Genomic DNA, 144,179 nt, shown 5'->3' on the forward strand with positions numbered 1-144,179 from the left:
GGGCATTTGGGATATCCAGTGGGTTGGGTTTTTTTTTATCACAGGGAGTGTGTGAAGCAAAAATTTCATATTTCCCTCATTGGGAGGGCAATTTGAGTAGCAGCAGGCCCCTCCCTCCTCTCACTTCTGTCTCAAGCAGTGTCCGTGTAGTCCCTGATAGCTTTATAAAGTGAATGTTTATTAAATACTGAAAACAAGTGTTGATGTTCACGTTTATGATTCTTCATTTTCTCCCTTGACTCTAGTAGTGTATATTCAATCAGACTCTAATGACCTAAACAGACTTACAAGACAGTGACTCAAGGTTTAGTTTTTCTTACAAGTTTGCCTTCCTTCCTTCTTTCCTGTCTTTCTTCTTTCCTTCTTTTTTTCAAATTTGTAACACTAATGAGGGAGCACCTGTAACTGAAAATAAATTTTTGACTCAGCAATTAAATGGTCTCATTGTCTGGGTCTGAGGTTGAGCCCATCCACGCCTCCTCAGTGAGAGAAAGCAGCGCTGGGTGAGTACGGATTGTGTGTACGGAGAAATCCCCAGTCAAGTGGCCAGATCTTTTCTGGGGCTTTCAGCCATGTATCCAAGGAGCTGCAGAGCAATTAGGAAAACAGTCGTGTCTGATGACTTGGTTGCTGTTCAGGAAAACTATAAAATAAATTCCAGGCTATAAGCACAGTCGAGAATCATCTCCAGATGTGTTATTCTATAAACAGCACACCCCATCTTGGTAACATCGTCCAGTGATGATTTACTGTAAATTCCTTGAGAGCTGGGGCAATTTGAATCCTCTTTCGGGCCTAGTCCAGAGCTGAGTAAGCAGTGAGTGTTCAATAATTGCCTAATGATTTCTTGATTAATCTTTATCTCCAGTACCATGTAGATTTCAATTGGCTGTGTCCATGCTGGCACACAGCCACATAAGATGGATGTCTGGCAAAGAAAATGATTTTCTGCTGCTGTTGAATATTTGCTGAAACTGTTTTCTCTAGACTCATCACGCTCATTAGCTATTTTGTTCAGCTCATAGAATTCATTTTTCTTGGAAGGCTCAATGAGAGCAAGCTATCTTTTCTATCTCTCATTCTTAGATTTCTTTGAGTTCTGGAATTCTCAGAACCAAAGCTTGAGTCCTCCTAGGAGCCCAAGCAGACAAACTCATCCAGCTCACGCTGGCACAATGACCATTCTAACCACATTTGCATGGGTATGCCCAACTCTGTTCTGTTCTTTGCTTGAGCAAAATCAAAATTTTTATGGCAAATTTGATTTGATACCTACTATGGGAAGGTACGGAGAAGGCAATGGCACCCCACTCTAGTACTCTTGCCGGGAAAATCCCATGGATGGAGGAGCCTGGTGGACTGCAGTCCATGGGGTCGCTAACAGTTGGACACGACTGAGCAACTTCACTTTCACTTTTCACTTTCATGCATTGGAGAAGGAAATGGCAACCCACTCCAGTATTCTTGCCTGGAGAATCCCAGGGACGGGGGAGCCTGGTGGGCTGCCGTCTATGGGGTCGCACAGAGTCGGACACGACTGAAGCAACTTAGCAGCAGCAGCAGCAGCATAGGAAGGTAAGGGCTTCCCAGGTGGCTCAGTGGGTAAAGAGAATCTGCCTGCAATGCAGGAGATACAGGAGTCATGGGTTCGATCCCTATGTTGGAAAGATCTGCTGAAGGAGGGCATGGTAACCCACTCTAATATTCTTGCCTGGAGAATCCCTATGGACAGAAGAGTCTGGCAGGCTACAGTCCATAGTGTCCCAAAGAGCCGGACAGAATCGAAGTAATTGAGCATGCACCCAGGTACATGGGAAAGTAAAGGCTGATTTTCTGGGGATATGCTTATACTGAGAAGATGGTATTTATTTTCACAATGTTCTCATTTATTTGAAAAATCTGAGAGATTCAAAGGAATTTCCTATAAGAGAAGACACTTGGCACTCTAAATGTGAGATCAAAGACCTGCAGCATAGGGAGGGGATGCAGTGAAAATCAGCCCAGTCCTTTGTGCAAAAAATTTAGAGCAATACAGAAGGGATTTTGATTCAGAGTTTAAGTTCTAGAGCCACCATTAGCTCTGTGTTGTCTCTTTGCCCCTTAGATTTCTTATATGAAAAATAGGGTTAATAATCATATCTTATCACAAGGTGGTAGTGAGATGTGAAGAGTTAATAATGCGAAGTGCCTGGAATGCTGCCTTGCCCTCAGAGAACACTGTGGAATCATTAGTTATTATTATTACCCAGTGTCCTGTGAGGGAAATTTAGATCTAAAGGTGAGAGAGAGATACTTTCTCAGGCAAAAGAAAAGAACTGCGGACTTAAGCTCTTTTTTTTTTTTTTTATTTTTAATTGAAGGATAATTGCTTTACAATAATGTGTTGCTGCTGCTGCTAAGTCACTTCAGTCGTGTCCGACTCTGTGTGACCCCATAGATGGAAGCCCACTAGGCTCTCCTGTCCCTGGGATTCTCCAGGCAAGAACACTGGAGTGGGTTGCCATTTCCTTCTCCAATGTGTGAAAGTGAAAAGTGAAAGTGAAGTCTCTCAGTCGTGTCCAACCCTTAGCGACCCCACAGACTGCAGCCTACCAGGCTCCTCCATCCATGGGATTTTCTAGGCAAGAGTACTGGAGTGGCTTGTCATTTTCATGTTTCTGCTAAACATCAACATGAATCAACCATAGGTATACATATGTTCCCTCCCTCTTGAACCTCCCTCCTGCCACCTCCCTCCGCATCCCACACTTTTAGGTTATTACAGAGCCCTGGTTTGAGTTCCGTGAGTCACACAGCAGATTCCTATTGGATATCTGTTTTACATATGGTAGTGTATGTTTCCATGTTCAGTTCAGTTCAGTTGCTCAGTCGTGTCCGACTCTTCGCGACCCCATGAATCACAGCACGCCAGGCTTCCCTGTCCATCACCAACTCCCGGAGTTCACTCAAACTCATGTCCACAGAGTCGGTGATGCCATCCAGCCATCTCATTCTCGGTCGACCCCTTCTCCTCCCGCCCCCAACCTCTCCCAGCATCAGAGTCTTTTCCAGTGAGTCAACTCGTCGCATGAGGTGGCCAAAGTATTGCAGTTTCAGCTTCAGCATCAGTCCTTCCAATGAACACCCAGGATTGATCTCCTTTAGAATGGACTGGTTACTCTCTCCATAAACTCTTAACCAGTAGAATGTGACAGAGTGTTAGTTTCCTGTTTCTGCTTTACCAAATTAAACTTTCTACAAACAACAAAACTTTATTATAGTTCTTCAGATCAGAAGTCCAGGTTTCACTGGATTAAAATCAAGATAATTATCTTCTGGAAGCTCTGAGGGAGAATGTGTTTACTTGTCTCTTCCAGTTTCTAGAGGCTACTGCCTTCCTTGATTTATGGCCCTTTCCTCCATCTTCAAAGCCAGTTCTGTAGCATCTTCAAATCTGTCTTTCTGACTCTGACCATCCTGCCTCCTTCTTAGAAGGACCCTTGTGATTACATCGGACCCTAATGGATAACCCAAGATAATCTTCATATTTTAAGATTAACTTAATCACATCTGCAGATTCACAAGTTTAGGGGATTAGGATGCAGATGTGTGGGGAGGCCATTATTCTGCACACCATATAGTTTATCCAGTCACACACAGATGCATTTCCTGTTGCACATCAAGGCATTTGTAACAGTTTTCAGTAAAAAAATATTTCCATCAATAGTGTTGACATTAGATATACTTACTAACATCTAATAGACGTTTAAGAGATAATGCACAAGTCCTGTGTTAGGAAAGGGATCAGAAAACCATAAAACTATCTGTCCACAATGCCATAAAAGCCAACTGGAAAAGCAGAATTAGCTTGTTCACTTCTTGAAGCTTTTCAGGCTGTCTAGACTATGTAATGTATTTCAAGATGTATTCAAGTGCTTTATTTGTAAAATGTATGTTGGATTGCAGAAGAGCACCCTGTTAGATTTGGGAGGCAGAACAACTTTTAATATTCTCACTATCACCAAAAGATAGCTTGGGAAATTAGGTTTGATCATAAAGAGTAGAGACTTCTACTGGCTAAGGTGAAATTCTAGAGGAGATTGACACTATGTATTGTCCCTTTCTTAACAGCAATTACATTTTGCCTGTATCTTCCACAGAAAGTACGCTCAGAAGTACTATGCTCCCACATTGCCACGAAAATCCTGGGCTTTTCCACTAACAAATCAGACTAGCTCACAGGTTAGGGCCTTAACTCTTGCTGTTCCTCTGCCTGGAGCAGTCTTTCCCCATTTACTCTCCAATTCCTCCTCCAAATCCAATTCTTCTTCTGTCGTGTTCCACTCATCCTCCTCAACTCAGCTAGGTCACTAATCCCATAAGCCTCTCCCCAACTCCCGCCCTGACTTGCACCCTGAGGTGATCATGACTAAGCAACTGCACACACACACTTTATTGAGATTTCCTTAGTTTTTACCTAATGCCTCTTTTTTTGTTTGAGAGTCCCACCCAGGACATCACATAACATTTAGTTCTTTAAGTTCCTCTTGGCTGTGACAATTTGTTAGGCTTGCCTTATTTTTAAAGACCTTGACAGTTTTGAGCAATACCGGTTAGGTGTTTTGTGAAATGCCCCTCAGTTGGGAATTATTGGATGATTTTCTCATGACTAGACTGGGAGGTTATAAGTTTTGGGGAGGAAGGGCCCAGAGGTAAAGTATCTCCATTTTCATTGCTTCTTGTCAAAGTACATGCTACCAAAATGACTTATTATAGTTGATATTAATCTTAATCTCCTGGTTGAGGCTTGTCAGGTTTCTGCACTGTGAAATTTCTCTTCTCCCAGTCCCTTCCCCACTGTCCAGTTTGGAATGAAGTCACTGTGCACAGCCCAGACTTAAATAACGGGAAGCTACCCTCCATCTTCTTGAGGGCAGAGAATCTACATAAAACTTATCCAGCATGAAATCTAATTTTGATAGGATCCCGAAAGATCCCTATCCATACCGAAACGTGGGAATCACTGGTCCAAAGGGCAGAATCACGTGATGTCCTGGGTTTTCTTCCAACTTGATGACTCGCTGATTGTCTGAGTGTGGACAACATGGTGAATGCAAGGATTTGCTGGACTTCCATGGAGACTGATAGTCACTTATTTAGTCTAGAAACCAAGTCTCGGATCCTCTAGACACAAAACAGTGGATAAATATATAACTGTTGATATTACCACCATGGAGTGTTTTGGAATTGGAACCCAGCATGTTGGAGGAGAAAAAAAGCCATACCAAGGAGAATACATATCCAGAGCTTTGGACTCCATTCACACCACTGAGGGATCAGCTAAAGAGGAGAAAGAATCAGCCGTGGCAACTAGAGGAACAGTGTCAAGGGGGAGCCCAGAATCCCAGGGTATAAAAGGCCATGTGAGAGGGTCACATGGCACATGAGCAGTAAAGGGCACTTCAGAGCCACAGTAGCATTAACTACAGCAACAAACACTTATTAAGCCATTTGCATATATCAAGCATCAATTGCACTATTAATATATCCATTCCTTAAATTAGGGACTGCAACTGAGTTTAAGTAACTCACCCAAGGTCACACCATTACTGTGTGATGGGTTTAGGATTCAAACTCAGGTAGGTCTGTATGACTCTGGATCTGAGGTTAAAATGGAAGATTAGGTCAGCTGTTTTCTTAGAGAAACAAGACATTCCCAAAGTTATCCGAAGGATGTAGTAAACATACAACAGGTGAGAAGCAACCATGTTTCTCCTCCGGAAGGAGGAAAAAGGAAGCGCCTTTATGAAAGTTGCTGACTTCAGAGAAACAATACAAAGAAGGCAAGCTGAGATGGAACCATTGCAAGAATTCTGGCACATGAATTGTTGAGAGAGCTTATGGTGTAAAAGGAAACTCAGAAACTCATTTTTCCGTAATGGAAGCCTTGAACTAGTAACAAAGCTGCTACACCAAGGAGAAAGTTGAGTGGGTTATAACATTTCCTTGTTAAAAGCTCTTACATTTTCTCATGTGTGCCCTGCACTCAGCATTAGGTTGCAAACTATTACAGGCAAGCTGTGGTTTGGTTATTCCCAGAGGGCACAGAGTGGGAACTCAGGAATGCAGTTAAGCAACTTCCTACTTTCCTCAAGCCTTAAAAGAGCTGCAGTGACCATCTCAGACATTGTTATTTTCAGAAAAATTTCCTAATGTATTTTAAGAAAAGAACAGATAAGATGCATATGATAAGGAAGCGCTCTGGCTTTAGGCCTTCTTTAGCACTTTTCAGGGTTATGAAAACAGGCTAGCATTGCCCTCTTTTCCTTAAACAGTGCGGCTGTCTAGTATCTCAGCCTTAGGAAGGCAGGCCCACTAGCTCTATCAGTATCCTCCCACTGCTAAAAACCAATGCCCAGAAGAGAGCCCTGGGCCAAGCAGGCTGGACCATAGTCCAGGTCACTTGGCAAGGCAGGCAGGAGTAGCTGTAAGGCTTCTCTTTGCACTTCTGCAAGGGACAATCGCAAGCCACTCCATTACTCTTGCCTAGAAAATCCCATGGATGGTGGAGCCTGGTAGGCTGCAGTCCGTGGGGTCGCTAAGGGTAGGACACAACTGAGCGACTTCACTTTCACTTTTCACTTCACACATTGGAGAAGGAAATGGCAACCCACCCCAGTGTTCTTGCCTGGAGAATCCCAGGGACGGGGGAGCCTGGTGGGCTTCCGTCTCTGGGGTCACACAGAGTTGGACACGACTGAAGTGACTTAGCAGCAGCAGCAAGGGACAGATTTTCCCAAGATTGCTGAGCAGAGGAGCCTTTTACTAAAGGAACATAAGACTCCTCTAAGGAGTCTTTATTTTATGATATGCCACTGGTTTGGGTTGACTTGCTGCTAACCGATTATTGATTGCATGATAACTGGTTTCTAGAACAGTTTTACAAATGTTGACCCTTAAACGTAGTTAATCAGTGCATTTCCCATCCCAGTCCTTGGAAATACTGAGTTAGAACAGTTTCTTTCTCAAAGCATGGCTTAAACTTGTAGAACCTTAGCCATTGGAATTACTCGTTAGTTTATCAAAATGTACATTTCTGGGGTTTCCTTGAGCCAGATTCTCTGGGGCAGAGCCTGAAGATGTGCATTTAAACAAGAGCTACCCAGAAGCATTAGAGCAGTGTAGGGGGATAACGTGACTCTCAAAAGTATAGGAAAATAGTGTAGGTTGGGTCATTATTAACATTATCATCTCTCTTGAGATGGCAGGTCCCAGGCATGTGTCCTCAGAGAGCAGACACAGACAGGGGAAGGCAATTGAGCAAGACCAGGAGTCTTCGTTCTATTTTAGGCTCTGTCACTAATTGTCTATGTGGCTTTGTATGGTTCACTAACCCCTGTGGCCCTGGCTTTCTCATCCATAACTATAAGTATGTGGGCCTATATATTTCAATGTCCTTTTTATGTCTACTCATCTCTGATTGAAATACTGTCTGAAAATACAAAGTATAAACTGGCCTGAGGGCATCTGTGAGGTTCGGTTCAGTTGCTCAGTTGCATCCGAGTCTTTGTGACCCCAAGGACTGCAGCATGTCAGGCCTCCCTATCCATCACCAACTCCCGGACTCATGTCCATTGAGTTGGTGATGCCATCCAACCGTCTCATCCTCTGTTGTTCCCTTCTCTTCCTGGCTTCAATCTTTCCCAGCATCAGGGTCTTTCCCAATGAGTCAGTTCTTCACATCAGGTGGCCAAAGTCCTGGAGTTTCAGTTTCAGGATCAGTCCTTCCAATGAATATTCAGGAATGATTTCCTTTAGGGTGGACTGGTTGGATGTCCTTGCTGTCCAAGGGACCCTAAAAAGTCTACAACACCATCCGAAAAGGTTGATAGTTTTTGTAGAAGTTAAGTTATGAAAATACAGTGGCTGAAATTTTTCTCCCAGAGCTGGTACTTTATTATTCACTGACTGTGGGTGTGACCTTCACCTGAGTTTTCTCATTTGCAAAATGACAATGACACCGGCTCAACCACTGCCCAAGGTTCCTGAGCTGATAAATTTTATAGAAAGACTTAAATTGCTAGAGTACTTTGAAAATTTTAAAATGCCAATCAAGGGAGCATATTACGCGTTGTCACCAAAACAAGGATTAATTCAACTGAGCAGCAGGAGATGCTTCAGTGCTGTTGTCCGGAGTGTCGTGGGAAGCCCTGGGAATGAAGGGTTCCATTAGATGGCCCTGCAGTTTAAGTGGGAAGATCCCATAGAAAGCAAAGTGGCCTGATCCAAGCCGAGGCAGCACAGGCTGAGTGCCAAGATTGGCTGCGAGTTTACACAAACACTCTCATTTTAGCATCAGACATACTTTTAGCCCCCAGAAAAGAAAGTGAACAGGAAGGACCCCACAAGATAACTTTGGATGCTTCAAGAATTCTAAAAGCTGCAGTTTGGAATTTGAGGCATTCATTTCCTTTTTCAACAAAATTGAGATCCTATAGGGTAATTTGAGGCTGATGAACTCCCACTTCTTTAAAACCTGATTGGAATTTGAGATAGCTGGATCAGGCTGAGATTCTCACTGTGATGAAATGTTTCACAAAGTAGGAGAAAACATATGGGCTTTGGAATCAAGTTGGATTCAAAGGCTAGTTTTTTTTTTTTCCAACAACCTAATTTGACTCATTATTGCAAATCATCTAACATCTGAGCATCTCAGTTTTCTCGTCTGGAAAATGGGAATATTGTAATATTGTTATAAGGACTGACAGGAGAACGCAAGGGAATACTGAATTCTGGTGACTTTCAATAGAATGTTCCTCAGCAGTGTTCCATTCTTACATTTAGATTACAAGCTACATTGCCTGAACCCAAACTGCAAACACAGCACATCGTGGCACCCTTCAAACCTAAACAAAAAGAAGCCTAAGAACCCTTGCTTCTTAAACTTTCCAAGATGAAAGATGAATATATAATGTAGAACAAATGGTTTCATAACTTTTTTTGCCATTGGCAGTGTCTTGTTAAGGCCAGTAAAAGAGAAGCAGGATGAATCTCTGTGAATTACTTCAACTAGTCCAGAAGCCACGAGGCTTCACATCCCTGAACCGAGTCTATTCTCTTTTTCTGGTAATATATCTGACTGCCTTATGCATTTATCCTTTTTCTCTTACTGAAGTATAGTTGATGTACAATGTTATGTAAGTTACACGTGTATAACACAGTGATTCACAATTTTTAAAGATTATAGCCTTAACCCATTTTATTCATCACTAAATTAAAAAATAGGATGATGGTTGATAAGTTTTCCCTCAAACCCCTACATTGGGTCTCTACTAGGAATAAATATAAATTTGAGTTTTTTAAATGAATCTCAGGTTTTGTTGGTATTATTATTATCATCCTGCAAGCTTACGTTTCCTCCAGAAGTTAAGCTATATCATCCATATAACAATTGCTTTTGTGCTGTAGCTTATAACAATAATTGAGATTTTCCAGTTGTATCCTGCAAGTGTGGCATGATTCTAGCATTCCTTTAGAATTAAAGTATTCAATTCAGTGGGGTTGTATATATAATTATTTATGTACAATTTATAAGCTGTATATTAAATCTGTTTGTAAGTCTTTGCAAACTTCTAACTCAGATCTGTTAGATTTAGCAACTCTCATTCATCCAGAATATCTGACTAATCACAATATTTAATTATGTTTCCATGTGATCAGACCTATGCATTAATAAACTTCCTCATTGTGCAGCAATTTTCTTACATGTAATAGAGATGGTTACATATATAATCATCCTGACAGGCACAGGAACCCAGGGAGTCTGCAGGCAGGATCTTTGGTCACCTTAGGTTTAAAATTCATCATAGAACAATAAAACATGTTTGTTTTACTGAATCCATGACAACGAGGACTTTATCCAAAAACCAGCTGTAGATGCTGGTAACACGGGCACTCCACTGACCTGAAAGAATGCGAGCAGGGTTTGTGTCTTGTGCACATATTTGTCGACAGAGTACTTTTTTGGTAGGGAGGAACAGAAAATTCTGGCTTCTTCAGAGAGCTGGATGCAAGCAACCCCTCCTCCAAAAGTAGTCAAAATACCACCAGGGAGAACCTTGACTTTATAAGGGAAGGCAGCTTCTGAGTCACAGAAAGTCTTTTCCTGCTTAATTCTCTCTCACTGGCTGGCCTGGAATGAGGCTCTGCTAAAAATGTTTCAGGCAACTGTTGATTTAGGAATTTCTGTCCTCTTTTCTAGTAACAGACCATGTATGTGTTGTGGAAATTCTACAGATCCCTACACCTCACTCACCCCTTTTAAAGTCCTCCTCTTGGAAAGTGGATGTGGATGGAAGATTTCTCAGGCTTAAAGAAGGAAAAGTTTCTGTCCATCAGAACTTTATATAGGTCTGGCATTTTGGGGGGTAAAACACTACATTAAAAAAGTTTTTTTCCCAGATGACATACAGATGGAAAATGTGTCTGGGTAGAAGATTCTTCTGAATAAGAAGAAACATCCCAGAAAAGAGAAAGATTTAGGGGTTTGGAACATTATTATTTGCGTTACATTGGGGTTTTTTCCCTCACATTGAATGGTACTCCAGACAATTTTATACATAGGTTCTCGATTATTGAACCAATAAGTATAATCTTAAGTGATGGGAGTAGGGGAAGTTGGAACACATTGTCTCCATAAAATTAAAATGGATTTTCCAACACCCTGTTTACTTTGCCACTTCTCTCATCTCCCAAAAAACTTTCTTGACTTTAATGTCAATATTCCATCTTAAAAAGAAAAAGTAACTGCTTTGTAAGATACAAACATTTCCATATTCTAGTGTGTTTGGGGCATCGACTGTGCCTAAGCCTATGCTGTAACCTGAGCTGTCACTCTGCGTTGATATGCCTTTGATATCTCTATCTGAAAGGAAACAACCCACCCAGAATGGCAGATTGTCTGTTACACAAAGGAGACTTTCAGCGCCTTCAGCTTCATCTCTCGTCATCCTTTTATGGCTGCTTTATTTCCACTCAGACTTTTCAGATCTCTGAGATGATCAACTTCTTGGAAGACTTCCCTGACCACCACACTCCCTCCCAACTAGATATTAGGTTCTTTGAGAGCACTCAACCTTCTTCTCATAGTGCTTATTGGTGTTTGTGATAGTGTATGATTTTTTGTGATGCCGACCTTTTTCATTAGATCTGGGTAGGGACCTGACTGTTCACCACAGTATCTTTGGTGTCTTTTAAAAGACACGGGCATAGCAGGTGCTCAGTAAATGTCTCTCATGTGGATGTTTGCAAAGGACCAACTCCACCTGGGCCTTGATGATGAGTTGTTGTTGTTCAGTTTCTCTGTCGTGCCTGACTCTTTGAGATCCCATGGACTGCACAGTAGGCTTCCCTGTCCTTCACTGTCTCCTGGAGTTTGCTCAAATTCATGTCCATTGAGTTGGTGATGCTATCTAGCCAGTGATGATGAGTGAATGCCTCTAATCCTGCAAGTAGCAGGCACTCCTAGCAAAATATGCTGATAGTGGACTATACTGGTAATGAAAGAAAGATTAATTTAGATGCAATTTTAGTGAGAAAAAAGTGTTTTCAATATTCAGGCAATCCATAAATCTCTTACATTTAGTGTTAAAATGCAAGATATGCCACTTAAGAAAAATTTTTACTTTTGTGTACCTGGAGTGCTTTCTCCACTCACAGGCAAAGTCATTACTCCATTCAAGCAGATCTATTTGTCCACGAAGCATTCCTCCAACCTCCACCTCTTAACTCCACTCTCCAGAAATATGCTGACATCCTAGCAAACTCATGTTGACCTGACTCTCCTCTCCTCTGAGTTCCCTTCTAACCCAGCAAATTTCCGTGTGTTCTCCAACTTCCATCACCACTTAAAAAAGAAAAAAAAAAGTTTTAAAAAAAATCTTTTGGCTCTGCTACAAGGCATGTGGGATGGTGGTTCCCTGACCAGGGGTTGAACCTGTGTCCCCTGCTTTGGTAGTGAAGAATCTTAACCATTAGACTACCTGGCAAGTCCTCCATCACCACTTTTATTCCAAAGTTTTCTTGGAGCTCAGGTCCCTGCTCCTGAGGAAGGGCATTCAGTTAGGAAATCAGGGACCATCTGAATAGAGCTTGTTCTAGCTAAAAACAACTCAGCCCAGCAGTGAGTCCTAGAGGGTAGAAAGGACACACACTAGAATATTAATATTGCATTGGGTAGTCCTAAAATTAGTTTGTACAGCTCTAGAATTTTCCACTTGATATTTATGAATCAAAAAATCTGACAAAGAGATATGTCTGAATTTGTGTCTGACATTGGGATTTTACCATCAAAAGAAGATAAAATATAACAAGAAACTTTGTCCTTGGCTTATTCTTATCCATTAAAGGGATAAATAGTAGACATCTTCCTAAGTGACTAAGCCTGAACTTTAAGCACTTCTCATACATTTAGAAAGGGTTTTTAGAACACTGAGGCTGACACCCTGCTAACTTAACTTATATGCAGAGTACATCATGTAAAATGCTGGGCTGGATGAAGCATAAGCTGGAATCAAGATTGCCAGGAGAAATATCAATAACCTCAGATATGCAGATGACACCACCCTTATGGCAGAAAGCGAAGAGAAACTGAAGAGCCTTTTGATGAAAGTGAAAGAGGAGAGTGAAAAAGCTGGCTTAAAACTCAACATTCAAAAAACGACGATCATGGCATCTGGTCCCATCCCTTCATGCCAAATAGATGGGGAAACAATGGAAACCATGACAGACTTTATTATCTTGGGCTCCAAAATCACTGCAGATGGTGACTGTAGCCATGAAATTAAAAGACTCTTGCTCCTTGGAAGAAAAGTTATGACCAACCTAGACAGCATATTAAAAAGCAGAGACATTACCTTGCCAACAAAGGTCTGTCTAGTCAAAGCTATGATTTTTCCAGTGGTCATGTATGGATGCGAGAGTTGGATCATAAAGAAAGCTGAGCGCTGAAGAATTGATGCTTTTGAATTATGGTGTTGGAGAAGACTCTCTTGAGAGTCCCTTGAACTGCAAGGAAATTAAACCAGTCAATCCTAAAGGAAACCAGTCTTGAATATTCACTGGAAAGACTGAGGCTGGAGCTGAAGCTCCAATACTTTGGCTACCTGATGCGAAGCACTGACTCAGAAAAGCCCCTGATGCTGGGAAAGATTGAAGGCAGGAGGAGAAGGGAACAACAGAGGATGTGCTGGTTGGATGGCATCAGCAACTCGATGGACATGAGTTTGAGCAAACTCCGGGAGTTGGTGATGGACAGGGAAGCCTGGTGTGCTGCAGTCCATGGAGTCACAAAGATTTGGACATGACTGAGCGACTAAACAACAACAAAGCTGGAGAAGGCAGGTGTTTTTCTTATTTTCACTTTACCTAGAGTTTAAAACTTCAACTGCTTAAATAAATATCTCACTTCCAAGTGTGTAAAATAACAGATGATACATTTGTTTTTTATCCTCAATTGTTAATATGATGAAACATGTACAGTTAAGGACAAATACAAACATAAAATGGGCAAACCCCACGTAGTATGCTTTGTAAAAAGTATCAATGGCATGGAGACATAGGATTCTGTCTCAATCATTGTCAACATGACCCCTGAAGTTTTTTGTTAGTATTTGAGTGTTTGGGTAAATAGAATAAGGTAATAATGAATGGAAGTTATATTTCCTTAAATCACATCTGCTAAATGGTAAGACCCAAATTTTGTTGTAGGTGGTGGTGTTTGTTTTTTGTTTTTACTAATAGGACCTTTGTATAATGAAGACAGGATCTACAGCATGTAGTGGCTTAACAGTTTGTGCAATACTCCTCTTGTTAACCTTGCTGCATATTTTTTCCCTAGAAATAGCCAAGAATAAGTGTTTGGAGGGTAGTACTCTGATGATGAGTTGACATACAGATCTGTAGCTTCTCCAATAGTTCCTTATTTATTCGAGCCAGATTTACAGTTCATGGAGAACTAGGAGGCTGTTGTTCAGTGAAACTACTTATTGATTATACGTTTCTAGTGAAAAAGTCATCAACTGCTAACAAGAGGTTGCTGCTAAGTCACTTCAGTCGTGTCCGACTCTGTGTGACCCCATAGACGGAAGCCCACCAGACTCCCCCATCCCTGGGATTCTCCAGGCAAGATCACTGGAGTGGGATGCCATTTCCCTCTCCAATGTGTGAAAGTGAAAAGTGAAAGTGAAGTCGCTCAGTCGTGTCCAACCCTTAGCGACCCCTCAGACTGCAGCCTACCAGGCTCCTCCATCCATGGGATTCTCTAGGCAAGAGTACTGGAGTGGCTTGCCATTGCCTTCTCCATTGCTAACAAGAGGAGAGGAGCTTAAATTCAGCCACTGGCTGGTCTTCAGGAAGCAGGAAGGTAAGGGACTATTATTATTTTTAATAGTGATTGATGTTTTTCTCTTTCTCCTTTCCTGACTTTTTGTGCTGTGTAAATATTTTCTAAACATCATTTTAATGTATCTATTTTCTTTTTGGGCCTCCGTGGTGACTCAGATGGTAAAGAATCTGCCCACAATGCAGAAGACCTGGGTTTCATCCCTGGGTCAGGAAGACCCCCTGGAGACGGGAATGGCTACCCACTCCAGTATTCTTGTCTGGAGAATTCCACGGACAGAGGCGCCTGACAAGCTACAGTCCATGGGATCACAGAATTGGACACGACTGAGTGACTAACACTTCATTTCTTTTTAGCTGTATCTTCTTGTACTATTTTTAAGCAGTTGCTCTAGAGACTACAATGTGCCTCCTTAAATAGTCACAATCCACATAGAGTTAATACTGTTTCACTTCATGGAAAAAGTTGAAACCTTATAAGTGCATAAGTACTTTAATCCTCTCATCCTGTTACAATGCCTATTATAAATCCCATACAATCATGTAATTTTTGCTTTAATATACTCTGCTTTATTTGAGCGTATGCACTGTCAAAGTGAGCACCTCATTTATCTTTTGATCTATTTCTAGACTGTTTCTAAAATGTGTATTTGAACTGAGAGTCCTAAAGGCAATTTTGTAGTGTTTCATGTGTTTTAGATGACTGATCCAAAGATTGGGTTTCTATGTACATGTGTTTGTAAAGGCTGAACTTTTGAAAAGAGCCATTGCAGGAGACTAAAGAAGAATGAAACCATATGGTGCTTGTGGTTGTTTTATTTTAAAATCCAACTTAGTAAGTCCTTGGTCTTTCCAAAAATAAATTTTAACTTCTAAATTTCATTTTTCTATTTTTGCTTTGCTTCTCTTCCACTGACCATCCCCTTTCTTTCCTCTGTGTGACCCATGGAGTCAGAAACTCCTTATTTGGATAATTTCAGGAACAACTTTGGAGACAAACCCCAAGAAACTGACCCTGGAGATGCGGTCTGATCCTTATGGGGTTCCACCCTTAGGGACCTCGAGGTTATCATCCCCATCCGAACAGCAGCTTTAAGAGAGACAGGAGGTGAAATGTCTTGATGGGGAGAGGGAGATGCAGTCCCAGTGAAAGAGGAGAGTGAAAAGGTTGGCTTGAAGCTCAACATTCAGAAAATGAAGATCATGGCATCTGGTCCCATCACTTCATGGGAAATAGATGGGGAAACTGTGGAAACAGTGTCAGACTTTATTTTTGGGGGCTCCAAAATCATTGCTTTGGCATAGTCAATGAAGCAGAAATAGATGTTTTTCTGGAACTCTCTTGCTTTCTCCATGATCCAGCGGATGTTGGCAATTTGATCTCTGGTGCCTCTGCCTTTTCTAAAACCTGCTTGAACATCTGGGAGTTCACGGTTCACATATTGTTGAAGCCTGGCTTGGAGAATTTTGAGCATGACTTTACTAGCGTGTGAGATGAGTGCAATTGTGCGGTAGTTTGAGCATTCTTTGGCATTGCCTTTCTTTGGGATTGGAATGAAGACTGACCTCTTCCAGTCCTGTGGCCACTGCTGAGTTTTCCAGATTTGCTGGCATATTGAATGCAGCACTTTCACAGCATCATCTTTCAAGATGTGAAATAGCTCAACTGGAATTCCATCACCTCCACTAGCTTTGTTCGTAGTGATGCTTTCTAAGGCCCACTTGACTTCACATTCCAAGATGTCTGGCTCTAGGTCAGTGATCACGTTATCGTGACTATCTTGGTCGTGAAGATCTTTTTTGTACAGTTCTTATGTGTATTCTTGCCACCTCTTAATATCTTCTGCTTCTGTAGGTCCATACCATTTCGGTCCTTTATTGAGCCCATCTTTGCATGAAATGTTCCCTTGGAATCTCTAATTTTCTTGAAGAGATCTCTTGTTTTTCCTATTCTGTTGTTTTCCTCTATTTCTTTGCATTGATCACCGAGGAAGGCTTTCTTATCTCTCCTTGCTATTCTTTGGAACTCTGCATTCAGATGCTTATATCTTACCTTTTCTCCTTTGCTTTTCGCTTCTCTTCTTTTCACAGCAAAGGTCCATCTAGTCAAGGCTATGGTTTTTCCCGTGGTCATGTATGGATGTGAGAGTTGGACTGTGAAGAAAGCTGATCGCTGAAGAATTGATGCTTTTGAACTGTGGTGTTGGAGAAGACTCTTGAGAGTCCCTTGTACCGCCAGGAGATCCAACCAGTCTATTCTAAGGGAGATCAATCCTGGGTGTTCATTGGAAGGACTGATGCTAAAGCTGAAGCTGCAATACTTTGGCCACCTCATGCGAAGAGTTGACTCACTGGAAAACACTCTGATGCTGGGAAAGGTTGGGGGCGGGAGGAGAAGGGGACGACCGAGAGTGAGATGGCTGGATGGCATCACCGACTCTGTGGACATGAGTTTGAGTGAACTCTGGGATTTGGTGATGGACAGGGAGGCCTGGCGTGCTGTGATTCATGGGGTCGCGGAGAGTCGGACACGACTGAGTGACTGAACTGAACTGAAAATCACTGCAGATGCTGATTGTAGCCAGGAAATTAAAAGACGCTTACTCCTTGGAAGGAAAGTTATAACCAACCTAGATAGCATATTAAAAAGCAGAGATATTACTTTGCCAACCAAGGTCCGTCTAGTCAAGGCTATGGTTTTTCCAGTGGTAATGTATGTATGTCAGAGTTGGACTGTGAAGAAAGCTGATCGCTGAAGAATTGATGCTTTTGAACTGTGGTGCTGGAGAAGACTCTTGAGAGTCCCTTGGACTGCAAGGAGATCCAACCAGTCCATTCTAAAGGAGATCAATCCTGGGTGTTCATTGGAAGGACTGATGCTAAAGCTGAAACTCCCACACTTTGGCCACCTCATGCGACAAGTTCACTCACTGGAAAAGACTCTGATGCTGGGAGGGATTGGGGGCAGGAGGAAAAGGGGACGACAGAGAATGAGATGGCTGGATGGCATCACCAACTCGATGGACATGAGTTTGAGTGAACTCTGGGAGTTGGTAATGGACAGGGAGGCCTGGCGTGCTGTGATTCATGGGGTCGCAAAGAGTCGGACACAACTGAGCGACTGAACTGAACTGAAAGAAAAATGTATCACTTCATCCTGATTCATCATTCCATCAAGTATTCATGGATGTAAGACGATGTGTCTGCAGGCCCTATTTAGAGTGCAAAGTGCCCCCAAAGCTCTTTAATGGGCCATTCTTTCTTCAGACACAAAGTGCTTAAAATGAACTAACCTCAAATGGCTCTCATTCAATTATAGACATTCAGATAAAACCTATATTCATTTTTGCAACTGAACCAAAATCACCAGGCAATCTAGTGTTTGTCAGGCCAAATACAAACAAGTATATATACATGTACCTGCATAATTACGTGTGTGTTTTGCATAATTACGTAAGCATGTACTTTCAGAGCTACAAAGTTTATTAAATTTTACAGCTGGGCCTAAGACAGGCATTAAGGTGAACTGCAAATGTAACCTGATTTAAACCATATTTAATTTGGCTTGAATCTTCAGCAAAGAAATGAGGCTCTCAAGACCCTAATTTAAGAAACCAACAGCAAACAGAAAACTGTTCTTGGTGTTTTTCACCTAATCGGTGTCCAAAGAATTTGTACTTGAAATTGGATGATTTATGCATTAAAAGAGAGATTGAGGCTAAAGCCCCACTCAGTTAATTTAAAAATATGGAAAAAGCAATTTCCAAAGCATGTAATTTATCAAATGTTGGTGGTCTCCAAACTTCATCTTTAAAGTGGGGGAAATGATATAGTTATTCTGACAGTGAATGAAATAATGCACATTGCCTAGTGCTTAGTGCAATGCTTTGTGCAATGTCTAGCATGTGATAGGTGCTCAGGGCCTTTCATTATTATCATGGATTGTATTAGTATCACATTAAATTGCCAACTAAAGTCAAAGTGAAACAGTGTTTTAGGTCATTGATTAAAAAGATAAGAAGATGACTTTCAAGCAGGAGCAAACAATGATACTGCTTCTATGTTTTCTAAATCTCTGAACATGTGGGTATTTTAAGGCTTCTGAAGAAGACTGCTGAATTTATAAAAAGAAAGACGGTAAATCAGAGACAGAGAGGATCCCCACAGGTCAGCACCTGTGCTTCAGTGAGGTACTAGCCCTGTGGGTATTTTGTGCATGCTTAGTTGCATCCAACTCCTTGTGACGCCATGGACTGCAGCCGACCAGGCTCCTCTGTCCATGGCTTCTCCAGACAAGAATACTGGAATGGGTTGCCGTTTCCTACTCCAAGGCATCTTCCTAACCCAGGGATCAAACCCTCATCTCCTCTGCCTCCTGCATTGCAGGCAGATTCTTTACCCACTGAGCCATCGCGGAAGCCTAGCCCCATGGAGGGAAACAAATGGAAAAAAAGATAAATTTGTGATTTATTTTTAAGGAAACAAAAAACACCGAAAGTGTTTTGTTTGTTTCAGAGTAGACAAAACAAAAGTTTTCCTGTCATTCCTGGCTTCCCAAAGCTCTAAGGCAAGAATCTCAGGTGGAATGGCAAGAAGAATATGGGAAGCAGCATGGAAAGGATGAGAACAGAGCCTTGGGAAAATAAATCTGTGGGTTCTAGGCTCGCTTAAGTGGGGCCACATGTGCTTTCCACCTTAACTGTAAACTCCAAAGTGTAGGAAATTTTCTTCAATTTTGTTCACTGCTGCATCTCCAGGACACAAACCAGAGCCTAGCACATAGTGGGCTCTGAGTAAGTATTCTAGAATAAAAGCAAGGAGAGAAAGTGGAAGATACTAAAGGGTTAAGGTAGTAAAAACCTGTCTTCTCTCCTTAGATTTGGGGGATGTAGTAGTATTAGTGTATATGTATAGTGTGTATGTGAACTTCCCAGGTGGTGCTAGTGGTAAAGATCCCTCCTGCCAATGGAGGTTAGACATAAGAGATGTGAGTTCGATCCCTGGGTCAGGAAGATCCCTTGAAGGAGGGCATAGCAACCCACTCCAGTATTCTCATCTGGAGAATCCCATTGACAGAAAAGCCTGGCAGGTGACGGTCCATAGGGTTGCAAAAAGTAGGACACGACCAAAGCAACTTAGCACACATGCACACATAATGTATATGTAGTAGCAGTTGTAGAGTATTCACGTGTAGTACTAATACAGGTGAATACTATACAATAATACAAAGTATGTAGTACAGTACTATAGTGTGACGCCAGAGCACTAAACAGTTGTAATTCAGTGAATTTAATGTAGAACCAGTATTAGTGACATCATTTGATTCTTCTTAATTGCTGCCAAAATCTGAGATCCTTCTCAAGCTTGATTCTTACGTCCTTTGTAGATTCAGTTCAGTTCAGTCGCTCAGTCGTGTCCGACTCTCCGCGACCCCGTGAATCACAGCACGCCAGACCTCCCTGTCCATCACCAACTCCCGGAGTTCACTCAAACTCATGTCCATCGAGTCGGTGATGCCATCCAGCCATCTCATTCTCTGTCGTCCCCTCCTCCTCCCGCCAATCCTTCCCAGTATTACGGTCTTTTCCAGTGAGTCAACTCGTCGCATGAGGTGGCCAAAGTATTGGAGTTTCAGCTTCAACATCAGTCCTTCTAATGAACACCCAGGGCTGATCTCCTTTAGGATGGACTGGTTGGATCGCCTTGCAGTCCAAGGGACTCTCAAGAGTCTTCTCCAGCACCACAGTTCAAAAGCATCAATTTTTCGTCAATCAGTTTTCTTCACCATTCAACTCTCACATCCATACATGACCACTGGAAAAACAATAGCCTTGACTAGACAGACCTTTGTTGGCAAAGTAATGTCTCTGCTTTTTAATATACTATCTAGGTTGGTCATAACTTTCCTTCCAAGGAGTAAGCATCTTTAAATTTCATGGCTGCAATCACCATCTGCAGTGATTTTGGAGCCCCCCAAAATAAAATCTGACACTGTTTCCACTGTTTCCCCATTTATTTCCCATGAAGTGATGGGACCAGATGCCATGATCTTAGTTTTCTGAATGTTTAGCTTTAAGCCAACTTTTTCACTCTCCTCTTTCATTTTCATCCAGAGGCTTTTTAGTTCCTCTTCACTTTCTGCCATAGGGTGGCATCATCTGCATATCTGAGGTTATTGATATTTCTCCCAGCAATCTTGATTCCAGCTTGTGCTTCTTCCAGCCCAGCATTCCTCATGATGTACTCTGCATAGAAGTTAAATAAGCAGGGTGACAATGTAGATTAGGATTCTATTATAGATTATTGATATTGTCATGGATTATTATTATTATTAATTTTATGATGTGAATAGATGGTATATAATTGATATATTAATTAACTATATTAATATTATCACAAAAGCCAGAGTAAAGATGATAGGCAAGTATTTATTCTCAAAGAGGTTGATAGGGTTGACAACAATATACCGGTTTATTTTGATAGTCATGCAAAAGACAAGTACATTGATTACTTTCAAGTAACCTTTCCATTGTACTGATCTAATTAATTTTGGTTCTCAAAGTCTGTAATTTTATAGTTAAAAAACACTTCCTCTTCAGTGATTTGAAAATGACTAACTGTAACAAATGCTGAATTCATTACAATTCAGTGACATTGTATTCTTATTTTAAAATGTATGCTAAGTATTCTGACCGATTTTAATTTTAAATTAATACAATTGTGTTCTCTTGACACTTTAAAATGTATATCTATAATTGAGAAATTATGTTAGGAAGAAAATGTTGAATAGCATTCTTTGAAAATGTTTCATTAATGCAAAACATAAATGCTCAGGCTCTTGGGTAGAGTTGAGGTTTGGAAATAAATAATCATTTATTTTATCAAACATTAATAGACCCTCTTAAAGGCTTAAATCAATACCAATGTTTGTAAAAGATGTTGACATTGTTTGAGATGCTTGACTCTGGTTTAGGGAGTTTTGTCTATGCCCCCTGCCCCCAGTTTCCTTTGAATAAGCAGCAAAATATTTCACTCTGAATCCCAAAGGAGAAACTTACTCCTGGCCTCTTCAGCATTGAATGAATTAATATTTTTGAGGACTGAATTATTAAAAGGCTAAAAGAAATCTCTATCTCCATTTCACAGAAACAGGTGAAGCTGAGAAAACATAACTGTTAGTACACTTGTCAGAACTCTACAGATCTTCACGAGCCTGTTTTCTGTGTACACTGAGAGAGCTTCTGCATACCTTCTCTGACCTGTCAGCAAGTGGAAGGAGAGGGAAAAGACTGTTCCATTGGAACCAACTGCAACGGAAGGAAGAAATGAAAGCCACCAGGCTTGTGCTGACGGCTGATCTAGTCATCAGTCATTTCACACTAAAGCTCCAGCTCACCCTACTGCCAGGGAACCTAGAAGTCTCAAGGTGTTTGGAGACCACTCCGGGAAGGGACTTCTATTCAAGTGGATCTTCTCTCCTACTACGGCGTGCTTGGTGACTCAGATGGTAAAGAATCTGCCTGCAATGCAGGAGACTAGGGCTTGATCTTTGGGTTGGGAAGATCCCCTGGAGGAGGAAATGGCAACCCACTCAAGTATTCTTGCCTGAAGAATTCCATGGACAGAGGAGCCTGTCCTGGTGAGCTATAGTCCATGGGGTCACAAAGAATCGGACATGACTGAGTGACTAACACTTTCACTTTTTCTCTCCCACTAACACATGGTAAATTGGGCCACCCCTGGCAGCAGCGGCTTCTCTATAGTCTTCTATGGTCCCTGAAGCAAGAAGCAACCTTTCCTCCATTTGGATCTCTTGGCAATTTTGACTTTCTTATACTAATAATAACACTCTTAGGAACTAACACTCATCAGGAAATGACTATGTGTCAGATTCTGTGTAACATGTCCTTTCCATGAATTACCTATACCTTCATAACAAGCATAGAAGGTACATTCTGTTGTTAACATCTTTTTACAGATCAAACTAAAAGTTCAGAGAAACTAAGTAACTGCTCCATGCCCACCTTCTTAATGGTTGTGGAGCCACAAGTCAACTCCCAGAATCCATGCTATGACCCCATAGATTATATTGACTGCCTAGGTTCTCTAGGGGACAGGACCCATATGCTATCCATCTCTACATCCTAAGTCTTCCTTTTCTCCTGCTGCTGCAAAGATAGAGACTTGCCCAAATGTCAATGCATAGTTTTGTAATTAAAACCCAGAAGTGAATTGGTCTTTGGTTTCACTCTGGGCGGGGGAACAGGCTGGCTTGTTATGACTTCCTCATTGAGGGACATGAAAAAGTCACTTAGCAATGTGAATGAATTGAGAACAGAATTGAAGGTAAAAAGGTTTTCCCCCCTGTGCCTTCAGAATTATAAACCAAGTGAAAGTCAAACCATGGTTGATTGTCAGGGTAACCTAGAAAGTTCCTCTTCTCCCTCACCCTGTTTAATAAACCAAATCTATTTTCACTTGGCCACCCCATTGAATACACCCAGAATTCTACCATCTTCCATAAGACAACAGTAGAGAAATATCTTTAATACAAATGAGCCTTTGAAAGTAGTTAGTATGGGGAAATGTAGTTTCTATGGACAAAAGGCTCAGTCCTTAAAATGTGATGGCACCTGATAGTCTCCCAGGCAAAACTGAGGATAAAGTATTTTCCCTGTCCTGATGTACATCTACACTAATCCAGCTGTCCTTATGTCTCCTCTGCTTAATGGGAAAAAGTAGGATGACCAGAGGCAGAGTAAAGATAAGAATAAATTGTGCATTCAAAAAATGGGCACTGGTGAGGAAAAAAAACAAACAAACTATTTTATGTTTAGGAACATGGTCCACTGTCTAAAACCCTGAAAAACAGAGAAAAATAAACACAATTAAGTGATAGATTCTTTAGCTGTTATTAAGTTGGTTGGTTCTAATGGGCTGCACTGGTGTGTGTGCAGGGGGAGGGGTGCAGAGAGAGGGAGATGAGAGCTGAGAATAAAGGGAAGAAAGAAAAAAAATGGGGTCAGTGAATTTCCAGGCTCTGCAGCAGGGAGGTTTGGCAGCTTTGGCTCCTAAGGAAGCCAGCCTTGTGATTCATCACAGACCAGATTCCTGCAGACTTCAAAGAGAGATGTTCAGGAGGAGAAGATGCCAGCATCCAGGAGCGAGGCAAGTCTGGCCAAGTAATTGTCATGACCCCTGAAAATGTATGCTACTCATCTAGAGTATCATCTAGAGATGATATTAAACTCTGGTTTGTGTAGCAGTCATTACCCTAGCAAAGAATGGGAAAGAGAACTTAATGATCTCAAGCCGAGGCATCTCCCTCTTCCTCTCTGTCCCTCTGCTTTTCTTTTGTGGATGATGACATTGTTGTTTATCTTAACATGACTCAAAGCCCTGAATTTTGGGGAAGGACAGCATGGAAATAATTCTTTTGATCTTTTTATCAAAAGTCAGGGCAAAATTAAAACCTCGTTCAATCAGAAAAGATTATAGATGTTTGGCTTTATAATTTGCTAGCCATCTGGTCCTGACTCCACAATCAAGTGACAGGTGAGTCTGTATAGAAAGAGCTAAAGCCATTTCCAGTGTCTGCATCTTCACCACATACCTCCTCAAACAGTAGAAAGTGCCTAGGAGACTTTGAGAGTAGACCCTGACAATATGGAATAGTAAAAGTTACACTTCCTACATTTAAGGAGCTTCCAATCTAATTATGGAAATTAATAGACAGAAGCAAAACACAGCTGCAAAGTCTGTGGGTTCTGAGCATGGCCAGATGGGCCCAAAGACTAATTGTGGGCTTGTTTCCACCTGAAATTTGACTTTTTATTTTGTTCACTGCTTTCAATTTCCTCACCCTTGTGGTCTGGATGAAAATCAAAGAGCTCAGTTTTAGACAAATGAACAGTTTGAGTTGATAAGTGGAAAATGAGAAGGAATTAAAATAGTGCAATGGGAAGGTAAACCTAAATGGGAGAAAGAGGGGGAGATCTGAAAGTCATCTGGAAATGAGATGGTCAAAGCTGTAGGGCATCTTTGAGACAGTGAGGGGAACAAATGCTGAGGAGAGTACCAGGAGGTCAAGCATAACGAGGGTGGAGATGGCCGGGAAGGAGGAGGACCAGAAGAGGTGTCTGCTGAACCGAAGGAGATAAGTGTTTCTCAGGCAAGGGGAGTCAGGCTTGACAATTACAACCATTCTGTAAAATCTGTTAAGTCAGGGACCACACCTGTTCAACTCACTGCTATTCCCAGGCCTTAGTACAGCCCATGACACAAAGCAGATACTCACAGATATTCATCTAATTAAGGAAATTGTTGGGATCCAGACTTAAGTTCAAAGCCTCCATTCAAAGACAGTAGTAAAGGATGCCCTTCTCTCAAGTAACTTGTTTTCTGATTTAGCAAAGTATCTGGTACTAAATAAAGTCAAGTCCATTTTTAAGGCAAGGGTGAATCAGGGTGGGGTAGTTCAGTTCCACGTTGATATAGATTTATCTGAAATATGGTTTTGTTTTGTTTTAAAAGATGATTTTCACAGATTCCAAATATGAAACTCAATATCATTCACTCTTCAAAAGTGCTGAGACAGTTCTATGTTCTGAAAGGTCACAATGGGTAAAGAAAGTCAGAGAAGGCTAGAGTTTTAAATTCTGCCTTCTGTAAGAAGTGGGATTTGGAGGGTCAAAGTGGAGGAAGAGGGTCCTTCCAGATAGGCTGTTTGGATGAGAGGTTGGGGACAGGGCATGGGGAGGCTGACTGCCAGGAAGTCAGTGTTAGCAAAGGGCAAAGGCGATACATCATCAAAGAGGGAGTGGGGTTAGTTGATGGAGGGGTAACTTAGGAGATCTGAGACCTGTGTTCCCTAGATCTACCATATACTGGCATGTGTAACTCAGGCAAATGACCTAAATTCACCAAGCCAAAGGTTCTTAATTTGTAAAATGAAGACAATCTTACATACTGAGACTATGTTAGGATCACATGAGATTGTGCATAAAGCACTTCCTAGCAGGCTTCCCTGGTGGCTCAGCTGGTAAAGAATCCACCTGCAATGAGGGAGACTTGGGTTTGATCCCTGGATTGGGAAGATCCCCTGGAGAAAAGGATGGCTACCCACTCCAGTATTCTGGCCTAGAGAATTCCATGGATTGTGTAGTCCATGGGGTCGCAAAGAGTCGGACACGACTGAGCAAACTTTCACTTTCACAGTGCAGTTAAACTCTTGGCTAAAGGTTAGTAATGTGTCAATCATTGGGCTGAGAGAGGAAATACTTTTTCTGAAGAAATTGGCCAATGCTTTATCCTTCGTCATTGTGGTTTGTGAACTTTCGCTATATTCACAACATTAAAAGTAGATAGGAAATTCTGTTTTGAACAAGGGCTAGACTAGTATCTAAAGAAAAGAAAGAAAAATGAAGAGATGCAATCCTAGGGCGTGGGAAAGCCCCAAGGGAGGGTAAGGGAGGGACATTTTCCAATTCCCATCCAATGTCGCCATTGTTAGTAAGACCACAAAGAAGGAGACGGATGGGGGTGGCAGACATGAGCTTTCAGGAAGAGGGGACTATGAGAAAGGAAAGGTGAGGTGGGGAAAAGACTGGGGAAAAGTTAGGCCAGATATTTCAGACCCTTCCAGAAAGAGCTCCAGAGCCAGAGAATATACATCCTAGTCTATGCTCTGGTATATGAAAAGGTTTCAGATTGGTGCTATATGAAAGCAAAAGACAAACTCTCATTCACTAAAAAATATCAAGATATTGGGCAAAGACAGAGCACAGACTTTAGAGTCAGACAAACCTGATTTCAGTGGACATGAACTTGAGCAAATTCCAGGGGATAGTGGAGGACAAGGAAGTTTAGCATGCTGCAATCCAAGGGATCACAGACAGTCAGACATGACTTAGCAATTGAACAACAACAGACTTGAGTTCCTTACCTCAGGAACTTGATCAAGGTAACTGTTTATGTGAATAAGAAAAGTTAGTCTTTCCTCATAGATGTGGGTAGGAGAATTAAATGAGATAATATATGTAAAAGGATCTAATGCATAATGAATACCCAATTAACTAATCTGTGCCAGTTCAGGAAGAAGGCAGCACATGGTTAAATGTAAGAAACAATTGTTTGGTTCACATCCCAGCCCTTCAATTTACTTGTTGTGTGACTAGAGCAAGATTTTTAACCACTTGGGGCCTCACCTTATTGCATCTATATAAGAAGTATAAGAAGATCTGTCTCTCAGGATTTTTATGGGTATTAAATGACATGATATTTATAGCCCTTAGCATAGTACCTGGCTCATATTAAGTGCTCTAAATAAATATGTTAGATACTATCACTGAAAGATAATCAAAAGCTGTACATGCACTAAGTTTAACGTAAAAAAATTTCTACTTGAGAGATCCACTGTGGGCTATTTATTTATTTATTTTTGGAGAAGGGGAAAGTAAGACATAAAAGGCAGAGTATGTGCACAGAACTGTAAGATACATGTCCCCACGACAGAAATAAAGAAGGCAGAGATTCACTGAGGGGGGAATTCATGGACATTTATGGTCACATTATTCTGATTGGCTGAGGGGATCAGCAGGCTTCTGGCCAGTTTTCTTTCCGTTCACGGAAATAAAAGTTCAGTGTGTTTGAAAATGAACTAAGTTTATTCCCCCTTATTTTTCTTGATAGGAAGGATTTATTTATATAGTCAGAGAAGGCTTGTTTCTGCTAAGTGAAAATTTGGCCTAGGGAGTAAAATAATAAGTTAAATGGAAACTGGATAAAAATATATTTATTATGACATTATTTAATTTGTTGATATCCCTACATTCCCTACCTAACACCATGAAAGAAATTCTCAAATAATAATACAGTTGGTCAAACTGTTAAAAGTGGGGTCAGCTTGTCTGTATCTGTACAAGCTGGATCAATGGCTAGTTTCTCTGAGCTGGTTACCCTGGCAACCCAAGGCTCCTCTCCAGATGTGCCATCCACATCAGGGGTGTGCATATGAGAAATGCAGAATCTTATGTTTCTCTTCAGACCTACTGCATCAAACCCTGAATTTTAATAAAATCACCAGGTGATTTATCTCTATATTAAGATTTGGAAAGCACTGAGAGTGTGGAGTTATGGCCATATAATCTTAATCATTACAGTCATCACTTCAGTTAACACGGAAAGAGCTATGATAATTAGGCGTGAGTGGATATAAACAGCAACATTTCTTACTTGATAGATTTGCTCGGTGCAATAAAGAGTTCCCTTAGCTCATGAAATCTTAGGAAATAAACCTGAAATTTAAGAAAATAAAATGATGAAAGTATGACAGCAATCAACCAGAAACCATGTGCTCAACAGAACAACAAAACAATCAGGTTCTGTACTTCCTTAGAGTAGATTCAGCCTGGACTTTAGAACTTCACCTTAGCCACTTTATAACCAGGTGACTTTGGGTAAGTTGCTGCAACAAGTTTCTTATATCTGAAATGAGATGCTAACAGAACCTACTTCATGGACCTACGGGATCTACTTTAAGTTGCTGCTGCTGCTGCTGCTGCTGCTAAGTCACTTCAGTCGTGTCCGACTCTGCGTGACCCTATAGACGGCAGCCCACCAGGCTCCCCCGTCCCTGGGATTCTCCAGGCAAGAACACTGGAGTGGGTTGCCATTTCCTTCATGAGTTAGTATGAATGCAAAGAACACACAAATGTCTGTGTCAAGATTAGTTATTATTAAGCATTAGACATTTTAATATTATTAGATATTATTATGAATAATGCCTTAGTTTCGTTGGATTTCACAGTTCCCTTCTCTTTAAACAATTTTTCCCAACATATTTCCACGGTTTAAATAAAAATAAATTTGAAGAAAAATCTTAAAGAGTATTGATAAGCCCCTTGGATGACTTAGAATGTCCAAGACTTCACAGCCAGGTGAGTGGAAGATGCCTGCTTTGGGTCTGTGCTCAGTCCCAGCCTCTCCAAACCCCAGCAGACTCATAACCACTACCACACAAGAGAGAGTCTTCTAAAGAACCATCCTTCCCAGAGGGTGGTGTGTGTGTAGGAGGAGAGGATGCTTAGAAATTTAAAACTATTTAAAATAGTTTATCTATGACATCCTCCCTTTTGGGGCATGTCTCATTGTGGGTCTGAACAATGTGATCATAATCCCTGAGGCACACACAAAGCAAGTTACTAAGATCTTTGTTCTTTGTCAATACCCATTTGATAGACTTCAACCAGCAAATGAACTATGGACATGGCACAAACTAGGCATGTAATTTGCATTTGGTTCTTAATGAAACCTTTGGGCCAGTCTAAGTAGTCCGGAGAAGGCAATGGCAAGCCACTCCAGTACTCTTGCCTAGAAAATCCCATGGATGGAGCAGCCTGGTAGGCTGCAGTCCATGGGGTCGCTAAGGGTTGGACCCGACTGAGCGACTTCACTTTCACTTTTCACTTTCACACATTGGAGAAGGAAATGGCAACCCACTCCAGTGTTCTTGCCTGGAGAATCCCAGGGACGGGGGAGCCTGGTGGGCTTCCATCTATGGGGTCACACAGAGTCGGACACGACTGAAGTGACTTAGCAGCAGCAGCAGCAGCAAGTAGTCAAGTCACCTATGAAGAGATCTGATCAGAGCCAACAACAGATGATCATGGGATCAAAAAATCTGCGACTGATTTCTTTTTAGTTCTTTTCCAGAAAGTTTAAAATATACCTTCCTTTGTGGAGAAGCCAAGACGAGGGGCTGCAGGCCATGCTTACGCTCTCCAACCTAGTGAAAAAGGAAACGCAGTACAGGTAAGTAAAAGGACACTGATGGTGATAACTTTGGGACCAGCCGATGTATGTTGTCACCCACTGAAAGGTGTTAGCAATCCAAGAGCTTTTGAGAGGACATTTGCACACCGCAAAAGCTAAAGCTGCAAAATACAAGACGGCTCCCAAGCAAAGCATTATACTGAAAGTGCTTAGGTTTACCAGGTGAGAAAATTGAGGCTGAAAGAGGTTAAATATTATGCAAAGCTTCCCACAGCTAGTGAAGGAACTGAACTAGGATTTAAATCCATGGGCCTATCCTCCTCACTCTTCTGTATTAGTTGACGAAGGGCATCTTCTGCAGAAAACCATCTACACCCCTCTCTTCATGTGCTCTGTGCTCTAAAGTAGCCTACTGTTCCCCATCCTCTTTTCTAACACCTTACTCCGCATTTGATCTCTAGCTTTACGAGACTCTCCGTAACCCTCCTTTATCTCTCATCCGTCATCTCCCTTGAGCTGTCACTTAGCCTGATCTAATGGGAAAGGCTTGGGCCGTGGTACAGGGTTTCCCCCAATCTCATCCCTCCAGCACTAGGTGGGGCTTAAGAGGCAATGACTGTCCCTAACTCCATGCTGCGCTGACGTCTCTTGATGTTGATATTACTCGGCTTTGCTGGTCTTTTTTCTGGTGGTCATTTTGGAGGCAGAGAGGAAGGCTAACCCAGAAAGACTTTCATGCCTTATGTCAACCTTTCCAGTACCCTTACCACTGGTGGTTTGGGAAACATTTTTAGTGGTATGAAGGCAGCTATTTTGTTTCAATGGTTATTTTTACAGATACCTTCTATCTTTGGTAATGAATGCTGATTTTCCATTTATGGTTACAATGTAATGCTTTTTTTTTTCTATTTCTATAACATCTATTTTTTAATTGGAGTATAATTGCTTTACAATGCTGTGTTAGTTTCTGTTGTACAACAACATGAGTCAGCTATATGTTCACATAAATCCCCTCCTTCTTGAGCATTTCTCCCACCCACCCCCACCCCACCCCCCTTGGAGCACCCAGCTAAGCTCCCTGTGCTATACAGCAACTTCCCAGCAGCTATTTTACACATGGTAGTGTGTATGCATCAATCCCGATCTCCTAATTCATCAGACACACCCTCGCTGTATCCAGAAGTCCATTCTCTACATCTTCTTTGTACAGAGAGAAGTAAGTCAGAAAGAGAAAAACGAATACCATGTATTGACACATACATATGGAAGGTAGAAAAATTGGTACTGGTGAATCTATCTATAGGGCAGGAATACAATTTCATATGTTACATTAAAAATACTTAAGAAACAATGCAAGCTGACTTTATATAATATACATATGTATTAGTTAAATGAAAGTACAAGTGGACCACAGAAATAGCAAAAGCTAGACTGAGGCTTAAGAAATATTGCCTCTCCTGTTGCTGGGAAAGATTGAAGGCAAGAAGAGAAGGAGATGACAAAGGATGAGATGGTTGGATGGCATCACCGACTCAATGGACATTAGTTTGGGTAAACTCCGGGAGTTGGTGATGGACAGGGAGGCCTGGAGTGCTGCAGTCCATGGGGTCGCAAAGAGTCGGACATGACTGAGCGACTGAACTAAACTGAACTGAACTGAATGGTTGTACAATAATATCAATGGACTTAATACCACTGAACTGTATACTTTAAAGTGATTAAGATAGTAAATTTTATGTGTATTGATCATAATAAAAATATTGAAAAAAGGCAAAAAAATACCCAATTAAACACTATTCTGAAGAATACTTATAACTTTTAAAAAGCTGAAAACAAAGTTAAAATATAACATTGTGTGTGTGTATGTGTGTGTGTGTGTGTGTGTGTGTTAGCCTCTCGGTCATGTCCCACTCTTTGCGACACCATGGACTGCAGCATGCCAGGCTCCTCTGTCCATGGGATTTTCCAGGCAAGAATACTGGAGTGGGTTGCCATTTCCTTCTCCAAAATATAACATATGTCAGGCAAATTCTAATCTATATTTAACAAATTCTAACAAAATACTGAAACATCAAATGAGGGAAAGAAGATATTTTTACTGTTCTCTTGGGAAATTTTTTTATTTCTTCAGAATATATTACTCTTTGAGTTTACTACTCTTCAGATTTTTAAAAATATACTAATTTTAGGAGGTTTTGAATCTAAGCATACAAATGGGATTTTGTTTAGGGTATGTGTGTGTGTGCATGTTTTTGATTTTGATACCTAGTATGTTAAAATGATTGAGCAGTTTTCTGTCTACAATTTATGATTTAGAAAACTTTATGTAAACATGGGGCCTATTTGTTTCTCTGGGTAAAAATATATCTTTAAATATTAAAAAAAAAAGAAATATTGCCTCAAGATGAGCCTTAAATCTCATCTGCCCCAGATTAGCTCTTCTTGAAAAGCGGCCCCTATCTTTTCCTGTGTGGTTTGGAACACCTTGGATGGGCCCACTTCTGGTGTGTGGATTCATAGAAAATCTGTGCTTTCAGTGCACTCAGGGAAGGAGTGTACAACTGGATTTCAAAACCACGGCTTACAGAAGAACCGTTTTCTTCACCTACTTGCGGCTCAGAGTGCACTCTGCATCTTAACCACTACAGTCTTTAGGGACTTCCCTGTTGGCTCAGTGGTTAAGAATCCATCTGCCAATGCAGGAGATGAGAGTTAAATCCCTTGGTCAGGAAGATCCCCTGGAGAAAGAAATGGCATCCCACTCCAGTATTCTTGCCTAGGAAATCCCATGGACAGAGGAACCTGGTAGGCTATAGTCCATGGGGTCACAAAGAGTCAGACACAACTTAGCAACTGAGCATGCACACAGGGAACTAAGATCCTACATGCTTTAGGTTTACTGAGCCTGCATGCCACAACTACTAAGTATTCTCTGGAGTTCGTATGCCGCAACTGGAGAAGCCTGCATGTCGCAACAAAGATCCTGTGGGCTGCAACTGAAGACCTGACTCTATCAAATCAGTCAATAAATATTAAACAAATAAATGCTCGTTAATCCATTGTCTTTTTCAAGTTCTTGCTCAAGAGGTAGGCTGATATATCAGGTTTCAAGGCAGAAGACATTGGTAGATTGAGGAACTGGCTCCATATCCCAGTGCCCAAGCTTTCCAGCCTCTGTCTGCCAGGCTGCAAGTATTTTCCTTGGCTGTACCTTCAGGCCACGATCACACTTATACAGCAAGTAGCACAGGAAACCGGTTGTAAGCTACTAAACTTGTCTTTCTTTCCACCTGAACTGTGACCCCACTTAGCAACCTGTCCTGTGAACACACATCATTTAGGAAGAGCAATGATAGTTCAGTTCAGTTCAGTTCAGTTCAGTCGCTCAGTCGTGTCCGACTCTCCGCGACCCCATGAATCACAGCACGCCAGGCCTCCCTGTCCATCACCAACTCCCGGAGTTCACTCAAACTCATGTCCACAGAGTCGGTGATGCCATCCAGCCATCTCATTCTCTGTCGTCCCCTTCTCCTCCCGCCCCCAACCTTTCCCAGCATCAGAGTCTTTTCCAGTGAGTCAACTCGTCGCATGAGGTGGCCAAAGTATTGCAGTTTCAGCTTTAGCATCAGTCCCTCCAATGAACATCCAGGATTGATCTCCTCCAGAATGGACTGGTTGGATCTCCTTGCAGTATAAGGGACTCTCAAGAGTCTTCTCCAACACCACAGTTCAAAAGCATCGATTCTTCGGCGGTCAGCCTTCTTCACAGTCCAACTCTCACATCCATACATGACCACGGGAAAAACCATTGCCTTGACTAGACGGACCTTGGTTGGCAAAGTAATGTCTCTGCTTTTTAATATACTATCAAGGTTGGTCATAACTTTCCTTCCAAGGAGCAAGCGTCTTTTAATTTCATGGCTGCAATCAGCATCTGCAGTGATTTTGGAGCCCAAAAAAATAAAGTCTGACACTGTTTCCACTGTTTTTCCATCTATTTCCCATGAAGTGATGGGACCAGATGCCATGATCTTTGTTTTCTGAATGTTGAGCTTCAGGCCAACCTTTTCACTCTCCTCTTTCACTTTCATCAAGAGGCTTTTGAGTTCCTCTTCACTTTCTGCCATAAGGGTAGTGTCATCTGCATATCTGAGGTTATTGATATTTCTCCCGGCAATCTTGATTCCAGCTTGTGCTTCTTCCAGTCCAGCGTTCCTCATGATGTACTCTGCATATAAGTTAAATAAGCAAGGTGACAATATACAACCTTGACGTACACCTTTTCCTATTTGGAACCAGTCTGTTGTTCCATGTCCAGTTCTAACAGTTGCTTCCTGACCTGCATACAGGTTTCTCAAGAGGCAGGTCAGGTGGTCTGGGATTCCCATCTCTTTCAGACTGTTCCACAGTTTATTGTGATCCACACAGTCAAAGGCTTTGGCATAGTCAATAAAGCAGAAATAGAAGTTTTTCTGAAACTCTCTTGCTTTCTCCATGATCCAGCGGATGTTGGCAATTTGATCTCTGGTGCCTCTGCCTTTTCTAAAACCTGCTTGAACATCTGGGAGTTCACGGTTTATATACTGCTGAAGCCTGGCTTGGAGAATTTTGAGCATGACTTTACTAGCGTGTGAGATGAGTGCAATTGTGCGGTAGTTTGAGCATTCTTTGGCATTGCCTTTCTTTGGGATTGGAATGAAGACTGACCTCTTCCAGTCCTGTGGCCACTGCTGAGTTTTCCAAATCTGCTGGCATATTGAGTGCAGCACTTTCACAGCATCATCTTTCAAGACTTGAAATAGCTCAACTGGAATTCCATCACCTCCACTAGCTTTGTTCGTAGTGATGCTTTCTAAGGCCCACTTGACTTCACATTCCAAGATGTCTGGCTCTAGGTCAGTGATCACGTTATCGTGACTATCTTGGTCGTGAAGATCTTTTTTGTACAGTTCTTCTGTGTATTCTTGCCACCTCTTTTTAATATCTTCTGCTTCTGTTAGGTCCATACCATTTCTGTCCTTTATCGAGCCCATCTTTGCATGAAATGTTCCCTTGGAATCTCTAATTTTCTTGAAGAGCTCTCTTGTTTTTCCTATTCTGTTGTTTTCCTCTATTTCTTTGCATTGATCACTGAGGAAGGCTTTCTTATCTCTCCTTGCTATTCTTTGGAACTCTGCATTCAGATGCTTATATCTTTCCTTTTCTCCTTTGCTTTTCGCCTCTCTTCTTTTCACAGCTATTTGTAAGGCCTCCTCAGACAGCCATTTCGCTCTTTTGCATTTCTTTTCCATGGGGATGGTCTTGGTCCCTGTCTCCTGTACAATGTCACGAACCTCCTTCCAGAGTTCATCAGGCACTCTATGGCCCCGGCGGCGCAGACGCGACGCGAGAGACGCAAAGAGGTGCGGCCGTGAGGAGCTACCCCACGCCTGAGGCCAGGGCCGGCGGCCGAGAGGAGCTACCCCACGTCCAACAGGCGGTGGCTGCGCGGAGGCGCAGGAGGGCCGAGAGGAGCTACTCCGCGTTCAAGGTCAGGAGGGGCGGCCTCGAGGAGATACCCCTCACCCAAGGTAAGGTACAGCGGCTGCACTTTGCTGGAGCGGCTGTGAAGAGATTTTCCACTACCGAGGTAAGAGAAACCCAAATAAGACGGTAGGTATTGCTAGGGGGCACCAGAGGGCGGACAGACTGATATCATAATCACAGGAAACTAGCCAATCTGATCACATGGACCACAGCCGAATGTGGTCCTCTGGAGAAGGGAATGGCAAACCACTTCAGTATACTTGCCTTGAGAACCCCATGAACAGTAACAAAGGGCAAAATGATAGGATACTGAATGAGGAATTCCCCAGGTCAGTAGGTGCCCAGTATGCTACTGGAGCTCAGTGGAGAAATAACTATAGAAGGAATAAAGGGATGGAGCAAAAACAAAACCAGAACCCAGTTGTGGACGTGACCAGTGATAGAAGCAAGGTCCGGTGCTGTAAAGAGCAATATTGCATAGGAACCTGGAATGTTAGGTCCATGAATCAAGGCAAATTGGAAGTCGTCAAACAGGAGATGGCAAGAGTGAACTTCGACATTCTAGGAATCAGTGAATTAAAATGGACTGGAATGGGTGAATTTAACTCAGACGACCATTATATCTACTACTGTGGGCAGGAATCCCTTAGAAGAAATGGAGTAGCCATCATGGTCAACAAAAGAATCCGAAATGCAGTACTTGGATGCAATCTTAAAAATGACAGGATGATTTCTGTTCGTTTCCAAGGCAAACCATTCAATATTACAGTAATCCAGGCCTATGCCCCAACGAGTAATGCTGAAGAAGCCGAAGTTAATCGGTTCTATGAAGACCTACAAGACCTTTTAGAACTAACACCCAAAAAAGATGTCCTTTTCATTATAGGGGACTGGAATGCAAAAGTAGGAAGTCAAGAAACACCTGGAGTAACTGGCAAATTTGGCCTTGGAGCACGGAATGAAGCAGGGCAAAGGCTAATAGAGTTTTGTCAAGAGAATGCACTGGTCATAGCAAACACCCTCTTCCAACAACACAAGAGAAGACTCTACACATGGACATCACCAGATGGTCAACACCGAAATCAGACTGATTATATTCTTTGCAACCAAAGATGGAGAAGCTGTATACAGTTAGCGAAAACAAGACCAGGAGCTGACTGTGGCTCAGATCATGAACTCCTTATTGCGAAGTTCAGACTTAAATTGAAGAAAGTAGGGAAAACCACTAGACCATTCAGATATGACCTCAATCAAATTCCTTATGATTATACAGTGGAAGTGAGAAATAGATTTAAGGGACTAGAGCAATGATAAAGTAGTATTTATTGAATGTGCTAGGTGCTTTGTATACACCGTGTCTTTAATCCTGGAAGAATGTTCTCATATAGATGAAAATGTCTAGATAATCAGTTCACAGATTATCTCTCTTCTTTCTTCCATTTCCCAAGAACCCAAATATATTTTTATTCATGAATCAAAACCTCGTTCAAGTTGCTTCTTCGTTTGGCTGATGTGGTATCTGGCACCCTCTAGTGATAGAAAGATTCTTTGGTAGAAGTGATGTTCCTAGATCTTCAGCCATCTCTACAGGCTTGTATAAGACCATCATCCTTACTGAAACTGTAACAGTCTATTTGTAACAACTAATTTTGATAACAGAGAATTTTTTATGCCGATTATAAGCTCTGATGACCTACTTGTTAAGGCTCTTTTTAGCTGTAAGTCTGTGGTTTAAGGAAACGTTGAGACTGTATTGAGCTGGGTGTGGGTAGTCTAACTTTCGATTTCAGGACTAAGTCGATTCCAGACTCAGGCGACACTATCAGGCTTGGCCCTTCGGTGCGGTTTCTTCTCATTGTGGGTTGACTCTGCCTTCAGCTCTGGCAGGAGCAACCTCATCAGTTCTGTACCGCAAATATTTCCACTTCAAATACAGTGGAAAAAAGAAAAAGAAGAGCTTGTGTCCCACTGTTTCCTGGAAAGCTCACAACAGAATGTGATGTGCTGGTTGCATTAACCAAGTGGGGTTCCTTGTCCTCCTCTCCCCCACTTTACATACACACACAGACTCTGGGATCAGTGTCACTGCCACTGTAATGATTAATCTTATGTGTCACCTTGACTAGGCCACAAGATCCAAAGACTTGGTACTTTTCTAGGTGTTTCTATGTGTATTTCTTAGATGGGAATGATACTTAAATCAGGAGACTTTGAGTAAAGCAGTTGCCCTCCATAGTATGGGTGGGCCTTGTCTCACCAGTTGAAGGCCCTAAGAAAAGGTTGAAAGAGGGAATTTTGCCAGCAGACGGTCTTTGCGATTCTTCCTTGGGTCTCCAGTCTGATAGCCTACCTGGCACATTTTGGACTTGTCAGCCTACATAATCACATAAAACAATCCCTTACAACACATCTTTCTCCCTCTCTGTTTATATATAGGTCTATGTAAAAACAGATAGATACAGCTATATAAATCTTGGTATTTATGGCTAATCTGTATGTATCCTTTTGGCTTTGTTTTTCTAGAGAGCCCTGACTAATGCAACCACGTCAACAGCTAAAAAGACGGAAGAGGAACAAAGGCAACTTGGAAGATGTTGTTACCAGGAAGAAGGGGAGAAGATGTAGAAGAAACAATCATGAATGTGCACTACAGATGGGGATTATTAAAATCAATTTGCTGCTATTTAGTAAGAAATTTTGTTGACAAAAATTTTAAAACATTAGGGGATAAGAAATAAAAAGTCTTGGTGGTAAAAGGGTATTGGGGGTTTTCTTCCTCCCAGCTTTTTAAAATAAGTAGACATATGTTTAAATGTTATTCAGAATGAAATGTTCAATGGCAAGGATTTCTTTAGAGTAGAAGCAGCAGGCTTTAACTTACATGGTGTGGTTTGAGTAAAATCAGGATGGTTGTCCGAAGTGTCTGCCACATCTGGTAGAGTGCCTGAAACTCTAATATTAAAATTGTATTTCTTTGCCCTTGAAGGCCTGTAAAAATGTGTTGTTAAAATTAACTGTTAAAGATATCTGAACTGTCTCTTCCAGAACACCAGCATTCATAAGGTGTTCATTCAGTAGGTGTTCTTCAAAGAACTCCATAAAGACAAAGAAGGCTGGGGAACAGTATAGATCACAGTCCCATCTTAGACAGTCAGAATGCATATTAGCATATTGAGGGCTCAGAGAACTCTTAGATTAGGAGAACTGTTTAAATTAACCCAGAATTTTCTAAAATAATTTGATCATGTAATACATTTCTTCCCACAAAGTACCTATTACTATTTCATTAAACTTAAGGGTTAGGAGTGTGTGTGAAGTGGGGGAGGTTTGAGAGGAGTTAGAAAGAGCAAGGACTCAGGAGCAAGAATATATAGGTTTAATTCCTGGATCTACTCTTTACTAATAAAACTGTCAATGTTGGTTAGACTTTTTTGGCTACAATTCTTTATAAAGTAAATATAATAATTAGCCACCTCACTGGGCTAAAATGGCAAATATTAGGTAAGGAAGAACCATTTGTGAAAGTTGTTGACTTATGATTCACTCTCAAGAGATGCTGATTTTGTCAACTGTCTTGCTCTCCTCCCTTCCTTCCTCCCGCCTTTCTTGCCTTTCTTCTTATGATTTTTTTATTTCAATAAACTTCTAATTTCAGAACAGTTTTAGACTTAGAGAAAAGTTGCAAAGATAATACAGAGTCTCCACATGCCAGCCCCTCTACACCCCTCCCCCCTTTCACTTCTTTTTGTGTCTCTTTTGGGTTGGGAACTGTAGGAGCAGGGCTGGCCAGGTAGGATCTTCTTCACAGCACTAACAGTCTGTTGGGCAGTGAAGCAGGGGACAGGTAAATCCACACCTGTAAGACAGGGCCACGAGTGCAGAGCAGAAAACAAAGAGAGTGAAAGCATTTAGGAGAAAAGCATTTAGCTCCTAACCTTGAGTCGGGAGCCAGGAGTTTTCAATGTCTTGAAAATGTCTTCAGAGAGGGATCCGGATGGATGAGGAATGAGCCAGGAAAAGGGAGGGAAAGGAGAGTATTCCTAATGGGATACAGCCAACAGAGAAGATGGACAGCAGAGTGCAGGGGCAGAGCTTAGTGGAGGATGCGGTTCCCAGCTTACCAACTACTTTCAGAATCATACAAATCTTCTGTAAAACTGCTGCAAACTGGCTAACCGGACGGATCAACTTTTCCAAAACAATAATGACTTCGAGCTGTTAACCAAAGCACTAAAGTATACTTTTTTTTTTTTTAATAAAGAAAATTGGCCAGGAAATAATGAGTAATAAAGGAGGGAAAGTACTTGTAAGCTTTTAATCATATAGCTGGAGCTGTGTGATTTGTCTTAGGAGTTAGCTTTGTACTCCTCGTGATAATAAAATATAAAGGGTCCTCCCTCTTCGGAATCCCCACAGCACAACATCTGAACCTCTTCCTTGCAGAACTGCCACTACAGACGCTAGTCCCGGGTTCCTGTGAGCCTCTAACGTCGCCACCACGGCACACGCGGCTGAGCCAAGGCTGGGTCTGCTCTGAGAATCCCAGCAGGCAGCCGAGGCTCCTGCTCCGAGCAAGACGTGTGCGCTCTGCACTTCAGTCTTCCCCAGCCACCCCAGTTGAAAATCCAGAAGAGTTTAGAAAGGACATGGGGCCCGTTCTCAGGATCCTCACCTGAACCCGAGCATGCCAGTCGCCTGCCAAAACGCTCCCGGGGAATGCCCGCTTGTGCAACAAAGGCTGGCTCTTTCCCGGCTCCCCGTTCAACACCCCTTCCCCCACCCCACCCCCGACTCCAGGCGCAGGGTTGCAGAATCAAAGGCGCCCTCCCCTGCTCGGGCGTTCCCCAGCTAAGCTTCCTCCTCCAACCCCCACCCCCTGGCTCCGGGGATCTTTCTCTCGGTCTTTTCAAAAGAGTTACCAACAGGTGTTCAGACGCGCTGCTGGAGAACGAGGAAATCGTCCCGAGGGTAACTGTACGTGAGCGCCCGGGAGGGGAGCACTCTCCCAGGCCGGCTGGAGCGCGGCGAGGGGCCAGTCGGGGCTCACTTCTCACCGGGTGCGTAACTCGCCCTGGTGCCGGTTGGAAAGGCTCCTTCACTTCGGCGATTGCTCCACAGCCATGTCCGGGATCTGGCTTCCCTTGTCACTGGTGAGTCGTCTCCGCCCCGGCGAGGGCCTCTCCCAGCTCGGCCGCGGGACGCGCTCTGGGGGCCGCCGGTGGGCGGCGGGCTCGGCCGGCCTTTGCCCGGCTAGCTCCACATGACTGCTAGGACTTCTCTGGAGGGCGAGGTCTCGGGAAACCAGCTGCGAGCCCTCGAGGCAGGTGGAACACCTCGGGGTGCCCCCCAGGAACGCGGTTTGCGGCGCCGAGGGGGTGGGCGCGCGGGGCTGGCCGGCGCCGGGGAGGTTTGGGGGTCGCTGCAGGGAGAGCCCCGTCTGAAGCAGGAGAGGGTCTCTGGACAAGTCCTTGCAGGTCTCGCTAATGCTGTGCTAAGAACGTGTGCGCCCCGGGACGGTGAGAACTTGCACTCTCGAAATCGATAAAACAAGTTTTTCCAACACTTCCCAACTTTAGGGAATAAATCAGCCTCGAGGCAGTGGTTACACCAGAGGCTTTGGGCCGCTCCGTTTCTTTCCTGAAAACGTTATCTTGGGGCTGAAAGCGCCTTAAAGAGACTTGTTTACCTTTTTACCGCTACACAGAAAAAGAAACTGTTTTGTTTCCCTTCCGGGAATCCCTCTCCTTGAGAATGTGAGTCACTATCTCAGGTTTGCCCTTTTTTTCCCCCCTCCCCTCTCTCTCTTCCGTTTTTTTTTTTCTTTTTTCTTTTTTAATCTTTCATTGCTTGCTGGACTCCGGGCGGGAGGTAACCCTGGCCGCATTGCTCAGGCGGTGGTACCTGCTGCCACCGCGCACGCGCTGAGCAGCCTGTACTTGGCCTAGAAGCCTAAGCCTCCTTTGGAGAGTCCCCACGTCAGATATCCCGGCTTGGTGATGGCTGATCGAAGACCCTGGCCTCAAGGGGTTCATTTGAGTTCCGAACTTTCTGAAAACCAGTGGATTCTTATTTGCTGGGCCTCAACGACGTGCCAGGCAGTGTGATAGGAATGTTGATGAGTATGATCTCAGTCAGTTCTCGCAGCAGCTGCGCAGTATCTCCATCTTACAGATGGCAAAATGGGGTTCAGACAGCTTACGTAAGTCGAGCCCAAACAGTAAGAGGCAGGACTGAATTTAAATCCAGTTTAGATCCCATTCGAAAGCCTGGGGGGTTGGGGTGGGGGTGTCGACCACGCCGATGTCCAGATGACACCAAGAGTTGAAAAGGAAAAAAAAAAAAATCGATGTCTGGAACCGTTTTATGGTTGGAAAAAAAATTCTCCCTGGTCCTTTTGGAAGTTATGTACGACATTTGGGCTCCTTTAGAAATTTTCTTTGAGAAAATTTGAGATTCAAATTTGGGAAACCATTTATACAACCTCAGATCACATTCTTCCTTATCATGAACCACTGCCTTATTGAAGTCTTGGTTGCTTTGACAATCTCTTAGTTCTAGGAACAACAATTCTAACCAGTATAGCAAAATTATCAAAGCTTGGAGCTACACTTTACTTTTATAATAATACTATAGCATCTCTACCAGGGCTGCCTGTTTAAAACACCAAGGAAACTGCTTTTCTGAAAGAATGCACACGTATTCATACACACATATGTGCAAATACAAACTTATATTTATTTGCATATGCATATTATAATATCTATGATATATATTAAACATTCATTTATTATTGTTATATGATCTAGAACCTCAGAAGTGAATGTTTATTGAATAAAATGTGTTAATACAGATGTGTAGAAAGAAAAAAATCTGATAAAACTGTATCACCTAGATAGTCCTGTTTGCATTTTGAAGTATATCCTCTATTTCCCTTTTCTAATATGACTCTTCAGTTTAGTTACACAGAATCCTGCCCTGCTCCCATCACGGGGCCAGCATCACACCTCTATTCTTAAAGAAGTTTCCACACCATTATGTCACCTTGTGTGTCTCCAGAAAATGCTTGCTTTTATGACTTAGCACTTAGTGGGGCTTACTTACTAGTCGCAAATAAATTAAACTAATTAAACCAGGGCTTGAGTGCTAAAGAAGTGGATGGGAGGGAGCGGCCACGCTTTCTTTTTTCCTCTTTCTTTCTCTAGTCCGTTCATCTCTAGTGTGATCTGTCATCAGCAAATATCCCATCCTTTACCTCTTTGCTTCTCTTTCCTTCTTTCTTCCCTCTTGAAGTTAGTTTTCTCTCTCTTAGTTTCTGGGTGTCCTTTGGATAAAGAAGAAAAAGCAAAGTTACTTTAGAAATTTGTGTGAGAAATAGCTGTGAGCACTGCTACTGTTTCTTTTAATAGCACATAGTTCTGATAGCTTTTGTTTTGTACTATTTAGGTCTATGGTTAGGCAGTTACTAGATAGCCATTTTCCTGCCCTTTGTTTCTTGGAGTTTTCAAAATTATGGGCAAGGGAAAGGAGAGGGCAGCTGAAAAAGAAACTGGTGTATTTAAGCAATCATACAGGAGAGCTTTGAGGAGAAAATAAAGGACAGTTGTTTAATTTGTAATTTAATAATTTTTCCATAAACCAGGCTAAGGAGCAAGAAATAGGTTGTGGTGTGTTTCTATTTATTGTTGTTTTTAGCAGGTTTTCCTTATCTCATGGCGGACTTGAAAATTTTTTTGAATAAAATAATATTGTGAAATGTAATTTAAAACATTAACAACCAGCATGTAAAAACACACATTGATAAAAGATGGCAAGATTGGGAGGCAAAAATGAAATTGATATGTGAAGATCCTCAGGGCCTTCACCGCTAGCTTCAACTAGATGAATGAAAACTCTTCTACCACCCTTAGTGGCAAAACTAGAGTTTAATTTAGCAAAGCAGTTTTTATTCTTGCGCTGAGTTTATAGAAGGAGAAAACTGAGATAGAGGCAAAGAGGACTCAGGATTTGAGGTTGTCTCTAAGTAAGTTTCTTTGGAGTACTAAACAAGTAATTTACTTCTAAATAGTTCCTAAGAGTGGAAGTGTCAGCATTTCAAAGGAACCTCTCTGAGGCTACTAGCACTATACCACAACTGCTAAGGAGTAATCACTTTCTAAGAGATGATCAAAAACCTGAATAAGGAAATCCCCCACTTGAAAACCCCTAATGAGTTAAGTACCTTTTGGTAAATTATCTTGGGTTCCAAAAGTCCCTTAAATGAGCACATGTTTTGTAATAGATACTAAAGACTTATTGACTTATGATGAAAAGTAATAATATAAAGGTAATAACATGTATAGCTTGTTACCAAAAAATTATTTGCAGAATCATTGTAAGTACCTTAATGGACAGTAGTGTATTCTTTTTGCTATGTGTGTGTATCTATTTACAAAAGTGGGAGAACAGCATTTAACTACTTAATAAATCCTTTCATTTCCTGGAAGACCTTTGCTTTTAAATGAAATAGATAAAATGAGTAAATAAATAAACAAAAATGAAATAAAGTAGTGTATCTTTTGCTTTGCATGTAATTGGATTCCTAACACCAATTGAGTATCTTCCATTCAGTCTTAAACAGGAACAAATAATTCAAATGTACTTGCCTACTTTTATTTTTTTTGATGTGAGAGTATGAGTAGTAAGACCCAAATTAGAAAGTTGATCATTGTAAGACTGTTAACTTCACCTTCCTCAGAAGGAAATGGGCTGGTTCTCCTCTTTGATCACAGTTCCCTTCTTGATTTGGAAAGAGCTTTTGTGCAACTGAGCCATCCCCATCTATGGACCAATTAAAAACAGCAGCTGTTGCTCTATTGGACACCTGGCTAGAGACCCACTAAGTGGGGGGGTGATAGTAACTTTTGTATGAAATTATGCGTTTTGATTAAGGCTAATCTTATAAGTTAGCAATCTGACTACAAACTCATTCGGCGAATGTACTCAGCCCAGCAAAGCAAGCAAACCTACTGTATATAGGTATTGTTAAGCTGTGAACTGGAATAAACTTGGGAAATTAGAATAAACTTTCTTTGGAGTCATTAATGGCAGGCTGTCCTATAGTCAAGTGATGCTGCGTTGTAGATTTAGTCCTCTCTGTGGTCTGGGACACCATGAAAATATAACCTGTGAGAAACATCAATACTTTTGATTTCTGAGATCAGAGATCTTGGAAAAAAGAGAAAGAGAGAGAAAAAATGAACTCAGAACATGTGGCATAAGGTTCCCACCTGTTGCTGAGGTTTGAGCTTTGGTTTTTAGCCATCTTCACAAAAGGATCCTTGTACCTTTTTTTTGGACTGTTTTTTCATATGAATGTCTGTCTTAGGCGTGATTTCAAAAATTGGGCTTACATTGCCCCAGACTATGTTTTTGTTTTTTAGTATTTATTTATTTGGCTGCACTGGGTCTTAGCTGCAGCACGCAAGATCTTTAGTTGGAGCATGTGGGATCTAGTTCCCTAACCAAGGATCGAACCGAGGATCCAACCCAGGCCCCTTGCATTAGGAGCATGGAGTCTTAGCCACTGGACCACAAGGGAAGTCCCCACCCCAGACTGTATTATGTCTATGCTGCACTGTCTTGTGGAGAAGGCAAAGGCAAGCCACTCCAGTACTCTTGCCTGGAAGATCCCATGGACGGAGGAGCCTGGTAGGCTGCAGTCCATGGGGTCGCTACAAGTCAGACATGACTGAGCGACTTCCCTTTCACTTTTCACTTTCACACATTGGAGAAGGAAATGGCGGCCCACTCCAGTGTTCTTGCCTGGAGAATCCCAGGGACGGGGGAGCCTGGTGGGCTGCCGTCTATGGGGTCACACAGAGTCGGACACGACTGAAGTGACTTAGCAGCAGCAGCAGCAGCACTGTCTTGACACATACAGAATATATATAGGCAAGCATGTATTTTTAATATTAGTTGCCCCATTTAAATATTGGAGGATTTTGGTTTCTCTTGAAAAATGAAAAGTCTGGACCCACACGCTACCTGGTCCCCACCCTCCTGGATCAGAAGGCTGCCCCTTGTGTCCAGGTGTACCTCTCCATTTTGACAGCCCTGCCTACACTTTGATGTCTGTTCCACCTGGATGCTTTACTCCTGTGACCCGTCTGGGCATTTGAGAATTCTTGGGCTCTAGTTTAGGACTCGGTAATCCTCCCATTTCCTCCACCAAAGATGACTTCTCTTCTTTTCAGGCTTATTTTTAGAAGGGTCATTATTTCTCCATGAAAAGTCAAATTCTGATTGACAAGTGCAGAGCACAGAGGCTGTTGGTCTGTAATACTCTTCTCACATGTAAATGTACTCATCTGCTAACCTCAGATTTTGCTTCCTCCAGCCCTGAAGACCTTCCCAAGTCTTCAGCTGGGAGGAGCAGCAAAATTCCTCAGGGTTATTAGATACTAAATAACAAGGTTGAGCATAATCATGAGGAGGCCCCATTCTCAGAGATCCTGATTCTGTAGGTCTGTGTTGGGACTGAAGCATTTCTTATTTTTACTGTATCACTGTGTATGTGTGTACTCAGTTTTGTCCAACTCTTTGTGACCCCATGGACTGTAGCCCACCAGGCTTCTCTGTCCCTGGGATTTCCCAGGCAAGGCTACTGGAGTGGGTTGCCATATCCTTCTACAGGGGATCTTCCTGACCCAGGGATCGAACCCACATCTCTGTGTCTCCTGCATTTCAGGTGGATTCTTTACCCTCTGAGCCACTGGGGAAACCATCACTACATGATTCTAATGTTTTTCAGGGTTGTGAGGACAGTTTTTCTAACTCTAGCACAAAACCCCAAATCAAATCCCAAATGGAATTCTCTTGGTTTCCTCATTTTATTTATGACTTGATTCAGTCAGGAGTCTAACCAATCACTTACTCTACTGACTTTACTATCTCTCTCCTGGTCTTCCCAGAAACCAGCTTTAAGAAAGAATGAAGACCTTACTGGAATAAGATTACCTTGTGTGTTTTTATTTACACACAAAAAATAAGAACAAATGAAATCTTCACTTATCTCTTTAATACTGAAAATTTTCTGTGTTTAGAAAATTTAGAATACTTGTTTTTCTTCAGTTTTTCAATAATGCACCTACTACAAAATAACATCACTATTAATATTATCTCACTTTCTATACAAATATATTAGAGATGCATTGAACAATCAGAAATGATGGACTATTAATGGTTTTTTAGAAGTTCTTTTTCCTAAAATGTTGATCAGTAACTAAAAGTCTGAAAAGGGAATGACCAGTACTCATCTGTTGTGTCCTGGACAGTAGGGGACAGTGAGATTTCAACTTCCTAGTGAAGGTCTGCAAGACTGGGAAGTCCAGGTTCTTACTGGCCCCTGAGGATTCCAGTTCTGAAGACCATTTTCAGTCTCTAGTCTGTTTAGCACAGTGATGGTTGAAGATGGGAAATCCTAATGCTCAGCTGCAAGGGATTCCCAAATGTGTGTGCACCGTGAACCTCCCTCAAATCCAGACTCTGAGGGAATCAAGAGATGGTGGTATGGGCCGATAGGGACTCATTTCTTGTGGCTGCTGTAACAAAGCACCGCAGACTGGGTGGCTTAAACAACAGAAATGTATTTTCTCTCAGTTCTGGAGGCTAGTCATCTGAGACCAAGGTGTCGACAGTTTAGCTCCTTCGGAAGGCCCTGAGGTAGCGGTCTGTCCCACGCTTCTCTCCTTGGCTTGTGCACGGCCTTCTCCCTGTGCCCTCATATCCTCTTCCCCTGGTCTCTGCCTGTGCCCACATTTCCTCCTCTGAGGGGCACCCGTCACATTGGATTAGGGTGCAGGAGTCGGGCACGGCTGAGCGGCTTCACTTTCACTGTTCACTTGCATGCATTGGAGAAGGAAATGGCAACCCACTCCAGTGTTCTTGCCTGGAGAATCCCAGGGACGGGGGAGCCTGGTGGGCTGCCGTCTATGGGGTCGCACAGAGTCGGACACGACTGAAGCGACTTAGCAGCAGCAGCAGCAATGACCTCATTTTAATTTCCTCTTTAAAGACCCTGTCTCTAAATATGGTGACATTCTGGGTTACTTGGGGTTAAGACTTCAACAGAAGAATTTGGAGGTGAGGGAGAGACAACTCAGCCCATAAGAATCTAACTCTCTTGATCCAGCAGTATGACATGGACCGCCAGTTTGGGGCATAGCTTCTTCTAACAGATGAAGGGCTTAGGTTCTAAAACTCTTCCCTGTGATTACTGGAGAGCTTGAAGTCAGTCTGAAGTGTGTGCTCAGTATCAAAAATTCTCACTGACCGTTCTAAGCATATGTCTTCTTATTCTTGTCATTTGAAGGACCGCCATTTGTCACCTTCTGACACCTTTTTTTTTTCTCTCCTCTGCTTTTAAAAATTCTTTTTCTGTTGCTTTGAACTTCACTGAGAACAGAAAAAAAGGTGATTTTTTTTTTTAAACTTCCTTTTCAAACCCTGGCTCATCTGTTAGGGCTAATTGCCACACCGATTCTTTGAAGTAACCCTAATGGGATTCTCAGTTTCTTCCAGTAGTTTGTTTAATTCAGTCACTGTGAGGCTACTCTATTTGTAATTGCTATGTTAGATCTTGAGTGTTTACAATTCCTGGGAAAGCATGGTGAGCTTGTCAAAGGGGAGTGATATGCCTCAAGGGTGGTCATCGATTTCTGGATCTGGCCCTTCCTGCTTTGTTTCTTCTATGTAGTAACCGAGTTGGCTATGAAAAGTGATCCATCATATGATGCAATTAATTAATATAAAGTCAACCGTCATCTGATACAAGGGACAAACTCTCATGTCAGCCTGCTTATGAGTTTCAAGGGGAGCAAATGCAAAGATCAATGGTAAGCTAGGAGGACTCCTGGTTCCTAGCTATTCATTGCAAATCCCTGCCCCCACAAGGGACTCACAGTGCCTTTGATGGCTGTGCTCAGAAACTCAGCACCCAAATGGGAGGAAGGGAAACCCAAACTCCCCTTGTTTTCAAGATGCAGATCAGGGCTTGGAAGTTTCCTCTTCCCTGCCAGCCAGAATCCCAGCCTGGATAGCCCTGCCACAGTTTTCCCAGACTAGAGGGCTTGGGATGGACTTCTGGTTTTCAGAAAGTTCCTAACATCCTCCACCCTCAACACTCATTTGCTTTGAAAGTTCATTGTAAAATTAACACTCAGGCATCTTGCCCACAATTGTCTGAAAACAGACTGCATTGTTTGCATGCATAAACGGAGAAAGCAATTAGAAACTGATTTATAAACCAGAACCAGAGTCCAAATTTGCACCAGAGGTGCCGAGTCTTCCCTTAGCCCATCCTAACGGGGGTTATCCAATGAGTCATTTCACATACTCTGTTCAACTTCCTCAGCTATAAAATAGGAAAGTAATAATTCCTCATGTCTAGGTTTATTGTGGCGACCATGAAGTGATACATATGAATGAACTTTGTAAAACGTCAGGCAAATGTCAAGGGAGAATAGGTAAATGACTCTAGGGTCTGGTTTCCTGACAACACTTTCATGAATGATTCAGAAGGACTCTATCCATTCGACCTAATGACATTTTGGTCATAATATTCTCCTCACATAGAATGCTAGATATGAATTGCCACTTCATTGTCAGAACTCTCAAGATTCTGAATTTAAGAGACTGTAATATTTTTACGTGCCATTACTCAAAATGAATTTCACCAGGTTTTAGGCTTTATGCTATTAAACCATCTACTGGGCATGCTAAATAGCAAATCTTACCTTTCTTCATCATTTCATAAGAAATTTTCTGATTTGCAGAAAATATTAAAATCTTGTAGATAAGGAAAGACTCAAGAAAATCCATTTTTTAAATCTATGTGGAAGTTGAGCAGATGATTACATGGTCCCTTTCTGCTCTGATGTTTCAGGATTCTACAAGATTGCAGCATCTGTGGTTATGATTGGCTGTATGATCCCACTGCACTATGTCTTTAATAGTCAACATGTTAATTACCTGTGTGGTTCAGGAGACATTGATCTTTATCTCTGTTAATAGCTAACTGTTAATAATATTTTTGCTGAGGACCTCAGGTATGTCTCCATTGGGGCTAAGCCAAGTTCCTGAAGGTGTGACTTGCCTGGAAAGTAATTAGCTAATCATCTACTTGCAACAAGTCAGTTTTCTTATTCAGTGGCCTTCACAGACAGCTCTTCCTAAAAAAGCACTGCCTCACACCTCAAATTCTCCATGTCTCCTAAGCTTGCTTATTCCTTTAAATAGTCCTCATTCCTCCTGGTTATGTTGTCTATTTCTTTGTTTCTTCATCATTTCCCTCCACGTGATGCCTAATATTATTTGTCTATATGACTGGACCATAGCACCCAGATATTTGTTCAAACAGTACTCTGGATATTTCTGTGAAGGTTTTGTTTGTTTGCTTTGTATGAGTTGAACATTTAAAGTGCTAAACTTTGAGTAAATTAGATACCTTCTGTAATGTGTGGGTCAATCAGTTGAAGGCCTTAGTAGAACAAAGACTGAGACCCCCTAAGGAAGAAAGAATTCTGCCAGACTGCCTTTGAACCTCAGCTGCTACTTTCCTCTGATTCTCCAACATACTGACCTACCCCATCAGCAGAATCTGGACTTGCCAAGCCTTTACAGTTGTGTGAGCCATTTCCTGAAAATCAATCAGTCCCTCTCTCTTCACACACACACACACACACACACACACACTCACACTCAGCACTGGGCCTGTTTCTCTTGAGAAGCCTAATAACATAAGTGCCAAGTCTTTATCTGTATACTGCTCTGTTCCCGGAGTCTGTCTGGCACATAGCAGGCGCTCAACTGGAGAAGGAAATGGCAGCCCACTCCAGTATTTTTGCCTGGGAAATCCCATGGACAGAGGAGCCTGGTAGGCTATAGTCCATGGGGTCACAAACAATCGGACATGGCTGAGTGACTAAATAGCAACAAAGGTACTCAGCAAAGTATTTGCTCATTTAAATAATTGATTAATGTATCAGCTAAGATTATTCCCAGCAGAATCTAAAACTGAGGTCCTTTTGACTTTTTAATCTTCGTTATGATGGTTAATTTTATTCCTTTTTTCCTCATTTGGTTATCATTTTCCTTAGTTTATCCACTTTTCAAATCTTTAATTTTCTAGCCTTTTCAGCTTTTTTGAAAAACAATTTTTGAGCATTCTGATCATTTAGTTCTTTGTGGGTTTCCTGCCTTGTCGCAGTTAAAAACACCCCAGTTTCTGCCAGGAAAGTTTGGGTTATATCTTTGCATACTGCAAACTTGAGCTAATATAAAAACTTAAAAATGCGAGCTGTGTGGAAACTGCTTACATCGTATCACATTACAGTTAGAATATGCTCTTTAGACCCATCTTTCTTTTTTTAATACTTGACATAATTCTTTGATGCTGAAGTAAGTAGGAAATGTTTCCAGAAATTGAACTTTCTGAAGCTGGTGTGATCAAATACGAGGTGAGTTTGGTGCCGGTGTCTGCTTCATGGCCAACTGATTTTAACAACTGATTATCAGTTTATTAAAAAGGTTGATTTAGGCATCAGCAATGGTGACTTCCACCTCGACTCCTGGCTCAATACTGATCGATGTGATCTGCTTGACAATTTCAGAAGGGCTGTGCAGGTCAGTGAGTCGCTTGTGGATCCTCATTTGGAATCGATCCCAAGGCTTAGAACCTTCACCACAAGGAGTTTTCCTGGTAGTTATCCTCAGAGTCTTGGTAGGCATCCTAACTGGTCCTTTCACTTTGAGATTCTTTTCCTTCGCGCCTCTGATCAGGCCAGCACACACCTTCTCCGGAGACTTCACATTGCAGCTGGTGAAGGTGATCCTAATCCGGTGAATGGCCACCTCTGGCTCCATGGGAGTCTTTCACTGTTCTACTCCAAGATTCACATTTCTCATTCTGAATGTATTTTGGACAGTGACTTTTGATTTCCAGTCAAAAACTTCAAAACTAAAACAAATGTATTAGCAAGTACATTTCTTTCAGACAGTTCCAGAAAGTTGAGTATATGCACAGTGTTTTTTTAGAAATAACACTAATACAACAACTCATAAATATAAATTGTGCCTTTCCTCTGGTCACTCGATCATTTAAACCAGAAATTGTGGACCTGCTCATCATATTGTCACATGATTACTGAATGAAATTAGCATACCAAGGAAGATGGGCCCTATAGCTGTAGGGTACACACACACACACACACACACAGACATACACACACACACTCCTGTGTATAAACTTTGAACACCTTTCAGTTGAGTAGTCCAATTTTGACTCAGATCTCTTTGAGTTTAAATGTGTGGCATTTTCTTCAGTTTCTGGTGAGATGAGAAACCAGAATTGAAAGAGGAGAGCAAGTAGTATCTCACTGTTAACTCCCTCTTTCTAGGCCTTGAGGTAGCTGATAACAGAAGGAAATTGCTTTTGGTTGCTTAGATTCGGTTTTCCATTATCTGTTGTAGAAGGGGCTTACTGATTTCTTCTAGCTACAGAGATTTGTACATTTGTGCAAGAATTTTCATGTGCTGGCAATGTCTGGGATGTTATATGGTTAGTATATTTAATTCCTGACTGTCACATAAAGCAAAGTTTGTGATAGAATAAGGATCCTAAAACGAGTGATTTTCATTTGAAAGCCCTTCCCATCTTAACAGTGAATGCTTTGGTGTGATTTCAATCACATATTTCCTAAAGTGTCCAATTCAGTTACTGTTCATTAGCTGTTGATTCTATGATTTAGAAGAGGGACTAATATTAACAGGATCATCTTCTGTAGAGAAGGTAAGAATTGATTGGGGAACTGTCATCTTGAAAAAGAAATTGATACTGATAAATATCTTTAGTTCAGAGCTGTTTTAGAAAAAGACCATAGATTCAAATGTTTTTTAAAAAGTAAAAGTTAGGCAAATATAATGTAAAATAAATCCCAAATAATTAATATATTACAAATAACATGTCCCTGTGCAAGTCTGCTTTTGGAAATTTAACATTTATTTTCGATTATAATCAGTGTTACGCAGTTCTGTATTCACAGAACCTGGCACAGGGTAGGTGCTAAAGAAATGTCTGTTGGGTTGAAAAGGCAGGGGTTTGATAATGAAGCCAGCACATTGAGGCATAATTCCTCTGATTTGTTTACCAGCTCCAGTTATTCTTTTAATAGAATCGTTGACATAGAAAAAGTAAGCTACATTTTATGGTGAGTTGGGTGTAGCAGGAAAAACACTGTAATATGAGTCAGGTGACTTAGACAAGTCCTCGCTCTCTGTTTTTGCTCGTGAGCAACCCTGGATAAGTCAAGTATTTCCTTGATATTTTGGTGTGATTTTTTCCTCCTGGAGTCTGGATGTTAGTAATGGATTTTTGGTTTTTTATTTATTTTTTAAATATTTTTCTTTTCCTTTCTTTCTTTGACTGGGCTGGGTCTTAGTTGCAACATGTGAATTTTTGTTGCTGCACACAGACTCTCTCTAGTTACAGCATGTGGGCTCCAGAGCTTGTGGGCTTCAGTAGTTGTGGCACGTGGGCTTAGTTGCTCCATGGCATGTGGGATCTTAGTTTCTCCAACCAGGGATCGAATGCATGTCCTCTGCATTGTAAGGTGGATTCTTAAGCACTGGACTACCAGGGAAGTCCCTGGAAATGCATTTTTAAATCAGCCATCCTAGAAGGAAAAGATGGCAACCACAGCTCCTTCATCCTTCCTTCCTTGGAGGTCCCATGGTATCTTGTGACTTAGAGGGGAATGCAGGCTTTGGTGACAAAGGGGGAAGGGCTAAAAGGGAAGATTTGGGGACTCCTGTGACAGTGATTTATACACAAAGAATATTTAGTTCCCTTAACCCAGGAGATGCCATGAAGTAGAAAAAATAATGTATGCCATGAAAAATGTGAAAAATGACCTTGAGGGAAAAAACCCTCAGAACTAGTAGTTTAAAAAATTTTGATGCTTGGCAATGAATTTACGTATTCCACACAGAATGAAAGATTATTTAGATTTGTGTTTAGAGAGACAAACAATAAATGTTTAGAAAACCTCAGAAAGGAATCAAACAGACATTAACCCCAAATGTTTCTATACATTTTAGGAGCTCATTTTTCTGAGGAACTTAAGCCTACAACTGACTAAGATAAATTTGACACAGTGTCCCTTATGGGTTTTGTCTCCCAAACAAAGGAACCAGTATTAAAAGAAGTTCATTTTTGCTGAATAAAAGTGGAAAAAATCCTGTTGGATTTATTGTGAAAGCCAGCAGGCTATTCTGTCCATGATTCTCCAGGCAAGAATACTTGGGTTGCCATTTCCTTCTCCAGCAGATCTTCCCCACCCAGGGATTGAACTTGAGTCTTCTGCACTGTTGGCAGATTACTTACTATCTGAGCCGCCTATTTGTGCTGGTTAACCAGGAAGGATTTCATCAGCACTGAAGATTCTGTCACTATATATAAAAAAGGAAGAAATAAAACATGCTATAAGCTAAGTACCAGGTTTGGGAGAAATTACCACTTTTTATCCTCACAGCCCTTCAAAACAGAAAGTGCTGTTTTCACTTACAGATCAGGACATTGAAAGGCAATGCCAAAGAATGCTCAAACTACTGCACAACTGCACTCATCTCACACGCTAGTAAAGTCATGCTCAAAATTCTCCAAGCCAGGCTTCAGCAATATGTGAACTGTGAACTTCCAGATGTTCAAGCAGGTTTTAGAAAAGGCAGAGGCACCAGAGATCAAATTGCCAACATCACCTGGATCATGGAGAAAGCAAGAGAGTTCCAGAAAAACATCTATTTCTGCTGCATTGACTATGCCAAAGCTTTTGACTGTGTGGATCACAATGAACTGTGGAACATTCTGAAAGAGATGGGAATCCCAGACAACCTGACCTGCCTCTTGAGAAACCTGTATGCAGGTCAGGAAGCAACAGTCAGAACTGTACATGGAACAACAGACTGGTTCCAAATAGGAAAAGGAGTACGTCAAGGCTGTATATTGTCACCTTGCTTATTTAACTTCTATGCAGAGTACATCATGAGGAATGCTGGGCTGGAAGAAGCAAAAGCTGGAATCAAGATTGCCGGGAGAAATATCAATAACCTCAGATATGCAGATGACACTACCCTTACGGCAGAAAGTGAAGAGGAACTCAAAAGCCTCTTGATGAAAGTGAAAGAGGAGAGTGGAAAGGTTGGCTTGAAGCTCAACATTCAGAAAACAAAGATCATGGCATCTGGTCCCATCACTTCATGGGAAATAGATGGAAAAACAGTGGAAACAGTGTCAGGCTTTATTTTTTTGGGCTCCAAAATCACTGCAGATGCTGATTGCAGCCATGAAATTAAAAGACGCTTACTCCTTGGAAGGAAAGTTATGACTAACCTTGACAGTATATTAAAAAGCAGAGACATTACTTTGCCAACCAAGGTCCGTCTAGTCAAGGCAATGGTTTTTCCCGTGGTCATGTATGGATGTGAGAGTTGGACTGTGAAGAAGGCTGATCGCCAAAGAATTGATGCTTTTGAACTGTGGTGTTGGAGAAGACTCTTGAGAGTCCCTTGTACTGCAAGGAGTTCCAACCAGTCCATTCTAAAGGAGATCGATCCTGGGTGTTCATTGGAGGGACTGATGCTAAAGCTGAAACTGCAATACTTCGGCCACCTCATGCGACGAGTTGACTCACTGGAAAAGACTCTGATGCTGGGAAAGGTTGGGGGCGGGAGGAGACGGGGACGACAGAGAATGAGATGGCTGGATGGCATCACCGACTCTGTGGACATGAGTTTGAGTGAACTGTGGGAGTTGGTGATGGACAGGGAGGCCTGGCATGCTGTGATTCATGGAGTTGCGGAGAGTTGGACATGACTGAGCGACTGAACTGAACTGAACTGAACTGAGGTTATCTAACTTGCCTAAAGTCAATTGACAGCAAAGCTAAAATTCAAACCACAGTTGTTTTGAAATTTCATGTTTTTTCCCGGTCTTCTATGTTGTCCCTTGCTGGAACTTTATGATAATGCAACAATAATAAATAATAATAATATTGCTTCAGTTCAGTTCAGTTCAGTCGCTCAGTCGTGTCCGACTCTCCGTGACCCCATGAATCACAGCACGCCAGGCCTCCCTGTCCATCACCAACTCCTGGAGTACACTCAAACTCATGTCCACAGAGTCGGTGATGCCATCCAGCCATCTCATTCTCCGTCGTCCCCTTCTCCTCCCGCCCCCAACCTTTCCCAGCATCAGAGTCTTTTCCAGTGAGTCAACTCGTCGCATGAGGTGCCCAAAGTATTGCAGCTTCAGCTTTAGCATCAGTCCCTCCAATGAACATCCAGGATTGATCTCCTCTAGAATGGACTGGTTGGATCTCCTTGCAGTATAAAGGACCAGACACCTATTTGTTGTGTGTCTGTAATTGTTCTAAGAGCTTTAAATGCATTATTTTATTTATCACACCAAACCTGTGAAGAAGAGATTATTTCCACCTTACAGATAACAAAACAGAGACTTGGAAAATTTAAGTGACTTTTCCCTCAATCATGTGGCTGGTAAGTGGGAGCCATGACTTTTGAGGCCAGAGCTACCATCTGTGATGCTGTTTCTCACTTGGCTTGGAGAACCCAAGTTTGGACTGTAATGCAGTTGACCTGCTCCTTTTTTGGAGATGGGTCAGTGGAAGGATGGAGCCTACGTCGATCTGTGTGCAACAAATAAAACAGCCTTTTGGGGTGAGTGAACACCTTTTTACCAAGTTGCTTAGTTCAGAAGTCAGTAAAATTCTCTTCATGCTTTTCTTTTACAGATATTTATCTCTGTTTCTGGACCATTATCTAACATGGCTGGTATCAACTCTGAGGTGCTGAAATTGAATAAGAATATTACTGAAGTGAGTTCCTGCGAAGAAGGCCTACATCGTGAGCACCAATTTTGTTGTCAGCCTTGTCCTCCTGGTATGTTATACACATACAAACAAAAAAAAAATCCAGTAATCAGAGTGAAAATCGGGGTGAGGAATAGCATGTGGTAATAATGAAGAGAGTGTTTTTATAGCATTTATTTCTCCTGCATTACGGCATGGTTGAAAAGAAAAAAAACTATGACAGTATTTTCCCAAGACTAGCTTCATTTTTAAATTTATTTACTTTTTAATTGAAGGATAATTGCTTTACAGAATTTTGTTGTTTTCTGCCAAACATCAACACGAATCAGCCATAGGTGTACATATGTCTCCTCCCTCTTGATTCTCCTCCCCATCCCACCCCTCTAGGTTGTCACAGAGCCCCTGTTTGAGTTCCTTGAGATACAAAGCAGATTACTGTTGGCTGTCCCTTTTGTATGGTAATATAAGGTTCCATGGTACTCTCTCCATACATCTCACCTTCTCCTGCCCTCTCCCCATGTCCGTAAATCTATTCTCTATGTCTGTTTCTCCATTGCTGTCTTGCTAATAAATTCATCGGTACCATCTTTCTAGATTCCATATATATGCATTAGTATATGATATTTATCTTTCTCTTTCTGACTTACTTCACTCAGTATAATAGGCTCTAGGTTCATCCACCTCATTAGACTGATTCAAATGTGTTCCTTTTTATGGCTGAGTAATATTTCATTGTGTATATGTACCACAACTTCTTAATTCATTCATCTGTTGATTGACATCTAGGTTGCTTCTATGTTCCAGCTATCATAAATAGTGCGGTACATGTGTCTTTTTCAAGTTTGGTTTCCTCAGGGTATATGCCTAGGAGTGGGACTGCGGGGTCATATGGTGGTTTTATTCCTCCAAGATTAGCTTATCTTATCTTTATCAGACTGGTTTGATGTGAGCATGAGAAAATATAATTTGTAAATGACATGTCCCTCAAAAGTGAGAGGATTTATTTGTTTAGCTCTATTTTTCAATAGCCAAAAAAGACTAATTTGTGGATATTAAAACTTACCACATCAGAACTGGTTAGAATGTATCATAATAATTGTGGAGCTCTAAAAGCAAGAAACTTCTACCATTAAGAGATATGTCTCAACACTTCTCTTCAATCAGAAAGTCTATAAGAAAAATGTTTGTCCTAGCACTGAAGCCTGCAAAATACATTTGCATTTTGCAACTGAATAACTAGATGAGCTAGAAAAGCCACGGATAAAAACCAACCATTTTTTAAAATCAGTATTTTTGAAGTGAAAACCAATTTCAGATCGGAAATCCTCTGAACACTAGCAAATTAAAACGTAAGCAAAATGCAATTGTGCAGACTTTTATTTTCAACGCGGAGTAGAGTTGACTACTATGTTATACAGATAAGCATTTCCCAGCTGTATCGTGAAGGAAGACAGGAAGATAAAGGAAAACAACACATGGGCATATGTAATAGATTAATAGAACCATAAAGGATGGTAGTAGGTTTCATTGGAGAAGGCAATGGCACCCCACTCCAGTACTCTTGCCTGGAAAATCCCATGGACGGAGGAGCCTGGTAGGCTGCAGTCCATGAGGTCGCTAAGAGTCGGGCATGACTGAGCGACTTCCCTTTCACTTTTCACTTTCATGCCTTGGAGAAGTAAATGGCAACCCACCCCACTGTTCTTGCCTGGAGAATCCCAGGGACGGTGGAGCCTGGTGGGCTGCCGTCTATGGGGTCGCACACAGTCGGACACGACTGAAGCGACTTAGCAGCAGCAGCAGCAGCAGTAGGTTTCATGTTTGGCTTTCCAGGCCTCCAGTACTTAAGCTGCTAAACAGATGTGGGCTATGTTTATGAAAAGACTCTCACAGTCATACTTGGCCTTCTCTCCAGGTTTTAACAACCCTTATGGAAAATCTGTCATAATCCAACCCATTATATTTAAGCCTATTTATATTTAGTCTTCTCCAAATGAGAATAAAGAATGGCTTCCTGGCTTTTTGTAAGCTGCTAGTAAAGAATCCTTCTGCAATATGGGATACCTGGGTTTGATCCCTGTGTTGGAAAAATCCCCTGGAGAGGAGAAGGAAATGGTAACCCACTCCAGTACTCTTGCCTGGAAAATCCCATGGACAGAAGAGCCTGGTAGGCTACAGTCCATGGGGTCACAAAGAGTTGGACACGACTGAGCGACTTCACGCTCACTCACAAACACCATCTATTTGTCTTATGAATTGAGATCTTTACTCATATTTTTAAACCCTAAAATGCAAATTAAAATGCAGATAATATGCTTTGCATATCAAGCTGTTAAGGACTTTTGTTTGCTTCCTTTTTTTGTTTTGCTTTGTTTTATTTTCATTTTCGAAGTGATCTCAGTGAGTTTGCTTATCTCAAGACTGACTACTATGTCAGTCTTGGAATGTCAATTGTTAAAACATTTTAAGAAAGAAATTCGGATATGTGGGTCAAAAATTTGAAAATCTACTGAGACTATAATAGATTTGTAGAAAAATGTCTTAAAATTAAAAAAATATATGTATAACATTTCACTGTGATATCCAGTGATGTGAGATTAAGTAAATTTCAAAGTATTCAAAGATTGGAATACTATGTATCAATCAAAATCATGTTTTCTGATATATTTCTGATATAAACGTCAATGTATATAAATTTCCGTAAGAGATTTCTAACTGATCTGCTGGCTGTATTAACTGATTCTGCTCCATCTCTAAAACATCCTGGATGGTGTCCAGTATGTACTAAAAATCTTCCCACTTCTATTCCTTTTTGAAAAAAAATTTAAGTTTATCAATATCCAAATTGCTCCCAAAAATTTTTGCGATAGTAATATATAATTTAACATCACATAAATCAGTAAACAAATACACAGAAAAAACATTTAATTTCTATGAAAATTATTTTTAATGCTTTGGAGAATTTCAGTAAAGTCGAGTTACTAAAAAATTATTAATGAATTAGGTGGAGGCAAAATACTTGGCAAATATAATGAAACTATGAAAGCCTTTCATACAGATTATTGAAGTCTTTAACTTTTCTTTCCATCAAAAAGAAAATAAGAAGGAGAAAGAAAAAAGAAATTGTAAGTGATACCTTTTGGATGTGACTTAAATGAGAAAGAAGCTGGAATTCTAATAACTTGTTTCTATATCAGAAGAGTGGCAAATAATTATACAGTAATACTTTATAAACTGAATTATTTATAGTAATTTTTCCATGATCCACTATGTGAATTGACATTTTTTAATCAAAAAAGTCCTTAACACATCACCATATCCGTAAGACGGATTCTATGGTACACTGCATACATTGCACATATATATGTTTATATATATATATATATATTTATATATATACACATAGGTATGTATGCATACATATACTTAATGTATATATGTGTATTTATATGTGTAGGAATGCACCAAAATAATATGTCAGAGTGGTTGTTATATAGGTGCTTTTTACACTTTCCTAAAATTTATACAGTGAGCATATATAGTAGAATACTCAGAAACAAATATATTTTAAAATATTATTTTCAAGAAAACAACTCCTTTTTTAATATTTTGATAAATTTAGGTTTTATACATTGGGAGAAAGGAAGAACTTATGATATTATATCCCTGTCATGCCATAGGCATTCTGCAAGGTAATTCATTAAAGAGGTCAGTCCATTTAGAAAGCAGTATAATTCTACTGGCAAGCAATTAAAGTTGTACTTTGACTTGGTTTTCTTAAACATGCTGCTGCAATGATATAGAACCCTGATGCCCTGTATTTAAATTTGGTTCTGAGTTTCCACAGTGTATTTTTTTCTATTGACATATCATTGCCTTTGTTTACTAAAGTATTGTATATGTTTAAATTTCATGACTTGTTTATGTATTGAGTAGTATTTTGTTTTATCAAAAGGAATGCTGTGAAAAGAAATTATTAAGAAAGTCATGTTCCAAGGAAAGATCGTATACATAATTTTTTCTGTTCATGAGAACAGGGCAGATTAAACTTTAAAGTGCATACCAGCTCTCTTCAGGAAACATCCTGGAAGATATTACTGGACACTTTGCTAACATCCCATTGGCCAGAATTTAGTTACATAGTCATGCAAAGGAGGCTGGGAGATGTAGTCTTGACTCAGGGCAGCCATGTCTCCTAGTAAATATTCTCTTCTTATGAGAGAAGGAAAAATGGATATTAGGTGAATCAGGGATCTCTGCAGCATTGACTGATAGTTTCAGTTCAGTTCAGTTCAGTCGCTCAGTCGTGTCCGACTCTCCGCGACCCCATGAATCACAGCACGCCAGGCCTCCCTGTCCATCACCAACTCCCGGAGTACACTCAAACTCACGTCCACAGAGTCGGTGATGCCATCCAGCCATCTCATTCTCCATCGTCCCCTTCTCCTCCCGCCCCCAACCTTTCCCAGCATCAGAGTCTTTTCCAGTGAGTCAACTCGTCGCATGAGGTGGCCAAAGTATTGCAGTTTCAGCTTTAGCATCAGTCCCTCCAATGAATACCCAGGATTGATCTCCTTTAGAATGGACTGGTTGGATCTCCTTGCAGTATAAGGGACTCTCAAGAGTCTTCTCCAACACCACAGTTCAAAAGCATCGATTCTTCCGCGATCAGCTTTCTTCACAGTTCAACTCTCACATCCATACATGACCACGGGAAAAACCATTGCCTTGACTAGACAGACCTTGGTTGGCAAAGTAATGTCTCTGCTTTTTAATATACTATCAAGGTTGGTCATAACGTTCCTTCCAAGGAGCAAGCGTCTTTTAATTTCATGGCTGCAATCAGCATCTGCAGTGATTTAGGAGTCCAAAAAAATAAAGTCTGACACTGTTTCCACTGTTTTTCCATTTCCCATGAAGTGATGGGACCAGATGCCATGATCTTTGTTTTCTGAATGTTGAGCTTCAAGCCAACCTTTTCACTCTCCTCTTTCACTTTCATCAAGAGGCTTTTGAGTTCCTCTTCACTTTCTGCCATAAGGGTAGTGTCATCTGCATATCTGAGGTTATTGATATTTCTCCCAGCAATCTTGATTCCAGCTTGTGCTTCTTCCAGCCCAGCGTTCCTCATGATGTACTCTGCATATAAGTTAAATAAGCAGGGTGACAATATACAACCTTGACGTACACCTTTTCCTATTTGGAACCAGTCTGTTGTTCCATGACTGATATTTTACAAAGTTCTAAATTAAGAAAAATGTAAAGACATTGTAATGTGTTGAGTTGTGTAGTAATCACCATTTGCAGTTAGATTTTTGCACCCATAGTGGGCATACCAAGTAAATAGCTCCCCAGTAAAGCGATCCCAGGAAGGCAAACTAACTTCAGAGAGAGAGTTATGGGACAGTGTTAAAAAGGAAAAGGAAAGCAAGTGAATCATGCTCTGGTACACACATTCTCCAGTGCAGCAGATAAGCCACTGCGACTGTGAGATGAAGGCAAAGAAATAGGACAGAACCCCTGACCTGTTTTATCAGAGCCCCTGAAAAGTTTTGTCATATTAATAGTTTGTAATATGAGAGCTGAAATCTTTACCAAGCAGATATTGAATTGTGTTTCATAGTTTAAGTTCTGGCATCAGACACTGCTTTCAAATCCTCCATCTGACACTTACAGGATGACCAGCGTATTCTGGTTTACCTGAGACTTCCCCAATTTTAGCACTAAAAGTCTCACATCATGGGCAAACAGGGATGATTGGTCCCCCTAGCTATTTACAAGCTTCATGTCCTTGGGCAAGATACTTGATTTCTTTGAGTATGGTTCTTTAACTGTAAAATTGAAGTAGTAATAGTTGTGACCTTTTGTGATTATTGTGAACAATAAATGGAATGTATTATTAGTGTGTAGCAGAGTGCTTGGCTCAATAAGTGTTAATATTATCATTTATTGTTACCATTGTAAGAATTATAACAGGTTCATATACATTTGAATGGGTTCATTTGAATGGATCTGATGAGTTCATATACATTTTACCTGCATTCTTCTGGATGGAACTACATGCTATATTGGAATAAGTGAAACTGAGAATTTGTGATGGTCTGATAACATATTTCTCATGAATGACAATGAGCTACTGTAACTGAGGATTTTTCTTTTAAAATTTAACATAAATCTCAAATGTTCTTTCTCTCACTTTCTTTGTATACTAATCCACTAATCTTTTGTTGTTGCTGCCATGGAATCTGAAATGAGAATATTTTCTGAATAGTCATGTAAAGTAATTGTCTGAAATGTTACAATAAATTAGAGTAGCATTGTCATATATACACCCTGGTTCTGGGCCCTAGGTTGAAAGAGCTGAAATCACCTAGTGGAATTTTAAGTAGACGGACAAGCCAGCAACCGAGTCAATCCTACCTTCACTTAAAATGGCTCCCCTGTTCTCATCTAGAGCCTGTCTACTCCAAGTATGGTTTATAAGCCAGCAAAATCCACATTAGCCAGGAGTTTGTTAGAAATGCAGAGTGTCAGGCCCTGCCCCAGACCTACTCAATCAGACCAATGCCAAACCCTCACTTAGAAATTCTGATTTAACTGCTCTGAGATGGGACCTGAGTGAGAGAGTGAGTGAAAGTCGCTCAGTGGTGTATGACTCTTTGCAACCCCATGGACTGTAGCCCGCCAAGCTCTTCTGTCCGTGGGGTTCTCCAGGCAATAATACTGGAGTGGGTTGCCATTTTCTCCTCCAGGGGATCTTCCTGAGTCAGGGACTGAACCTGTGTCTCTTACATCTCCTGCAATGGGAGGCGGATTCTTATGTATACATAAAGCTAATTCGCTCTGTTGTACAGAAGAAACTAACACAACATTGTAAAGCAATTATACTCCAATAATAAATTTTTTTAAAAACTAAGAAAAAGACAAAGAATGCTATGAAGTTATTAAGAAAGTCATATACCTGAGAAAAACAGAATAAATTATTTTTGCTGTTCATACGAGGGGGGCAGATTAGATTTTGCCTATTCTTTTTATTTAGTTATAACAAGTTCAGTCACTACTTAGGCTTTTCTCTTAAACGTCCCTTTATATTTTCTCTTTCATCTTTCTCTGTTCCCTTGCTGTTCCCTTTATATTTTCTCTTCTTTCTCTGTTCCTTTGCTATAACCTAGCTTCCCCCACAGCAATTATCACTACTTGCCATCCTGTATTTATTTGTGCATGACCTCCTTCTACCTTGAAAATATGACATCTTTGGAGACCAAGGACTTGTCTTCCAAGAGTATCTCCAGCTCCTAGAAAGTGCCTGGCACACAATAGGTATTAATAAACACTTCTTAAGGAAATGAATTTTCCAGAAGACAGTGTTGTATGAAAAAGAAAGTGAAAGTCGCTCAGTTGTGTCCGACTCTTTGTGACCCCATGGACTATACAGTCCATGGAATTCTCCAGGCCAGAATACTGGAGTGGATAGTCTTTCCCTTCTGCAGGGGATCTTCCTGACCCAGGAATTGAACCAGGGTCTCGTGCATTGCAGGCAGATTCTTTACCAACTAAGCTATCAGGGAAGGCCATTGTTGTATAATACTTACTAATAGCAATCCACTGATTCATTTTATTTTTAAAGTAAAAGAAAGCAAACATGAATATGATTTAAAATTTTGTGTATTAAGATAGCAAACCTGGTAATAAAATTCATGCCTACACATCGTAACATACTCTGTCACTTAGTGGCAAAGGAATAGAAAGAAAGAGGAGTGAAAAGGAAACTGTGAGCACTTACTGGGCAGGTCCCTTGCAGTTCTTTTAGCTGTGCAAATGAAGTGTGGTTATCTCCATCAAATACATGAAGAAATTCGGCTCAGAGAGATTCAGTTCAGTTCAGTCGCTCAGTCGTGTCCGACTCTTTGTGACCCCATGAATCACAGCACGCCAGGCCTCCCTGTCCATCACCAACTCCCGGAGTTCATTCAAACTCATGTCCATCGAGTCGGTGATGCCATCTAGCCATCTCATTCTCTGTCGTCCCCGTCTCCTCCCGCCCCCAATCCCTCCCAGCATCAGACTCTTTTCCAGTGAGTCAACTCATCGCATGAGGTGGCCAAAGTATTGGAGTTTCAGCTTTAGCATCAGCAGCTTGTTAAAGATATTATTGCTGTTAAAAATGTAACCAGGGTCTTTAGAACTTCAAATGTTCTTTTCCTTAAACAATGCTATTCTTACAAGGATTTGTGGACTTTGGAAAGTCAAATGAGAAGTCAGAGCAAGAATTGGGTCATCTCAGCGGCCAGTGAGTCATCTCTTAATATGAATATATACTTAGCAACCTTCTTCCCTCCCCCACCAAAGCTGGTAAAGGCATCTCTTCCAGTGCTTTTGGTTATTCTGACCTCTTTTTCATATGTTCCTATTGCTAATCATCCTATAGAAGTAGGCATAGGAACTTCCCTGGTGGACCAGTGGTTAGAAATCTGCCTGCCAATGCAAGGGACGTGAGTTCGATCCCTGGTCCAGGAAGATTCCACATGCTATTGGGGAGCTAAGCCCATGTGCCACAACTACTGAAGCCTGAGTGCCCTAGAGCCTGTGCACTAGCACAGGAGAAGCCACCGCAATGAGAGGCCTGCACACAACTCGAGAGTATCACCTCCTCGCTGCGACTAGAGAAAGCCCGCGAGCAGCAGCGAAGATCCAGCACAGCCAAAAATCAATCAATCAATAAATGAAAATTTTTAAAAAATGAAGTAGGCATAGCTCTCAGTAACTCTTTTAGCTTTTGTCCTGGGAGAAATTCTATCTCTTGATACGGTTTTTCAACAACCTTCTCCACTACTATATTTATATTTCATTAGCTTAGCCCTTCCACTCCTGTTTCAGCAGTGTTTTATTATCATCCCTGCAGACTTCCCTTGCTGTTGCATGACCACCTTGTGTTTAAACACTTGCTCCATTTTTTCCCCATGGGCAGGCAAACGGAAAAATGGTGATTGCAAACACGACGGAGATATACCAGAATGTGTGCTCTGCTCAGAGGGGAACGAATACACAGACAAGAGCCATCATTCTGACAAATGCATAAGATGTAGTGTCTGTGATGAAGAACATGGTAAGTGTCTTAAAAAACCATTCAAAAGGGACACATCATGGTACTGCATGTAACACCATGTATAATACAGTCAGAACCTGGGACCTACGCTGGTGCTATGTCAGCGTACAGGAGGGAGAGGGTGGGGCTGATGGGGATGAAGCAGGATCAGGTACTGAGTGCATGACTGGTCCAGACATTTATGGGTCAAGTCTAGGCAGCTCTTCCAGATGTAAGAGAATGACTAAATGTAAGCATGGTGAACAGGACCCATCAGCGCTAATCAAAATTGCAGGACTTTTATTCCTGCCTTGATTTATGCTTGTAAAAAGGCTTTTGTTCTTAGCCAGAAAGAGCTCAGAAGCCTGCAGATACAAGGACAGAGAAACCCAAGAGGTGGGTGGACTGCTCCCCCTTTCTCTGAGGATCTGGCTTGTCCTGATAATAACTGTTGAGGACGTGAATTTTCATGGATATTCCAGTCTATCATGAGGGTTCAGATGAAAATAAAGCAGAAACACTCCCAGTTTTGTTAGACATCAAGAACTCTCTGGACATAAAGCTTTTCTTATCCCTGTTCAGGCTCTAAAGCAAAGTTTCTCAATCGTGACTGTGTAGTGGAATCAAACAGTAAGTTATGAAAATTGTCAACACTTAGGTCAAATTTCAATGGCTTCCTAATGGCCTAGATGGTAAAGAATTTGCCTGCAATGCAGGAGATATAGGTTCGATCCCTGGGCTGGGAAGATTCCCTGGAGAAAGGAATGGCTACCCACTATAGTATTGTTGCCTGGAGAATTCCTTGGACAGAGGAGCCTGGCAGGCTACAGTCCATGGGGTCACAAAGAGTTGGACACCACTGAGTGACTTTCACTCACTCTCACTGAGGTCCCATCTCAGAGCAATTAAATCAATCTCTTAAGTGAGGGTTTTGGCATTGGTCTGATTGAGTAGGTCTGGGGCAGGGCCTGACATTCTGCATTTCTAACAAGCTCCTGGGTGATGCTGATGTTGCTGATCTATAAGCCATACTTTGAGTAGCCAGTCTCTAGACAAGAACAGGGGAGCCATTTTAAGTACAAGTGGGATTGTCTAGGTTGCTGGATTGTCTGCTTAAAACACTGCTAGATGATTTCAGCTCGTTCAACCTTGGGCTGTCTATTTGGTATTTAAACACTAGTTGTGTTACTAAAGATTTGATGATTTGACTGCTGATGTCAGCGCTGGATCTCAAAAACCCATGCTGCTCCTGCCCATCATTTTCATTGTTCATTCATCAAATTGGTTTTCTAGGGCTAGAAGTGGAACAAAACTGTACTCGGACCCAGAATACCAAGTGCAGATGCAAATCAAACTTTTTTTGTAACAGTTCTCCATGCGAACACTGTAACCCTTGCACCACGTAAGTGTTAGTCTTTCTCTGGTTAAAACAGTAGGTATATCTTGAGAGAAAATGATTTCCTGAAAGGGAAGCAACACTGGCTGAGAGTGAAGAATTTGGGTTTTAATCTTGCTTTGCCTCCAAGAAACTAGATAACCATTTTTTCACCCAAACATCCTGTGTCTGAACATTTATTGAACACCTCCTGCATGCTTGATTCTGTGCTGGCTGCTCAAGCTATTGATGTATGCAGACACATGCCTGGTCTTGAAGCTCTAAGACTAGAAGCAGAGAGTGTCAAGAAAGATGATGGTTATTATGTCCAGACCATATGGTAAGACTTGTATTCCAGATTTTGAGTTATATAGGAAAACCTTTCAACTCTGGGGGATGGGTAAAGATATGACACGTGACTTGAGTCTTGAAAAAAAGAAGGAAAGACACTTACTTTGTGTAAACAGATAGAAAGGACATTTCAGGCAGGGGAACAGCAACTGCAACAAGGCAAAAAGAAGCTCTAGAGAACAAAGGACCTGGCTGGAGTTTAGGAAAGACTGAGAAGGAGCCAGGTCAGATCATGAAGGACCTGTTTTTCATGTGAAAGTGCTTGATTTTGACCCCAAGATAGGACACCTGAATGTGGGTTTCACTTTTCTTCCGATTAATCGGGTGATTTTGAACAGATTACTTAACCTATCTGCACTTTGTTTTCCTTACTCGTTTTGTTGTTGTTCAATCGCTAAGTCGTGTCCGGCTGTTTGCGACCCCATGGACTGCAGCTTGTCAGGCTTCCCTGTCCTTTACTATCTCCCAGAGTTGGTTCAAACTCACATCCATTGAATTGATGATGCCATCCAACCATCTCATCCTCTGTCACCCTTTTCTCCTCCTGCCGTCAGGGTCTTTACCAATGAGTTGGCTGTTTGCATCAGTTGGCCAAACTATTGGAGCTTCATTTTCAGTATCAGTCCTTCCAATGAATATTCAGGGTTGATTGCCTTTAAGATTGACTGGTTTGATCTCCTTGCTGTCTAAGGTACTCTCAAGAGTCTTATCCAGCACCAGAGCTCAAAAGCATCAATTCTTCGGCACTCGTCCTTCTTTATGGTCCAAATCTCACATCCATACATAAATAATGGAAAAACCATAGCTTTGACTATATGGTCCTTTGTGAGCAAAGCTATTGTCTCTGCTTTTTAATACACTGTCTAGGTTTGTCATAGTTTTTTTTTTTCCCAAGGAGCAAGAGTCTTTTAATTTCGTGGCTGCAGTTACCATCTACAATGATTTTGGGGCCCAAGAAAATAAAGTCTGTCACTTTCCATTTTTTTCCCCATCTGTTTGCCATGAATTGATGGGACTGGATGCCATGATCTTAGTCTTCTGAATGTGGATGCAAATAATACTCACTATCTTATCAACATCATTTCTGTGACAATCAGATTGGGTAATATATGCTGTAAAAATTTGTCCAAGCTCAGCTAGTTAGGGAATGGGCAGAGCCAGGTTATAATTCAGACAATTTGTCAGTATTTGGCTGTCTGAAGAAAATCCTACAGGGACTTCTTGAGTGCCTTAATCACTAGTTGATATAAAAGAGGAGGCCTTTAGGGGCTAGCTAGGTAGACTCCATAAGCAGCAGCCTGGGCAGTGGGCTATTGTCTGACCATTTTATTGCTCCATGACTGTTTTGAAATTGCTTTTGGCAATTTATGATTTTAAGTTTATTAACTAATTAAACTTTATTTTTATGTCTATTCTATCTTTTTTCTTACATATTGATATTTTGGTGCCTTTTTTTTTTCCTCAAGGTATTTTTAACCCATCGTCATTCTTTAGGATATTTTTCATCCAAACACCCAAATTATGTTATGAATTTGCACCAAGTAGATGCTAAAAAACACTAAGATCATGTCATCCGATCCCATTAGGCATGCGTGCTTAGTCGCTCAGTCATGTCTGTCTCTTTGCGACCCCATGGACTGTAGCCCACCAGGCTTCTCTGTCCATGGGATTCTCCAGGAAAGAAGACTGGATTGGGTTGCCATTTCCTTCTCCAATCTGGTGGTATCACTTCATGGCAAATAGATGGGGAAAAAATGGAAACAGTGACAGACTTTATTTTCTTGGACTCCAAAAATCACTATGGATGATGACTGCAGCCATGAAATTAAAAAAATCTTGCTCCTTGGGAAAAAAGCTATGAAAAAATCTAGACAGTGTATTAAAAAACAGAGACATTACTTTGCTGATAAAGGACCATATAGTGAAAGCTATGGTTTTTCCATTAGTTATGTATGGATGTGAGAGTTGGACCATAAAGAAGGCTGAGTGCCGAAATATTGATGCTTTCGAACTGTGGTGTTGAAGAAGACTCTTGAGAGCCCCTTAGACATCAAGGAGATCAAATCAGTCAATCCTAAAGGAAGTCAACCCTGAATATTCATTGGAAGGACTGATGCTGAAGCTGAAGCTCCGATACTTAGGCCGCCTGATGTAAAGAGCCAACTCATTGCAAAAGACCCTGATGCTGGGAAAGATTGATTGCAGGAGGAGACAGGGATGACAGAGGATTAGATGGTTGTTTGGCATCACCGACTCAATGGACATGAGTTTGAGGAAACTTTGGGATATGGTGAAAGACAGGGAAGGCTGGCATGCTGCAGTCCATGGGGTCACAAAGAGTCAGACACAACTGAGTGACTGTACAACAACAAAATGCTAATCTAGAAATATGTTTGCCAGAGTTGCAAAAATGGATAAAATGTCCCTGGATTTATAGTATGTTATTGAAAATGATCAAGGAATCAGTCCATCAGACTTTTTGAATTCCCTCTGTATTTTTTTCTAGGTGTGAACATGGAATCATTGAGAAATGCACACCAACTAGCAACACCAAATGCAAAGGTTATTATTTCTTTTTGTGATTATATTCTCCTTTCTCCCAAACTCACTGTAAAATATGAAGAAAAGGCAATCCATTTTGATTCTATGAGTACTTTGTTTTCATCTTTTTTTTTTCATAACCTTAAGAAGTATATACTTTCATATACCATGTACAATGTTCCTATCTACAGGATCCAGATCTCACGCAAACAGTTTATGGGCCCTGCTGATCCTCCTCATCCCAATAGTTCTAATAATATACAAAGGTAAGCTCTTACTTCATTCAAATGGCAGACTGAAGTGACGTGGGAGTTCACAAGAGCTCCCTTCTGTCTTCTACTTGTAAGAAAGCTCCTACCAGGTAGCAACTCTGGTATAGAGTTAAATTCCTACTTCTAAACGCACCCCTGAGAGCTGATATTATCCTTCAGCTACTGTTTTTGAGCAACCATTCTGGGGCACTGATTGGGTATTCCCATCCTCCCCATGAACAAGGGTATTTTCATTTACACAGCAGCCAAGTTGGCCAAGAATTGGAAGTAGTCCTTCACTCTACATTGAGATCATCCCCTGCATAAAGAAAACTCCAAGAGCAAAGGGACTGCAGCAGACACTTGATAAATTCATCCCTCTCTGTGCCTCTTCTCCCTTGTCCAGACCCCATGTTTTTTGGTTATTTATCCACTTTAAAGACTGGCATACCTTTTATGCAAGAGTTATTTAGTAAAATCATCAGGTAAACCAAAATTTGGAACACTTATAATTACTCTGGGCTTCCCAGGTGGCTCAGTGGTAAAGAATTTGTTTGCCAATACAGAAGATACGGGTTCGATCCCTGGGTCAGGAAGATTCCCTGGAGAAGGAAATGGCAACCTGCTTCAGTATTCTTGCCTAGGAAACCCCATAGACAGAGGAGCCTGGTGGGCTACAGTCCATGGGGTCAGAAAAGAGTCGGACACAACTTAGCAACTAAAGCAACGACAATAATTATTCTAGAAAACTCCCATTAGATCATTCATACAACACATGGCAGAGCCAACTTTTGATAACACTGATACATCCAATTTTTCCTTTCTGTTGGCACAAATCACTGTTTCTCCAGGTCAGCTGAAGATAAAAAAAATGGTCTTGCCTTGAGAGGTTTAGCTGAAAATATAAACTCAATGTTTAAACACTTTAAATCTGCTTTAAATCCTACTTCATGGCAAACTGAAATCAACTTTCTGTAACCTATGGCTTCTGTGCTCTGCTGTAGCCATGTTACCCAGCTTCAAGCCAGCGAGACGGAGTGGTGATGGCCACACAGTAAGTCAAAAGCCAGCTTCACTAGGCCAGTGTGTGGTAACTGGATGGCTCCATTAAGATGTGGCATATCAGGACATTCCTGATGGTCCAGTGGTTAAGACTTCACCTTCCAGTGCAGGGGGTGTAGGTTCGATCCCTGGTTGGGGAGCTAAGATCCTACATGCCTTATGTCTAGAAAACCAAAATATAAAACAGAAGCAGTATCGCAACAAATTCAGTGTGTGTGTTAGTTGCTCAGTCGTGTCCAGCTCTTTGCGACCCTAATGGACTGTAGCTCGCTGGGCTCTTCTATCCATGGAATTCTCTAGGCAAGAACGCTGGAGTGGGTTGCCATTCTCTTCTCCAGGGAATCTTCCTGACCCAAGGATCAAACCCAGTCTCCCACATTGCAGGCAGGTGCTTTACCATCTGAGCCACCAGGGAAGCCTTAACAAACTCAATAAAAGACTTTAAAAATGGTCCACATAAAAAAAATTTTTTTTTAATTTAAAGAAAAATGTGGCATATCTCTGTACCACTTGACTCTGCTGCTGCTGCTGCTAAGTCACTTCAGTCATGTCCGACTCTGTGCGACCCCATAGACGGCAGTCAACCAGGCTCCACCATCCCCGGGATTCTCCAGGCAAGAATACTGGAGTGGGTTGCCATTTCCTTCTCCAATGTGTGAAAGTGAAAAGTGAAAGTGAAGTTGCTCAGTCATGTCCGACTAGTAGCGACCCCATGGACTGCAGCCCACCAGGCTCCTCCGTCCATGCGATTTTCTAGGCAAGAGTACTGGAATGGCTTGCCATTAAATTAAAAAAATTTAAAGAAAAATGTGGCATATCTCTGTACCACTTGACTCAGTGGGATGGAATTTTCAAAATCAGGACAAATCTGCCTCTTCTGGTGCTTGGTTGCTGTAAATTTTAGTGAATGAATTTCTCCTTTCTTCGCATGCTTCTTTTAGTATGAAACTTTGTTCTCTCATGCTTCCTACAAGGCTGAGACCTGAGTCTGATAGATATTTCTTGTATCTTTCAGTGGTGACAAGTCGACACAGGAATAAAAAGAATGGTTATTGCAACTCTGCAGCCTCAAATGATGTAAGTGTTGAAATGTGTATCAGCTATCCTAAAAAAATAGTCATTCAGCTTTTTACTTGTTACTTTTTTTTAAATTAATTAATTTATTTTAATTGGAAGCTAATTACAGTATTGTGGTGGTTTTTGCCATACGTTGACATGAATCAGCCATGGGTGTACATGTGTCCCCCTACTTGTTACTTTTTAAAAAGCAGACCTTTATGGTGCTCGTGTGTGCATGGATTAGAGGGGCATCAAAAATGAATTAAGATATGGTGCCCAGTTTATAAGAAACTTCTATACAAATAACATACAAATAAGTTCTTATTAATAAGTTCTCACTTACACAAAGGGAGCTGACAAAAAGATGTGGCCAAGCTTCCATGTTGGTATTATTCATGAATAGAAATGCAGAGAGATACCCTTTACCAGAGCATGGATTCAACATGCCCAAGCAAAGAGATTACTCTGAAAGCCCATACAACTCAGCTGTCTCCAGTCACTTGTTACCTTATCTGTCACCATATCTTTTTCCAACATGGAATCAAAGCCTGTCACATCACTAGAAAAAGGAGTTCCCTGGTGGCCTAGTGGCTTTCAGTGCCGTAGCCTGGGTTCAGTCCCTGTCAGGGAACTGAGATCCTGCAAGCCGTGCTCAAAGGAGAAAAAAAAAAAACCAAAAAACAGCCAAAGGTACACTGGGGAGAGTAACCAGCTCACCCGATGAATATTGATTTTTCTTATTTGGGACCAGTGGGATTTAAGGTTCTTTAAATCAATATAGTACAAAATCATTTCAACTTAAACTACGTTCTTGTGTCAAAAACTCAAATTGTTAAAGAAAATGTTAGAATGATGTTTACTATGTTTATTTTCATGTGCCTATACAAAGAATAATCTCAGCACATTTCACAAATCCCTTAGGTTTCTTGCCTCTGTAAAAAATGAACCAGTATTCCCTTCATTTCTGGTTAGGCTGGAACATTTCAGAATAAAAATTTGAATGGTGAAAGAATCCTCCTTAGTCATTTAGTTTAATTTATATATCAAGTAAGTATACTTCCTTGAGTATTAAGGAAGAATTAGAAGATTGCATTTAGAGTATTCTGGGGGCGGGAGGAGAAGGGGATGACAGAGAATGAGATGGCTGGATGGTGTCACCAACTCGATGGACATGAGTTTGAGTGAACTCCAGGAGTTGATGATGGACAGGGAGGCCTGGCGTGCTGTGGTTCATGGGGTCGCAAAGAGTTGGACACGACTGAGTGACTGAATTGAACTGAACTGAACTGAAATATATTTTTATTTCCCTCTCTCCTTCCCTCTGTTTTTTTTTTTTCTTCCCAGGAAGGGAGGCAACTGAATTTAACAGGTCAGATTTTTATCATTTTGTTTGATAGAGATGGCTTCCTTGGGAGTAACAGGCTAATTTTGCTGTTGAAATAACGTTGTGAATTTCAGTGACACATTGTGGGGTCTTGCTATTCCTTGAGGCTGCGTTTAACAAGGGTTTATTAGGCAGTGTATTTAAATGTATAACTAATGCTCATTATTAAAAATAAGTCAGGTAACATAGGATGCTATATTCTTAAAGCTTTGTTTTCCTTCACAAGCAGTAGGGTATAGAACTCTGCCTAAACTCCTAGGTAATCTGAATTGTAGACCAGTTGTATACTTACTCTTGGTGTATCCTAGTTCCAGTGAGCGACTTCACTTTCACTTTTCACTTTCACACAATGGAGAAGGAAATGGCCACCCACTCCAGTGTTCTTGCCTGGAGAATCCCAGGGATGGGGGAGCCTGGTCGGCTGCCGTCTATGGGGTCGCACAGAGTCGGACACGACTGAAGCGACTTAGCAGCAGCAGCAGCAGCAGGACTTACCCATATTCTTAAGTTCAGTAAGAAGAGAAATAATTATGGTTTTTCAGAAGTGGGAATTTTGTTTAGAAAAAAATTTTTTCAGAGACTGTTCTCTATTTTTCAGATGTTGACTTGGGTAAATATATCCCTAGTATTGCTGAACTAATGAGAATAACTGAAGTTAAAGAATTTGTTCGGAAGAGTGGTATGGAGGAAACCAAAATAGATGATATCGTGCATGACAATCTCCGTGAAACAGCTGAACAGAAGGTTCAACTGCTCCGCAATTGGTATCAAAGTCATGGGAAGAAAAATGCATATTGCACTTTGACTAAAAATCTCCCAAAAGCTGTTGCAGAGAAAATTTGTGACATAGTCACGAAGGACATTACTAATGAACGTGAAAATGCAAACTTGCAAAATGAAAATGAAAACTTGGTTTAAAGTGAAAAACAACTAACTCAGTTCTGAGAATATACTAAATATTCTAAATATGTTCAAATAAGTTCTGAGTAGCTATAGATATTGCTTGGCTTGGCTTTTTACTGGGTTTGTTTTCTTTTTTCATTTATTAGATTTGTAGAGCTAATATATTTGCTCAAAGCTATTTGTAGAGCTAATAGCTTTGAGCATTTCGTGATTCTGTCATCAAGGATTTTTAAAGTCTAGTTGGGGAGATGAACGCTGGTGGGAGTAAATGTCCATCTTCTTGCCTGTTAAGTGTGTAAAAAAGCATGTAAAAAAACGTGTATTCAAAGATTGAGATCATGCTCAAGTGTGTAACATATGATTCTGTCAGTGTGAATGTAATTAATTTATGTGAACACAAATGCCTAGCCACAGGTTGACCCCATTCCACGAATTAGTGGATGTGATCATTGTTGCCATGTGACAATCAACTGCCTCTAAATTATCTCCCCAGCTTCACTGATAATTCTAGAGATTTTGCCATATTTATTAATTTTGTTTACACCTTTGAGAGGAGTATATTCAGGGAAAACTTGCACATATCCTCTGCATGTAAAATTTGATAAGGTTCTACCTCAAAGATCTTTGCACAGATTATTGGCCTTTCATAGTGAAATATTTCCATTTTGGATTCACATAGAAAATGCAGACTCAATTATAATGCCTGCATATTTTATATTTGTCATTTTGGATCAAATAACCCACTTCTTTCTCAGGTGTCAAACGTTTTGATCAGGAAAGAATTACTAGATCACTGTCGTCTCTCTGTTTTCGCCTTGATGTGCATCTGGGTAGACTGTGAATCCCCAGACTTGAAAGGACTTCCTAAGAAACACTGAATGATTCATGAACAACTGGGGCTGCCCTTAGAAACATGTAGCTTGGTTTGGAGAGACCAGCTGCTCTTATGGAAGGTAGCTTTGCGGCATATCGTGAACCCATGTCTATCACCAAAGCTGATAAGATAGATTCTCATTTTGTTCCATCCCCCACAAAGTGCTCAGTAACTTGCCATGTGTTCTCTGTTGGTGTAAAGGCAGCTTATACACAGCAGAAGTGAAATCATACTGCTGCTGCTAAGTTGCTTCAGTCGTGTCCGACTGTGTGACCCCATAGACAGCAGCCCACCAGGCTCCCCCGTCCCTGGGATTCTCCAGGCAAGAACATTGGAGTGGGCTGCCATTTCCTTCTCCAAGGCATGAAAGTGAAAAGTGAAAGTGAAGTCGTTCAGTCGTGTCCCACTCAGCAACCCCATGGACTGCAGCCTACCAGGCTCCTCCGTCCATGGGATTTTCCAAGCAAGAGTACTGAAGTGGGGTGCCATTGCCTTCTTCAGAAATCATACTAGGTGTTAAGAACTGCTTCTGTTGTTTTCTGTAGCTTCTTAGACAAGTCCCTCTCCCCACTATCACTTCCTTGTTTTTACATCTAAACACTTTTGAAAGTTTGTATTAACTGTGAATGTTAATAAATACTATTTATATTTATATAGTTGTAAATGGAAGACAGTTATAAGCTGAAGCAGATGCTCAGAACTACCTAAAGAGCTTCCATTGATGGAAGATGTTTTTCCCTTATGTTTGGAAATAGAAAATATTAGTAAAAATATTTTATTAAAATCATGTTTTTGGTATTTCTGGTTATCTCTTTTTTGGTGGGACCTTGCTTTTTATTTTCCTTTTTTCTATTTATTACTAACTGTAACCTGTTATTAATCTTTCATCCATTCTCTGATCTCTCAGGAGGTATTTTCTTTTTAAAGGCTTTTAGTGGTTAAATCACTTCCTCCATAGGCTGCTACTCTAAGAATATATCTCCTAAACAACACATAATTACGTATTATGTGAGGACTTACCATGACAGGATCATATATTAGGCACTAGAAGTGTTGTATACTGACACATGTAAGTGAAATCTAGAAAAATGGTGCAGATGAACATATTTGCAGAGCAGGAATAGAGATGCAGACGTAGAGAACAGACATGTAGACATAGGCAGGGAAAGGAGGGTGAGACAAATTGGGAGAGTAGCTTTGGTATATATACAGTGCGTGCATGCTGCGTCACTTCAGTCACGTCTGACTCTTTGCAATCCTGTGGACTGTAGCCTTCCAGGCTCCTCTGTCCATGAATTCTCCAGACAAGAATACTGGAGTGGATTGCCATTTTCTCCTCCGGGGGATCTTCCCAACCCAGGGAGCGAAGCTGCATCTCTTAGGTTTCTTGCATTGACAGGCAGGTTCTTTACCACTAGCACTACCTGGGAATCCTATATTACAGCACCATGTGTAAAATAGATACCTAGTGGGAACCTGCTGTATTGCACAGGGAGCTCAGCTGAGTGCTCTGAGATGACCTGGAGGGGTGGGAGGGGGGCGATATATGTGTATGTATAACTGATTTACTTTGTTATATAGCAGAAACTAACACATTATAAAACAATTATATTTCAATAATAAAATTTCTTTAAAATATGTATAACTGGAAATATATAAGAAAAAAGTAAATAGTTCAAAGGATTGGTTTTATTGGTAAGAAAGCTAAATGGGGATTTTGAAAGATTCCTTCCTGCATACTTTTTATTTCTGGTGCCTTACTGACCACTGGACTCTCTTTTTTAAAATTTAATTTTAATAATACATTTTGTTTAGCCCATTATTTCCCAAATGTTATCATTTCAACATGTAAGCAGTATAAAAACTATTAATGAGATCATTTTCATTCTTTTTTTTTCCCTAGGAAAGCCTTCAAAATCTGGTTTGTATTTTAGTTACAGTTTTAAACACATCTCAGTTTGGACTGGCTGCATTTCAAAGATTCAACAGCTGGTGGCTAGTGACTATGGTATTGATAGTTCAGGTCTCTATCTTTACTAGGGCAGGTCTGCAAATTTAACTCTATGGCTGGTTTAGCCCTACTACTAAAGTCCAGTACTTTCACCATCTTTTCAAGGGGTTCTCTTCACTCTGGTTGGTTGGAGTGTCAACATCTCCCACCCTCATGTCACCGCTGGGAATTGTTCTACTTACAGCACCCATAGCTGTTCTTTGCTGTCTCTCAGAGTCTTATCTCTGCACGTAGTAAAAGCCAAAGATTTCAAAGAATCTCTGCACAGATTTCTGGAACGCTTTTTCTGTGTAACTTCCTTCTTTTCTGTACTTTGTTCTGGAAAGTCTGGCAGCCTCAGCCTCCTAAATACTACCCTCTGCCCCTCAACTTGATAAGAAGACTGTTCTCTGCTTAGACTTCCTCCTGTACCAGGGTCTGAAAAGAGCTTGTGGGCAGAAGGTCTGAGTGATCATAGGGGTCACCTCATTAGTTTCTCTCCTCTAAGGGGCAATCTGTACTCTCTATTATCTGGTTTTCTAGTTCTAGAGAACAGTGGGGCAACTAGTTCGTCTTCTTGCCCAGAAGCAGAAGTCCTCTGGACGCATCTCAGTTTATTGTGCTTCACTTTATTGCATTTTACAGATACTGTGATTTTTCCCAGCAGGTTTTGTGGCAACCCTGTGTCGAGCAAGACTATTGGCATCATATTTTTCTAATAGCATTTGCTCACTTTGTGTTCATTTTGGTAATTCTTGCAGTATCAATATCTTAGACTTTCTCATGATGATTATATTTACTATGGTGATCTGTGATTAGAATCAAATCCCATACCCAGCAGAGACGCTCAGAGGACTCAAACAAACCTGTGCGCCAGGATCCAGAGACCCCACAGAGACTGAGACAAAACTGTGTTTGGGTGTCTCCTGAGGAGGTGTGGGTCAGCAGTGGACTGCCTCAGGGGCAGGGGCTCTGGGTGCAGTAGACCTGGGCATGGCATAAGCCCTCTTGGAGGAGGTCGCCATTAACCCCACCATAGAGCTGCCAGAACTTACACAGGACTGGGGAAACAGACTCTGGGAGGGCACAAAGAGAACATGTTGCGTATCAGGACCCAGGAGAAAGGAGCAGTGACCCCATAAGAGACTGACCCAGACTTGCCCACGAGTGTCCATGTGTCTCTGGAGGACGCATGAGTCAGCAGTGGCCTGCTGCAGTCTGGGGGCACTGAGTGTAGCAGTGTGTGCATGGGACCTTTTGAAGGAGGTCGCCATTATCTTCATTACCTCCACCATAGTTTGGCCCCAGGTCAAACAGCAGGAAGGGAACACAGCCCTGCCCTTCAACAGAAAATTGGATTAAAGATTTACTGAGCATGACCCCGCCCATCAGAACAAGACCTGGTTTCCCCCTCAGTCAGTCTCTCCCATCAGGAAGTTTCCAGAAGCAACTTATCCTTCTCCATCAGAGGGCAGACAGACTGAAAACCACAATCCAAGAAAACTAACCAATCTGATCACATGGACCACAGCCTTGTCTAACTAAATGAAACTATGAGCCATGCCATGTGGGGCCACCCAAGATGGACGGGTCATGGTGGAGAGTTCTGACAAAACGTGGTCCACTGGATAAGGGAATGGCAACCACTTCAGCATTCTTGCCTTGAGAACGCCATGAACAGTATGAAAAGGAAAAAAGATAGGACACTGAAACTCCCCAGGTCAGTAGGTGCCCAATATGCTACTGGAGATCATGGAGAAATAACTCCAGAAAGAATGAAGAGACGGAGCCAAAGCAAAAACAATACCCAGTTGTGGATGGGACTGGTGATGGAAGTAAAGTCCGATGCTGTAAAGAGCAATATTGCATAGGAACCTGGAATGTTAGGTCCATGAATCAAGGCAAGTTCAGTTCAGTCCAGTTCAGTTCAGTCCAGTCGCTCAGTCGTGTCCGACTCTCCACGACCCCATGAATCACAGCACACCAGGCCTCCCTGTCCACCAACTCCCGGAGTTCACTCAAACTCATGTCCACAGAGTCGGTGATGCCATCCAGCCATCTCATTCTCTGTCGTCCCCTTCTCCTCCCGCCCCCAATGTTGGAAGTGGTCAAATGGGAGATGGCAAGAGTGAATGTCAACATTTTAGGAACCAGCGAACTAAAATGGACTGGAATGGAATGGGTGAATTTAACTCAGAGGACCATTATATCTACTACTGTGGGCAGGAATCCCTTAGAATAAATGGAGTAGCCATCATGGTCAACAAAAGAGTCCAAAATGCAGTTCAGTTCAGTTCAGTCGCTCAGTCGTGTCCGACTCTCTGCGACCCCATGAATCACAGCACGCCAGGCCTCCCTGTCCATCACCAACTCCCGGAGTTCACTCAAACTCATGTCCACAGAGTCGGTGATGCCATCCAGCCATCTCATTCTCTGTTCCCTTCTCCTCCCGGCCCCAACCCTTCCCAGCATCAGAGTCTTTTCCAGTGAGTCAACTCGTCGCATGAGGTGGCCAAAGTATTGCAGTTTCAGCCTCAGCATCAGTCCCTCCAATGAACACCCAGGATTGATCTCCTTTAGAATGGACTGGTTGGATCTCCTTGCAGTATAAGGGACTCTCAAGAGTCTTCTCCAACACCACAGTTCAAAAGCATCGATTCTTCGGCGATCAGCCTTCTTCACAGTCCAACTCTCACATCCATACATGACCACGGAAAAAACCATAGCCTTGACTAGACGGACCTTGGTTGGCAAAGTAATGTCTCTGCTTTTTAATATACTATCAAGGTTGGTCATAACTTTCCTTCCAAGGAGCAAGCGTCTTTTAATTTCATGGCTGCAATCAGCATCTGCAGTGATTTTGGAGCCCCCAAAAATAAAGTCTGACACTATTTCCACTGTTTTTCCATCTATTTCCCATGAAGTGATGGGACCAGATGCCATGATCTTTGTTTTCTGAATGTTGAGCTTCAAGCCAACCTTTTCACTCTCCTCTTTCACTTTCATCAAGAGGCTTTTGAGCTCCTCTTCACTTTCTGCCATAAGGGTAGTGTCATCTGCATATCTGAGGTTATTGATATTTCTCCCAGCAATCTTGATTCCAGCTTGTGCTTCTTCCAGCCCAGCGTTCCTCATGATGTACTCTGCATATAAGTTAAATAAGCAAGGTGACAATATACAACCTTGACGCACTCCTTTTCCTATTTGGAACCAGTCTGTTGTTCCATGTACAGTTCTAACTGTTGCTTCCTGACCTGCATATAGGTTTCTCAAGAGGCAGGTCAGGTGGTCTGGGATTCCCATCTCTTTCAGAATGTTCCACAGTTTATTGTGATCCACACAGTCAAAGGCTTTGGCATAGTCAATGAAGCAGAAATAGATGTTTTTCTGGACCTCTCTTGCTTTCTCCATGATCCAGCGGATGTTGGCAATTTGATCTCTGGTGCCTCTGCCTTTTCTAAAACCTGTTTGAACATCTGGGAGTTCACGGTTTACATACTGCTGAAGCCTGGCTTGGAGAATTTTGAGCATGACTTTACTAGCGTGTGAGATGAGTGCAATTGTGCGGTAGTTTGAGCATTCTTTGGCATTGCCTTTCTTTGGGATTGGAATGAAGACTGACCTCTTCCAGTCCTGTGGCCACTGCTGAGTTTTCCAAATCTGCTGGCATATTGAGTGCAGCACTTTCACAGCATCATCTTTCAAGACTTGAAATAGCTCAACTGGAATTCCATCACCTCCACTAGCTTTGTTCGTAGTGATGCTTTCTAAGGCCCACTTGATTTCACATTCCAAGATGTCTGGCTCTAGGTCAGTGATCACATTATCGTGACTATCTTGGTCATGAAGATCTTTTTTGTACAGTTCTTCTGTGTATTCCTGCCACCTCTTCTTAATATCTTCTGTTTCTGTTAGGTCCCTACCATTTCTGTCCTTTATCGAGCCCATCTTTGCATGAAATGTTCCCTTGGAATCTCTAATTTTCTTGAAGAGGTCTCTTGTTTTTCCTATTCTGTTGTTTTCCTCTATTTCTTTGCATTGATCGCTGAGGAAGGCTTTCTTATCTCTCCTTGCTATTCTTTGGAACTCTGCATTTAGATGCTTATATCTTTCCTTTTCTCCTTTGCTTTTTGCCTCTCTTCTTTTCACAGCTATTTGTAAAGCCTCCTCAGACAGCCATTTCGCTCTTTTGCATTTCTTTTCCATGGGGATGGTCTTGGTCCCTGTCTCCTGTACAATGTCACGAACCTTCGTCCAGAGTTCATCAGGCACTCTATCAATCAGATCTAGTCCCTTAAATCTATTTCTCACTTCCACTGTATAATCATAAGGGATTTGATTGAGGTCATATCTGAATGGTCTAGTGGTTTTCCCTACTTTCTTCAATTTAAGTCTGAATTTGGCAATAAGGAGTTCATGATCTGAGCCACAGTCAGCTCCTGGTTTTGTTTTTGCTAACTGTATACAGCTTCTCCATCTTTGGTTGCAAAGAATATAATCAATCTGATTTCGGTGTTGACCATCTGGTGATGTCCATGTGTAGAGTCTTCTCTTGTGTTGTTTGAAGAGGGTGTTTGCTATGACCAGTGCATTCTCGTGACAAAACTCTATTAGCCTTTGCCCTGCTTCATTCCGTGCTCCAAGGCCAAATTTGCCAGTTACTCCAGGTGTTTCTTGACTTCCTACTTTTGCATTCCAGTCCCCTATAATGAAAAGGACATCTTTTTTGGGTGTTAGTTCTAAAAGGTCTTGTAGGTCTTCATGGAACCGATTAACTTCAGCTTCTTCAGCATTACTGGTTGGGGCATAGGCCTGGATTACTGTAATATTGAATGGTTTGCCTTGGAAACGAACAGAAATCATTCTGTCATTTTTAAGATTGCATCCAAGTACTGCATTTCAGACTCTTTTGTTGACCATGATGGCTACTCCATTTCTTCTAAGGGATTCCTGCCCACAGTAGTAGATATAATGGTCATCCGAGTTAAATTCACCCATTCCAGTCCATTTTAGTTCAGTGATTCCTAGAATGTCGAAGTTCACTCTTGCCATCTCCTGTTTGACTACTTCCAATTTGCCTTGATTCATGGACCTAACATTCCAGGTTCCTATGCAATATTGCTCTTTACAGCACCGGACGTTGCTTCTATCACTGGTCACATCCACAACTGGGTATTGGTTTTGCTTTTGCTCCATCCCTTTATTCCTTCTATAGTTATTTCTCCACTGAGCTCCAGTAGCATACTGGGCACCTACCGGCCTGGGGAATTCCTCATTCAGTATCCTATCATTTTGCCCTTTGTTACTGTTCATGGGGTTCTCAAAGCAAGTATACTGAAGTGGTTTGCCATTCCCTTCTCCAGTGGACCACATTCGGCTGTGGTCCATGTGATCAGATCGGCTAGTTTCCTGTGATTATGATTTCAGTGTGTCTGCCCTCTGATGCCCCCTAGCAATACCTACCGTATTATTTGGGTTTCTCTTACCTTGGTCGTGGAAAATCTCTTCACAGCCGCTCCAGTACTTGGATGCAATCACAAAAACAACAGAATGATCTCTGTTCATTTACAAGGCAAACCATTCAATATCACAGTAATCCAAGACTATGCCCTGACCAGTAAGATGAAGAGGTTGAAGTTGAACGGTTCTATGAAGACTTACAAGACCTTCTAGAACTAACACCCAAAAAAGATGTCCTTTTCATTATAGGGGACTGGAATGCAAAAGTAGGAAGTCAAGAGATACCTAGAGTAACAGGCAAATTTGGCCTTGGAGTACAGAATGAAGCAGGGCAAAGGCTAATAGAGTTTTGCCAACAGAACGCACTGGTCATAGCAAACACCCTCTTCCAACAACACAAGAGAAGACTCTATACATGGACATCACCAGACGGTCAATACCAAAATCAGATTGATAATACTCTTTGTAGCCAAAGATGGAGAAGCTCTATACAGTCAGCAAAAACAAGACCGGGAGATGACTGTGGCTCAGATCATGATCTCCTTATTGCCAAATTCAGACTTAAATTGAAGAAAGTAGGGAAAACCACTAGACCATTCAGGTATGATCTAAATCAAATCCATTACAACTATACAGTGGAAGTGAGAAATAGATTCAAGGGATTAGATCTGATAGAGTGCCTGAAGAGCTACGGATGGAGGTTCGTGACATTGTATAGGAGGCAGTGATCAAGAATATCCCCAAGAAAAAGAAATGCAAAAAGGCAAATGGTTGTCAGAGGAGGTCTTACAAACAGGTATGAAAAGAAGAGAAGGGAAAGACAAAGGAGAAAAGGAAAGATATACCCATCTGAATGCAGAGTTCCAAAGAATAGCAAGGAGAGATAAGAAAGACTTCCTTGGTGATAAATGCAAAGAAATAGAGGAAAACAATAGAATGGGAAAGACTAGAGATCTCTTCAAGAAAATTAGAGATACCAAGGGAACTTTTCATGCAAAGATGAGCACAGAAAGGACAGAAATGGTATGGACCTAACGGAAGCAGAAAATATTAAGAAGAGGTGGCAGGAATACACAGAAGAGCTGTAAAAAAAGATCTTCATAACCCAGATAATCACGATGGTGTGATCACTCACCTAGAGCCAGACATCCTGGAATGCAGAGTCAAGTGGGCCTTAGGAAGCATCACTACGAACAAAGCTAGTGGAGGTGATGGAATTCCAGTGGAGCTATTTCAAATCCTAAAAGACGATGCTGTGAAAGTGCTGCACTCAATATGCCAGCAAATTTGGAAAACTCATCAGTGGCCACAGGACTGGAAAAGGACAGTTTTCATTCCTATTCCAAAGAAAGGGAATGCCAAAGAATGCTCAAACTACCGCACAATTGCACTCATCTCACACGCTAGCAAAGTAATGCTCAAAATTCTCCAAACCAGGCTTCAACAGTACGTGAACTGTGAACTTCCAGATGTTCAAGCTGGATTTAGAAAGGGCAGAGGAACCAGAGATCAAGTTGCCAACATCTGTTGGATCATTGAAGATGCAAGAGAGTTCCAGAAAAACATCTATTTCTGCTTTATTGACTACGTCAAAGCCTTTGACTGTGTGGATCACAATAAGCACAATGGAACACAATGGAAAATTCTGAAAGAGATAGGAATACGAACCACCTGACCTGCCTCTTGAGAAACCTGTATGCAGGTCAGGAAGCAACAGTTAGAACTGGACATGGAATAGCAGACTGGTTCCAAATAGGGAAAGGGGTACGTCAAGGCTCTGTATTGTCACCCTGTTTATTTAACTCATATGCAGAGTACATCATGAGAAAGTCTGGACTGGATGAAGCACAATCTGGAATCAAGATTGCCAGAAGAATATCAATAACCTCAGTTATGCAGATGACACCTTATGGCAGAAAGCAAAGAAGAGCAAAAGAGCCTCTTGATGAAAGTGAAAGAGGAGAGTGAAAAATTTGGCTTAAGACTCAACATTCAGAAAACTAAGATCACAACATCTGGTCCCATCACTTCATGGCAAACAGATGGGAAAACAGTGACAGACTTTATTCTTTGGGGCTCCAAAATCACTACAGATGGTGAGAGCCATGAAATTAAAAAACACTTGCACCTTGGAAGAAAACTTATAACCAACCTAGACAGCTTATTAAAAAGCAGAGACATTACTTTGCCAACAAAGGTCTGTCTAGTCAAAGCTATGGTTTTTCCAGTAGTCATGTATGATGTGAGAGTTGGACTATAAAGAAAGCTGAGCACTGAAGAATTGATGCTTTTGAACTGTGGTGTCGGAGAAGACTCTTGAGAGTCCCTTGGACAGCATGGAGATACAACCAGTCCATCCTAAAGGAGATCAGTTCTGAATATTCATTAGAAGGACTGATGCTGAAGCTGAAACTCGAATTCTTTGGCCACCTAATGCAAAGAACTGACTCATTTGAAAAGATCCTGATGTTGGGAAAGACTGAAGGTGGGAGGAGAAGGGGCGACAGAGGATGAGATGGTTGGATGGCATCCCCGACACAATAGACATGAATTTGAGTAAACTCAGGGAGTTGGTGACAGACAGGGAGGCCTGATGTGCTGCAGTCATGGGGTCATATAGAGTCAGACACGACTGAACGACTGAACTGAACTGTGATCAGTGATCTCTGATGTTGTGAAGAGTGAAAGTGTTAGTTGCTCAGTCATGTCCAACTCTTTGTGACCCCATGGACTATAAAGCCTGCTGGGCTTCTCTCTCCATGGAATTCTCCAGGCAAGAGTACTACAGAATGTGTTGCCATTCCCTTTTCCAGAGGATCTTCCTGACTCAGGGATTGAACTTGCAGGTCTTCCCTGATAGCTCAGTCAGTAAAGAATCTGCCTGCAATGCAGGAGACCTGGGTTCGATTCCTGGGTCGGGAAGATCCTCTGGAGAAGGAATTGGCAACCCACTCCAGCATTCTTGCCTGGCGGATCCTTTGGACACAGGAGCCTAGCAGGCTACAGTCCACGGGTTCGCAAAAGTCGGACATGACTTAGCAACTAAACCACTACCACTCCTGCATTGCAAGCAGATTCTTTACCATCTGAGCCATCTGCTGCCTATATACATATATATATTTCTATATAAAACTTGCTGTTGGTTCAGATGATGGTTAGCACTTTTTAGCAATAAAACATTTTAAAATTCGTGTCTGTAATTTTTTTAGACGTAATGCTAATGCACACTAAATAGACTAAAGTGTAGTATAAACATAACTTTTACATGCACTGGGTGACCCCATACTTGTGCGACTCGCCATTTTCTTGGCAATATCTGCTTTATTGCAGTAATCTAAAATAGAGTCCACAATATCTCTGAGGTATGCCTTGTACTTTGCAAGGTGAACTTGAGTCATGGAACACCCTGTACCCTCTCTGGTGAGCTCCAATCCAAGAATTTCCAGTTCCTTTGGGAGGACGAGGGAAGTTGAGAAGGTGTTTGGACTTGGTGGCATGGCTCTTTCCCTCATAGTTTCACCTGAGTGTGACTGTTCCTAATAGTTTCAACCAGGTTGCAGAGTCTGAGGTGGCCCTTGGTTCAAGATCACCCTTACTGTGGTGAACATGGTCTGGTTCTCTTGAGGGTAGACACCATGGGGAAGAGTATCACCCCTGAGCTGGAGGGTAAAGGTTATTTATAGAAGGAGGTTATAGATCACACAGTGAGACTTACTTACACAAACAGCTTGGTCTTCCTTATTGGCTTGCACATGGAGCTCTCCTAACTCTGATTGGATCAGAAATTTTTAGCTATCGAATCAGTTTCTGCACAGCTGTCTAGATAACTTATAGAATCAATACAACTTAAAATTTTTTCCACACTCACTCCTGAAAGGTATTTTATCTGAGCACAGAATTTTATGTTAGGATACTTGGAATTTTCCCTCATCTCTTTGAAAATGTTAATCTATTGTCTTCTTACATTTATTGCTGCTGAAGGAATGTCTACTGTTGGTCTAAATATCATCCCTTCAAAGATAATATTTATTTTTTAACTCTGATAAGTTTTAAAGTTTCCCCTACCTTTTCCTTGGTGTTCTGCTGTTTCACTATAATGAGCTTCAGTGAAGATTTATTTTTATTTAACCTATGTAATAAGCATAAAATTTTTATCAGAAAGATAGGGCTGTAGGTTTTGTCCTGTCTGGAATATTCTCAGCTATTTTCTTTTTCATCAGCGTTTCTTTTGAAACTCTTAGTATTATCTGGTGAAGTTTCTTGAGTATCTAACTTTTACTTTTTTATTTTTCATATATTTGTCTCTAAATATTGCATTTGGGGGAAATTCCTCATCATTCTCTTTAATAATTTTTTCTTACTAATCAGATTGGAGTATTCTATCCACTTAGAGTCGGACATGACTGAGCAACTTCACTTTCACTTTTCACATTCATGCATTGGAGAAGGATATGGCAACCCACTCCAGTGTTCTTGCCTGGAGAATCCCAGGGACGGGGGAGCCTGGTGGGCTGCCATCTATGGGGGTCGCACAGAGTCGGACACGACTGAAGCGACTTAGCAGCAGCAGCAGCAGCAGGTATATATTTGATTCTCTACATTTTTCATTCTTAACATTTCTAAGTGCTTCTTTCACATTTTCTCTTGTACTTATCCCATTTATGCTTGTTTTTCATTGCCAATGTATTAGAGTTTAATAGATTTTATTCCACCATCGATCTCCTTATAGAGAAGAGGATCTTATAGTTATTTTTAAGTCTTTTTTATAATTGCTTTGTCAACTTTAACTGAAGCAATTTCATACTGATTTTGAAGTGTGGCTCTTCTGGAAGGATTTCCTTCTTGTATACAAGGTTCATCTTGAATACAGATTTCCCCCTCCCCCCACCACCTTTTCTCTGCAGTCTCATCTGTCTAGTAGTTTTGTGGCTTCTTTTACCAGGGCTGCCAGAGTCCTCAGTTCTGAGACCGGATTTATAGATGTATTATGCAGCTCACAGTCCTTGGTGACATTAGAGCTGTCGCATATTCTGACAGAGGAGCCTGGTGTGCAGCAGTCCACGGGGTCACAAAGAGTCAGAAACAACTTAGCGACTGAACAACAATAATATTCAGTCATGCATCTAGGGGCAGCTTGTCATCTCCATGTCATGTGGTTGCTGTACCTAGGACTTCCTAGCTCTCAAACTCCACAACTTCATATAAGCCATAGTCCCCGGCCATGTTTGGTAGAAGTTCTATTTAGATTTCTTTCACCAGTCAAAAAGCTATGCCTCATTCCCTGATTTTAACAAGGGAGGCTGGCTCTTGTCTTCTGCCTCAAGTGGGGCATATTTATTGTTGACTAAACCCATAAACAAACCCTGCTTTCCTTCCAGGCATTGATCTCACAAGGCTTTGACTTGTGTCCAGGTCATTAATTATCTTGCCGTTGTTTTCCATTCTTCTGGCAAGGAAGGGTTTCTTATTCTTTAGCCTGGCTGTGCCTTTTCATTTTCCTTTTAAAGTGTGTAGTGGATCATTGCTGTTTGTTCAGATTGGGAGGGGGTGGCCCTCCAGAAGCACTCTTACAATTCTAGATTAACCCTAAGGCCCCAATTTTGTCATTAGGTGATCAGAAACAATGCTTTGTTTTACATTTTTTAAGCTACAACTAACACTCAAGTTGTTTTCAGTTACACAGAGTCCTTTGACTCTGAACAGAAGAACAGGGGCTGTAGGATTTCCCAAGTGGACCTGAGTTTTATTACTGTGATACATCTAGAGACCTACAGATCTGGGATTAAATATTTATTTTCTCCATAAGGGTAGAAATGCATATTTTAATGTCTTTGAGACTTAGTTTCCACATCTATAAAATGGGAAAATTCTTTCAGTATTTTGGAGTTTTATGACAAATAAATTAAACATGTATGAAGTGTATGCCATGGTGCCTGACTCTATACCTTCGCAGAGAGTAATAAAAAAATCCATCTGAGATGCGTAAGCAAAATGTAAATTGACTGGCATATTTTACTAGCAGTTCAGAGATAGGATGGGTTTAAGCACTGACCTATTCCAGTGCCTCCAGTCATGATTTCCTATGATTCTCTTGGATTTACCATCTTCATATGGATCTACTTGTCAGACTGATAGCAACAAGCTACTTGGACCTATCTGTGTATCGCAACATCCAGGAAGGACAACAGTTATGTAGGGGGGCAATACATTCTGGTTGGCTAAATCCATGCGGCTCAATTTTGAGCCTGGGGTAGGATCAGGTTTCCCTTAGTTGCCAAAGATGTAGTTGGGAGGAGGACCCTTGCTAAGAGGGTAAAAGGGGGGTTCTCAGTAGGAGTGCTGGGATGTTTTGGGTATCCAACTCAAACTGAAAATAGAAAAATACAGTATCATGTTAGCCAAAAAGTTTGTTTGGATTTTCCATTAAATGCTTTGAACTTTTTGGCCAACCCAATACATTATAGGACAGGCAGTCCAAAGGCATGGCTCAGGGATACCATGAATACTGCTTGGACCAGCTCACAAGCATTAATTGTTCAATATTCAGGAATTTTGTAAGCCAATTGTTAAATTGTTGGCAGTTTTATATTACTGTGGTGGGAGTAATTACTTTGCTTTTTAAGTAGAAGAGAGCAGTCTACTATGAAACCCAGTGAATGTCAGCCGACTTGCAAGTTTTGCTTAAAAGTCCTGCATTTAATTTCTAGCCACCATTCCAACTATCTGTCTGGTAATGCTTACACTGATAAAGATAGGACCAAGCTAAAGAGTGGGACACTTCTGAGAGACTAAGCAGAGCAGAGAGAAGCTCTATCTTCTTCTCTTCCATGAGCATGTTTGAAGGGGACTTTCCTGGTGGTCCAGTGGTTAAGAGTCTGTGCTCCCAATGCAGGGAGCCCAGGTTCAACCCCTGGTCAGGGAATTAGATCCCACATGCCACAATTAAGAGTTTGCATGCTGCAATGAAGATTTAAGATCCCACTTGCCACAAATCAAGACCTGGCATAGTCAAATAAATGAATAAAATAGTGTTAAAAAAGTGTTTGAAGAGAGGGTTTAGCTTTCTGACACCAACAGTAACCTTCTAATTTTTTATTGAGAGGGGACTAATCTAGTGGTAACATTAACCACCTTGTGAGACATCTCCAGTCATCAACCATCAGCTCCTATGGAGCCACAAACCCAGAAACAGAGAGACTGGTTGCCACCAGTGGCCACCGAACCAAGAAAGCAGAGCCTTTCCTTTCCTTCCTGCTCACCTCATTTTCTCAGCTTTCTCCTCTTCCCCTCTTCTCTAGCAACAACTTGAAATCACCTCTCTCTTGCCCTTCCCTCTTCACCATCCTTGTTCTTCTTTCCCTCCATCTCATGCTTTTGCTGTATTCTTTCCCTTCACCTTCTCTCACTTTCACATTGGATTCATCAGGAAAGTTGTGTAACCATAGCAAAAAAGTTTTTAATTTAAAACAAAGACTAAGAGTCTAGAGATTCAGGATATGTTGACCCCAGAAAACATTTTCATCAATGTACCATGAATCCACTGTGTATGCTGCTGCTGCTGCTAAGTCACTTCAGTCGTGTCCGACTCTGTGTGACCCCATAGACGGAAGCCCACCAGGCTCCCCCGTCCCTGGGATTCTCCAGGCAAGAACACTGGAGTGGGTTGCCATTTCCTTCTCCAATGTGTGAAAGTGAAAAGTGAAAGTAAAGTCGCTCAGTCGTGTCTGACCCTTAGCGACCCCATGGACTGCAGCCTTCCAGGCTCCTCCATCCGTGGGATTTTCTAGGCAAGAGTACTGTATATGGCACTAATAATCTTGTGGTGTCTGCCCTCCTAGACAAATAAGCTAACTTCAGCTACGAGGGAAAAAAATCTCAACTACAAAATTAAAGACCAAAGGACTGGTCCACTGGTCTTTCAAATGCATCTATGGTGAGTGAGGATGGCTCAGAACATATCCATCATTGAAAGGAGTATCAAGGTCAGCAAGAGAAAATGATCAGTAAAATAGCAAGGTTACATTTTGCTTTCAGGTGGCCAGAAGATGGCAGTGTTTCTCCTAGTACTAACTGCCCTGCTTGTATAAAAGACATGCCTACAGAAACAAAGCGGTCATTTTGTGTTTTAATTCTTTTTTTTTTTTTTTTTTTTAATTTTTCCTAGTGCAGGCGCAGCACAGAACGGAGTATTGGGTCAAGGACTCAATCTGAAATCAGATAACTCCAAGTTCAGATTCTAGTTCTGCCACTAACTAACTTACAGTCTTGAATTTAACATCTCCAAGTTTCTGATTCCTCTCCTATAAAATGAAAGACACATCTGGCTTGCCCTTCTTATGATGGAGAAGAACAAGAAAGAAATACATGGGCAAATGTAACAAATTATAGTGCACTATGGAACAGGTTCTTAACCATTAATGTGCATCCAATTACCTGAGGAAATTCTTTAAATGCATATTCCCCAGGTCTTTCTCCCAGAGATGTTCAGTAAGTCCAGGGCTGTGCCTGGGAAGGTGCATATTACCAAGCATCTTTGATAAATAATCGTGATGCTGAAGGCTCTTGGACCACAATTTAAGAAACTGCATTATGCAAATATATATCAATAGAAAGAGAGATTAAGGCACAGAAGTTATTAACTTCCTTTGTAATAACACTATTTTCTATTTTGAATAAAAGTTTTATGAAATCCCCTTTACTCATAGATTAATTAAATCAGAGAATTGTATTTTGTTCATCCTTTGGTGTTCACAGCAAATATTTGGAAATATTTACTGTGTGATAATCAGATCTGGGGGAGGGGAGGAAGATCCCCTGGAGGAGGGCATGACAACCCACTCCAGTATTCTTGCCTGGAGAATTCCATGGACCAAGGAGCCTGGCAGGCTACAGTTCATAGGGTCGCAAAGAGTCAGACATGACTGAAGCGACTTAGCACACATGCAATCAGATCTAGGACAGTCTATAAAGCATCTTTGAAGGTTTTACCTCATTTACGGGTATATTTGGGTAATAGAACTTGGCAGACTCAACAGAATCATCTTGTGCTCTGCCTCTGGACTCCCATGGGCTTCTCTTTGCTTATAGATAAATGACCCAGTGCCTTCTGAAAATGGCTTCACCCTGCAGAAAGAGGTAGACACGCAGGAAGTTTAGCAATGAAGTTTCAGGGATCTCCTTAAGTTCTCTGTCACTGTGGCTATCACAGACCTCCAGGACTTTCCGACCAGTACTGGCAGGATTTTCACAATATCAAAGCAAAGACTCGGCCTCTCTACTCCTCACAGGGTGCTCCTCCACTGCGTTGTTGCCCCTGCAGAGAAGGTCCAGTTCAAAGCGTACACAAGCGTTATGCAGTCTGGCCCCTGGGGAGTGGGGCTGGAGTAGAATAGCTCGATGTGACAACCCCAGCACCTGGACATTAGTATTTCTACTCTCATCTTAGGCAATAGGAGACAACAAAGCTTCCCAAAGGGGCTGCAGAAACTTGCTTTGCTGGGACTATGTTCAGACTTCACACTAATATGGCAAGGAAGATGCTTAAATGGAATCACAGAATTTTTACTCTTTGAGAAAATCCCTGTTGAACTATTCTTTTTGAACCAGGCACCATTTTAAACCTTTCACTAAAATGTTAATAAAATATCCAAAGACTACTATTTGTGGAGCTAAGATTCTAGCAGCAGGAGACACACTACATAATAAATAGACTTGATTGCAGCTGATCTTTGTAGAGACCATTTGGTGAATTGGTGGAAACATGAATCAGTAAATGAGAGGTGATCTCAATGCAGCAGTTCCTTTTTTTATTTCCGTGGTTTTATTCATCCAGCTTTTGCTCTTAGCAGTTGCTTAGGAAAAAAGATTGAATACAGAAATGTGAGGATCATGGAAGAACTGATTTAAATGTATGTAGCAAATAAAGGAATGTGATACCATTTTTGCTTGACCTAAAATGTGACTCATTAATGCAGCACTTTTTGCACCCCATCCTGCCAAGTCCTTCTTGTGTAAAGCACACTCTGCCCTTGGCATTTTCCTGACTCCACTGTTTTTTCTAGGGATGACCTATGCCTCACACCTTAGTCATCTTTTCACTGAGAAAGGACTTTCTTAAGAACATCGAATTTGGAAAGTCCCTTCCTGCACCCCTCTTTTTTTGTTTTCAACTGAGATGAAATTCACATAAGATTATCCACTTGAAAGTGTACAGTTCAGTGGCATTTAGTATATTCACAAAGTTGTGCAATCGCCATCTCTCTCTAGTTCCAAAACATTTTCATCACTCCTAAAGAAAACCTTGTATCCACCAAGAGGTCATTTCTCCCCCTCTCCAACTCCAGCCCCTGGAAACCACCAATTTGCTTTCTGTCTCTAAGGGTTTAACTCTTCTGGACATTTCATATAAATGAAATCACATAATATGTGCTTTCTTTCATGGAACTATATGTCTAAGAATATTCAAGTGAGGCAGCAGATTTTAATTCTGCAGTGAAAAAAAAGGAAATGCAATACCTGCCAGTTCTTATCTGATAGCTTTAATCAAAGATTTTTCTGATTTCTTCAGCTTCAGGTGACACATACAATGCTTGTCAGATTTATATTTCCTAGGGCAAGTTTTCTTTGGATAAAGATACAGAATAACACCTGAAACTAACACAACATTGTAAATAAGCTATCAGTTCAGTTCAGTTCAGTGGCTCAGTCGTGTCTGACTCTTTGCAACCCCATGAATCACAGCACGCCAGGCCTCCCTGTCCATCACCAACTCCTGGAGTTCACTCAAACTCACCTCCATTGAGTCGGTGATGCCATCCAGCCATCTCATTCTCTGTCGTCCCCTTCTCCTCCTTCCCCCAATCCCTCCCAACATCAGAATACGCCAATAAAAATTAAAAAAAAAAAAGATCCAGAATAAACGTGGCAACAATAATAGCTTTGATAGGTCCTTGCATAGTCTTTCCTCAGTTTCTGCCCTTGCTGTCAATAAAAGCAAGCATTTCAGTAGAGGTTTAGTGAGATTGTTTCCTGTAAGATGTGAAGATGGAGGGTCTCAGATGTGGAGAGATTTGAGGTAGTCTTACTTTTTTCATTTATGGGGAAATATTTCTGGTCCTGAGTGTTCATGGGAAGGACTGATGCTGAAGTTGAAGCTCCAGTACTTTGACCACCTGATGCAAAGACCCGACTCATTGGAAAAGACCCTGATGCTAGGAACGACGGAAGTCAGGAGGAGAAGGGGATGACAGAGGACAAGATGGTTGGATGGCATCACTGACTTGCTGGCCATGAGTTTGAGCAAGCTCCGGGAGTTAGCAATGGACAGGGAGGCCTGGCGTGCTGCAGTCCACGGGGCTGCAGAGTCAGATACGACTGAGCGACTGACCTGACTGACTGACTGATTACTGGTTCACTCAACAATCCTTTTAAATTTTAATTCCATCAATGCGTTTTATTCCCAGACTTTGAGGTAGGTATTATTATCCCTGTTTTAAGGACGAAGAAACCAAGGCTTTAAGAAGATAAAGCTTTATACATATTTATACATCTTTCAGCTGACAACTCAGACTGAGTTTTTACATTCTAGAGAAAGTTCTAAAATATGAGCAGTGTCATTTGCAGGATCTCTTAGTCATCCCTACATCTCGCTGGAAGCCTAATGAACTTTCACTGAAAACCAGCATGGGTCTGACATGAGATTGAGAGTTAGACGAAGAGGTGCCTGCCCTCACCTAGAGAAGACTCTCTCAGCTGACACTCAGTAAGGATGACCAGACCAGGCTCAAACTTTGCCAGGCATCCTCTGTGCCTCATACTGCTTCTCACAAACTCTGTGTACGTGTATGTGAGCTCCCTATTCTGTTTCTTTTCAATTGGAGGATAATTGCTTTACAGTGTTATGTTGACATCTGCCACAAACAAGGTGAATCCGCCATAAATAAACAAACACATATATATATGTTGAGCGTCCCTGCCCCCTCCCATACCTTACTTCTCTTGGTCATCAACTCTATTCTGTTTCAAGTCCACAAAATGTATCAGTTCCTAACGAGAGCTATAGTAGCATTCTTGTTTCTATATGATGCTTTCAAGACTGTACTTGACAAAATGTTTGAAATGGCAGCTAACTGACTACAACACACACACAGACCTGTAATGTTAAACTTTGTTAATTCAAAAAACATATGTTACATACTTAGCACTCAGTTTAATGCTGGGGATATAGCAATGAATGAGATAGATATTGTTCTTACCTCACTAGTAAGAACTTATTTCATAGTGGAAATATCTAACAGAAAACATCTCCAGTAATTAACTAAATAATTTCTTCTCTAATAAGGAATATCAAGAAAAAGTACAGGTGCTATGAACTGGTTTATCAGGGGAAATTATTCTAGACTGGGATGAAGGTAGAAGATTAGGGAAGAGCTTCTCAAGGACATGATATCAAACTGTATTCTTCCATATCTAAATGTATCTCTAATGGATATGAACAGATATTCATGAAAAATTAAAACATAATTTTCTCCAAGCAGTGAGCATTGGAATTATGTAGAATTATTCTTTTCAACACACACATATGAAACGAGTTATTTTTAAGGAGTTTCCTATGTAAAGTACATACACATTTATTGAAAGTTAGATTTAAATACAATCAAATGAAAAACAGATTATCTCTGCTGATTTTTTATCCTTGACTCTGCGAGTTTTACTAAATAAGGAGCTATTTGATATCCATAGAGGCACTTAGGAACTCTCAGATGTTTTGTTTTTCCAAGAATTGGATTGCAAAATACCTATTACAAACTCAAATAATGATAGTGTCTGCTGGACCCTAATGGAGACCATCGCATGAGGCTAGTCTTTCTGTAACACCAGGCAGAGAATTTCCTTTGTGATGTGCTCGCTCACTCAGAGCACCTTTGCTGGATGAGTATGTCAGGGAGGCTCCTGGGCAGAGTTTCCATGCTGTCTTGAGGGAAAGGCAAGCCAAGCATGTAAAAGCACATTCTGAGTGTACTTAGACTGTATCCTCTTACTCCTGCGAATAACCCAGAATGTCAGGCAGGACATGACTGGAGTCATTTAACCTCTGTGGTAGTGAGTGCACATGAATCACCTCGTGGAGTAAGTTTAAAACGTAGAGGATGTTCTCATATGCAGATTCTAATGCACAGTGGTAATAGCTGAATTCCTAACATGGTTCTCTATTAGTGAATTCCAGTGATGATCCCCTGAGAAATACAGACCTAGAAACCTGTAGATGTGCTTACAGGAGCCTTGAGTCCTCTAGAATTATGTATTAAATTGAGCTTGCGTGTAAATTTTTCTAGGAAACAGCCCATCCTTTTCATCAGCTTTTCTAAAATCCAGGTTGGAAATAAATTACAAATCACCTCCTTGAAGAGTATTGATTAACGTGTGCTTCTTAAGGTGCTCATTGGACACTTCATTTCAACAAAGCCTGTGAACTAATTTACAAATGATAGAACTTAAATGGTCCCTCCACCTGCCGCTTCAACAGCCCTGAATGAATTCATCTACTTAAAGTGTACAGTTCAGGAGACTTCCCTGGTGGTTCAGTGGTAAAGAATCTGCCTGCCAATGCAGGGCACACAGGTTCCATCCCTGAGCCAGGAAGATCCCACATGCCCCAGAGCAACCAAGCTCATGCCCCACAAATACTGAGCCTGTGCTCTAGAGCCAGGGAACAACTACTGAAGCCATGCACCCCAGAGCCCATGCTCTTCAATAAGAGAAGCCACGGAAATGAGAAGTCTGCTCGCCTAAACTAGAGAGTAGTCTTCCCACCCCACAACTAGAGAAAAGCCCATGCAGCAATGAAGAACCAGCATAACCAAAAAGTAATTATTTTAAAAAATTAAGTGCATGGTTCAATGGTTTTTTGTATATTCAAGGAATTGTGCAGCCATCACTATAATCTAAATTTATAACATTTTCATCACCTCACCAAAAAACTCATACTCATTAACAATGAGTCCCCATGTCCAACCCTAGGTAGGCATTAATCTACTTTCTATCCCTATATCCTGGACACTGGATATCAATGAAGTCATGCAATATGTTGCCTTTTGTGATTGGCTTTTTTCCACTTAGCATAATATTTTCAAGTTGCATCCATGTTATACCATGTACAGTACTTCATTCCTTTTTGTGGATAAATACTGTATACAATTACATTGTATAGATATATCACATTTTATGTATCAGTTGATGGATATTTGGGTGGCTTACACTTCTTGGCTATTACAAATAATGCTGTTTGCACATTCATGTACTAGTTTTTGTGTGGACATATGTTTTCATTTCTCTTGGGTATATACCTAGAAATAAGTAGACTTGCTGGATCATATGTTAACTCTAGGGTTTACATTTTGATGAACTGTCCAAATTTTCTGGGAAGTGACTACACCACTTTACATTTCCAGTCGCAATCAATGTGGGTTCCAGTTTCTCCACATTCTCCTAATACTTGTTACTGTCTGTCTTTTTGATGATATTCATCTTATGGGATGTAAAATGATATTGCATTATAGTTTTGATTTTCAACTTCATAATGACTAACGATGTCTATCAAAATTTAGAGCCTATTGGCTATTTGCACAACTATGAAAATATGACTATTCATATAAATTACCCACTTTTGACTTTTTATTATTGAATTATTAATGTTCTTTATAAATTCTAGACTTAGGTCACTTATCAGATACATGATTTGCAATATTTCTCCTATTCTTTGGGTTTTCTTTTCACTTTCTTAATATCACTTGCAGTCCAAAAAATTTTAATTTTAATACAGTCCACTTTATCTATTTTCTTATCTTGTCACTTGTGCTTTTGGTATTATATCTAAGAACCCATGGTTTAACCCAAGGTTGCAAAGATTTATTCTTATGTTTTCTACTAATGATTTCATACTTTTGTACCTTTAGGTTTATGTCTGTTTTGAGATAATTTTGTTATGTGGTGTGCAATAGGAGCCCAGCTTGATTTAATGGTATGTGGATATGCCCAGTTGTCCCAGAACCATTTGTTTTTCTTTCCCCATTGAGGCACCTTGGCACCCTTGTCAAAAATCAATTGACAATAAATGTAAGGGTTTATTTATGAACTCTTAATTCTATTCTATCAATCTATGTATCTATCCTTATGGCAGTACCACACTGTCTTGATTACATTATGTTTTGAAACAGGAAAATATGAGTGCTGTTGCTTTATTCTTTTTGCCAAAGGAAAGATTGCTTTGGCTTTAGAGGTCTCTTGGATTTCCATATAAATTTTAGGATCAGTTTTGTACATTTGTGAAAAAAAATCCATGTAACTGCAAGCCACATTTTATACTTCATCTTCCTCTTCTCTCTTGATATATATTAAACTCAGAATGTATATGTTATTGGCAGACATACATGCTATTCAATATGCTGTGTTATTGAATAATATTTCCATATTCAATTTTAACCAGACTGTCATCAAACATAAATCTAATTATGGCTTTCAAAGAAGGAAAACCAAAATATTTGTATTATGGTCTTTCAAAGCTATGGGAGCTTAATAATTTACAAAGTGTTGTGCTTCAAAGGCTTTCATATTGTTGATGACTTGTTATTGTATGCTGCTGCTGCTGCTAAGTCGCTTCAGTGGTATCCGACTCTGTGCGACCCCATAGACGGCAGCCCACCAGGCTCCACTGTCCCTGGGATTCTCCAGGCAAGAACACTGGAGTGGGTTGCCATTTCCTTCTCCAATGCATGAAAGTGATAAGTGAAAGTGAAGTCACTCAGTAGCAAGCAGTTAAGCTTACATGCTTAAAGTCTAACATTTGAGATAAAAACTCAGCGGATTTATTGCTAAATTTTAATGATTTATTTCTTAATGTTGAGATGGGGATTGCATTCTGCTCTCAGGGAGCACTTTTTCATAAGTATCATAGTGAGAAAAGTATGTCTACCAATGAGAATTCATAGTGTACATAATTGAGACTCTATTTTTCTTCTAAATTATATTTTTCAGCATTCCAAAGGGACCCAGAGTCCTATGATTTTGAAAAATTACACAATAGGAAAGTTAAGGAGAAAGAATGCAAATAAAATATTTTTTTCGAGTAATGGAGTGTCTTGTTTATTAAATTCATTCAAGCAGTGCTAATGGGATGCATACCTTCTGTGGCAATAAGACAGCCACGGTCTCAACTTCATGATGTTGATGGTCAAGTTCAGGAGACTTTCCTCCAAGTCTGCCAATTTAGTACTGTGGCCAAGAAATTCCTTCCAAATTGTTCTGCATTTCTAGCAGTGTGGACTTAGCCAACACATTAACCTCTCTGGATATTAATTTCCTCACATGTAAAATGTCTACAAGGTTGTAATGATTAGATGATCTGAACAGAGCAGCTGGTGTGCAGCAGTGACACAGTAAAGAAGAATAGGTTATGTATGAGGCACACATCTTATACACCCTTTCATCTTCCTTCAACTCCACAGGTCTCCCAGGACCCCAGCTACTACTCTATTTGTCAAGAACAGTCCCCTAAACTCTGCTTGTCCCTGTTGCTCTGCTGTCTGAGGTCACCCAGTAATTTGCTCTGAGTGTGTTGACTCAACCTTGACTACTGGCCCTGTTGGTGTTTACAGTTCTGGTCATCATTTCTAGATTTAGACAGAACACCATGTATCAGGGTTTGGGGTCAAGCATCCCATGAGGTTACTGAAAAGACTGGATGACACAACCCAGGAGCATTTTCTCCTTATGGGAAAAAATGTTGAATATAGCAAAACATCCATTGGGAGGAATCTGGGCAGATAAATCTTCTCTTCCTCCTCTTTCCTCAAAAGATAGTCTCCCTTTGCCATTCAGTTGGAGAATTTCCAAGCAGATAGATACTGCTCTGCTGAGCAAACCTCTGTGTCTTTTTATGACTTGTCATGGAGCAGTAGGCAGCATCATTTGGTTTCACATCCTTCCTTGCCCAGAATTCCCAGACACACATTTCAGCAGAGCTCAAGTTTAAATTTTATTGCCATTATTTTTTTCTTGGTCCAAGAAAAATTTTATGTAGATTTTGGGTAGGACGTATCTAAGGCCTGTGACACAAACACTGATAAACTAGTAGAACACTCCTGTCTTAAACAAAAGTCCTATGTTCCTGGAAGTCTTTTTTTTTTTTTCCCCAAATTAGTCTCTCTTCTCTGGAAAGTTGGAAATGATAACATAAGAGAGGAAACATGCCAACTGTTTTATCTTAATGAGAAATTATTTAAACTGAAAAGCTCAAGCATCCCCATCCTTTTCTCTCTCACTTCCCATATCCTATTTATCACTCATGCTAGTCAATGAAATTTATTAACAATTTTAAACCATGTCCTTGGCCTTTGTCCCATTATGAACTTATTCAGACCCTAGTCACTACACTTCTAGACAAAATGCTGAGTTGCTGGTTAATTGGTCTCCAGTTTCATCCTATCTGAACCCATTTTCCAAACTGCTACCAGATCAGTCTTTCTGAAATATAAGGTAGATTGCTTTACCCTACGACTCACAAATCCTCAATAACTCCTTATTGTCTTTTAGAGATAGCATTCAGGTTAAATACTTTGGCCACCTCATGCGAAGAGTTGACTCACTGGAAAAGACTCTGCTGCTGGGAGGGATTGGGGGAAGGAGGAGAAGGGGACGATAGAGAATGAGATGGCTGGATGGCATCACCAACTCGATGGACATGAGTTTGAGTGAACTCTGGGAGTTGGTGATGGACAGGGAGGCCTGGCCTGCTGTGATTCATGGGGTCGCAAAGAGTCGGACACGACTGAGTGACTGAACTGAACTGAATGATGTATTACAGGAGTATGATAAATATTGAGGAGGGAAATGCTTAGTACTATGAGAACAGGGAACAGGGAGAGTGGGCAATGTTTTACAAGAGGTATTGATATTTGAGTAATTTTTTTTCAGGAACTAGATTTAGAAAGGGTCCAAACCATTGACTCTTTCTTGTCCTTTCTCCTACATAAGGATGTCCCCTCCAGCAGATCACAACATTGTCCAGCAAGTTCCCCACTCCTCCCTGTGAGAGGGTGATGCATGCATGTCCCAGTGTGGCTGGTCATGTTGCTTCTGCTCCTTTATTTTATTTACAGCTGTGCTGGGTCCCTTGTTTTGTGTGGGCTTTCTCTAGTTGTGGTGAGTGAGGATGTGCAGGCTTCTCATTGTGGTGGCTTCTCTTGTTGCAGAACACAGTCTCTAGGCACATGAGCTTCAGTAGTTGCAGCTCGTGGGCTCTAGAGCACGAGCTCAGTAGTTGAGGCATGCAGGCTTTAGTTGCTCCATGGCATGTGGAATCTTCCTGGACCAGGGATTGAACTCCTGTCCTCTGCATTGGCAGGCAGATTCTTATCCACTGAACCACCAGGGAAGTCCAGCTTCTGCTGTTTTTTTCAGGAGGCCATCCTTTCCTGCCCCATTTGAAATGTAATCATCTTGGCCATATGATTTGTCTAATGAAGTGTGAGTGGAAACGTATGAATCTTCCAAGTAGAAGCTTTAAGGGCCAAAGTGTAGTTACCTCATTTCCTTTTGACCCTTTGCTGTGACATCACTAAGCTGCAGATTGAGGCTGCCCTTTCATTCTGGGTCCAGAACAAAGATTATTTGGAGTAGAACTGCAGCTGACCCACAATGGGCAAGTGATAGGAACGAGAAATAAACTTTTGATGTTATTAAGTCTTTGAGATTTGGCAGGTTGATAGCTATTATAATTAAACCTAGTCTACGCTGATCCATATATTTACTTACAAGGTGTTTCAGTTATTGATTGTTGTTTACAATCCACCCTAAAACCAGTGGCTTAAAACAGCAATGATCATGTTGTCTGCTTACAAACCTGCAACTTAGGCAGAGCTGGGGTTGGGGAGAGTTGAAGGTAGCATCTTTCTGTTCCCTGCAGTATAAATCAGTGCAGCTCAGTGGCTGAGGGCTGGACCACAAGATGGCTCCCTCCCTCCCTCCTTTCCTCCTTCATGTGTCTGGTGGTTAAGGCTGGCTGCCATCTGGGATCTGAGCTGGACTAGAGTCAGAACACCAACATGCAGTTTTTTCATTCCCCTTCCTCCCAGAGTGATCGCTGGCTCTCACCAGCAAGCAACCTAAAAGAAGTAAGCAGAAGCGCCATCACTTTTGAAATCTATCCTTAGCAGTCACAGAATCAGTTCTATATCTATACTACACACCCCACATCCCAAACAAAACAAACAAGCAAAAAAACCAAACAAACAAAAAATTGTATTAGAGTTCTCCAGAGAAACAGAACCTATATGGTGATCTATTTGGTGAGAGAGAGAGAGTTTTAAGGGATTGGCTCATGCAGACATGGGGCTGACAGGTTTGCAATCTGCAGTGCAGGTAGGCAGGAATCAACACTGCAGTTTTGAGTCTAAAGGTGGTCCAGAGAAGAATTCTTTCAGATTTAAATCAGAAGTTGTAAATTCCCCAGGAGAAACATAGCTCTAACCACATGAGAGAGATTATTAATTCTTTTTGTGATACAATGGTAACACTCTCCATTCATGGACACCAGCGAAAAGTGGCTATTTTACCAAAAAACCTTCATAAGGCTAATGGGGCAGAGGAGGTTTAGAAAGTACATTGAATTTAAGATATTCCGATTATCCAATTAAACAAATCAAATCAGTTTAATGGGAAAGGAAAAATTTTCTCAGAATGTAGAGGTAAAAATGTGATTTGAGAGTTAAAAGGAGAAGGTGGCAAACACTTGTCATTAAAATGACTTTAGAGTTGTGGTTAATACGCTCAAACATTAAATAGATTTAATTTAATTAATTAATAAAACAATCAAGGAAGGAATTACAGAATGTCATCTAACCATGTCATGAGACAAAGGTGAAAGAACTCAGAGGTCAAGATTTTAAATCTAATCTCATAAAATGAGTATTAACTTGGAATCTCCCACGGCCTTCATAAAAACTCAAAAAGAATGTGTGTGTAGGGGGTATGGGGGAGGGTGTTAGTGCTTCTATCAAGGGCTCAAGAAGATTCAACTATGAATTATAATCTATTCAATATTAGAATTATGTAGCCTTCACTTCTTTATACTGGTACACAGTTGCATTAAAATTATCAGTTGTCAACCCAGAAACTGAAACTTGTTGCAAATTTTGATGTGTTTAACAAGAAAATTGAATATAAAAATTATAAATGCAGTTAAATATTTACATAACTACATAATTTAATTTAAGCTTGTAAATAATTTGATATGTTTGAAATGAGGTTTTCAAACATTAATCAAAGCCTCTCTCGGAAATAATAGTTCTTGTTTTATATAACATGTACTCAATTGGTAAATATACAAGATTGACAAAAGATATATAAACACAAAGAAAATTAGATTTCTAAATTTTTGCTTTATAAATTAACTATTACAACTGGATTCAAGGTAACATCACACATTACTCAATTAAACTTTCTCAAGTTGGATAAATAACTAAAGTGTAGGACTAGCAGTGTTAAGAAGATTCTCTTCTATTTCTACTTTATTCTCAATACTGAAAATGTGTTACTGGCACCAAATTCTTCATTCCATCAATTGGTTGAAATTCCTTACCATTTTTTGAACATAATTTACAACAGTCCTGGAGGGTGGAAAGTGCTGATTCTCAAATAACGGTATACCTTGTTTATTGTGCTTTAATTTTTTGTGTGTGGATGTTTTCTTGTTTTTTGTTTTTGTAAATTGAAGGTTTGTGGTAACCCTGCATTGTCAAATGATGGTTAGCAATTTTTAGAAATAAAGTATTTTTAAGAATAAAGTATGTGACAATGGTTTTTAGATGTAATGCTATTACAAGCTTAACTGACTAAAGTATAGTATAAACATAACTTCTGTATGCACTGGGAAACCAAAAAGTTCATGTGACTTGCTTTATTGCAATATCTTTAATCGTTGTGGTCTAGCACTGAACCTGCTATATCTCAGAAGTATGCCTGTATCTCAGAGGTAGCTCAGGTAAGAGAAACCAGAAACATGTGCTCTAGTGCCAACTCAGTTCAGTTCAGTTCAGTTCAGTTCAGTCGCTCAGTCGTGTCCGACTCTCCGCGACCCCATGAATCACAGCACACCAGGCCTCCCTGTCCATCACCAACTCCTGGAGTTCACTCAAACTCATGTCCACAGAGTCGGTGATGCCATCCAGCCATCTCATTCTCTGTCGTCCCCTTCTCCTCCCGCCCCCAACCTTTCCCAGCATCAGAGTGTTTTCCAGTGAGTCAACTCGCCGCATGAGGTGGCCAAAGTATTGCAGTTTCAGCTTTAGCATCAGTCTCTCCAATGAACACCCAGGGTTGATCTCCTTTAGAATGGACTGGTTGGATCTCCTTGCAGTATAAAGGACTCTCAAGAGTCTTCTCCAACACCACAGTTCAAAAGCATCGATTCTTCGGTGATCAGCTTTCTTCACAGTCCAACTCTCACATCCATACATGACCACGGGAAAAACCATTGCCTTGACTAGACGGACCTTGGTTGGCAAAGTAATGTCTCTGCTTTTTAATATACTATCAAGGTTGGTCATAACTTTCCTTCCAAGGAGCAAGCGTCTTTTAATTTCATGGCTGCAATCAGCATCTGCAGTGATTGTGGAGCCCAAAAAAATAAAGTCTGACACTGTTTCCACTGTTTTTCTATTTCCCATGAAGTGATGGGACCAGATGCCATGATCTTTGTTTTCTGAATGTTGAGCTTCAAGCCAACCTTTCCACTCTCCTCTTTCACTTTCATCAAGAGGCTTTTTAGTTCTTCTTCATTTTCTGCCATAAGGGTAGTGTCATCTGCATATCTGAGGTTATTGATATTTCTCCCGGCAATCTTGATTCCAGCTTGCGCTTCTTCCAGCCCAGCGTTCCTCATGATGTACTCTGCATATAAGTTAAATAAGCAAGGTGACAATATACAGCCTTGACGCACTCCTTTTCCTATTTGGAAACAGTCTGTTGTTCCATGTACAGTTCTAACTGTTGCTTCCTGACCTGCATACAGGTTTCTCAAGAGGCAGGTCAGGTGGTCTGGGATTCCCATCTCTTGCAGAATGTTCCACAGTTTATTGTGATCCACACAGTCAAAGGCTTTGGCATAGTCAATGAAGCAGAAATAGATGTTTTTCTGAAACTCTCTTGCTTTCTCCATGATCCAGCGGATGTTGGCAATTTGATCTCTGGTTCCTCTGCCTTTCCTAAAACCTGCTTGAACACTGGGAGTTCACGGTTTACATACTGCTGAAGCCTGGCTTGGAGAATTTTGAACATGACTTTACTAGTGTGTGAGATGAGTGCAATTGTGCGGTAGTTTGAGCATTCTTTGGCATTGCCTTTCTTTGGGATTGGAATGAAGACTGACCTCTTCCAGTCCTGTGGCCACTGCTGAGTTTTCCAAATTTGCTGGCATATTGAGTGCAGCACTTTCACAGCATCATCTTTCAAGACTTGAAATAGCTCAACTGGAATTCCATCACCTCCACTAGCTTTGTTCGTAGTGATGCTTTCTAAGGCCCACTTGACTTCACATTCCAAGATGTCTGGCTCTAGGTGAGTGATCACGTTATCGTGACTATCTTGGTCATGAAGATCTTTTTTGTACAGTTCTTCTGTGTATTCCTGCCACCTCTTCTTAATATCTTCTGCTTCTGTTAGGTCCATACCATTTCTGTCCTTTATCGAGCCCATCTTTGCATGAAATGTTCCCCTGGAATCTTAGTGCCAACTACTGAAAAACAAAAGAAAGGTCTCTAATTACTAAACTTGAATCTTTAGAATCAAGTGAAATAAGAGCTCTACTTAAAGATGAAAGGTGTTTGCTACTTCATATGCACCAGCAGAGGAGCAGTTCATCAAGTACCATGTAAAACCATGGAACACAGTATCAGAAAAAGAAAACAATAATTCTCCAGAAGCCATACTTAAAGTTATGAAATATTGTGATATAACTGATAGAGAATTCAAAATGGCCACTATGAAGAAACTAATGAGCTACAAGAAAATTTAGAGGCAGTTCAATGAACTCAGAAATAAAATTAATGAACAGATGGAATACTTTACCAAAGAGATTGAAACTCTAAAAAAGAACCAAATAGAAATTATGGAGCTAAAGTATTTAATAAATGAGACAAAGAAACATTGGAAAGTATTGGAAATAGAGCAGACCATATAGAAGAAAGAATTAGTGAGCTGGAAGATAGAAATTTAGAAATGATACAAGTAGAAGAGAAGAAACAGCTAAGATCTAAACCAATGGGACTTTCCTGGCAGTCCAATGGTTAAGCCTTTGCCTTCTAATGCAGGGAGTGCAGGTTTGATTCCTGGTCAGGGAGTTAAGATCCCACGTGCCTCATGGCCAAAAAATCAGAACATAAACAACAAAAGCAATATTGTAACAAAGTCAATTAAGACTTTTAAAAAATTATCCACATCCAAAAAATCTAAAAAAATTAGAAGCTAAAATATGAAGACATTCTATGAGGACTATCTGACCCTATGATGAAGGGAAACATAAGGATAATGGGTATCCCAGAAAGAAAAGAGAGGGAGAAGGAAGCAGAGAGTTTATTTAAAGAAACAGTAACTGAGAACTTTCCAAATTTGGGGAAGAAACACATACAAGTCTATGAAGCTAAGAGAACATCCAACTATCTCAACACAAAAAGACTTTCTCCAAAACTCATTATAGTAAAATTATCAAAAGTTGATGACAAAGAAAGAATTTTGAAGGCAGACAGGGAAGAAAAGCAGTAACCTACAAAGGAAACCACAATAGACAATCAGCAGATTTCTCAGCAGAAACTCTACAAGGCCAGGAGACAATGGAATGATGTAAAATACTGAAAGATAATACTGAAAATTATCTTACATACTTAAAATACTTGACATACTTAGAATAGTGAAACTGTCTGCCAAGAATACTCTATCCAGCAAAGTTATCATTCAGATATAAAAGAGAAATATCCCTTTTTTTTTGGATCTGCCTTCTCATGCAAGGGAAATGAAAGCAAAAATAAGCAAATGGAATTACATCAAACTAAAAAGCTTCTGCATAGCCAACTAAGCTATCAATAAAGTTGAAAAGACAATCTACTGAATGGGAGAAGATATTTGCAAATTATATATCATTTAGGTGATTAATATTCAAATATGGAAAGAATTCAAACAACTTAACAACAACAAAACCCCCCAAACAACCCAACTAAAAATGGGCAGAAGATCTGAATAGACTTTTCTGTAAAGAAGACACACAGATGGGAAACAGGTACATGAAAAGATGCTAAACACTGCTGTACTAGGGAACTGCAGATCAGAACTATAATTGGAATTATAAAGGCTATTATCAAAAAGGATAGAAATAACAAATGTTGGATAGAATGTAGAGAAAAAGAACACTTATATACATTGCTGGGGTTGTAAGTTGGTGAAGTCACTGTGGAAAACAGTATGAAGATTCCTCAAAAAGTTAAGAGTATAACTATCTTATGATCCAGCCAATTAATATCCACCTCTGGATATTTATCTGAAATGAACAAAAACACTAGTTCAAAACAATATAGGCATCTCTATGTTCATTGCAGCATTATTAACAATAACCAAGAGATGGAGACAACCTAAGAGTCCAAGGATAAAAGAATACAGAAGATGTGGTTGGTATACACACACATACGATGGAATACTACTCATTCAAAGATATCATTAAAAAGATAAAATCTTGCCATTGGCAAAACATGAATGGACCTTGAGAATATTATGCAAACTGAAATAAATCAGAGGGAGAAAGACAAAAAGCATATGACTTCATTCACATGTGCACTATAAAACAAATAAATAATTTAACAAACAAAAACAAACACACAGACACAGAGAACAGAGCAGTGGTTACCAGGGTGGGAGGGGAAAGGCAAAATTAGTAAAAGGAGTTGACTGTAAGGGGAGGAGTGGAAAATGTGTACAGAAGTTGAAATATCATGTTGTACACGTGAAATTTACATTATGTTATAAACCAATGTAACCATAATAAAAAGTAAAGGAAACCAAGTGTATTATCATCTCAATTTTTTTGTAAATCTCTAAATCTGTTCTGGAAAACAAGGTTCAGTTAAAAGAAGTCATTGTCTTTCAAATACAAAACTTGCAAAAATGGAAACACTTCCATCAGCTATTCTGATGGAAGTCCAGGTCCAACTAGAGAGCTTGTGTGCTGCGGTTTGAGAGTGACTGGCAGGCTATAGTCCATGGGGTCTCAAGAGCCAGACATGACTTAGTGACTAAACAACACCCCAGGAAGGCTATGCCCCTAAACTATCAGGAAATGAGCCAGTCATTTCATTTCTTGAGTTTGTAAAGACTTTTCTGACCTAGAGATGTTAAATGCCTTATGTGTTTGGAAGCGTTGGAAGGACGTGAAGAGAAGAGAAATAGTGAAAAACATGGAATTATACCATTTCTTCTTTTTGTTTTCTGGATGGTACATTTGACTTCTATCACAATTTGATTCTATTAAACTTAAGTTAGAGGTTTGCCTTCCTTTTTATTTTAAAACAGTTTTGTAACTGTCATCCCAAGCTAATCTTTTTCACTTTCCTCCTACTTGCTGTGTTGGATATAAGTTATCCTGGCATTTGCCTCACTTGTTGATGATGGATGTTGGACTGTAGCTGTGAGCTATATTTGTAGTGCCAAGAATTTGGGAATATTATAATTGGGTAAAAAGTTTATTTCTATTTTGAAAAATTTAAATATAATCTAATAGGATATATATGGTACACGATACAATAATGAGACATTCGTGTACTCACAACCAAAGTGTAACAAATATCAACAGCTGTCATAAATGTTTCAAATATTTTAATAAAAAAAACAAAACTTTAAAATATATGCCCCGGAAAAAAACTAAATATACACACAATTTCCATTCTAAGAATTCATTAAGTTAGAAAGTTAAGGACAACCTTGGCAAAAGAACAATAAAAAGTATAGAACAAAGCTCTGAGAAATAGGAAATTAATAGAAATCTTTACTCTTAAGAGGAAGCAGAAAACATCACATGTGTTTCCTCCTATAGTGTCAGTAAGTAATTTACTTCAAAAAGGATACAGAAGAGGGAAAAAAAGGGTACAGAAAGACTAAAACCCAACCTTGAGTCTATCTTTCCTGGAAAAATGCAATCTTATACACACACACACAAACATGCTAATTTGCCTCCAGGTTTTTCTTTCTGGAACTTCCAAAGTCATTAGAGGTCAAATTTCCTTCAGTTCTGAATTTTTTGCCTCTTACTGTCTAAACAGCCGTCGCCATATCATTTATTATTAAAGCCCTTGACTTAGAGAGTTGAGTGATCCATTACATAACCTAATACATTATTTTACATTACATAACCTAATACATTACATTACATAGTGCTGTTAGTTCTTATCACTAATTGTCTTATAATTTTATATCTTGTCTCCCCAGCTGGACTGTAAATTCTTTTATAAAAGATTGGTGCTATGATTTTGAAGTCCCAGAGCTTAGTGACTCAAAGAGGTGTGCATCTTGTAAATCTTCAGTAAGCACAGGTTGAACTAGTATTTTTATTGCATTTAATTAGTGGGTTTTTGCATTTTTGTAAACGCCCTCTATTCTTGATACCATCACTAAATCCAGTTAACATTTAAAAGCCCAGCTCAAGTTCATACTTCTCCAAGAAGCATTTTCAGGTGCTCCAAACAACATTTTTAATCCACATAGTTCTTATAGGCTTATAACTCTTTATGTTTTAGTTTATATGGTACATTGTACTTACATTTAAGTTATGTTGTAACTTACATTTATATGTTTGGTAACCATGCTATGGGCAATTTGACCAGAGATCGCAGCAAGTGTGCATCCTGAAGTCAGTGGCCATCCACTGACTGGTTATAGGACTTAATCATCGAGGTTACATGATGCCATGCATGGAGGATGCTCCATAAACATTTGTGGAATAACTTTAATAATTTAAACCCTCCAACTCTCAGTTTTTTCATCTATTAAACACGTGCAACTTGGTCTAACCTGGAGAAATTGTTGTAAGAATTAAATGAGATAATGTGTTATATGTAATCATATATTAAGTAGAAAATGTTTATTTCAGGGCATATCATTGGCATTTGCCTGTCTTTTAGTTTTTCATAGACTGAGTGAGTTTTCTTTGCATTTTTTTCCTTTTCCTTTGAAGGATAATGAACCCAGTTCACCTCTCATGCCTTCACTCACTGTACACCACTTATTTCATTCACAGCACTTATTATGATGTATTTTTTGGGCATGCCCATCACCTTATGGTCAGTATATTTCTCTAGACATCCACACATCCAATAAACCCTGTGTAGTGTTCACCTCCATGATCTATGTGTGCATTACACCAAGCCTGACAACCCATGTGGATCTTTTTCTGTGGGTTATGGAGTCTGAGCTACATAGCACAGGCGACACTCTGTCACTTGTGTGAGTCACCCTCAGGACAAAAAGAAACAATCTCCCTCCTACTCAGCCCTTAATAATGAGATAAGAAAGATAAATTATCTTTTCCTCTGAAGGGTGTTGGAGACACACTGGCAGGAATAGGTGGGAAATTCCTCCCCCGGCTGGGAAGTTCATTGGCCCCTGAACAATGTCTATTAACTCCTTCAGGACAAAAGGACTCATTTCCTAAGGACCTTCTTAAGAAGGGATTTCTAGTATTTGAGTGCATAAAAATATTTGAGTGCATAAAAAATCACCAAAGGAGTTTGTTAAAAATGCTGCTGGTAAACTAATTTGTTAAGGGGTAGTGCTCAGGGAGCTGCAGGTATCAGTCACAACTCTCCTTCTTCCCATTATATTGATGCCCCCAATTCAGGAAGGATTGTTAGGCTACCAAAAATTCTCTTCTCCAGATTGGTCAGCATCTTCCTTGGCAGGGCCAGGTTAGTCCAAAAGCCCTCAGTTCAGTTCAGTCACTCAGTCGTGTCCGACTCTCCGCGACCCCATGAATCACAGCACGCCAGGCCTCCTTGTCCATCACCAACTCCCAGAGTTCACCCAAACTCATGTCCATCGAGTCGGTGATGCCATCCAGCCATCTCATTCTCTGTCGTCCCCTTCTCCTCCCGCCCCCAATCCCTCCCAGCATCAGAGTCTTTTCCAGTGAGTCAACTCGTCGCATGAGGTGGCCAAAGTATTGGAGTTTCAGCTTTAGCATCAGTCCTTCCAATGAACACCCAGGACTGATCTCCTTTAGAATGGACTGTTTGGATCTCCTTGCAGTCCAAGGGACTCTCAAGAGTCTTCTCCAGAACCACAGTTCAAAAGCATCAATTCTTCGTCAATCAGCTTTCTTCACAGTCCAACTCTTACATCCATATATGACCACTGGAAAAACCATAGCCTTGACTAGATGGACCTTGGTTGGCAAAGTAACGTCTCTGCTTTTTAATATGCTGTCTAGGTTGTTGGTAGGATGATAGCTTTATGGCTCAGTTGGTTGCTCTGCAACATTAGCTCTAATGGAAACAAAAGCAATCATTGGAGTTAGTCACTTAGATCCTCAGCAGTTTAAAAGATGAACTCAAGACCCAGAAATTTTGCCCAGTTCCAGATGATGCACTTTTATTAGGGTTACGTCCAGAAAAAGATAAAGTTGGGGAAGGGTTTAAAAACCATGACATATGCTAAGTGGCTAAGAGACCCAAGGACTCTGAAGGAATTGTGATAGGAGCTTAGTTGTATCATGGCCATCATAATCGGGGGTGAGAAGCAATTACTGTGTGTGGCCCCAGAAGGCAAAACATATTTCTCCCTGCAGATTGTATCCTGATCTACACCTCACCCTCCAATGCATTCAATGCCATGGTTTGTCTCACACATATCCCGGGATCATGATGACATCAATGTACAGCAAAAATTAAATTTCAATAATGATCAAAATTTGATTAAATCATTGAAACTGAGAATACTTTCGTCTCTAGTCATTGGAAATAGTCCTAGTACTTTCCTCATCCTATATTCATGTCTTTGCTCACTCAATAAACACACTCTCTAGGGTGTGTTTACTTCTCTGCCTGGTGACCTCAAATTTATTATTAAAGTTAGACAATGTCTCTAAGAATTCCTCCTTGATTTCCAGGCAAAGCAAATTTTTTATGGGGCTCCTGTGATTTCTCATGTCTTAGGAGTGAGGTATGAAGTGTCCGTTTGTTTCTGGCTGTCTTTTTAAGGGTGTTTATTGGAGAAGGAAATGGCAACCCACTCCAGTGTTCTTGCCTGGAGAATCCCAGGGACAGGGGAGCCTGGTGGGCTGCCATCTATGGGGTCGCACAGAGTCGGATATGACTGAAGCGACTTAGCAGCAGCAGCAGCATACAGCCAGCAGTCCTGGAAGATAGAGTGTCTCTCTCTGAAGAGGAAAGAGTAGTACTTTCATACTGTATAGAATCAAAGATTCAGGTTCCCTAAACTCAAGGCAACCTCAGCTATGACGCAAACATCCAGATGGATCTAAGTCATCTTTGTGGGAATTGCTGGGCAAGAGAAGTGACACAAACATGAAGTCCATGTTTGTGTCATGAGTAATAGAATTCTTTGTCTTCGATCCAGAGGTATGATTGATGTCTTCTCTCAGCTTCCATGAAATTGCGTTAGGCTAATTTGTTAGCTTGCGAGGAGGGTAAAAGCTCTGATCCATCACAGTTCTCCGTAAGTGGCCTTCCTGTTAACTGCTTTTATCATAGTATTATTCATATCCAGCGTTAAAATAATCAGTTTATACTGTGAAGGTTTCACTGGAAGAAAGCGACTGTTTTTGTTTCTGCTTGGATGTGTACCTCACGTGATTCAGTGAAGGTTTACAAAGAAAACAATTATCATTAGAAGAATTTTGTTGCCTCAAATGAACTAAAGTTTCAGTACATTGAATTGAATTCAGTTATTATTATTTGCCATCCCTCCCACTAAACACACTTGTTGAAAGTAAGAAAAATTTCTGAGAATAGAGAAGAACAGTAGAGGTGAAAGTAAGGGTGAAACTATGAAAAAATGAGGAGCAATTTAAGGACACGTATTTACAGATGGAAGAAAGATCCCGCAGGGGATGAAAAATGGGTGGGCTCAAGGGAGCATTATTTAAGCCCACCCATCCAAGGTGCCAACCAGGAACTCTCTGGTAATTTTTTCAACTAATTTTACCTCCACCTATTTCCTAATGGTCATTATCATTAACCTCCTATGACTTCCCTAATCTACATCCTAAGCACTGAGAATATAGACTCAGAATCAGAAATATACTTCCCCCAACACACACATTCTTAATTAGTATTGATAAACTATTCTAGCATTTTTTCTTCTAAACCATAAATCTGTTTCTCCACCTAGTTCTCCAGTTATCTGTTACCAGTCAAGAGGAGTTGATACATGTGATACAGTTGATATATGACATTGCAGACAAGTCCCCCAGGGATGATTTTTTAAAATAGGATACAGATAAAAGATAAATCACTCCCAAAAGAGGAGAATAGCCCTGAATAAATGACAAGGCTCATCATTCTAGCCCTGAAGAAGGACAATCAGAAAAGTAACTTTTAGGATCAAGAAGCAAACTACTGCAGAGATGAGCACCAGACTCTACCCAAAACCAGACACAACTGACCACAGCAGTCCTACAACCCTGTGGCTTTCCCACTTCCTTTGCCCTCCCTACTCAAAGTAAGTAGGGAGAAAAGTGCCTATAATAGGAGAAACACACCAGAGGAATGTCTTCTAAATTCCATCTGGGACACTGTCTACTCCACATCTGGAGCTTCTGAGGCATTGGGGAAATGTGTTGGATATCTCTGTGGAAATTTACCAAATGTGGTTTACCATGTGATTGAGTGAAAATAGGAGATGTGGGGGAGTTGGGCTATCTGCCAGACGTCCTCAGGGGCCTCCCATGTCATGTGTTCTTGCCCATCAGCACCACAGCCTTCCCATGGAGGAGTATGTGGTTTGGCTCCATCTGCTTAGAGCCCACATTTTCTGCTCCCACAATGAAGCATTTTGGATAATCATCTAATAATGAGATGATCATAAGGAAGCAGTTGAATTCCCAGGTCATGCTGTCTTCCCTGGATAACCTGGTGGTGCAGCAAAGATTGTCATGTAGTGTTTAAAGATGACTTCATTCTCATGAGGATGCCTGGCAAGAAGGGCCCCCCAAATTTCATAGAGTCCTGATAGTCAAGCATAAAACCAAATATTTATTTACAAGAATGTTTGTTCCAGTATGAGTCAGAATAGAAAAAGAATCTAAAGAAACTTGAAATTAACAATGATAAGGGTTCTGTTAAATAGTTTATTTGATGCCAATATGTCGGAAGAGTACTATTTAAGTATTTTTAAAGTCATGTTTAAATAGAAACTTACTCAAGTGAGAAAATATCTTTGAAAAACTTTAGGAGATAAGTGAAAAAGTGAAAGTGAAAGTGAAAGTCACTCAGTCATGTCCGACTCTTTGAGACACCATGGACTATACAGTCCATGTAATTCTCCAGGCCAGAATACTAGAGTATGTAGCCATTCCCTTCTCCAGGGGATCTTCCCAACCCAGGCATCAAACCCAGGTCTCCCACACTGCAGGCAGATTCTTTACCAACTGAGCCACCAGGGAAGTTGCCTATTATTTATGTGAGAAATGAAAAGATCCAAAAATAACTAAGTCAATTTTGCAGAAGAAGCATAAATCTGAAAGTCTTAAAGTACTAGATACAAAGGCTTGTTATAGAGCAGTTAATCATTTTCAGTGGGGGAATAGTGCAAGAACAGACAAACAGACCAATGGAACAGAACGAAGAGTCCAGAAACAAACCACATACAGTCACTTGATTTCTCAGTGCAGTGGGGGAAAAATTGGTCTTAATAAATGATGCTATGTCAAATGGATATCCATATGAAAAAAAAATTTCACCTCTACTTCTCAGTATACACAAAATTAATTCCAGATAGACAGATGTTATGACAGATGAAATAATAAAGTTTCAAGCCTGAAGTATAGAAGAATATCTTTATGACTTGGCAAAGATTTCCTAAATAAAATACATTAGAAAGTACTAACCATAAGAAGCAAATACATTGGATTATATTATAGTTTAAGATATCAGTTCATCAATAGACATCACTAGTGAAAAAGACGAGCTTCGGAATGGGAGAAGATATCTGCAAAGCTGATATTACAATAAGGTTCATATAGAGAATATATATATTTTTAAAACTCAGAAAGGAAAAAATCAAGTCGTGCAATAAGAAAAAAAAAAGACTTTTGAAAAAATGCTTCTCAGAAAGAAATATTCAAATGGCCAATCAACATAAGAAAAGGTGCTCACCTTTACAGGTTATTAGGTAAATGCTAATTAAAAACAAGTTAAACGTTAATTCACAATTGCATGAATGGCTAAAATGAAAAAGACAAGAACAATAGCTCAAATATACATTGAGTAGAATGAATATATAAATTACGGTGTTTTCATACAACAAGAGTAAAACAAAACATTATTACTACATGCAATGATGCGTGATTTTCACAAATATAATACTGAATCAAAAAAGCCACTAAATACTGCATTATTCCGATATATATAATTAGAAAACAAGAAAAATCACCTATGTATTATATAAGGATAGTGGTCAGCCTTAGAAGGACAATGCCTGGAAAGGCAATGAAGATGTTGGCAATGTTTTGTTTTTTAACTTGGATGCTGATTACTTGGTATGTTCACTTATTTAAAAAATCCTTAACCTGCATACTTGTATGTGTTGTACTTTATTGTATACTGTTAGAAAAATTGCTGAAGAAACCATTTTATGTTGTAATTAAGTTATATAGTGGAAGGATATTAGAATATGATTTTTAAGAAAAAGATTAAAGATAACTCGACCTGGCCTCAAGTTTCCATGTGTGCTGAAGTGTTGAAACCTAGGCAGGACACAAGTTCCAAACATGTTTTCCTCTTTGAGTTTCCTGAGCTCTGACTTGGTTTTTCCAGTAAATTCTTGACTTGGTTGCTATCTGATCTTTGTGATACAGGTCTCAGCTTCCTGCCTGCCTCCAGCTTGGCTCAGCCCCATATGTGACCCCAGGTCCTCACTCCCTGGACTAGATTTATTCATGTCCTATGACTCCATCTCCTTGATTTTTGCCACTCTATCAGCAGTCTCTGATAAGCTTTTAATCTGAATTTATCACTATTCAGATGAACACTGATAGGAAAAATAAAAATACTAAAAATTTATTTTACAGAAAACAATAGTTCTCTCTCTGGGTTCTAGCTTTTGTAAAGCTATGAGAAATGAAAAGCATAGAATTTTTATCACAGAAAAAAGACGCTAGGGCAAGAGTTGTAAAATCAAATATTCAAATGGGCCACGCAAATTAAAAATAATAAATTTCTGTAAATGAATTTATTTTCCAATTAAAAGAAAAACACATACTTATTTCCATTTTTTCTAAAATTATACAGCTCTTAGTCTAAACTTGTGGTACAGGGAAATACGTGTTTACTATATATTTGAAGAGTTGCTGCTGCTGCTGCTAAGTTGCTTCAGTCGTGTCCGACTCTGTGCGACCCCATAGACGGCAGCCCACCAGGGTCCCCCGTCCCTGGGATTCTCCAGGCAAGAATACTGGAGTGGGTTGCCATTTCCTTCTCCAATGCATGAAAGTGAAAAGTGAAAGTGAAATCGCTCAGTCGTGTTCGACTCCTAGCGACCCCAGGGACTGCAGCCTACAAGGCTCCTCCATCCATGGGATTTTCCAGGCAAGAGTACTGGAGTGGGTTGCCATTACTTTCTCCAATTTGAAGAGTAACAGCAAATAAAATCATTAAGGGCATCTCCTCTTAGGGCAGACATGAATAGGGGTAAAGTGTAGGGCTCATGACTTGCTGAAACAGGTAGCTGATATTCTGATCCACCATATGATGCTGTGGGGAAAATATAGATTTACTGCAAGCAGAGTTAGAACCTATATTTTTGGGTAAAATCCCCAACTCGTAAATTTTAATTAAAAATCTTAAAAGACTCTGAAAGTCAAATAAAAAATGTTTGGGTCTGGATTTGGCCAATGAACTGTTAGTTTGTAATCCCTGTTATGGGCTAGTTGCATATTCATTAAATTCATCCCTTTATTAAAGAAATTTCAGAGCAATATTCAAGATGACAATAACCAGACATGCTGGGGCAGCATACAAGTTTTGGACCAAATGTGGAAGGGTCAATTCAAGCAGTAGTTCTCAGATCCAGAGATGGAAACAAGGTTTAGGTAAGTAAGCCAATTCATTCATTCACTCAATGAGCAGTTATTGGGTAGCTGCTCCCCAGATGTGCTTCAATTTGGCTCAATTAGAATTATCTAATTATTCTGAAGTAAGCAACCAAATATAAGCAAGTACACAAACCAGGAAAACTTTTGGTCAAATGACAGGCCAGGACTTAAAATTCAGAAACCTTGACCCCTCTTTGGGAAAGCTTTTTGTTATCAGGTTTTATGATAGTTACTTAGGGGTTACTCCTGGAGGCTAGAAGGAAATTAAAAGCCTCTTGAAGGCTGACCTTTCAAACCAAAGTCTAGCCATTGCTCAATTCACATTCAAGATAGAGAAACAGAAGATAGAGAAAAAGTTCACTAGACACACACAATTAAATAAATTCATGCAGAATAATATTTCAAAGTGGACATGCAGTTAGAGCTAAGATTGTAAGAGCTAAGGAGAGATACGAAGACAAAGTGACATATACCTAAGTCATCCTGCTATTCCACATCCCAGTTTTTGTTTCGTTTTAAAGAAAAAGGCACAAAGAATAAAATGTCTGTCATCCCAGTAGCCTTTTTTTCCTCCTTTCTGTAATAGGAAGAGAGTCGAAGTCACTATTCTTTTTTTTCTTTTCTTCTTTTTTTTATGTTACTGTCTCTGGGGTCTAGCTTTTCCTTACATACACAGGCCAGTCTTTAATAAATATTTTGCCTCTCACAATACCACCCAAGGACTCAAACAGTAATTATTTCAAATGACAGCAATTACTCTTTTATGTAACATCAGTTCTCCAAGCTACTCAGGGGCTTCCCAAAGATGCTGCAGCTGCCAATTCAAACCAGATTGAATGCAGAGCCGAAGTGAATTCTTTCCTGGAACCAAAGGGCGTCTTTCTGAACTTTGTTTACAGAATTTAATTTCTTCTCTCTTCAGTTCCAACAGAACTTGTGACAAAGAAATATGAAAACATTCTTTAGCAATTCCAAGGTCAAGACCATAGGACAAAAAGGGGCCCTGTGGTTTGTTCCTTCTTATCAACATTTGGTACAGAAGAAAAAGGATTGTTAAATTCCCCTGTATTGAGGTAGTCAAAATCATGTCTGATTCAGGAAAAAAAAAAACAAACAAAAAATCTTGGATACAATTTTGTTTACCTAGGTCTCGCCCTCAATAGAAAGGAATGGAACTGCTTGGCAAGTTCTGTCCGGCCATGTTCCTCCTCTGTACCTGCTTCTTCTAGCCTAACATCTTCTTATTCATGGGCATAGGATGGTGCCTTTGTCAGCATAGCAAAAGGCTTCCTGTCTCCTGGATCTCTCAGCAGTGACAGTCTCTAGAAGATCATCTCTGAGGATCACTGCTGCTGCTACTGCTAAGTCACTTCAGTCGTGTCTGACTCTGTGTGACCCCATAGATGGAAGCCCACCAGGCTCCCCCGTCCCTGGCATTCTCCAGGCAAGAACACTGGAGTGGGTTGCCATTTCCTTCTCCAGAGTGTGAAAGTGAAAAGTGAAAGTGAAGTCTCTCAGTCATGTCCCACCCTTAGCGACCCCATGGACTGCAGCCTTCCAGGTTCCTCCATCCGTGGGATTTTCCAGGCAAGAGTACTGGAGTGGCTTGCCATTGCTTCTCTGAGGATCACTAGTATGATGGAAAAGGCTTAGATTTGGAATCGTAATTCTTGCTGAACAAGACAATTTCAATAGCCTCAGTTTCCTTATCTGTATCATGAGAATAAAGACCCGAAACCATTATCTGTGGCTACAATCAAAATTAGATGAAGAATATGAAATATCCAGAATAGTACCTTAGGCAAAGAAAGTTGAATCTGAATTCCTAAGAGAAATGCATCTTGAACATTAATCACAATGTTGTATGTTATTCACAAAACTGTAGAATTGTCAACTTGAATTATTTCTCAATACGTGTCTCTTTTATTGGTTTGAAAAAGCCTGAATACTCTAGAATTTTACTAAATTAAGCACATATTTTTTCAGAAGAGACTCAGGCTGCAAGTCATGCTGCTAGGAATACTAGTCTGCATGCATGCATACTAAGTTGCTTCTGTCATGTCCGACTCTTTGCGAACTTGTGGACCCTGAGCCCCACCAGGTTCCTCTGTCCATGGGATTCTCCAGGCAATACTGGAATGGGTTGCCATGCCTTCCTCCAGGGGATTTTCCTGACCCAGGAATCAAAACCACGTCTTTTACATCTCCTGCATTGTGTTCTTTAAAACTAGAACCACCTGGGAAGCTTGAATACTAGTATACAACAACTCAAACACATTCCCTCACGCCCCCATGGACACATAAAAGTTTAATTCCAAGTTAAATTATCTAGAAAATTAATATGAAGGTCAAAATGGGACAGTTTTTCTAGTTGAAAACCCTGTTTATTTATTCTTTAATCCAAACATTTTACAAATCTGAAAAAGAGGTTGATTATATTTTAAATATTCACTTCGGCCTATTTGGTTCTGTTTGGTTAAAGGATGATGGGATTTGGCCAGGCTTTTTTCCCAGAATCAAGAGTCATTCTCTGAGGAAGAGCAGACTCACTCACTGTCTTGAAACACTGATGGTCTGTACTATTCACCAGACTATGCAGGGAAACTATGCCTTTAACTTTTTTTTTTAATCTTTTACTAACATATAACATGCCTACAGAAAAGTGTGCACATCATAAGAGTATGAAAGTGAAAGTGAAGTTGCTCAGTGGTGTCCGTCTCTTTGCCACCCCATGGACTATAGCCTACCAAGCTCCTCCATCTATGGGATCTTCTAGGCAAGAGTACTGGAGTGGGGTGCTATTTCCTTCTCCAGGGGATCTTCCCGACCCAGGGATCAAACCTGGGTCTCCTGCATGGCAGACAGACGCTTTACTGTCTGAGCCACCAGGGAAGCCCTTCTTAAGATTATAGCTCAACAGAATTTTAATAAACTGATTACATCCATATAACTAGCACCCAAATGAAAAAACAGAACACCACCAGGAACTCAGAAATCTCCTGATACCCCTCCCCATCTCTGCCCATTGAGGGGGTAACCTTACAGCTCACAGGTGTTTTACCAGTTTGCATACATTACATAAAATGACTCATACAGTATGTGTGGCTTTGGGGTCTGGTTTCTTTTACTCAACAGTATATCTGTGAGACTGATTCATATTTTTGCACCTATCCGTAGATCATTGTAGCAATTCATTGTGTGACTGTATCACAGTTGGTATGCCTATTGTGCTGATGCATATTTATCTTTTTTGTCCTTCCAGCTTTGGGCTTTTACAATTAGTGCTGTAAAAAGTATTCTGGTGCTGGCCTTTTGATAAACGTATGTATGCATTTCTGTTGGTTACATACCTAGAAGTGGTATTTGAAAATTTAAAAATAAGCCTATCTTTATCTTCGGTAGATAATGCCAAACAGCCATCCAAAAATGGCTGTGCCAAAATCTACCCTTGTGAACAATATATGAGAATTCTGATTGACCCACATCCTTGTCAACACTTGCTATAGTCAGCCTTTTTCATAATAGGCATTCTTCTGAGTGTATAGTTATTATACGGAAATCACATGTGTGCAGTGCATGTATATATGCAGTCATGTCCGATTCTTTGTGACCCCATGGACTGTAACCTGCCAGGCTCCTCTGTCCATGGGATTTCCCAGGCAAGAACACTGAAGTGTTTTGCCATGCCCTCTTCCAAGAAGAAGTATAGTTGTAGAAGTAATTTTTAGGATCAAGAATCACACTCCCACAGAGAAGAGCTGCCTACATAATCTTCACAAAGTACAGACACATTTGACCTTAGTATAGCTGTGAGTTATTGGTCATAGCTTACAGTTTTTGAAACCAAGTCTCAGATGTATTGAAACCACAAATAAGCTGGTTATCTTTCCACAGAGTAATACTCTTCCTGTCCAGAAGTGGCACACTTAATGATTGCTAACAACTTTATAAATAGATGTTGGCCATTCTCAAAGGCAGTGAAAAAGGGTGAGTGGATGGATCACCACAAAGCCTTCAGGGAGATCAGAAAAAAAACTTTATGGGCTTTTCCAATGGTACCTCTATAAATTTATCATTACTTGATACAAGAATTCCTTTTATTTTATTGAGGTACTTGTTAAGCATAGAGTCTGGTACCAAGCTGCCAGGATCTGACTCTCCTATTTACTAGCTGTCTTACCTTGTCCAAGCTTTTTAGTCTCCCCAGTTTCCTCATGTGTAAAGTGTGGGAAATAGTAGTATATGATAAGTGCTGTCACGAAGGTTACATGTGAGTTAAATGAGCTATATGAAGTGCTTAGAATACTGCTTAGCACATGGTAGGCATTATACAAATATTTGCCTCTATTTCATAATATTATGTCATGAAACTATATCCCATCACCTAAGAGAACCCTCCAATAGTCCTCAAAACCTGATATTATATGTGGACAGACTATGGCCAAAGGAGACATTATCAGCCTTAGACCAAGTCAGGAGTCATGAATTACCAAGTCAACCATGCTGATCAGTGCGACTTCTAGGATCTCTTGCATCTGCAAGATTCTCTAATTCTGAAATGGTGCCAAGAAGTGAGTATTGAAATAAGAAATGTGGCTTAATATTTATGCTTGCTAGCTTTTTAATCTTGAAACTTCTTGCCTATTTCCAGGATGAAAGAGACCAGATAGAGAAGATCAATACCCTGAGTACCTTGGGATACTTACCCAGAAGTCAATCAAGAAATAAGGTTAGTCTAGCTAAGAAGATTTAGTGTTGGGTGCATTGTTGATAATAACAAAAAACAAAGCTGCCCAATGATAAAGGGAAATTCAGTGTGTGGATAGTCAAGTTTCGGGCACATTGTTTCAGGAATGCCCTCCTCCATGCCTTAAGATGACTGCCGTTAGAATCATGGCCACATGTTTCCTGGTTCGCATTCAAAGACAGCGAGACCACCTCTTCCCATCATCAATAAGCCAAAATCCTAGGCAGTACTACAACTTGACCTGAGAGACTGACTCAGAGGCAAAAACTATGCTGAAGAGGATAGGAATGATCTAACTGACTTAATGATGAGATGGCATCACCGACTCAATGGACATGAGTTTGAGCAAGCTCCAGGAATTGGTGATGGATAGCGAAGCCTGGAGTGCTGCAGTCCATGAGGTAGCAAAGAGTCAGACATGACTGAGTGACTGAACTGAACTGAACTGAATTGATCTAATACAACCATGGTACACTCTGGAGCTTGGTATAAGGTAAGCTGTGCCAAAATCTCAATGTTGCTATGTTTGGACGAGGTGTGGAATAAATATGGGGAGAGGTGGGCATAAAATGATGCCCACATAATCAGAGGAGACCATATCATTAATTTGGATATGGGAATTGAGAAGGGAAGGCACAATAGAATCACATTATGAAAAAGCAAGGAAAGGTCTTAGCGACAAGAAGTAAAGATAAGGGTAAGAACTGGAGTCCCCTGAAGCCAGTTTTATTTAACCTGTTCTTCAGAAACAAGACTGAAGAGTGGAGGAACCTCCAATCTTGCTGACTATGAACTTCATTCATTCAGTTCAGTTGCTCAGTCGTGTCCAACTCTTTGCGACCCCATGAATCGCAGCATGCCAGGCCTTCCTGTCCATCACCAACTCCCAGAGTTTACCCAAATTCATGTCCATTGAGTCGGTGATGCCATCCAGCCATCTCATCCTCTGTCATCCCCTTCTCCTCCTGCCAACTTACTCTCATAGTAAAACATAGATTTGAGAATAAATTGTATGTAGAAAGACTGCTATATTGAGTGAGTAAAAAAATTGCAGATTTGTTTAAAGAATGGACATTGATGCTAATGCTATGCACCAACTCTAAGCATCAACACTAATCACTTTTAGAGTGAAACATGACTCAAATTCTCCTGAGTATGCCAGACTCTTTCTAGGCTCTCTGCCTTTATACAGGGACCTCCCTGTGCCCGGAATGCCATTCCTTCCATCTCTCCTCTTGGAAAACTCTCATGCATCCTTTAATACCCAATTTAAATGTCATCATTGACATAAAACTCTTCTTGATTTTCCCAAGAAGAAAGAGTCACTTCTGCCTCTGTTTCATAGCAACTGCTATATGCCTCTAAAGAAAAAGTGAAAAGGAAAGTGAAATCTCTCAGTCGTGTCCAACTCTTTGCAACCCCATGGACTGTAGCTCACCAGTGCTGAGACTTTTCTATATAGTTGTCTCTGTGGCTTACATTTGTACTACTAGCCATACAAGGCTACTTACGTTAAATTAATTAAAATTTGAACTTCAGCTCTTCAGTCATTCTGATCACATATCACATGTTCAATAGCCACGTGTCTATTGACTATTATATCAGACAGCACAGAAGCACTATTTCCTTCACTGCAGAAAATGCTACAGGACACCACTTCTGAACTAAAAAATCCACAAGGATGCTAGTACTTTTTAAAATTCATCTCTGTCTACACAAGGTTAGCACCACATTTTGCACATGGCATATCCCTGGCATGTCCTGAATACATCTGATTAACTAATTGATAATGAACTTAAAGACATTAGTTAATATTGTCAAATACTAATTATATGGCTTTCCAGATGGCTCAGAGGTAAAGAATCTGCCTACCATGAAGGAGACTTGGGTTTGATCTCTGGGTCGGAAACATCCCCTAGAGAAGGAAATGGCAACCCACTCCAGTAGTCTTGCCTGGTAAATCCCAAGGACAGAGGAGCCTGGTAGGTTATAGTCCAAGGGGTCTCAAAAAGTCAGACACAACTTAGCAACCAAATAACAGCAACTAGGTATATGCTAGACACTTTGATAGACTCAGAAAAATAAGCTTTTATTTTGAAAAGATAAAGTCTAAGGACAATATGACTTTGGTTTAAAACCATAATGAAAAAAAATATTTTAAAAAGAATGTATATATATGAATAATTGAATCACTTGGCTGTATAGCAGAAATTAACACAACATTGTAAATCAACAGTACTTCAATTTTTTAAAAAAGGAAATGGATAGTGAAGTGACTCTATTTCACTAAATAACATTCAAATATTAGCATAAGGCAGTGTGAAATCAGAATTTCAAAGAATTAGTCATGACAATGCTGTGCACCAAAAAAACAGATGAAAGAATATGGTGGATTCAGTTGAAATTAGCCATGTTGTTAGATAAATCACGTAAGCCCTTTAGGAGAGTTAGACATTTTTTACAAGATATAATACTTTGGGAGGGCTTCGTGGTGGCTCAGAGGTTAAAGCGTCTGCCTCCAATGTGGGAGACCCGGGTTCGATCCCTGGGTCGGGAAGATCCCCTGGAGAAGGAAACGGTAACCCACTCCACTATTCTTGCCTGGAGAATCCCATGGACGGAGAAGCCTGGTAGGCTACAGTCCACGGGGTCGCAAAGAGTCCCACACGACTGAGCGACGGAACAAAACAAAGTCATTTGGGATGAACAATACAAAAGTCTGTTGTACTCAGGGGATAAAAGATGAAATAAAATGAAAAACAAGAACTGAATTAATGAATAAATTGTTGTTTAGTTGCTAAGTCATGTCTGACTCTTTGCGGGCCCATGAACTGTAGCTCTCCTGGCTCCTCTGTCCATGGGATTCCCAGGCAAGAATACTAAAGTGGGTTGTCATTTCCTTCTCCAAGAGATCTTTCTGACCCAGGGACAGAACCCACATCTTCTGCTTGGCAGGTGGATTCTTTACCACTGAGCCATCTGGGAAGCCACTAATGAATAAGTAAATAGGTTTAAAAGTATAAAGACATTCAAAAAACACCCTTGGAATGTTGGAAAGTCTGGAACATCCATTGTACTTAGTATCTGGTCTGCATTTAGGACTGGATGAATCAATGCCTTCAACCATTGTGACATTTCTTTTTCTCTTTCCCTTTCTTTCTTTCTGTGTTTGTATATTTAACATAGGGTATGTTAATTTATTTATGATGTTAATTTATTTGACTTACAATATTATGTTAGTTTCAAGTGTACTAATATTTCAATATTTTTAAGAGATTACACACCATACAAAGTTATTACACTTTTATTGACCATATTCCTTGTGTTTTATGTCACACCCCTGTGATTATCTATTTTACATGGTAGTTTGTACTCCTGAATCCCCGTCACCTATTTGGTCCAACCCCTCCCCCTTGGTTACCACTAGTTTGCTCTCTGTACCTGTGAGCCTGTTTCTATTTTGTTAAATTTGTTCGCTTGTTTTGTGTTTTAGGATCCACCTTTAAGTGAAAATATACAGTATTTGTCTTCCTCAGTCTGACTTATTTCACTTAGCATAATACTCCCTAGGTCCATACATTGTGTCATTTCTTTTGATTAGTTTCAATTTGACCATTTAGAAGCTATATGACTTCAGTCCCCTTACTGTAAATGATGGCTATATTACCTACTTCACTGGGCTATGAGGATTAAACATGAGTGTTATAGATGATTAAAACAATACTTTAGTTTTGTAGGTAAGGAAAAATCAATAGTCTGGATAGATTGTCTGTTAGACATGCATAGAATCAATGTCTTAAGGTCAGCTTTGAATCCAAGCCTCAGAAAAGACAAATAATTTGCACAAGGAAAAATTCTTTGAAATGGTCAGAGAATGTAGCTTCAACACCAGCCTGAAATTTGAAATGCTGAAGTTTAGAAAGGTTGGCCCCCCACATGACAGAAAGCTGATGAATTAGCATGAACCCATTCCTAATCTAACAAAGACTGATTTGATTCTAATCAGATATTGTTGTTCGACTGAGAGAGACTATTTCTGAATATTTGATAATAATTCTATAACCTCACAAAGATATTCTACTTTTGCAAATAAAACCTCTAAATAATTCTGGAACTCTGTCCCTTCTTTAAATCTGTATCTGGTCAACTGTTTTTGTTGGCACACACACACACACACAAATATGTCAATTTCTATCACAAATGATTCTAAAAAATATCTGTTCAGACCTTCTTACTCTTAATTTTCTGGTACACTACATAAAGAAGCTTGATAAGTCTGATTAGCAGATAATCCTAAAAGTGTGAAATAGGTGCCTCTCATGCAGTATTTAAGGAAAAATTTCCTGTTACTTATTGAAAGAGATCCCTTCAAACATGTCTGAATTTTTAGAATGCACAAGCAATGGGACTTCCCTTTTGGAAACTCAATAATTCACTTGTAATTTGTAAGTTCACTGAAGGTAAATTTGCTGAATGAAACTGAAAGCCGCCACCATTTCAATAGGAGGCTGTTTGGGGCAGTGATTAAACAGATTAGCTTATTAAATCTAACACTAAGTGATTTAACCAACGTATTTATTGCAACAGTTAAAAGACCAGTTGTACACTCCATGCAGTATAGCTGCTTAAACAGCTATAGTTCTCAATGGTTATTTTCAGACCAGATTGCTTACATTTTAGTCTCCTTTATAAACCATTTCAAGGTCTCAATTTGTATTAAAGACAACACTCATCCTATTTAGTACTTTAGCCAATGGAATATACTGCAAGGATAGACTCAATTTCAATTAAAAGGGCCTTAATTATTACATAAGGAATGATCATGTTGAGTGTACAAATTAGGTTTGAATTTTATAGCCAAAGTTCCATGAAAATCATGGGCAATATTAAAGCTACAAGTAAATGCCAACTTTTCTTTATTGAGCCAATATGCAAAGTTTGTTTTGAAGGCATCCATGTTTTGTTTTAAGCACCACTTCATCTGTCTTTGCAGCTGTTAATACAAAATCTAATTCATGGCAAGATCACCTTGGACCACTGCTCTCTCCATCCTTTCTCTTCTCTCCCTTATCTCTTGGATTACTGCTCTTTCCATCTTTTCTCTTCTTTCCCGTATTTTTCTCCTACTGTCTCCTCACCAACCCTCATAGCTTTTCTCATCTTCAATACATGGGATAGGTCCTACTTATTAGCATTTTCAAATCAATTAAAATAAAAGCCATCTGTATTTCAAACCCACAATGTTATAAACTGTCTACTCTAAAAGACTATGTTCAGGAAATGGAATGTTAGCTAAAACATATTTTCATTAATATACTATTCTTCATAGTTAAGGTAAAGGCTTGGACTCTGGCCAGAATGTAAGCTCCCGTGAGAACAAGGAATTATTTACTATTTAATGGATATTTGAATTTTTTCTTACAATTTGGATACTATTACTATGGACTTTAATGACTATGCAGCAAGCATCTTTACATTTATCCAGTCATTCTAGAATATTCTATGTGCCAGGCAACACATATGACAGTTGAAAAATTGCAATGATAATCCCTTTATGAGTAGAGGGACAAATCCCAATATAAAATTGGGGGTTGGCACAGGTATAAAGAAAACAAAAGTTTGAGGGGATATGGTGGTAAATTTAAATTGGGTAAGTATTTTCAAATTCACAAAAAAGAATACGGAACAACCTTAAAGGGCTGATACAAATGTGAACAATTTGAATTCATCAACGATGAATATAATATAACTCCAAGCAGTAAACAAATCCAAGGTTAGTTGGGTAAGGTTCCAAGGTTGGAGGTTGTAGTATTAAGAACCAGTAAAGATCTGTCTGTAATGCAGGAAAAACAGGAGACGAGGTTTGATCCCTGGGTTGGGAAGATCCCCTGGAGGAGGGCATGGCAACCCATTCCAATGTTCCTGCCTAGAAAATCCCATGGACAGAGGAGCCTGACGGGCTAGAGCCCACAGGGTTGCAAAGAGTCAGACATGACTGTGGTGAGTGAGCAAAGATATTGTAGAAAACCAAGGAATAGGAAATTAAGGAGCGAGAGGCCCATTTTCTTAGATGGCTCTTTCTGAAAGTCTTCCCAAAGCTAACTCAATCTCCTGCTTCAGACTTCAGGCTTCAACCAGCTTTGCAGTCTGAGTGACTCTCTCATCCTTCCCCTTTTGATCTTTGTCCTGTCACACTCTACATCAGCCATGGCACTTACCATGATGTGAATTTATCATAACGTGTCTTTTACTTCTCCTCACTGATGGGAGCTCCATGAAGTCAGCACTATGTCAATCTTTTTCATCACTGTAACGCTCAGAGCAGTGCCCAGCATGTAACTGTTGAATGATTGATTAATTGACTGAAGGAATGAAAAACTGAAAGAACTGATTTGCTTCGGGGGAGAAGCAATAAACCTAATGGATGAGATAGCAGACGGAAAGATTAATATTCAAATTTGGGCTTGGAACAAGTACTGGCTATGTGTGATCAAGCGACTCAAGGTCTCTGCCTCTCCATTGCCTCATTGATAATTCGGGTAATATTTCTTACCCTTCTCTGTGGTTGTGAAGACAAAGGAGATATTTTACGTGAAAGGATTTAGCATAGTATTTGTATTAGTTATCTACTGTGTTGTTGTTGTTTAGTCACTCTGTTGAGTTTGACTGTTTGTGATGCCATGGATTATGGCCTGCCAGGCTCCTCTGGCCATGTGGTTTCCCAGGCAAGAATACTGGAGTGAGTTGCCATTTCCTTCTCCAAGGTGTCTATTGCTGTGTAACAAATTGTAGTTGACCCTTGAATAACATGAGCTTGAACTGAATGAGTCCACTTACACATGGATTTTTATCCCATTAAGTATGTACTACAGCACCACACGATCCGAGAATAAGGAGGAACCATAGATAAGGGCCAGCTACTCACTGGAAAAGACTCTGATGCTGGGAAAGGTTGGGGGCGGGAGGAGAAGGGGACGACGGAGAATGAGATGGCTGGATGGCATCACCGACTCTGTGGACATGAGTTTGAGTGAACTCCGGGAGTTGGTGATGGACAGGGAGGCCTGGCGTGCTGTGATTCATGGGGTCGCGGAGAGTCGGACACGACTGAGCGACTGAACTGAACTGAACTGATAAGTTATAATCAGATTTTCCAGTGACCAGAGGATAGGTGCCACTAAACCCTAATGATTGTTCAGGGTCAACTGTACCCCAAAACATGAAAACTGGAAACAAAGAACATTTATTATCTCACCAGTTCCATGGGTCAGGAATCTGGGAGGTGCTAAGCCAGGTCTCTCACAAGGCTGCAATTGAGATGTTAGCTGAAGCTGAAGCCACCTCAAGGCCCATCTTGGAGGATCTGCTTCCAAGTTCACCCATGAGCCTCTCTGAGGACTGTCTCATAACATAGCAGCTGGTATCCCCCACAGGGAGCACTCTAAGAGAAAGCTGAGAGAGCTCAGGACAAATCAGTCATTATAATCTAATCTCAGAAGTGATATCCCACCCCTTAGTCATGCTGTGTTTGTTCAAAGTGAGTTACTGGGTCTGCCTCACACTCAAGAGGAGGAGTTTCATCAGGGCAGGGGAGGCAGGTATCAGTGCAGCCACGTTAGAGGCTGCCTATCACAATGCCTGAACAGTAATAATAATAAGCTAACATTAAACATGGTTTACTGCCACCAGCAAAAGTACTTTATGTGTGTTATCTATTTAATTCTCATACAGTGCTCTGAAGGAGGTAGAATTGTTAGCCTCACTTAATGGATGAGGAAACTATGGTAAGCCCCAATGATACTAGTAGCATCCTCAGGCTTTAAAACACAATAATCTGACCCCAGGATCATGGTCTTAACCTCATTGCTAAACTTCCTCCCAAAGAAGAATTTAATAAACTGAAGCTGTTGCCATTCAATTCAAGGACCATGAGTGTAAAAGATGATTCAAGGAGCAGAGGCAAGGAAAGACCCAGAAGACAGGTAGCTGGATTCAAGAAACTGAAAGAAGGACATGAAATGTCACATCCAGGAGAAAAACAACAATTTCTTGTGGGTTAAGACAGGGATTAGGGCTATCAGGAGAGAATCTTAGTGGTTAAATGATACATGACTAACTCAAATATAAAAGAGCCTTGGTGAAGACAGAATCATAGCTTTACAATACAGAACATCATCGTAGGCATGGATCCCTGGGCAAGATTTTTAGAGCCTTAATTTGCCACAATATAATAATAAAATATTATAATTTTTTTTCTAGTGTAGGGGCATACAGGGTAAAAGTTTTGGGACTCCCAGACTAAGTTATTATTTGTAGCTAGAGGGGGGAAAAAAAGCATATTTACTGAAATGGCATGTACCCTTTCATCTTTTCCCCTAAATATACAAATATGTTTCCAAAAAAAATCCATGATTCAAGAGACAAGTTTGCATCATTCCTGGACAGGAAATAAGGACTCTGCACATGACACCTGGCAAACTGTCTCACTATTCAGGACCTTTGGAATACGTGCTATGATCCTGGCAAAAGGGAATTATTGAAGAGAGAAGCAGCAGCCTCTCCCTTCTAAGCTGAACAAAGGGTCAAAACATTTGGTTAGAGGACAGGAAACAGCAGATAAAGGTAATTTCGTCTGAACTCATGCTCGCTAGCTAAATCCAAAAAGTTTCAAAGGAAGCCACAGCTGATGTTCAGATAATTATCCAATAGTGCTAGCAAAGCCATAGAAGAAACTGACATGGACCACTGAATTTTTTAAGGAAAGAGAAAAAAAATGATTCTTTGACCACTCTCTAACTCAGCACCAGAATGTGAAGCAGAGAAATATGAATAACATGTAACAATTTCTTTTTTTCAAAGTATGACTCACTTTAAGAAATGTAGTGTGAAATTTTTAAGTTGGAGAATAAATTATCTTGAGGGTGACTACTGCATTCATCAGTATTGTTTAATTTAGGAAAGGATTCTGGTAAGACTTCAGAGTTTCTATTTTTCAGAAGTTTGCTTGGAATTGTGACATTGCAAATTTTGGGAGCTGGAGAGAACATTGGAGGTCAGAGTAGATCTGAAAAGTGTTGTTTGAGGAAGAAGGATTGAGATAAGGAGATCAAAATGCTGCCAGTAAAATAAAGTTTTACCTTATATTTCTGACTGGTCAGAAATGAGATTAGGACAAGGATAGGCTGAATGTATCATGGAATTTGCTTCTTTCCCTAGTAAGTTTTTACACATGGCTAAGAAACTGGGGCTGTCCTTCAGGATTCATTATCCAAGGAGTTTACCAGTAGCCAGCACTTCAGGTTCTTGCCCCATTAGCCCAGTTAAAATGAACTGTCTTTTTTTTTTTTCCTTAATTTATTGGCTGCACTGGGTCTTTGTCACTGCATGAGTTTTTTCTAGTTGCAGCGAGCAGGGGCTACTATCTAGATGTGGCTCTTATTTAGGAGGCTTCTTTTGCTGCAGAGCACAGGCTATATAGCAAGGGCTTGGTAGGTCAGACGGTAAAGCGTCTGCCTGCAATGCGGGAGACCTGGATTAGATCCCTGGGTTGGGAAGATCCTCTGGAGAAGGAAATGACAACCCACTCCAACACTCTTGCCTGGAAAATCCCATGGACGTGGGAACCTGGTAGGCTACAGTCCACGGGTTCGCAAAGAGTCAGACACGACTAAGAGACTTCACTCTCCTAATAAGTAGTTGTGGCTTAGAATAAAGATGCACAGGAAAAACCTCTTTCAGGAATCATGTTGTATTTATTACATTTCCCTTGTCCCAAAGTAGTTTCAGTGAAACTTTTTATACATGAAGAGAATTTCATGTTGAAATTCTTGTAAAGGAGTGGTATCTCAGAGCTGTTGAAAACTACGGAACTCTATGATATTCTTTGAGTACTAATATAGAAGCTCAACATTCAGAAACCGAATATCATGGCATCTGGTCCCATCACTTCATGGGAAATAGATGGGGAAACTAGGTCAGAATTTATTTTTGGGGGCTCCAAAATCACTGCAGATGCTGACTGCAGCCATGAAACTAAAAGACGCTTACTCCTTGGAAGGAAAGTTATGACCAACCTAGATAGAATATTGAAAAGCAGAGATGTTACTTTGCCAACAAACGTCCGTCTAGTTAAGGCTATGGTTTTTCCCGTGGTCATGTATGGATGTGAGAGTTGGACTGTGAAGAAAGTTGATCACCGAAGAACTGATGCTTTTGAACAACTTATGGTGTTGGAGAAGACTCTTGAGAGTCCCTTGGACTGCAAGGAGATCCAACCAGTCCATTCTAAAGGAGATCAATCCTGGGTGTTCATTGGAAGGACTGATGCTAAAGCTGAAACTCCAATACTTTGGCCACCTCATGCGACGAGTTGACTCACTGGAAAAGACTCTGATGCTAGGAAGGATTGGGGGTGGGAGGAGACGGGGACAACGGAGAATGAGATGGCTGGATGGCATCACCGATTCTGTGGACATGAGTTTGAGTGAACTCAGGGAGTTGGTGATGGACAGGGAGGCCTGGCGTGCTGTGATTTATGCGGTCGCAAAGAGTCGGACACGGCTGAGCGACTGAACGGAACTGAACTGATAGCACTAGTTTTTTTTATTTCATGGCTGCAATAAGCATCTGAAGTGATATTGGAGCCCAAAAAATAAAGTCCGATACTGCTTCCACTGTTTCCCCATCTATTTCCCATGAAGTGATGGGACCAGATGCCATGGTCTTCGTTTTCTGAATGTTGAGCTTCAAGCCAACCTTTTCACTCTCCTCTTTCACTTTCATCAAGAGGCTTTTGAGTTCCTCTTCACTTTCTGCCATAAGGGTGGTATCATCTGCATATCTGAGGTTATTGATATTTCTCCCGGCAATCTTGATTCCAGCTTGTGCTACTTCCAGCCCAGCGTTTCTCATGATGTACTCTGCATAGAAGTTAAATAAGCAGGGTGACAATATACAAACTTGACACACTCCTTTTCCTATTTGGAACCAGTCTGTTGTTCCATGTCCAGTTCTAACTGTTGCTTCCTGACCTGCATACAGGTTTCTCAAGAGGCAGGTCAGGTGGTCTGGGATTCCCATCTCTTTCAGAATGTTCCACAGTTTATTGTGATCCACACAGTCAAAGGCTTTGGCATAGTCAATGAAGCAGAAATAGATGTTTTTCTGGAACTCTCGTGCTTTCTCCATGATCCAGCGGATGTTGGCAATTTGATCTCTGGTGCCTCTGCCTTTTCTAAAACCTGCTTGAACATCTGGAAGTTCATGGTTCACGTATTGCTGAAGCCTGGTTTGGAGAACTTTGAGCATGACTTTACTAGCGTGTGAGATGAGTGCAACTGCAGCCATGAAATTAAAAGATGCTTACTCCTTGGAAGGAAAGTCATGACCAACCTAGATAGCATATTAAAAAGCAGAGACATTACTTTGCCAACAAAGGTCCGTCTAGTCAAGGCTATGGTTTTTCCCGTGGTCATGTATGGATGTGAGAGTTGGACTGTGAAGAAAGCTGATCGCCGAAGAACTGATACTTTTGAACTGTGGTGCTGGAGAAGACTCTTGAGAGTCCCTTGGACTGCAAGGAGATCCAACCAGTCCATTCTAAAGGAGATCAATCCTGGGTGTTCATTGGAAGGACTGATGCTAAAGCTGAAACTCCAATACTTTGGCCACCTCATGCGACGAGTTGACTCACTGGAAAAGACTCTGATGCTTGGAAGGATTGGGGGCAGGAGGGGACAGGGACGACAGAGAATGAGACGGCTGGATGGCATCAGCAACTCGATGGACATGAGTCTGAGTGAACTCCGGGAGTTGGTGATGGACAGGGAGGCCTGGCGTGTTGTGATTCATGGGGTTGCAAAGAGTCGGACACAACTGAGCGACTGAAATGAACTGAACTGAACTGATAGCACTAGTTTATACTTCACCATCAAAGTCAATATAAAACATTTAAATAGAAACCCTTTGAATGCAGAGTTCAGTCTGCCTCATATTTGTATTCGGTGCTCCACCCAAGGTGCTCAGTGAGTTTCCATGATCATTGAATGGTGACTGATAACACTACTCAGTGTAGCAGCAGTGAAGGCTCCGATTGGCACGTCAGCCTCCAGGTACCTACACCCTCTATGCCTCACAACCTGTGCAAATCACACCCACATTCAGGGATCAGAAGCATCATCAGAAGTTTTTTTGGGAGTCCTGACTGATTCATGAAAGTACATGTCTATTATTTAGTTAATTTGTTTGTTGAGCGTCTTCATGTTGGTCAGTGTCCCAGGTGCTGAGGATCTAAAGATAAACAAGACACAACAGCTTTGCAAAAAAAGGGGCATATTTCTTTTACACTGAAAACATGACTCATTTCATAACATTTCTGTATACATTCAACTTGCCAGAAATATATCTGTTACTTACAGCTCTGTACATCTAGAGTCAAACAAACAAAAAGTACTCAAGATCTACCACTTACCTATATAGAAAGTACATCTAATCTTTGCAAATGAAGTTGAGCACACATAAATAGGCAGCTGCAGCAAAGCTGAAATGATAAATACAGCCACTTTTCCAAAAATGATTGAAGTTCCAGATCTATTTTGTCACCTGCCAGGCACATAAACTTGCACAAGTCATCTGTAAAAGGGGTGAATGAAATTTGTCCCACATTACTATAGTCCCAGCATTCAGCCTATAGTAAATACACAATAAATATTCTTAAGTAAATCACTGAATAAACATGTATCTAATCTATGTTATAAGACATCTTCTTATTTTCTTAGATAATAAAAAACCCTGAGAGATCATCCTTCAGAATGGAAGGATGAAAGTGTGAAATCACTTTCATTCAACAAATACTTTTTGAAAACTTAATCAGTTCAGTCTCTCAGTCGTGTCTGACTCTTTGCGACCCCATGAACTGCAGCACACCAGACTTCCCTGTCCATCACCAACTCCCTGAGTCCACCCAAACCCATGTCCATCGAGTTGATGATGCCATCCAACCATCTCACCCTCTGTCGTCCCCTTCTCCTCCTGCCCTCAATCTTTCCCAGCATCAGGGTCTTTTCCAATGAGTCAGCTCTTCGCATCAGGTGGCCAAAGTATTGCAGTTTCAGCTTTAGCATCAGTCCTTTCAATAAACACCCAGGATTGATCTCCTTTAGAATGGACTGATTGGATCTTCTTGCAGTCCAAGGGGCTCTCAAGAGTCTTGTCCAACACCACAGTTCAAAAGCATCAATTATTCAGTGATCAACTTTCTTCACAGTCCAACTCTCACATCCATACATGACCACTGGAAAAACCATAGCCTTGACTAGACGGACCTTTGTTGACAAAGTAATGTCTCTGCTTTTTAATATGCTATCTAAGTTGGTCATGACTTTCCTACCAAGGAGTAAGTGTCTTTTAATTTCATGGCTGCAATCACCATCTGCAATGATTTTGGAGCCCAGAAAAATAAAGTCAGCCACTGTTTCCCCATCTATTTCCCATGAAGTGATGGGACCAGATGCCATGATCTTAGTTTTCTGAATGTTGAGCTTTAAGCCAACTTTTTCACTCTCCTCTTTCACTTTCATCAAGAGGCTCTTTAGTTCTTCTTCGCTTACTGCCATAAGGGTGGTGTCGTCTGCATATCTGAGGTTATTGATATTTCTCCTGGCAATCTTGATTCCAGCTTGTGCTTTATCCAGCCCAGCGTTTCTCATGATGTACTCTGCATATAAGTTAAATAAGTAGGGTGACAATATACAACCTTGACGTACTCCTTTTCCTATTTGGAACAAGTCTGTTGTTCCATGTCCAGTTCTGACTGTTGCTTCCTGACCTACACTTAATATAACACATATAAGACATGCTAGAGCCTGTGCTGAGCTCCATGGATCAAGTGATGAGCAGACAAACTCATGCTGGAGGAAAGCAAGTTACGAGATTATTTCAGAAATGCAAGTAATATCTATTGTCATTTACTTTAAAAAGAATACAAATGATATGCAATCTGACTCTGAAATTGCATCATTTTTCCTCATGAGTGGCAACTGATGAGAGTGCCAACTTTGAAAATGATCCTGTTTTCATCTATAGTAGTTTTGCTTTTCTCTTTCTTCTAATCCTGTTTGTATTTTCTCTCTATATATATTTTTGGTCAAGCCACGTGCATTGAAAGAATCCTTTTCAAGGATAACTTTCAAATATGTTTTATAACCAGCAGTTCAGGCAACAACGTGACACAGGTCATGGTGCTGAAGCCCAGATCAGGGTGTCGCTTGTTATTCCACATATTACATCTTTAGACACAAAGAGATTATGAAGAGATTACAAAGAGATTCTGAGAAAGGTCCTGAGGAGGGGACTGCAGTGGCAGATGATGGAAGGATTTGGGTTCAGGATAGTATCTACCTATCCAAGCTATAAGATAGTGTTTCAACACCATAAATTGCACTGCCATGCCAGATGCGAAATAAAGCATCTGCAAAGTTAGTGTCTGGCTGAGGCAGAGCTTCATGTAATGTGAAGCTTTAAGAATGTTTGCTCTGCTTCCATATACTCAGCAAAATGAAAACAATCACCATTAGGACCCATATTTCAAAGGAGCCATTCATGGACTTGCATATAAACTGTTGGCTTTTTATTAAAATTACAGCTTCTAGTTTGTGTTATACATAAAGTTGGGGAGAAATCACAGAGTCTTTGCTGTTTCCTATTCTCCCTGGAAATAGTGTTTGAAACTTTCTATGCCAACTTTCATACTGTTTACACCCATGGACCTAGTCCCGCGGATTTCCCAAAACGGCCAGTGGTGCACTAAAAGTACTAAGAAGCTAACATTTAAGTTATGATTATATCCTGTTTATGTGAATTTTTACTTATTTAAAAAATAGTCTGAGTCGCTTCTGGTTGTTTGGAGTAGGAGGAAGAATGAAGGAAGACAGGAATAAGCTTGTTTGCCTTTAGTTCCAAAGGGGAGGCTCGTTTCACTATAAAGGATTGGGTAATACTGGAGGAATCAAGGCTCCTGAGAACATGAGAAATGAGAACAGCAAGGGCAATGAGGCCTCTCCATGAAGACAGGCAGCCTGGTGGGCGGTGGAGGGAAAGTCCACTGAGCACTCATCCATGAATGGCTAGGAGGACAAGAAATAATCCTGAGAAAAAATAAGGCAGAAAATGATCTTGACTCACTTGGACTTCTGGTTTTGTCCCATATTAATGGTCATTGTAATCTTGATTCACTAAGTGCAATGAAAAGATTTTTGTGCTGTTGACAAAATGAAGAAAATGCGAATTTGACCTAGTGAAATAAAGTGATTGTTCCTTTCTTTCTCCCTTTCCCTTCCCTGTTGTTTTCTTCCCACTTCCTCCCATTCTTCTTCCTTTCCTTTTCCCCTCTTCTCTCTTCCTTTCTCTTTCCTCTGAGGGAAGGAAAGGGCTGTGTTCAGTTGACTCTCCTGAGGCTTAACTCACAAGTCCATCTGGTTTCTCTAGAAATTAAATCTCATTAGAAGCCAGTGTGTCTCTATCACAGATAACTAATCCCTTGAACAGATCCTTTTCCAAAACTGCAATATTTGGAAAAACTTTCCCATTTGTCAGCCCTATTCATGCCTCTCTCCCCAACCCCTACCCAAACACACATGTGAAGATGACCTTCAGGTATAAAGCTAAGCTAAGAAGAAATCCATGACCTGCTCATTTTTAGAACAGAACAGACCATCAATGCTCTCACCACTGTTTTCACATTTTCTAGTGTAATACCTATCATAAAAGAGGCATCCAGAGGAAAAAAGAATTATTGAATAAATTATGAAAAACTCATAAATATAGATTAAATACAGAGAGTCTAAATATGGACTTTCTACAGTGTCACATTTCCATTGAACAGCTTCAGTTTCCTGGGTAGTTTCACAACAAAATTAATTGCCTTTATCAAGTTTTATCATTTTTTACAACAGACATTTATTCATTGACAAGTGCTAGTAGGGATAAGTAGTGAACAGAGAGTCAGATGCATTCATTTTCTTTTCAGCAAGCACTTATCATGTCAAACACTGTGTGCCAGATACAACTGTATGCAGGAGAGAATCTGTTGGTGCCCTGGAAGAGCTTGCCTTCTATTGGATTACTGAAGCGGCTCAGATCGGGAAGGGGCCAGACTCTCCAGAGCTAAGTGATTCCCTCCGATGTATTATTCAAAGTTTTCATTACTACACATTGTGGAGAGTTACTATCTCTAGCTGAAAACTGCAGAAGTGAAAGTCATGAACACTGAACTTAGACTGCAAGTACGTAAAGCAGCTAGGAAGGTGGTTTTACCTTCCAGAATCAGTGCCACTTCCTTATACTGGGGAAGTGATATAGCTTTAATGTGCATCTTTTTAGCCCCCCAAAAAATAATTTGGAGCTTCAAATTTACTCTTTACCCCCACTAATAGCAATAATTAAAGAAAACCCTAAATCTTGGACAACTGACACATATTCAGTAGTATGCATGCTATGACATTTTTCCCAGGAGTGAGCATAAATTTGCAGTTTTTACCACATTCATAAGTCCAGTTTTCTCTGTTAAATAATGGCTAACATGTGAAAATGAGTTCATGGGTGTGGTTCATGGCCTGGAACATGATCAAGGAGCTGCCCCCACGGGACTGGCAATTATTTGTGGAGAGTCTGGAATCACAGTGCAGTCCTTTCCTGGGCCCACACCCGGACAGGCTTTGCCCAAGGAATTGTCTGTGTGTGCAACACACGGGAAGGAATTAAGACAGGCTGGAACCTGGAACCCTTTGCTTTAAAGCTTGCACCTGGACAAACATCTCCTCAAACTACAAAATACAAAGAAACTACAAGTGACTAAAAATACTTGTGTTCCTGTGCAGTTGGGGCAATTTCTGGACAAAAGACAAAAGACCAAAAACTCCAACTGTCAATTCTCAAGAACCAGTAGCATAAGCAGGGTATTGCACATGTCCTTTGCACTCAATACCACCCAAAGGGGACAAAAGACCTAAGCTACCCCCCCACCCCAACTCCTGGACACACTCTACCCTCACCCTGTAAAGGAACTAGCTTGCCCCTCCCTCAGGGAGTGAACAAGGGAATCTGTTTTATTTTTTTGCTCTCTGGGAGAGAGATTCCCTTGGTTCCTTTACAGGGTGAGGGTAGGGGTGTGTCCAGCTGCAGGGGCCCCTAAGGCCTTGCCTGAGTTTCTTGTCTGGCTTCTAGTCAATTTCTATTGATTGTGGAAGGTCAAGAATCCTGGTTGGTATCAGAATGGCTTCAGATCTGACCAAAACAAACAAACGATTAAAAACCATTATGGCTAGAGTTTTTATGAAATTATTGAACCAAAAAATAACATCCAAGGTCAAGAAACTGGGACCGTTGAGGCCAAATTTTTTAAATAAATAAATAATAAGGGGATGAGGGTACAAGGGAAAGTCAGTAATCCAAAATCAGAGTTAGGTACCAATCCTGGCAACCAAAAGTGGTCCAGGTTTACTGATGCACGGTTAGATGTGCAAAGGTCTAAGAATGGGTTTGTGAACATCTAGCATGTTCTAAACTTCTTGTGCCCTGACACAAAATGGCACATCATAGCCGTATGTAGAAAGAATGGAACCAAAACAGTGTAGCCAGTTTGGATGGATTATTTGCCTTTTCAGGGGGAAAATTTGCACTCAGCATCCCATTCTTAATTGCTGAACTTCCAAGTTCCTATCTTCTCCCCTTCCTAAAGTAAGTTATAACCACGGTAATCATGAAGAAGTCTCTTAATCCATTTTTGTCCCTTTTTTTGAGCTCTGAATATCAGAACTCTGAATTTTGAGCTCTGAAAATAGTGGTAAAAGGACAGAATAATCTAAATAACTGTGACTATCTGGAGGTCAATAGTGCTCTCAATCATTCAGATGCTTAAATAAATCTAGATTTTATTTTCCAGGCCAAGAACATATCAGGATGATTTAGTGCATTTTCCCTCTGTGTGTGTGGAACCATGTGTGTGTCAAATCAAATATTATTTGAGCACATTAATCAAATTCTTTCTAAAGAAATGGAAAATAATGTATCCCTCTTCATCAAGATTCCCAAGACGTCTAACCCCTAGGAATAATTTTAAATTTAACTTTAATATACAAGTTCCCAAGGAAAAATCTCCTCCAAATAAATTTGTTCAAATCAAGTCTTCTGACATTCCATTCATTTAGAGAGGCTTATGAGGAAGCTTGGGCTTCCCTGGTGGCTCAGAAGTTGAAGCATCTGCCCTCAATGCAGGAGACCAGGGTTCAATCCGTGGGTTGGGAAGATTTCCTGGAGAAGGAAATGGCAACCCACTCCAGTATTCTTGACTGGAGAATCCCGTGGACGGAGGAGTCTGGTAGGCCACAGTCCACAGGGTCGCAAAGAGTCGGACACAACTGAGCGTTGATTGAGCAAGCTTTAGATAGATAAGGCATCTTCATTCTCTGATAAAGATCCAAATAAACAAACTACCAAGTAAATAAAAAGGAAGATAAAGCTGTGTTAGATGAATCAGCAGTCCCCAGTCTTATACTTGAATGTGCCTTAAGTTGAAAACATCATTGTAAAGGAACTAAAAAGCCTCTTGATAAAAGTGAAAGAGGAGAGTGAAAAGGTTGGCTTGAAGCTCAACATTCAGAAAACGAAGACCATGGCATATGGTCCCATCACTTCATGGGAAATAGATGGGGAAACAGTGGAAACAGTGTCAGACTTTATCTTTTTGGGCTCCAAAATCACTGTGGATGCTGATTGCAGCCATGAAATTAAAAGACACTTACTCCTTGGAAGGAAAGTTATGACCAACCTAGATAGCATATTAAAAAGCAGAGACATTACTTTGCCAACAAAGGTCCGTCTAGTCAAGGCTATGTTTTTCCAGTGGTCATGTATGGATGTGAGAGTTGGACTGTGAAGAAAGCTGATCACCAAAGAACTGATGCTTTTGAACTGTGGTGCTGGAGAAGACTCTTGAGAGTCCCTTGGACTGCAAGGAGATCCAACCAGTCCATTCTAAAGGAGATCAATCCTGGGTGTTCATTGGAAGGACTGATGCTGAAGCTGAAACTGCAATACTTTGGCCACCTCATGCGACGAGTTGACTCACTGGAAAAGACTCTCATGCTGGGAGGGATTGGTGACGGGAGGAGAAGGGGACGACAGAGAATGAGATGGCTGGATGGCGTCACCAACTCAATGGACATGAGTTTGAGTGAACTCCGGGAATTGGTGATGGACAGGGAGGTCTGGCCTGCTGTGATTCATGGGGTCGCAGAGACTCAGACACGACTGAGCGACTGAACTGAACTGAACTGAAGTGTTTCCTGGCTGCTTCAGTTACGTTCCAACTGGGTTTCTCCCATGACTTTGTTACAGCACACGTCACTTTGTCATATAGCTATTTGCACATGTGGCAGAAATTTATTCCAAAGTAGTAATAGCTGTTGGAGAAGGCAATGGCAAGCCACTCCAGTACTCTTGCCTAGAAAATCCCATGGATGGAGGAGCCTGGTAGGCTGCAGTCCGTGGGGTCGCTAAGGGTCGGACACGACTGAGCGACTTTACTTTCACACATTGGAGAAGGAAATGGCAACCCACTCCAGTGTTCTTGCCTGGAGAATCCCAGGGACAGGGGAGCCTGGTGGGCTGCCGTCAGTGGGGTCACACAGAGTCGGACACGACTGAAGTGACTTAGCAGCAGCAGCAGCAGTAATAGCTGTATTCTCTACTTCCTACAGCTCCTCTCCCTCAAAGTCTGAGGTTGGCCCAGCCCTTTCCTTGTTCAAGAAACCACCTGGGGGTCAACCAATGCCTGAGGGGAAGTTCTCAGGACAAAAACACAAAAGAAGCCTCTCTGGGTTATGAATTTAAAAACTGAGAGGATGGGCTAAAACTGAAAGATTTGGAAGATAGATGAATTGCTTTCTCCTTCTCCTATTATCTACCAGACCAAGAAAATACTCTGTGGACCTGGAAAAGAGGAGAAGAAAGATATGCCAGGAAATGAGAATAAAGGAATAAGCAGAGAAGAGTGAAGTCAGCATGAAAATATGATCCACCTTCATGTGGGGAGAAAAGACACTGGCAGAGGGACTAGAAATCACGAGTAAAGTGGTGTTGTGTGTCAAGGAGTGGAAGGAAAAGGAGACTGTGATCAGAGAACGGTTTGCTCATTTTTCTGCAGTAGAACATTCCCAATAAGTGCAAAGAGCAGGTACGGCCACAGGTACATCGAGGAAAATGAAAACAAAGGCCACTGCAGAGAGAATATCAAGGAATATTGACATGAGGGAACGACCTGTGTAATTGCACTATCATCTTATTTACACAGCAAAAAGGTCTCCACCCTGCCTGTGAGTGGGATGCCAGCTATCCACTGATGGCACAGCAGGGCAGAAAGGACTTGCCTCATTGAAACAGACACTGTCCTCCCCATAAAACAATAAAGTGATGCAATGTAAAGAAAGTAGATTGGGACGCGACAGTGAGTGAATCTTCTAGCCTCATGAGGAAAGCTAATGATGCAATCAGGGGTCGGGGTAGAGCAGCTGGAGGACAGCTGAGGGCAGAGAAGTGAGTCACGGTAACTCTTCATGAAAAGCCACCAGGCTCTCACCACCTGCCTTCAGCCGGGGCTGGACAAAGTTCTAAAAGTGTCCAAGAAGGCGACCCAGTTCCAAAGACCATGTCACTTGTGGCAAACTGCAGCCTCTCTCCCTAAGTGTTTCTGGAAGTGTGGGAATAAACATTATCTCTGGCCTCTGGAAGAACGTGCTAAGGCTGAATTGTTTTCAGTCTTTGAAGATGCTGTCGTCAGAGACTCTTATTTCTCCAGTCACTAGAGTGTGTTCAAATCAGGGCATGCCTTTTTGCTCAGCTTTTCCAGTTTCCTCAAACGTAGGCGATCAAATCTCTCCCACGCATCTGTCTCCACACAACTTGCCAGGCAGCCTCAGGAGGCGGATGCTGTCAGTTCCCGTTTGTTAGCATCAACACGCATCAGCAAAATTCCTTTTGTCGCACACTGTAATTTATTCACATGTTCCAGGGATTGGGGCATGACATCTTGGGGTGGGGCAAGCATTATTTTGTCTCCCACATTCAGCTTCTTTTATCTGTAAAGTGAGAGTGATAATACTACCTACCTTGCAGAGTTAATACACACACATTGCTTTGGACAGTGTTTGGCATTCTCTCAAAATTATAGCATTTTGTGGCAGAGTTGTACCCAGGTGAGATCCAGGAGGAGGGAGAGGATGGGGGAAAGGACCGTGTTTTACAGCTCTGTGCAAAGAAAATGTGAAGCTCAGAGTTAGGTCAATCTGAATTTGAATCCTTGCTTCATCACTGATAGCTTCATCACCTTAGAAAATGAAATTTTTTTGAACCTCAATTTCTTCATCTGGAAAAAGGAGACTGTAATAGTCACCTTCAGTTCAGTTCAGTTCAGTCGCTCAGTCACTTCTGACTCTTCACCACCCCATGAATCACAGCACGCCAGGCCTCTCTGTCCATCACCAACTCCCAGAGTTCACTCAAACTCATGTCCATTGAGTCAGTGATGCCATCCAGCCATCTCATTCTCTGTCGTCCCCGTCTCCTCCCGCCCCCCATCCCTCCCAGCATCAGAGTCTTTTCCAGTGAGTCAACTCGTCACATGAGGTGGCCAAAGGATTGGAGCTTCAGCTTTAGCATCAGTCCTTCCAATGAACACCCAGGATTGATCTCCTTTAGAATGGACTGGTTGGATCTCCTGGAAGTCCAAGGGACTCTCAAGAGTCCTCTCTAGCACCACAGTTCAAAAGCATCAATTCTTCGGCGATCAGCTTTCTTCACAGTCCAACTCTCACATCCATATATGACCACTGGAAAAACCATAGCCTGGACTAGACGGACCTTGGTTGGCAAAATACTGTCTCTGCTTTTTAATATACTATCTAGGTTGGTCATAACTTTCCTTCCAAGGAGTAAGCATCTTTTAATTTCATGGCTGCAATCAGAGCTTATAACTTCCCTCGTAGCTCAGATGGTAAAGCATTTGCCTGTAATATAGGACACCTGTGTTCGATCCCTGGATCAGGAGGATACCCTGGAGAAGGGAATGGCTACCCACTCCAGTATTCTTGCCTGGAGAATTTCATGCACACAGGAGTCTAGCAAGCTACAGTGCATGGGGTTGCAAAGAGTCAGACATGACTGAGAGACTAACACTTGACACAGTCTATGGCAATATTAATCATGACAACATGTATAAAATGCCTGGTAAATAACAGTACATGATCAGGTAATAAGTCCACTTGTCCCACTCTTATCATGTTTATTCCTTATACTTATATAAGTGCCATGTCCTGGGGTCTGTGACAGTACAGAACGTAATGTGTCATCTTATATTCTACTATGAAATTACTAAGATTACAATAGACTCATGACTTTTTCTTGCAAGTTGACTTTTAATCTTTCACTGTTACTTTTTCCCAATGAGTTCTACTTCCTTGCATTATTTTGGTTTCCATCTCCATTCATTAGATAATATTTACCATGGAAAGACAAATTCTTGGGAATACTAGATTCTGGAACCCCTAATAAGAATGCTAGATATTAGCATGGTCAAACTCATACACTGTGCACCCAAGTGTTTATGAATCATTCACTGTTTTGAAATTACCCTTCATACATATAAATTAACTCAATACAAATGCAGGTATATATATAAGGCTGGTTCCTGGAAAGATCATGTAATCTTGTTTCTTTAGAAATCCAAGCACGATATACCCAAAGATATTTACTTATTATGATTGATTATCTTCCACATATTCCTCATGTATGTATTAAAAATCTAGCAGGACAGTAGTTGTCAAATTTTGCTACCCATTGGAATCACTTGGGAGTATTAAAAAAATACAGGTTTTTCTTTGCCACTTTCAAAGAGTCCAGCTTAATTGATACAGGATTTGACCTGAGCATAGCGTTTTTCCCAGATGATTTTAATGGTCAGCAAAGTTTGGAAACTGCTGTCTAAAGCTAGTACCTACCCAGGAGTCATTACAGAAAAGACATGTGTTGATATGTTATTCAGCTTGAGTTTCACCAATTCATTCAATAAATATTTGTATACTGAGAGAT

At 40.8% G+C, this 144,179-nt stretch overlaps 1 protein-coding gene, 1 long non-coding RNA gene and 1 pseudogene across 2 annotated transcripts; 1 reads left to right on the forward strand and 2 right to left on the reverse strand.

Annotated features, from left to right (window-relative positions):
* Positions 1-15,184: 15,184 nt before the first annotated feature.
* Positions 15,185-39,420, reverse strand: LOC129555565 (uncharacterized). The gene is made up of 5 exons (XR_016038761.1): positions 39,350-39,420; positions 37,559-37,665; positions 29,108-29,164; positions 27,613-27,674; positions 15,185-20,624 (listed from the first exon to the last, which is right to left on the reverse strand). It is a non-coding gene; the product is annotated as an uncharacterized LOC129555565 (long non-coding RNA).
* A 162-nt stretch (positions 39,421-39,582) lies between these two features.
* Positions 39,583-75,267, forward strand: FAS (Fas cell surface death receptor). Its single transcript, XM_055425133.2, has 9 exons — positions 39,583-39,827; positions 55,521-55,668; positions 64,567-64,704; positions 65,977-66,085; positions 68,916-68,971; positions 69,142-69,216; positions 71,279-71,340; positions 72,667-72,691; positions 73,305-75,267. Exons 1-9 carry the CDS (start codon positions 39,798-39,800, stop codon positions 73,622-73,624), a joined length of 963 nt encoding a protein of 320 aa, XP_055281108.1. The 5' UTR covers positions 39,583-39,797; the 3' UTR covers positions 73,625-75,267.
* LOC148776001 (small ribosomal subunit protein uS10 pseudogene) lies at positions 49,591-55,505 on the reverse strand (annotated as a pseudogene).
* Positions 75,268-144,179: the final 68,912 nt, after the last annotated feature.

Source organism: Moschus berezovskii, chromosome 12, assembly GCF_049115385.1.
Source record: "Moschus berezovskii isolate FMDL1 chromosome 12, NW_MosBer_1.0, whole genome shotgun sequence".
Classification (NCBI taxonomy): domain Eukaryota; kingdom Metazoa; phylum Chordata; class Mammalia; order Artiodactyla; family Moschidae; genus Moschus; species Moschus berezovskii.

Bases quoted from the DNA above. Each gene is read 5' to 3' on its own strand.
- FAS (XM_055425133.2), top strand. From the start codon at position 39,798: ATGTCCGGGATCTGGCTTCCCTTGTCACTG. The intron at 55,669-64,566 runs GTATGTTATACA...CCCCATGGGCAG, and splicing joins TTGTCAGCCTTGTCCTCCTG to GCAAACGGAAAAATGGTGAT. The intron at 66,086-68,915 runs GTAAGTGTTAGT...ATTTTTTTCTAG, and splicing joins CACTGTAACCCTTGCACCAC to GTGTGAACATGGAATCATTG.